Raw genomic sequence first — 144,179 nt, 5'->3', positions numbered from 1 at the left:
ATTTGCTATCTCAGGGATAGCACTGTAAGCTTTGCACCCTAAGCTTGTTTAACTGTATCAGAAGGAATAGTGAAAGATATGAGAATCAGAACGTAAGCAGATTAAAGTACAGTTAATCTACAGGAAGTCAAATCCATACCAAGATAAGATTACTGAGTTTTACACACACCCTGCAGCTAAAGAAGAGCCTGTATATCAGAAATGTTGTTGCTTTTATATTTTAAAAATTTATTATGAGAATTTTTAAATATTCCACTTAGAAAATCAGTTATTAAGGATCATCAATTGCTAAAAAAGGTAATCATAAGCACTAGTAGTGTCTTGAGAGACAATGAAGTAAATTACTAAAAATCAAAGTACACATGTAATTTAGAGAACACTTAGGCAAAATAAGAAGGTTCAAGTTTAGTTCATTCTAGAAGAGACCTAATTACAAACCTACCATTTGTAAGCAAAATATGTATATTGGTGCCCTTGTTCAGAAGAACAAATAAATACCCTTCTCAAGTTCCTTTTGTAATAATGAAGACTCCCCCTGCAGGGCTGTAATTGACTTAAACCTTCCAGGTAAGAAAATTTTACAGTAAGTCAAACCTTATAATAACGTTGTGACATCTGAATCCCTCCAGTTTATAATGGTCCTCTTTATCATTAGTAAAAAACAAAAACACTAGTAGAAATAGGTTAGAAAATACTAATTTAAATATAAAAGTTCCAGTTAAATGCCTCATGATTGTTTTAATTTCTAACCAAAAATAACTTGAAATCCTAATGTAACTGTAAAGTAACGGTTGAATTTTATTTTCTTTTTACTACCATACTAGTGGTTAATAATTAAAGAATGTTAACCCCCTCCATAGTAGAAATGATGGCTCTGTGTTATAAATCTGTATATTCTCATTATTTAGTATTACCTTGACATTTAGTAGGCATCTCACAACTGTGTTTGTTGAGTGAACCAATTAACCAATGGCTGAGTAAAAATAAATAAAGCTTAAGACTGAGAGTGATTAGAGTACTTGTTAGCCCAAAAAGGAAAGATTTATAAACAGAGAAATCCTAGTGTAGTCATAACTGTTAGAAATGAGAAGGAAATATTTCATGGTTGTTGTTGCTGCTGATGCTATTGTTTATTCTCAAAGACTTTAATCAGCATTTCATATAGTTGAATGCAAAAATGTGGTTTATTGGCCGATATCGTGCCACTGCACTCCAGCCTGGGCAACAGAGCAAGACTCCTGTCTCAAAAAAAAAAATGTGGTTTATTGGAATATTTGGGCCTAGGTACCTTGAACCTCTAAATGGATAAAGTATCTTAAGCCTTCTCATTTCCCTCAATACTAATTAAGCCAGCAATATCTACAACCACCTCCAAAAGCAAACAACTTACCTATCATAAACTCAGTATCTGACATATTCTTCCATTGGCTTTGCTTACAGCTTTGTTGAATTCGTTGACAAAGTAACCTCCTGTTTTATGAAAAGAAATAGTATTATCTTAAAACAACTTGAAAATGTGGACTTAGTGAAAATACTGCATTATTTTATTTTCTTTTATAATTGTCAACTTTCTCCTGTGTGATGTGGAGATTTGATTTACATTTCTTAAGTCAGGGCTAAATGCTCTTATCTGGTAAATAGCCAACAAAGTTTAAGTCTTTATATTCCCTTTGTACACAAATTAATTTTAAAAAATTCAAACCCCTCTTTCCCCAAATCTTGTGTCCTTAATCATCAGCTAAATGTTCTAAATAAATAAATGGAAACCTGATGTGAAAGAAAGAGGGAGATTTTGATCTCAGCTATTCAGATAATTCAGCTCCTGGATGTTTATGCTGATCAAAATCACCAGATTCTTGTTCAAACCTCTGCTTCTGTTTACCTGTGCAAACACAGAATGTATTATGTTGATGTAGTTTTATGGGAAGAAATTGCTAGAGCTTTGGAGAATAACTCAAGCGTTTTATCTGTGTTTGCACTAAACCTAAATTTGGATTGAATATCTTTCTATTTATGTATTTTGCTTAAAAAAACTAGCAGGTCTGAGCCATCTCAAGAGAAACTGAGTTTTTCTTAAATGAACAACATATACTTAGATTGGATGTTTTGTCTTACAATATTCAATATTTCCTTATTTTAGGAGCGGAAACTAAGACTTAACAATGATTTAAAGCAAGAAATACTTTAGGTGTAAAAAATTCAAGCACGCAAGCAGTTCATTTTGCAAAATCCCTTCCAATTTTTCAGACAATCAATGCCTTTTTTGCCTGTTCATATAGATTTTTAAGGAGATTCTTATGAGAGCAAAATTAATTATGCATTTTCCCCTCTTTATCATCTTCCATTTCTTGCGGGGGTGTGGATTGGAATTTTTTTTTTTTTTTTTTTTTTTTTAGACAGAGTCTTACTCTATCGCCCAGGCTGGAGTGTAGTGGTGCAATCTCGGCTCACTGCAACTTCTGCCTCTGGGTTCAAGTGATTCTCATGCTTCAGCCCCCCCATTCCCAAGCAGCTGGGACTACAGGCATGCACCCCCATGCCCAGCTAATTTTTGTATTTTTAGTAGAGACAGGGTTTCACCATGTTGGTCAGGCTGATCTCAAACTCTGGACCTCAAAAGTGCTGGGATTACAGGTGTGAGCCACTACGCCCAGCCTGGAAATTTTCTTAAGACTACCTGCAACCTGCCCATTAGTATCTGTGGTATTCCTGATAGGTCATTCTGCCTTTTCAGAAGTCAGGAGATCACAAGAGAAGAATCAGGAAATTTACTAGAAAATATTCAAGTTTGTGCTATTTGAAGGCTACAAATACAATCTCCTGGTCTGTCCACTGTTGGTCACTGGTAAAGAGATCGAGAGAGGATGGCAAATGTAGCACTGTTTCCCATAGTGTCATTGAGAATGCCTTAAGTCTTCTAATTGTGAGTAATGACATGAGGCATTTTGCATGTAATATGCATGTTATAATTAAACCAAATCCTTACTATTATGTTTTCATCAGATAGAGTCCCGGCAGGAAATAGAGAGCCCATTGAAACTTGGCAAATTAAAGATAACTAAATAATGGGATTATTGTTGTAGATGTAGTCAGAGTTTAGGTGAGCCAGCAGGGAGTAGTACAGGGCTTCAGGCCTGCAACAGGAGGGAGACTTCACCAAGCCTATGATTGGAGGGTTGTGATTTGTTACAGTGTCCAGAAAGAGTAGCTGTCTGGACAGGTCTACCTCATAGGAGTTGGGGCTTTCTATAGAGGGATCCTGTTGCTCCAGGGTGAATCAATATGTGTCTCAGTTCATTCAGGCTTCTATAACAAAACAGCATAAATTGGGTGGCTTATACATCACAAAATGTATTTCTCAGAGTTCTAGAGCCTGAGAAGTACGAGATCAAGGAGGTGGCAGATGCAGTGTCTCATGAGGGTCAACTTTCTGGTCCATAGACAGTGCCTTCTTGCTGGACTCTCACAAGGTGGAAGGGCTAAGAGGTGTTGTCTCTTAGGCTTCTAAGGCACTAATCCCTTTCATGAGGACTCTACCATCATAACCTTATTACATTCCAAAAGTCCTACCTTCTGCCATGATTACACTGGGTGTTAGGATTTCAACATACAAATTTGTAGGTATACAAATATTCAGACCACAGTTATAGTGAAGTAGTACTAACACCTCTTTTACTTCTTAATTTCTGGATATCCTCCTGGGGTCACCTATTTGCCAAACCCAACAGCAAAACCAAAAATAAATCAACCCACTGCAGCAATTTATACAGTTTACATTTCTGAATACATAAAGCACATGACAGAGTAGATAATGAATATAAAAGGGTAAGCCAATGGCGTCCATTACAGTCCCCAAGGCCTTCTGTGATCTGAACCATTCTTTGTTTCCACTATTTCTATTGCACGCCATTTTCTTAATGACTTACTTAATGACTTACTTTCCTCGGACCACCACAGCCTTCTTTCTCTTCCTACCAATGAAACAAATGTATACCCTAGGGCCTTTCTATTATGTTTCATCTACCGGGAAAGGTCTTCTTTAGATCCTAGATTCCTAACCATTTAGGAACATTACAATTGTCACCTACTCATTGAGGCACTCCAGAACCACCCAATTAAAAACATCTTCCTCACAGAGTCACTTTTAACAAACTGTCTTTTTTATTTACCTCATAACAGATGCCACACCATACAATCTATCTTGGTCATTTATTTGTTGTTTTATCCACTTATGAGAATTTAGGTTTCTAGTCTAAGCACATTGTCTTTCTTGTTCATCACTGTATATTCAGTTTTTCAGAACAGTTCCTGATCCATATGTTATTTAGCTTATATACCCAGCTTACTTTCTCTTGTAGATAGGAAACCTGTGGCACATGTGTGTCCAAGCTAGTAAGTGGTATGACACTAAAGTATAAGCTCAATTGTCCTTAACTCCTTTAAGAATAACCACTAAATTACACTACTTCCTAAAATCATAATTTGAAAGAGAGAACAGTTTTGCTTTGAAACTAGACTCATTAAAAACAAGTGTGTGGTTTACAGATACAAACATTTCCAAGTTAATGTTAGCTGTAGAGTGCAGAATTCAAAATATTAACTACATATGAGTAAGTCTATATAATGGTAGTTTTAGAATATACCTTTAGATTTTTAGTATTTTCCAATCTACTACATTATACTTAAAGAGCACTTTTGCTTTACATTGCTATTTATAGAGTTCGGTCAAAAATAGAAATGGCTTGTTTGATAAAATGCCTCACATTTTGTTTAAAAGAATCTACTTTCAGCCCTTGTTGAACAGAAACTACAGTTGACATCTCTTTATTTCATACTTTGGTTAAGTCTCATTCTTCTTCTTTTTACTGTCTGCCTTTGGAATCATATCCAGTTGGAATATGGAGAATGATGTCACCCTTGGTCAAAATATAGATGTCTTTTTTTCATTCATATAGTCTTTTCCACTATTCTTCCCTAGCTTATGTCGCACGTAATAAAAGCAAAAGCTAGTAAAGACGTTGTTATGAGAGGTGAAATGGGTGGCAGTAGAAATAGGAAAAGGAGAATGGAAAAGCAAAATTGCAAAGTATTTTTAAGCAATTATAATGACATTCTTTCCGCAATTTATTTTCTTGTATAAATCTGCTGGAAGCAACCCTTATGCTGGGTGTCCTTTTATTCCTTGCTGTACACAATTCTCTCTCACACCCCCTGCTCCCCTTGTTTTACAAAAAAAAACTATGTGCAGAGTGGAAGATACACCACATTTTAATTATTTATTATTCTGTCAAAACTTCTCACATTTTATTCATTCCATTTTTTTAAATAATTTTTTTCTCGGTTGGCATTGGAAATGAGATACTGTTTTCTTTATAATTATTTCATCCTATTTGTTTGTTTTTGCTTCTCAAGCTTCCAAGTCTAGTTTATTTACCAGCCTTGTATGCCTTTACCTTGCTAAGCTAAATGCCAGGGTAGCCAGATATTTCCACGTATACGAGTAGAGATGAGGACTCCAACAGTCTATCCCAACTCATTTAGTTAAAGATCCAAATACTTTCATAGAGAACTCTCTTCTGTCATCCAGTAACTGCTCATATTTTTGTGCTTACACCACAATCTCAAACTAGATTCAGGATTCCCCTAAATGTTTTGGTTTTTTTGGTTATTAAAAAATGTATAGCTGAAATAATATTATCTCAATGGTCATAAATCAATAGAGCAATTTTGAAAACAATGCAGAACCAAAAACTGTTTAAGTTTTAAAACACAAATATTTAAAATATTTTCTGTTAGGAAGGAATGACCCTGGAAGAGCCTCTTGCCCCATCATATTGTCCATTAACTTGTTTCACTGTGATATCCACATTTATATCTTCCAAAGATTGAATCATCTTATATGTTTTGGTTATATGCAACACAGGTCAGCTTGAAGTATGTTATAAAACTTAATATTCTTGTTTTAATGAAGATATATCTAGCACACAGCATGCGAACATCTGGCTAATGTTAAATAACTTGAATTGTACTCATAATACGTGGTTTATTCTTTTGCTTGGTTGTGAGATATATCTCCTTTGGTTGTCTTATTTTCAAGGCAAAGGAAGGATTAATTTAAAATATATAACTTTGTAAAGATTTTAAAAAGTTTAAAGGTTTACACATGATTCCAAATTTGATATAAAAAATACAAAATGCTACATAAGTATAAGAAATTGCTATTATAGTTGAGTCATCATTTACCAGGTCACGGGATACATAACTTCTTTAGAGTTTTCTGAAGAAGTATTTTTTTAAAGTGTGAGATATATTGATATTGGTATACTAATTACAAGCATTTTTTTGTTGAGACTGTGTTTATTAGATATATTTTACTGCTTTCACGCTTGGAATATTCTATCTGTCTGATATAATGATACCTTTTACACTTCCTTTCCATGATTTCCTCAGGCCCAGTAATAGAGTTCTTTCCACAGCTCCCTCATGCCTCTCTAGAAAAGTATAATTCACAAGCCCAAAATTCCCATTACTTGGTTATTCAATCAAGCAATAATGTAGATACAGCTTTGAAGGTATCTCAGCTCACTGCAACCTCCATCTCCCAGGTACAAGCGATTCTCCTGCCTCAGCCTCATGAGTAGCTGGGATTACAGGTGCCCCCCACTACACCTGGCTAATTTTTGTATTTTTAGTAGAGACGGGGTTTTGCCATGTTGGTCAGGCTGGTCTCAAACTCCTGACCTCATGATCCAACTGCCTCAGCCTCCCAAAGTGCTGGAATTACAGGCGTGAGCCACTGTGCCCAGCCTCAGCATTACTTTCTTAAATTAACCACATAATTACATCTAGTGTCATGTGGCTACGGAGATGTTTTTGTTTATTTTTTTTAAATAATTTTAGTTTTTTAATGGATATAGTCTTACTCTAATTTTCTATTTTTTTGTGTGATAGTCTTGATATGTTCTGTTTTTCAGTAATTAATCAATGTTATCTAAGTTGTGGAATTAGTATACATTTTTTCATATTTTTAATAATATTATTTTAATTTTGGAATGAATTCTACCCTTCCTACCTCTTTCATTCTTGGTATTTATTATTTCATTGTATATCCTTATTCTCCTTATCAGCTTTTAAGTTTTTTGAAGAATAAATTTTGCTTATAGTTCACCTTTGTTTCATTGATTTCTGCTCTTTATTATTTTCTTCTTTATTCTTACTTCATGTTTAATTTTCTCATTTTCAAGTTTTTGAAGGTGAAAACTTAGTTCAGTGATTTTAAACCTTTCTTATTCTATATTATAAAACTTTAAAGCCACATGTTTAAGGCAGTGGAAATATTCCATAAATTTTAATATGTTGTTAATTCATTTCATCCACATTTTCTAATATCCTTTGTAATTTCTTCTTTGAATCATAGGTCATTTAAAATATCCAAATATTTGGATCTTTTCTAATTGATTTTTGCTGTTGTTATTAATTTCACATGGTCAGTGAAAATGTATGGAGTATTTCTTTCTTTCTAATTCATTAAGTCATAATATGCCTCAAAAATTGGTCTACTTTGGTGAAATTCCCATGTGAATTCTGAAAAGCTGGGTATAGTGTTCATAAATTTTAATTTAAGTAATTTGAGAAACAGTGTCATGTAAATAGTTTATATGTTTATTAATATTTGTATCTAGTAGTTTCATCAATTACTGAAAATTGGGTGTAAAATATTCAACTATGAGTGTGAACTAATTTTCCCTTTAGTTGTCTCTACTTTGCCTCAACGGTGGTTAAGCTCTAATTTGAGGTACACACACATCTTATAGTAGCATACCTCCCTGGTAAAATTATCAGGTGATTTACATTCAACATTAGTATTGAGATGTGAGGTATTGTTATTCATCATGTTAGTTGTTGCCTGAATGCCTTTTTTTTTCCTTTGTGTCATTGTTTTATAAGTCCTGTGAGATTTATGGTTTAAGGCAGTTCTATTTTGTTGAATTTCTAGGTTTTCCTTCAAGATTTAGAACACGTTTTAGCATTTCTTGTAGTGCTGGCTTGGTAGTGGTGAATTGTCTCAGCGTGTTGTTTTTTTTTTATTGTTGTTGTCTGAAAAAGCTTTTTCTCCCTTTTGTTGATGAAGCTTAGTTCTGCTGGATACACAATTCTAAGCTGGCAAATATTTTGTTCGAGGAGGCTAAAGATAGAACCCCAATCCTTTCCCATTTCTAGTGTTTCTGCTGAGAAATCTACTGTCAATATGATAGGTTTTCCTTTGTAGGTTACCTGATGCTTTTGCTGCACAGTTCTTAAGATTATTTCCTTTGTCTGACTTTAGGTAACTTGATGACTGTGTACCTGGGTGATTACCTTTTTGCAATGAATTTCTCAGGTGTTCTTTGAGCTTCTTGTATTTGGATGTCCAGATCTCTAGGAAGGCCAGGGAAGTTTTCCTCATATCCTCTCAAATACATTTTCCAAACTTTTAGATTTATCTTCTTCCTCAGGAATACAAATTATTCTGAGGTTTGGCCATTTAACATAATCTCAAACTTCTTGGAGGCTTTGTACATTTTTTTTATTCTTTTTTCTTTGTCTTTGTCTGATTGAGTTACTTCAAAAAAGCCTATCTTCAAGCTCTGAAGTTCTTTCTTCTGCTTGTTCAATTCTATCGTTGAAACTTTTCAGTGCATTATGCATTTCTATAAATGTGCCTTTCATTTCCAGAAGTTATTGTTGCTTTTTCTAAATCTAATTCTCTGGAGCATTTTTGATCCACATCTGTATTTTTTTTTTATTTATTTAAGTTGGATCTCACTTTTCTCTGATATCTCCTTGAGTAGCTCAATAATCAGCCTTCTGAATTCTTTATCTGGTAATTAAGAGATTTCTTCTTGGTTTGGATCCATTGCTGGGGAGCTAGTGTGGTCTTTTGGGGGTGCTATAGAATCTCATTTTGTCTTGTTGCCAGAATTACTTTTCTTATTCCTTCTCATTTGAATAGGCTCTTTCAGTGGAAAAATCTGGAACTCAAGGGCTGCTGTCCAGATTCTTTTGTCCCACAAGGTGATCCCTGGATGTGATGCACTCCCCCTTCCCCTAGGGATGGGGCTTCCTTTGAGCCAGACTGCAATGATTATTATTCCTCTTCTCGGTTTAGCCACCCAGTGGGTCTACAAAGCTCTGGGCTGGTACTGAGGAATGTCTGCAAATAGTACTATGATGCAATCCATCTTCAGGTCTCCCAGCCATGGATACTAGCACCTGCTCTGTTGGAGATAACAGGGGAGTGAAGTAGACTCTGTGAGAGTCCTTGATTTTAGATATGCTCGTGTTTTGGCTTTCTCGAATGCCAGTTATTCTTGCAGTGAACTTGTCACATGGGCAGACTCAGGACAACTGTTTAGCCAGGATGTTGCAGGCAGTGGAATTAACTGTTGTTTTCTCCTTCCTTGGAACACGGTTGTTCTGTCCTGAGTTGCTGTAATGTCCTGAGTTGGCTGGTCTCCAGCCAAGAGGTGACACATTCAAGAGAGCACCAGAGTTTTTTGTCTGTCTTGAGGAATTTGCAGCAGGCTGCCATTTCTTTGAAAGAAATTGTAATTTGTTTTGGTTTTCTTGGTACACTTCTGTGGTGGTTCCTGGAGCAAAAGTCCATAGTGTGAGTCTCCCCTTGCTATTCTGTCCATCCAGATGGGAGCTGCATGTCATTCTTGTCTCCTATCTGCCATCTTCTCTCAAATCCGTTTGCTATTTATTTTCTATTTGTCTTCTACTTATTAATTTTTTAAAATCTTCTTCCTTAACTTCTTTCTTTTGGGTGTATTAACTATTTTACTGCTCTATTTTGATTCCTCTATTAGCTTTTCAGCTATACTACTTGATATTATTTATTTATTTATTAACAGTTATTGCATTAGTATAATTCAATATGTCCCTTTTCTCTTTTCTGCTATTTTTATTTTGTTTTCCATGTTCAATACTTCATGCCCATTCTAATTCCCATCTTATGCCATTTGTTCTCAATGTAAGATTTCCTTTGACATTTTCTATAGTTTGTGTCTCCTAGTGATCAGTTCTCTCCTCTTGGCTTTATTTGAAAAAAAAATCTCTATTTTTTATTTATGTTTCAAGAATATTTTCTGTCTATATATATTTGTAAGTTGAGAGACTTATTTTTCTATTGTTTTCTTACACCATTTTTTCTGAGGAGACACTGGCTATAATTCATATTGTTGCTCCCCTGTAAGTAATCTGCTATTTTTATTTTGGTGACATTCAGGTTTTATCTTTTCTTTTTGTTTTTAGAAATTTGAATATGATATAACTAACTACTTTTTATTTTGTTTACTTTCTGATACATTTCTTGAGAATTATCAAACTTCTGATATTTTTGGTTTAATATTGTTATAAAGTTTAGACAGTTTGCAATTTTTTTATTCAACTATACTATTTTTTCCTGGACAATCTCTTTTTCCACTCCTTAAAGGACCATTTACACTTACATTAGAAAATTGGACATTGTCTTACAAGTAGTGAAAGACCTACTCATTATGCTTTCCATTTTTTGTTGTTGTTGTTGTTCTTCAATTAAAATGACATCTTTTAACTATCTACAGGGTGAATGGCTAAGCCATCCTGTTTTTGTTTTTCAGATATAATATTTTTAATTTTATAATATCTATTTGTTTCTATTTTAAATTTCTTCTTTGAGGTTGAAATACCTACCCATGTATTCGGTCATTATGATATTTTTTGTCCTTAAGTTCTCGAAGATGTCAAAAGTGAATGTGTTAAGACCTTATTTTAAATTTGACCTTTGAACAAGCTCAGAGTCTGTTTTTATTGACTGCTTTTTGGTCTTGACAGTTAGTCATATTTTCTTCCTTCCTGGTATGTCTACTAATTTTTATAATATACTAGATATTGTGCATAGTCTGTTTCCATAGGTTTTGGTTTAGTTTGCATCTTTAGAAGAGGATTTATTCATTTGATTGTGCAAATACATTACCAGCTGATCATACTGAGGTTTTGTAGGCTTGGTTTTATACTATGTTCTAACAACACTATTCTGTTTTACTCTTAGGATTAATTCCTCTGCTACTGGACGTATTATTTAACCTTTAAGATATAGCAATTCTTATGTGTGGATGGGAAGGCTTAGCTATTTGTGGAGTCTACTTCAGTTGGCATGACTCAAACTGCAATCTCTCTTCTTTGTATTGACCAGCAGTTTAAATATTTGTTCACCACTTTACGTTTTTCTTCTTTGACTTTCCACTAAGCTCTTTAATGCCCTTTACATGAGTCTTTACTTCTGAGTATAATCAATATTTCCATAAAGTTTATATACAGATTTCATCTCCCCCTCTCTGCATGACCTCCTTTAATGGGTTTCCCTTCCCAATTTCCAGGGGCTTTTGAAAATCTGAAATCTGTCCTGGAAAGTCTGAAGCCAATAAAAACATATCTTAAGGCTTTAGTACTGGATGAATCTTGCATTGTAAATTATCGAGTTTCTTCAGAAAAACCCGTATAAATGAATGTCACCTAGGCATAGTTCTCATCCTCATCTTTTAAAGTGTCCTCAACTCACTCTTTCTTTCTTTCTTTGTCTGTCTTTCTTTCTTTCTTTCTTTCTTTCTTTCTTTCTTTCTTTCTTTGTCTTTCTTTCTTTGTCTTTCTTTGTCTTTCTTTCATTTTTCTTACTTTCTCTCTCTCTCTCTCTCACTTTATATAGGTATGTGTGTGTGTATATGTACCCACACGCCATATGAAAGAATAATGTGATACACACACAATGTGAGGGGGAAAACCCCTACTTACTCAATTTTCCATTTGATGTATTAAATTAATGAGTGTAAACAAAGAGTCAGAGGTGAAAACTAATGAATGAGTAATATAGATACAGTACCATGAGTGTAGGAAAACCAAGCCAATTCAACTACATAGGTAAAACCATGTTTTTAGTATTCGATATACTCTGCACTCTGCTATCCAGCACTAATTCTCACAATTGAAAAGACAAAGCATATCTCCCTCTCCTGATGGTTCTCCAATCGATTTTATCATTATATTTCCCATTTATCACTTTTGTTCCTGAGCTTCTAAGAGTTTTTGAAGCCTATATCCCCAAGGATAAATTGCTGAAAAAAGGTCAAAGATAGATACAGCTTTGCTATTTTAATAAAATATACAATTATATTTGGATTTGTATGTATTTTCTGTCAATTTATTTAACCCATTATACTGAGTAGTTATTATGTATCATGTGCTATTCTTAGCTTTCAAGAGTGTTGGTGAATAAAAAATGATACAAGTACAAATTAGCATTTACACAATCTACAATTCTTAAAGGTAGAGTGCTTTGTGTCAGTTTGATATCCCTCTGGACACAGGAGTCACTGTAGAATCCAGAGTATGTGCAAGATTGAGGTATTACTGCCTTGTTGACTGTATTAAAACTTCTGTTGTCAAAGGCAGGTAGGCAAATTTGATTTTCTAGACTTTCAGAATGTGTTGTGTCCTCTTCCATTAACCTTCTTTTTTTAACATGAAGATAATTTAACAAGTAACAGAGTATCAGTAACATAACATGTTCTTCTAACTTAGTATGTCTTCTGTCCTCATCAAGTGCCTTTTTCCCCTAGACTCTCTAGGTTGTAATTTGCCCAGAAGGCCTATAATCTGAGGCTGAAATGATTATTTTCTGGAGATTTTATATATATATGGCTATTTATATTTTAGTTATATATATGGCTTTTTATATATTTCATATATATATGGCTTTTTCTACGGTTTGCCCTTTTCCTCTGTAATTTGTCTCAAATATTATATATAATATTGTCTCTCAGTCAACTTCTTGCCACATTAATTATTTTTTCAAGATATTTAACACCAGCTTTCTACTATGTCATGAAAACTGACCCCTGTGCTCTTCCAGATATGATAACAATGGCAGCAAGGCAGGTGGAAGCATGCGTTTAAATGTGTATTGATTACATATCATACATAGGATTTAGAATTTCCCATACATTCCCACATTCTAACGATCTTATGAAATAGGTGTCATGATTATCCTCATTTTTTACAAGAAGAATCTGGGAATATAATAGTCTCACTCTTGTCTTCAATCTCAAAGAGATTTGTCTGACTCAGAGGCTTCATTCCTACTTGAGATGTTTGGTTTTCTGTGTTGTATTTACAACTAATACCCTGGACTTATCCCCAAAGTTGTTAGAAATGAGAGGTTACTGAGAACTGCTCTTTTTATTCAGTATCATCCAAGAATATTTCTCGAAAAAGTAAGCTTGAACAAAGGGAGATAAGAATTCTCACAGAATGACTCCAGACTCCTAAGGGGTGATAGTGTAAAGAGACTGATAACGTGCCGCAAGAAGTAAAAGTGTCTAAGCAGGAATGCCTGCTAAAGTAGTTTGGGTATTCACTTGGAACCAATGATCTTGCTTAGTCCCTTATACACTTTTTTGAGAAGAAAATGGAACTGAATTGATTCTTGTTTGAACTCTCATATTTCCAACCTGCTGAGTAAAATTATGATTGAGGTGTGCATTTTATCTAGTAATATTTGGTCAGAAAATTCTGTTACTGAGGATATCGATTTAATGACAGGATCTTAAAATTCTCTCAGGTCTTACCCAAACTATCAACATTCTATTATAGTTATGAAATATAAATTTTTCAACGACCAGGAATCATGATATTATATTTATGAGAAAAATGAATTATTCAATGAATTGGGCATTTTAGCCATATTTATACCAGTTGTCTTTCAACTGTGCATTATGTTCATTATAGTTAATGTTGTAATTATAGTAAATAATTTAGAGGGAGTGCTGTAATTTTTTTCAGTTCCTTCCTCTGTTGACAAACAATAGCTTTCATGCGTGTTTACAACAACCTTACTGAAACACTGCTTTATTTTCAGTTTAATAAGATAAAACCAGTGGAAAGTGTTATTTTTAGAAATGTTTGATATAGTATCTCTCTAGCTGAACCAAGAGAAAAAAATCAATATACAGTTTTCATTTTATGAGCTCTATGATGCAAAGTCTCAAGGTGTAATTCACTATTCTTCATGAGATTTTCTGACTACATTTTGTTTTTTTCTCTTCTAGTCCTTTTGTCTCAATCTCCCAGTTTTTGGCAGGTTTGCAAGTCATTTTCGCCTATGTCAGCCAAGATGGAATACTCTATTGGCGCAGTGACATAAATATCTTACTTTTCAGTAATACCAACATGGGTCTCTATATGATGTTCTTTAAACTTAATTTGGTAGATTCTTTTTAAATGTTACCTGCTCTTTACTTAATAAAACTCATATTTAGATGCTACAAACGTTGCGTTTTCTTGCTTGAGATTTGTAATGGGTTTATTTTAAGATTGTATTGGGATATGTGAGCACCCAGTTGGAAATACTCCGTCTTTACTACTGATGGACAGGTCCTGATTGCAATACTTGTGAATTTCCTTAAGGAATGCTATAATAGCCTTCCCTCCACCTCCCACATAAGTGGCAGCCGGTAATAGGTCAGCTTTACAAATCCCCTTCCAATTTTCCAAACCCCTTTAAAATTTGGTTTTGCCAGGAGACATGTGCCTTATTTTCGAGTAGTCTTTTTAGACTTTCTTACTGGCTAGTATGTAGAAATGTCTTAGCTTCTAACTCTAGAAAAGGTGAAAGCCAGAAACACATTTTTATGCAGATAATATCTACTTAAAAGCTAAAAATTCTGGAAAGAAAACTCTAAATGTCAAAATTAATAAACTCTATCAACCTACAAAAACAAATCATTTAGAAATTTTGAGAAATAAACTGTATTTTTAAAAAAATCAGATTAAAGACATTCCAAAACAAGCACATTCCAAGTCCCAGAACTTCTGACTTGGGTATAATCAAGTGAGTAGACTTTACAGGTTGAACAGGAGAATAAATCTTTAAAGACTTTAACGCTAAAATCTACTTGAAAGTATCATTTTTATTTACTTCCAAAAAAAATTTATGCCAACTAAGCCACTGTTTAAAATAACCATTAAAATAATACCTATAATTAATTGATGTTGACCTTATCTTCATAGAAAGAGAAGGATCAGCTGCGCATGGTGGCACACACCTGTAGTCCCAGCTACTGAGGAAGATGAGGCAGGAGGACCGCCTGAGCCCAGAAGTTTAAGGCTGCAGTGAGCTAAGATTAAGTAACATTCCTAAAGACACATACCAGGGAGGATCAGAGCTGAGTTAAAATTCGACCAAAATCCTTATGACCTATGTCTGGGTCTACGTTCTAAACCACTTTCTGTTAATTGAACAGTAGATGTTTTTCTTTGTGATGGATGCTATACTTCAATATGCCTCAAATGTTTTTGACATATTAAATAAAAAATATATAGTTTATCAATACAATTAGATTTTCAAATCTAATAAAGTTAGATACAAATCCTTGAAGAAATGGTTATGGCAACAAGAAAAACTAAATGTCCATTCCATAGTGCTTTTATGGAAGAGGGCTCACTATTCTGATACACTGTGTTTGCCTTGAAAATTAAACTTTAACAAAAATTATCAATAATGATGAAATATTCTTTATTATATGGATTATATTTAATGTTATACAAAAGAACCAGCTAATTCTGTTTAGAAATTAAAAACTAGAAGAAAATCAAAATATTATTTTGTAATTCCACTTTGCTTAACCTGATAAACTACCTACGACCTTAGGCAGTTTCTTGTGGATTATGTTAATAATATGTAGGTGACATTTTCTCTACTTTTGTTTATTAGTTTCAACATGTATGAAATAAAATAATCTGCCATCAAATGCTCTTTGAGACTTATCTTACTTAAACCTGGAGATTGAAATCCTTAAAGGATTTTAGGGAAAGTATACAATGCCACAGCAAGTAGAATCAGAGCTGGTTGTATTAATATGTGTTGGCTACAAACCTCATTCTTTCCTGTATCTTTCCAGAAAACAATATGAAACTCCCATCTGCCACTTCGATAGTTTCCTGAACCCAGTAAACTTTCGGATCACAAATAGTCTAGACTTTTAGCTTTGGGTAAGCATTGATCGTTCCATGGTTAAACATACAAGTTTAGATCTGGAACATAGTTTGGAGCTGTTCTCATAATTTTATTCCATTTACTCAGTAAACAGAGAGAAAGGAAGAATGACAGCCAACTAGGCATTTTATGGAAAAGGTATTTTCAGCAATAAATTATACACCTACAGAAATGTACAGCAACATTTTGATTTCAGACTACCAACAAATTTAGTTAAGCTATTTTATAAACCATATTTTTGTTTTAATTTCCTCCAACCATTTTTTAATACCTAAGTGAGTACACAAACAATATCTGGAGAAAACACCAGCTGGTAACATGTAAACCTTCTACTTGGAGAAACTCCTTTGCAGACATTTAAAAACACAGAAACCTGGACCTAAACTTCGATGAGCTGCAGGGGTCAAAGGTTATTTTATAGGGCTCCACAGTTCATTCCACCTCTCACAAGAATTGAGACTCAGTACATTAGAAATACTTTTTGTTAGGTAATTTGGTGTCAGGAAGCAAAGTTAAAGGCCAAGCATCTGGGGCTTCTGATTTTAGTCTGAGCTTGGCCACTAATGAATTGTGTGTCCAGAAGTTCAGGATGGGGCAGGGATGGTATCTCTCTCCCTCATTCCTCTGTCTTCAAGGCTGGCCCAGTGTCTTACTAGACACTCAATAAAAAATGAATCTCATTCTCCTTCTTCATGAGAAGATTAAAAAAAAATAACAACCATTTGCTAGCACATTTTACGTGGAAGGAAACATTTAATTGATTTAATCAGGACCACTTTCTTCTGAAGGTCGGAGTGTCCATTAAATTCTGTATGAGAAGAGGCATTTTGTGGCGGGGGGGTGTCAAATGTGAGTTTATTCAGGTTTCTGGTCAGCATTAAAAAGGAGGTGGTGGGAGGGATTGTAAGAAGATGATTACTTCTTCTGACGCCTTAGAAGGAGAGTTCAAAAGGAAATTGACTTTGATTCTCGTGATTTCTTGAGGAAAGAGTGGAGGCCTATTTCCTCCTCTGGTGTGGTGAGATGAGGTTGCAGAGGTCAAATACAATGATTTATGGACATGGTCTTAGAAAGCAGGTTGGTTGAATCGAAAAACTAATTAAAAGTACTCTATTTCATGGTCTTTCCTGATAAACTACAGAAAGAAGTGTTACTGATGCAACACAGTGCTTTCTGATGGAGTGCTGCTGGGACAAATTGTTCACAGCAGACTATTCTGGCAGTATGAAAGGTGTTTGAGAAATTGCCAGAATTCTTTTTCTGTTTGTTTGTTTTTGTTTGGAGGCCATTTCTTTGAGATGAGATAATTTATATAAGAATGTTTTCCTTACTATGCACAGCAAATTATGTAATGTTATTTTGTTAACAAGTATTAATGTTAAATATATTTCTTCAATTTATGTAGTTTTATGGTAGAATTTAAAGATAAATTGTTATTATTTTTATTTGTATACATTTAAGGAGTACAAGTGCCATTTTGTTACATGCATATACTGCATAGTGGTGAAATCTGGGCTGACGAGGAATTCAAACATTACTTAAAAAAATAAAAGGAATGAATAGTCTAATTAGAAATGCTTTGCAAATAATCTAGACACATATTGCTAACTTATAAATTCACGGCTCTGTGAGCATCATATCGTCTTCTTTGATGGCTTGGAGTCCTATGAAGGGCTGATAAATAGATTGGTCTCCATTGATTTGAAAGATAATATTATACATAGCTAAATATATACTACAGGAATGGCATTGGCAATTTCTACCATAAAGACTACATAAATTGAAGAAATATACTTCACATTAATACTTGGTAACAAAATCTCATTACATAATTTGCTGTACCTAGTAAGATACCTAATTCTTCAACACAACCCTTGCTGTGTTGAGGAATTTGGTGGCCTACACACTGGAGGAAGTTCTGCAGGTTTGTTCTCTATGTGGGTCCAGCTGAAATTAAACTGTACGCCCTTGCTGCTCTAAGTGAGATCTGCAAAACCTATTAGAAAAGCAGTATCTCAGGCCTGTTCTCAGATCCACTGAATTAGAATCATCATTTTAATAATGAACCCAGGTAGAATAAATGGATGAAAGTTAAAGTTTGAAAGCCATCTTCTAGGCTTTTAGAATGTAAAATAAAGTATGCACTGCATATAAACAATCCAACTCACAGGAAATACTAGTATTCACTAGTAGAACTGGACACAAATAAGCCTTATCAGTCTCTTTTGAGTTTCCCTATTCAAATTTTTAAATCTATATTATGTGTATATAATATCATCAAACATATTATATTTAACATAATGCCATATAATATTTTATGTTAGAATTGTGTCAGAGAACTTTAGAAAGTATAGGCCAATGTTTTTATTTTACGGATGAAAAATTGGAGGCATGGAGAGGTAAAATGACATACCCAAGCTTCCACAGGTAGTCAGTGGCAGAATTCTAGCAACTAGGTTGGTCTCTGGAATCTTGTCTGGGGCTCAGAAAATGGAGATACTGTCTTCCCTCTGTAAATTCACTAAACGCATTAACCCAATCATTTTATTTTGACTTCAAAGAACGTATGACTGTTATTAATATGTAAAAAAGTCTGTGCATAAATATGTATACATGAAATATACTAGTGTTTAATGATGGCTATATAAAAGAAAAGGATTAAGGGCTATTTCAGTTTTCAGGACAAGCAAATGTACATAGGAAATTATATGCAATAATTATATAATAAGGGATCAGCTGTGACTGATATTTTAAGGTTGTGTGTGATATGTGGGGAGGGATGTGACTCCCTGTAAGTGTGTGTGTTTTTGGTAAAAAGCTTAATTCTTATCTTTCATTGTAGGGAGTCAAAAGAAGTGGCTAATTTGAAAACAACAAGAGAGAAATGGAAGCATAAACTTGATTTTTTTAGAAATAAAAAGGCAGATTTTTAAGAATATAGCTAGAGGACTTGAACTCTGTGGCCTCTGGAAAGCAGGAATGACAGGTGGAAAAAAAACCAATCAATGGACTGTTTTGTTTTTAAAAACTCTATAGTCCTAGAGGCTACCAAAAGGCTATAATTACATTTGAATTCATTTTTATACTACTTTGACAAAAATTAAACTTACAAAAGGAGAGAATGAAAGAAAATACATCATTCGTTTACCTTATGGTTCAGAAACAACTCAATTCAAACCCTGCAGATCAGTTAACTTTAAAAAATATTGCTTTGCGTTTAACTGGCAGCTTCAGTTAGGTTTCAAAAATCTGCCTAAAGGTAGAACCTAAACTCACATTCATTCTCAACTTTACAAAGGTCAGGTTAATAAAACAATGCTTTTGGAAGATTTCCATGTTGCTATAATAGAAAATACTTCTCTAAAAAGAAAACCAGAAAATATTATTAATATTTTACATTTTTTGAATACCAGTAGGGGACACTAAGATTCCACTGAAATGAAAATATAGGCCTGTAGCAGTCATAAATTATTTGTTCTCTAGTTTTAAAGGGAAAACATCATAAATTCTATGTTTTTTTAACTTTAGTATTGTTGGTAGAAATGCTTTTCTTTTTAACCCTCAAAGGGTAGATGGATTTGACTTTTTTTCGCCGAGATTTTTTTTTCCCGAGTCTGTGTTGCAGTCTGATTTGCTTGTTACTCAGCATTTCACTGCAAAGCTATCTTTATCGCTTTGTCAAAAATAGAATAAGTAGGATTTTTTCACAGATAAGTGGTTACCTAATAAATGACATTCTGCATACAGTTCCTTTAAACAGAAGCAAAAATATGATTACTAAAAGTTGGAGCCAAGTTGGAAATTGCAGGGAAAATAGAAAAGCTTTGTATAACCAATCCTCCTTGCCAGCTGCCAAAATAATGGAAACACTGCCAGACAAACAGAATCACATTAAATATAATCCTAAATCTAAGAGGAAACTAAAACTACACACTTGAGTTTGGATTAGCTATTGAACATTATTATAATCTTACAATTAAAGAAAAATTTGGTATTCATATAGAACATTAGCAAGAAAGGTAAAAATTCAAAACCAATATTACTTATTGCTTCACGGTTTATATTATTCAGATAACCCACGGAGTGAGAAATAATATTGATGAATTTTCATGTTTTATTTAATACTCATTTCCTTAGGTGTTAGGAAAATATATAAACTCCTAGTATAGTATTTTTGAAAAATATTACTAAAGGGTTTTCAGTGTAATATTTTGAACCTGGCTATATATTTTTGGTCTATACAATTATTTTTTATAATAATAACCTAAAAAACACTATAATTTAAAATACAGGCTTTTTTTGTTATACTAACCATTGCTTTAGATAATTTGTGGATGCTTAATGAATCGCATTTAGGAATGTCATTTCTAATGGCTTTAAACTGATTTGACTTATTTATAAATCAAATAAACCAGGTTAAATTCATAGAATTGTAGCACTGTGAGAACTCTGTCAATTTTCCCAAGGACCCTTTTATTTTGCAGATGAGAAATTTGTAAGTATGGAAAGGTCACTCAGAAAGCTTTGCAAACAGAAGTGAATTATTCACCATGGTAGCAGGACTGGCAGGAAGTTCCAGGTCTCCTGATTCCAATCCAGACTTACTTCTCAGTGCCATGCTGCCTTTCTGTGTGAAACATACATGATTCACTCTCAGTGTAATAGATTTCTTTAGCGACAATCCAGAGAACAACCTGGACCCTAAGGAAAACCAGTGAGTGTTGATCTCTATTTGCATCTGGTGAAGTAACATTGGACTCAGAGGTGGAGGATGCTACAGATTGATATAGAAAAATGGATTTCTAAGACCATTAAGGGGTGAGCCAATACAATGATCAAGTCACTTATTGAATTCTTTTATTGGTTTTCCTTGTAAGGAAAATTGAAGTATCCTTCCAAAGAAAGCCATATCATAAATGAGGCATGATGTCCAGCAAGGGACACATACTTTTAAATAAGACTGGTTGGGATTGCTACTAGCTAGGACACCTGAGAATGGCATAAAGATGAAAAGCATAGCACAGTGTTGACAGAATGTTACCTCTCCATCAGTAACACAATTTGAGTTTTGTGCTTTGTTTGCATTTGACTGACTGTGCTAGTTCAGTCCATTTTCACCCCCCTTCTCCTCAATATAATTAAATCAATTTTATATGCTGAGTGTGTGATGACTCAGTGTAGTTGTTTTTGCTGCCAGTGGAAACGGTTTGCTCTCTATATTTCATGCTGATTCTCTTTCTATTAACAAAAATGGAATTTTCAGGCTTATTACAAGATTAAATTCCTGATAGAATTAAAGGTGGTTGATCCTTTCTTACCATTTCCAAAACAATTTTTCTCTTGGGAGCTACCATTCTGAAAGCTAGAACTCCAAACCACAATTTCTTTCTGAATGAAGTTTATTTACCCATTGGGAAAAAGTTTAGAAGTACATCACCAAAATTAACGGAGGGCTTAAATGATGTAAAACTGAATTATTCGAAATGGATGAAAAAATCTTACATAATGGTGTACATAATCCCTTCAAAGTATTTAAGAGATGTGAGGCACTAAATGACCTGTGACCCCAGGAACACTATTGTCTAAGATTTTAATACAATGACCCAGGATGCTAACCTTGTAAAGCAATGATTTCTTTTCTATTGTCTTTCAATGTTAAAGATGCAAAGTAAAATTTTAAGGGGCTGAGAGATTGGTTCCCTTCTATCTCATAGCAAATATATTAAAATAGTGTTAATTTATTGTTCACATATGAATTGAGTCTCTAGTCAATTTTTGTTATGGGATATAATAGCAGTCCATCAACAGCCACTGAAACTAATTAAAATAAATAAATACTATTTACTCTTACTTTATTTCTTTTTAAAAATCTGTTCTCCCTTTGAGACAGGGTTGATTTTTCATTTTTCTGTTTATGTGCATGACAAATATAGATCTCTTTTTATGAGAGAATATCTTAAAAATTCATGGTTAAAACCATGTCTGGAGGGATCCGGGCATGATGGCTCATGCCTGCAATCTCAGCACTTTGGGATGCTAAGATGGGTGGATCCCTTGAGTGTAGGAGTTAAAGACCAGCCTTGGTAATATGGCAAAACCTGGTCTCTACTAAAACTACAAACAATTAGCAGGGCGTGGTTGTGCATACCTGTTGCCCCAGCTACTTGGGGGACTGAGGCAGAAGGCTCACTTGAGCCTGGGAGGTCAAGGCTGCAATGAGCCCTGATCAAGCCACTGCACGCCAGCCTGGGTGACAGAGTGAGACTCTGTCTCAAAAATAAATGAATAAATAAATAAAACTATGTTTGGAGAAGTTGTTCTCTATTTTACACACTTTGAACAAGAAGAGTTTGCTAATCTAAATAGAGAATGTTTATTATTCTATTATTTTAATTGAGTCATTGTTTTTTCTCAAAGAGCTTAAAGTAGAGCCTAAATTCTGTTAGATCAAAGAACTGTATTCAGATAACTGAAAGGGTTTATTCCCAAATATCTTAGTCAGCTTGGGCTGCTATAACAAATACTAGGTAGTTTTAACAGCATACATTTATTTCTCATAGTTCTGGGGGCTGGGAAGTCCAAGACTGAGATGCTGGTCTATTAGGTGTGTGGTAAGTGTCCTCTTCCTGGTTTTCAGAGGGCTCTCTTCTTGCTATATCCTCATAAGATAAAGAGCATTCTGTTCTCTTCATCCCCTTATAAGGGCACCAGTTCCATCAGAGACTCATGACCTCATTTGAATCCAACTACCTCGAAAGCCACATTTCCAAACACCTTGATAGGGTTTCAACATACAGATACTGGGGGGCCACAAGCATTCAGTTCATAGCACCAGCCACCTTCATTTAGAGTCTTTCTTATCAAAGTTTAAAGTAGTCTAAAAGTAAAGGGAAAAGAAAAAACTTGGATTATTATCTGTTACATGTATTCACTTTGTTAAAATCCACGATCTGCCTGTAAGATAAGTGAAAGCTAAGGCTGGAGTGAACATGAAGTCCAGTTAAGGCCCCAGAGTAGTAAATTGCAGAACTAAGCTTTGAATTCAAATCTTCCTGACTTTAAAGCACATTCTACTTCTGCGCTTCCTCCAACTGTTTCACAACTTCTCATGTTTAATTCAATGAACTAATGAATATTTTGAAATAAACATAAAGATTGTAAAATCAACATTTTTTATAGATTTAACTTATTAAATCTAATATTTAACTTATTAAATCTATACATTTTATTTGTAAAAATTTAACTGACTTAAAATATTTATTTGCTATTGTTGTAGAAAATATGTATTTCTCATTATCTATGGTCCAGTAAAAAAATATTGAAACTCATTGTATTAGTCCATTTTCATACTGCTATGAAGAAATTCCCAAGACTGGGTAATTTATAAAGGAAAGAGAGGGTTAATGACCTCAAGGTTCCGTGTGGATGGGGAGGCCTCACAATCTGCCCCACACATGGCAAATGTGAAGGAGAAGCAAAGGGAGTCTTACATGGTAGCAGGCAAGAGAGCATGTGCAGGGGAACTGCCTTTTTTAAAATCATTGGATCTCATAAGAATTATTCACTACCATGAGAACAGGACAGAAAAAGCCCACCCCCATTATTCAATTACCTTCCACCAGGTCCCTCCCATGTCATGTAGGGATTATGAGAGCTATAATTCAAGATGATATTTGGGTGGGGACACAGCCAAACCATATCATACTGCCCCCGTCCCCTCCCAAATCTCATGTCTTCACATTTCAAAACATAATCATGCCTCCCCAACAGCCCCCAAAATTCTGAACCCATTTCAGCATTAACTCAAATGTTCAAGCCCAAAGTCTCATCTGAGACAAGGCAAGTCTCTTCCATCTATAAGACTGTAAAATCAAAAGTAAGTTATTTCCTTCCTAGACACAAATGGAGTAGAGGCATTGAGTAAATATACCCATTCCAAATGGGAGAAATTGGCCAAAACAAAGGGGCTACAGGCCCCCATGCAAGTCCAAAATCCAATAGGACAGTCATTAAATTTTAAAGATCCAAAATAACCTATTTTTACTTCATGTCTCACATCCAGGTCATGCTGATGCAAGAGGTAGGCTCCCACAGCCTTGGGAAGCTCCACCCCGTGGCTTTGCAGGGTACAGTCACCCTCCTGCCACTTTCACAGGCTGGCATTGAATGTCTGCAGCTTCTCCAGGTTCATGGTGCAAGCTGTTGGTGGAGCTACCGTTCTGGGGTCTAGAGGATGGTGGCCCTCTTCTCACAGCTCCAGTAGGCAGTGCCACAGGGGAGACTGTGTGTGGGGCCTCCAACCCCCCCCACATTCCTCTTCCACACTGCCCTAGCAGAGGTCCTCCATGAGGGCCCCACCCCTGTAGCAAACTTCTGCCTGGACATCCAGATATCTCCATACATCCTCTGAAATCTAAGTGGAGGTTTCCAAATCTCAATTCTTGACTTTTGTGTGCCTGCAGACTCAACATGATGTAGGAGCTGACAAAGCTTGGAGCTTGCATTCCCTGAAGCCACAGCCAAGCTGTACTTTGGTCCCTTTTAGCTACAGCTGGAGTGGCTGGGACACAAGATACCAAGTCCTTAGGGGGGCCCTGGACCTGGCCCAGGAATCTATTATTCTCTCCTAGCCCTCAGACATATGTTGGGAGGAGCTGCCATGAAGGTCTCTGACATGCCCTGGAGACATTTTTCTCATTGTCATGGTGATTAACATTTGGTTCCTTGTTACTTATGCAAATTTCTGCTGCAGGCTTGAATCTCTCCCCAGAAAATGGGGTTTTCTTTTCTATTGGATTGTTATGCGAAAAATTTTCCAAACTTTTATGCTCTGCTTCCCCTTGAATGCTTTGTCACTTAGAAATTTATTCTGCCAAATACCTTAATTCATCTCTCTCAAATTCACAGATCCACAGATCTCTAGGGCAGGAGCAAAATGCCTCCAGTCTGTTTGTTAAACCATAAGAGGAGTCACTTTTGCTCCAGTTCCCAAAAAGTTCCTCATCTCCATCTGAGATCACATCAGTTTGGACTTTATTGTTCACATCACTATCAGCATTTTGGACAAAGCCATTCAACAAGTCTCTAGGAAGTTCCAAACTCTCCCACATCTGCCTGTCTTCTGAGCACTCCAAGTCTCTAGGAAGTTCCAAACTTTCCCACATTATACTATCTTCTTAGCCCTCCAAACTGTTCCAACATCTGCCTGTTACCCAGTTCTAAAGTCACTCCCACGTTTTTGGAGATTCTTATAGTAGCATCCCACTCTACCCATACCAATTTATAGTATTAGTCTGTTCTCAAACTGCTAATAAAGACATACCCGAGACTGGGTAATTTATAATGAAAAAGAGGTTTAATGGACTCATAGTTCCACATAGCTGGGGAGGTCACACAATCAATGTGGAAAGTGAAGGAAGAACAAAGGCATGTCCCACATGGTGGCAGGAAAGAGAACATGTGCAGGAGAACTGCCCTTTATAAAATGATCAGATCTCATGAGATGTATTCACTATCATAAGAACAGTATTGAAAAAACCTGCCCCTATGATTCAATTACTTCCCACTGGGTCCCTCCCATGACATGTGGGGATGATGGAAGTTACAATTCAAGATGAAATTTGGGTGGGGACACAGCCAAACTCTATCACTCACTTCGGGGATAATAGCATGACAAGAGCTATTTTTTATTCTTTATTGACACTGAGATGTACAGCAAACTGTACTCAATACTTCAATCCTTTGGAACTCTATAGATGTTGGTGGAATTCATCTGTAAGATTTGGCAGTATCCCTGGTACCTTCCCTCTAGTGCAGGGTGTTTTTGCTTTTTCTTGCCTTTGGTTCCTGGCCTTGCTTTTTTTTTTTTTTTTCTGTGAATCAGAAAGAGGACATTCATTGGATTAGAGGTGGAGAAACTGAACTAGGGTGGAAGAAATTTGGATAGAAAGTATTCTTGGAATCATGAGGGATTAAGTGAAATCAGTTTCTGGGAAACACAAGGGAAGAGCAGGGAAGAAGGGTAGGGAATCCAGCACTGCTGCAAGCATCAGGCAAACACTGTATCCATATATCTGGTTCTGAAGTTTAAGAAGATAAAAATATATTTTTAAATGCTATCATTAAATAATACTATAAAGCCAAATGGTAACCTTTGTTTCTTAAAAAAAAAATTATATTTCACTTATTGCATGTCATTGGAATTTAGAAGTTCTGGTCTTTACCTCTCCCAGCCATCAGTTGTTAAAAGTGACTTTAAAAAGAAAATAAGTTTGTTTTAGTTTGTTAGCTTTATGTGTTTACTCTCCTTTTAGCTGAAATGAGCAGGGGAAGCTATATTCTAAAAACATGCACTTCAGTTCCACACAGCAAGTTAATTTTCAAGTTCATCAGATGTGTATTTATATGGTGATTGTAACTGTCACATAAACATTTTGTCAATCACTGCCTTCCTTCTGTTCGGATATGCTATGAGTACCATCTACAATGTGATGAATGTTTTGCTTGTTCTAAGTAAAAATTAATTATGGCAATGATACCAAATGACACACACTCTATTATAACACTGCACTAACCAAAACTATTATTAAAGCTTGAAAGGAAAAGATAAAATCCTAGGTCAGAATTAAATTGTCAAATGCTTTTACTTGTTCTTTTTAGATCCACTTATTTTTTGAATGAAAAATTTTCTAAACCTACTTGAAAGACGTAAACTGGTCCATGAACGTAAATCATAAAACCCATTAAAATGTGTGAAATAGCAATAGAGTATAATGAATAAATCAGCTTAACCTACCTTTTGTTTGTATGGTATTTTGTTTGGTTATACTGTGAATAAAACATATGTGACTATTTTATCCTTTAAACAATAATGGCATACAATTTGGGAGTCACCACGGTAATGTTGTTCTTATTAAAAATGACCAATAAATAATAAAAGAGTGAGCAAAAATTTAAGGATAATTAGAATACTTCTCTCATTTTTAAATATCTCTACATTATTAACTACAAAGGTAAAATCATTAACTTTAGAAGAAGAAACCTGGCAGACACCACTTCAACCAAGTAATGAAAGTTTACATCACTAGAAATGGGCCAAATTCACAGTTTGTGCCTCTTGCTAGGAGGTACTGAGAAACATACACATCATTTCTCTGATATTATTGCCAAAAATATATAACCTGAATTTAACTGTGAAGAAACATCAAACAGACCCAAATTAACAAATATTCTACAAAGTAACTAGCTTGTATTCTTCATAAGTGTTTAGGTCATGAAGGAAAAAGCAGGACTAAAGACCTGCACAGTATTTCAGAGACATGACCGTTAAATGCAATGTTTGATGCTATATTGAATTATAAACAGAAAAATGGATTGGTGTGACATTTTCTGATTTCGATAATCATATTTATCTATATAAGAGATTATCCTTGTTTTAAGAAACATACAATGAGGTATTTAGAGCTAACAGGGCCCCATGTTTGAGACTTCTCTTCATTTATATTAGAAAAGAAAAATATACATTGAGAGAAAAAGAGAGAGAGAATAAAACAACTGTGCGAAATGTCAATTTGTGTGAAATGTGTGAAAGCTGTATGAGAACCATTTGTATTATTTTAGCAACTTTTATTGTAAGTCGGATATTATTATTTTAAAATATTTAAAAATAGAATGATGGCACAAATATTAGGTAGGAAGTTTGAAATGATCCCAAAGGGAAGATAATTGAGTCTCAGATTTCATCCATATGGATTTATACAGTATAAATGCTATACCAGGGTATAAGATATTTTTGAAAGATGATATTTTATAAAAGCAACTCTATCTAGATTTGTATGGTTCCTTTGATATACGGTACAGACCACTTATATATACCCCCCAAGCAGATATTATCATAAGAGAGTAGCACCTGTTTTTGTTAATGTGGCTGCTTACAAATATATTAGAATAAATGATTTGAAAATGTTAAATATCCAAGTATGACATCTTAAAAACAAGCTTTCAGTGAATAACAAGAAAAATTCGATTCCCCTTTTGTTGCTGTTGTTGTTAAATTCAGAAAATAAAATCATCAAACACACAATAAAGAATGCCAAATTTTACATCACCATTGAATTGAATCTGGAATTTCCACTCTGCTAGGTACTAGCGAAACTACAAGAGAAGAAACTTAGACGCAGGACATCAGACCCTACTCAGAGACAGCAATGTAGTATTTCAGCCATCTCCACTAATGATCATGAGAGCTAACATACACATTAAACTTTTAATTTCTAGTATTAATATCATATGTGTGTATATATATATATCTGATATGTATATATCAGATATATATATATGTGACAGAAAACACGCACAGGAATTTACATAACATTCTGTGATCTCATATGAATTATGCATTTTTTATTTTCACAATCGGATATATAATTATTCATTCTTACCATTTGTCTTTCTGTTGTTTAAGATTAGACTCAGCACCTATTGTTAGAAACCCAAGATTAAAGTGGTTTAAAATTAAACGGAGGGTGACATCAGCGAAACGGTGAAGTGGAATGTGTGAAAATTATCTCCTCCTTAAAAGCAACTAGAACACTAGCCAAAACTCCCAGAATCCACATTTTGGAGTCCTAGAAATTAAGCAAAGACTTGCATCAATTCAGGAGTGTTTATTCAAGAGAGTAGCTACATCTCAGTAAGAAAAGAGAGATTTGTATTGTTTTGTCCTAACTTCTCCAATTCCTGTTCTCTTCTCCCAGCTTCCTGGTAGCCTTGAACACCAATAACCCACAATCACAGTGAAAATCAATAGACTGGCAGCCAATGGAAAGAGTAGAATGAGTTGGAACTCCCTTGAATTACCATTCCCAGTTTCTTACCATTATTTTGTTTTTCCAGCAGCTTCTTTGTAGGAAAACAGCTTGTGTCATGGCAAGAATGATGCCATCTGGAAGCAAAATCACTGTGAAAAAGGATGTGTTTCTGTAGCATCAATAGCCCCTCATAAAGAAACAATGTCTATAGCATAGACAACCTCTTATAAAGTTGCTTGTCTAACCTGCCCTGTGGTTACGGCTTCATAAGAAAGTATGAGACATAACCGGTTGCATGCATTTTACCAAAAACACTTGCTTCATAAAGGATAATCTCTGGAGGGTGTTGTACAGAGATCCACTATCTCTTGGCCACCAGAGATATTGTTTCTGTTGGTAAGTCCCTAATAAGAGTTTTTTCAGAAATATAGGATTTGTCAGTCTCTTTCTTCAACCTCTCAGTTCCCTCAGCTTTTGGGCATAGGCTTTCATTTACCTGCTCACTCACCATGGAACATCCTCATTAGACCACATCCACAAAGCTACCTTTATTTGACATGACTCAAAGCTTGACTGGTGTAAACAGTTGTTTCCAGAATGAATCTTTTGAAAATACACAGACCCAAACATTTGACATCATAGCTGTTGATGACAGTGTATAACAGTAAGGACAAAATATATGCTAACCAAAAAGCTTAAAAATAAAAGGTAGAAATAAGATGTTCATAAGAAGTTTGAAAATCTCCAGTACATTTTGAGAATTTTGAATGGCATCTGGATACACAGGACTGTGCATGTGTCCAAGGATGAAAGACCTTAGACGGTCCTCTTGCCTTCGGCTAATCTTGAAGTTCTGTAAAAGCAAGAAGCAAAGGAAAAGGCAAAGATGTAAACTACATGACTGAGTGTTGAGGCATGTCTCAACATGCACAAAGAACCTGACAGCAAAAACTGGGAGGTTCATTGGTTCCTTAGACATCTTAGGAAATCTCTAGCTAATCATTAGATGACCACTAAGCTAACTAAGCAGAAGCTAAGTTAACTGAGCAGAGCTTTCAGTGGCCACAAACAACAAACAGACTTATACATAATTAGTTCAGAAAAGTTACTACACAAAACAACAACAACAACCTAACAACAAATAGCAATAGCAACAAATGCTGCGGTGTAGGGAGAAGCATCTGATTCCAATCATTACCACAGTAAGTTATTTAAAATGTTTAGGTTTAAGCAACAGTGACAAAAAAATATGTTAAGATGGTAATTGCAATTCCCAGAGTGACCACTAAGGCAAGTCTTCAAAAATATATAGTGAATAAAATGACAAAGGGATTAATAGAAATGACATTCAATCTGTAGACCAACTTGGAAAGTATTGCCATTTTAACAATCTTAAGTCTTCCAACTCATGAAAACAACTGTCTTATCATTTATATTGGAGAGCTATATAGCTATTATAATCAAGACTGTATGCTACTAGCATAAGGATACACATGTTAGATCATATGAATTGAGTTTCCAGAAATAAATCAATACATTCTTGCTCAATTTATTTTGACCCATGTCAAGACATTACAGTATAAGAATAATATTTTTCTTAACTAATAGTACTGGAGTATCAAATACCTCCATGCAAAAGAATGAAGTTAGACCCCTGCATTAGTCAGGGTTCTTCAGAGTGACAGAATCAGTAGGATACATGTAGATACAGAAGAGGGGATTTATTATGGGAATTGGTTCATGTGATTATGGAGGCTGAGAAGTCCCACCACACGCCATCAGTAAGCAGAAGAAATGCTATTGATGTAACTCAGCCTGAGTCTGGAGGTCCGAGAGCCAGGATCTCTGATGTCTGAGAACAAGAGGAGACGATGTCTCCGTTCAAGAAGAGAGAGACTGAATTTGCCCTTCCTCTGCCTTTTTGTTTTACCTGGGTTGGATGATGCATGCATGTCCACACAGATGATGGCAGATCTTTTCTTTACACAGTTTTAGTAGTCAGGGTTCTCAAGAGAAAGATAACTAGTAGGATAGATATATATATATGAAAGGGAGCTTATTGAGGAGTATTGACTCACAATCACAAGCTGAACTCCCACAATAGGCCATCTGCAAGCTGAGGAGCAAGGAAGCCAGTCCGTGTTCCAAAACCTCAAAAGGAGGGAGGCTGAGAGTGCAGCCTTTAATGTGTGGCCAAAGGCCCAGGAACCTCTGGCAAACCACTGGTCTAAGTCTGAGACTCTTTTGAGCTTCAAAAGCTGAAGAACTTGGAGTATGATGTTTGAGGGCAGGAAGAATCCAGCAGGAGAGAAAGATAAACTCCAGAAGCAAGTCAAGTCTTTTCACATTTTTCTGTCTGCTTTATTCTATGCATTCTGGCAGCTGATCAGATGGTGCCCACCCAGACTGAGGGTGAGTCGGCTTCTCCCAGTCCACTAACTCAAATGGTAACCTCCTTTGGCAACACCCTCACAGACACACCCAAGAACAATACTTTGCATCCTTCAATCCAATCAAGTTGATACTCAAGATTAACCATCACAACAGTCTACTGATTCAAATCCTAACCTCTTTCAGAAACATTCTCACAGATACACCCAGAAGGAATATATTACCAGCTATCTGGGTATTCCTTTATCCAGTAAAGTTAACATATAAAATGTATTATCACAATATTTACCTCACACCATATAACAAGGTGAACCAAAATAAATCAATGAAGTAAATATAATACATAAAATTATAAAACTCTTAAAAAATAGGTGTAAACCTTTGTGTCACTGGATTAAGCAATTGTTTCTTAGATATGACACCAAAAGCACAAATGACAAAAGAAAAAATACATAAATTTTACTTCAAAATTAAAACATTTTGTGCTTCAAAGAACACTATCAAAAAACTGGAAAGACAACCTATAACTTATATAATACAATCGCAAATCATATATCTAATCAGAGTCTCCTATTCAGAATATATATGAGCTCTTACAACATAACAACAAAAAGACAAATAACCTAATTACTTATTTTATTGCTGAGTTGTAAGAGTTCTTTATGTGTTTCTAGATATTTAATGTGTAGTGATCTTGAGCATCATTCTTGTGCTTATTCATCATCTGTATACTTTTTTTGGAAAGGTGTTTATTCAAATCCTATCACTGAGAAATAAGGAATGAACTTGAAAAGAAATTTCTGTAAAGAAAATATCCATGTGATCTATAAGCAAATGAAAAGATTCTCAGGATTATTTGTCATTAAGGAAATGCAAATCAAAACTACTAGCAGACACTCTTTCACACCCATTAGGATAGAAGTAATTAAGAAAAAATGGGCCGGGCATGGTGGCTCACGCCTGTAATCCCAGCACTTTGGGAGGCTGAGGTGGGCGGATCATGAGGTCAGGAGATCAAGACCATCCTGGCTAACACAATGAAACCCCGTCTCTACTAAAAATACAAAAAAATTAGCCGGGCATGGTGGCGGGCACCTCAGGAGGCTGAGGCAGGAGAATGGCGTGAACCTGGGAGGCAGAACGTGCAGTGAGCCAAGATCACGCCACTGCACTCCTGCCTGGGGGACAGAGACAGACTCCACATCAAAAAAAAAAAAAAAAAAAAAAAAGGACAACAAAAAGTGTCTGTATGACTGTGAACAAATAAAAATACTCATAAAATGAAAAGTAAAATGGTGCAACTACTATGGAAAATAGTTGCAGAGTTCCTCAGAAAGTTAAACATGGAGTTACCCTATGACTCAGTAATTCCATACCTAGATTATGTATCAGGAAAAACATATTCCCACACAAAACTTGTACACAAATGTTCACAGGAGCATGATTCATAATGGAAAAAAATGGACCTAACATAAATATTCATCAATTGAGGAATGAATGAATAAAATATAGTATAGGCATACAATGGAATATTACTCACCCACAAAATAGAATGAAGTACTGGTACATGCCACAACATAGATGAACACTGGAAACCTTATGCTAAGTGAAATAAGCCAGACCCAAAACACTACTTCTTGTATGAGCCATTTATTCTAAATGTTCAGAGTAAAATCCATTAAGAAGGTAGGTGTTTGCAAGAGACTGGAAACAGTGGGAAATAAGGAGTGAAAATTAATCAGTATAGAATTCTTTTTGAACGTGATAAAAATATTGTGGAATTAGTAGTGATGATTGCATAATGTTGTGACTATACCAAAAACCACTGGATGATACACTTTAAAAGGGTGAATTATATCATATGCAAAGAGTATATCAATACAAAAATCAATAATAGAAGAAGATGTAACCAGCCCTCTAGGTAGCAGACAGAACTGACAATTTAATAAAGATAGAGAGTGCAGTGAGAGCAGGAGGACATGAGAGAGAGAGATGAGCTGGACCTTCTGCAAGGGCCCAGTAAGCCGGAGAGATGGGATATGGGGCAGGACATGACTCCCTCCTGAGTAGGCCTGGAACACTTGCCACCTGGCCCAAGGACAGAGGCAGGGATAACAACCACACACCTGCTACCCCCAACCCCACACCCATACACCCACCCTACTGATGGTGACTGCCATGACTGTGGCCTCATGGAGTCCAGCACCACTAGGCAAGTTGGGCCTCTGCTAGTCTTCTGGCCATGCCGCCATTGGACAAGAGGAATGACAGCTGCCCTTACACAGCTGAGGTCCCAGGGTTCTCCAGGACCCCAGAAGGCATGTGCACAGTTGGCAATTCACGTCTTAGGCAACTCAGCTTCTAGCTAAGGAGTCGTATAGACCTGGGATTTGGGGCCACCCCTCTGACCAAACTGGATAAGACTTTCTCTCTTCAGGTAAGAGCCCACAGGGGCATGAAGAACAGGTGGAGAATGCATGGTTTTCCTTCTACCTAACCTTGATATTGGAAGAGTAAAAAAGATTGAAGAACCTTCCACATTTGTCAAATAAGAATTGCTTTTACCTGTTGGGATGACTTTCTGATTGGTTATAGAAGGCCTTTGAATATATAAGAAAACTGCTCTTAGCCTTTCTAACAACCTTTGAAAAGAAAACTTATTTTGCTATATCTAGGCCTTCTAGACGTGAGCAGATTGCCAGTGTCAAATAAAAACAAAGCCAAAAACTGGTTAAAGTGGTAAGGACGGATTTTTATTCAGCTATATACTACCTCAATTAAAAAAAAGACTGTTGCATGAACTGAAATCAATTTCAACTTTGCAGAAGTAACTGGGCATTTTAAAGAGAGATTGAGGAGGATAGGGAGGGGAAACAAGGGGCTCAATAGTTAGGGAAGCGAAAGCATTAGTCAGTGCAAATGTGTTAGGCTAGCTGTGTCTGTCACGTGGCAATTATCAAAGTTAGGATTCTAGTATTCCATGCAGACTGGGAGATAGAAGCCATGTTCATAGGTGTTGGCTGGAACAAACAGTAAACTTGGGGGAGAGCCTTAGATTTTCTCAAGCAGGCACTATAAGAGGGTTAGAGTTACATTAGGGACTTGGGCTTGAGTGGTTAGAAACTGTGTTAGTGTTTGTTCAACTCTTTATACGCCAAGGACAAGACTATTTTTTGTCCTTTTCTTACTATACTCAAAGCAGAAATTATTGGTCATATACTTCCCTTGCTTCTTTGGTGTCTCTAATGAAACCGTCTGTTGTTCGTTCTCATCCTCACCATAAGCAAAGCCATCTTTGTAGTTTAAGGATGTTATCTGCCCTAAAATGAGATCTAGGTGTGGCTTGACACTGAATTTGGTGTGGAATAATGTATTTAAAATGCCTAGTCCCACCGCTCTGCTTAGTATCTTGAAATCTCTAAAAGATTCTGAATTTAATAGGAACAACAACAAAATCAAATTATGTTCTGGTCCTGAAAGTAAGCAAGCCTTAAGAACTTACTCTTAACTAGTAGTACATTAATTAACTTCAAGATATCTGTCAACCTATTAATGAGTATGCAAAATTTGTGTGCTTGTCCCATATTTATTATTCTCGTGAAAAGCCTAATAAGAGGAAAATTTCAAGCTGAAATGAAGTATGCACTTAAATGTTAAAATAATTAACAGTAAGTAAAAATAAACAAAAATGTTTTTTATGGTATTGTATTGAATGAGACATACTACTCACTTTCTCAAGAAAAACTGTAACACTAATCTTAAAAATAGGATCAAACAATGCAGTACTGGTACATAGATATCCACCATGTCTAGGAGAAAAAGATTCTAATTCAAGTACTAAAATATCTATTTATACATAACTGCATATGGCATATTAGCATGCAGACCACCCACCTAATTCTTGCTCTTCTATTTCCATGCTCATCAAGCAATGTTCTCATTGCAATTTACCTTTGATAGCCCCACAAGTAGATAATCTATTAGTCAAGAGACACGAGCATGTCATTTGATTGGCAGAGATTTCCTTATTTTATTTTTATTTATTTTTTTGTTTACTTTAAAGACAGGGTCTCACTGATGCTCAGACTTGACTGGAGTGGTACAATCATAGCTCACTGAAGCCTTTAACTCCTAGGCTCAAGAAATCCCCTGGCCTCAGCCTCCCAAGTAGCTGGTGACAGGTTCATGTCACTATGCCTGGATACTTTTTAAAAATTTTTATTTTTGTAGAGATGGGGTCTTTTTATATTGCCCGGTCTTGAACTCCTGGGCTCAGGCAATCTTCGCGAATTAGCCATCCAAAGTGCTGAGATTACAGGCAAGAGCCATTGTACCTGGCCCCTTGATAGAGATTTGCTCAATGCAAATAATCAAATGGGCATTTTCAGCTCAGGTACAATTTTCCTGAAGATTTCATTCTTGTCAATCAAATCCCATGAGCCATGAGATCAGCCTGTAAAGCAAAAAGCAGACACTCTTGATCAAATCAGGTTAATGTTACTTATATAAAGCAAGGTCAATGCACAATACAAAAAGGAAATATCATCTTCTATGTCTAATAATCACCATTTTTAAACTTGCCTAAAATTCTTCTGTATGTTCCATTTGAACAAGGTGAAATTACTCAAAAGAAGGCTTGAAAATAGTGATAAAAAGAAATAGTTTGCCATGCCCAATTACTATAAGCAAACTTTGAAAGACAGCAAGACCTTTATTAAGGATTCAGTTGACAGGTCATGGTGGTTCACGCCTGTAATCCCAGAACTTTGGGAGGCCGAGGCAGGTGGATTGCCTGAGGTCAGGAGTTTGAGACCAGCCTGACCAACATGGGGAAACCCCCTCTCTACAAAAATATACAAAAATTAGTTGGGCATGGTGGCGGGCACCTGTAATCCCACCTACTTGGGAGGCTGAGACGGGAGAATCTCTTGAACCCCGGAGGCAGAAGTTGCAGTGAGCCGAGACCAGGCCATTGTACTCCAGCCTGGAGTGAAACTCCATCTAAAAAAAAATTCAATTAAGAGCCAATGGCTCTGCATCAAGATGATCACTTAGTCAATTTCATTGTGATTTTGAAAATTAAACTTTCAGATTTATTTTCAGCAAAAATTATCCTAATATGAAATGTTCTTTTTCAAAACTTTGAATATGGTATGATTTTAAAGGTATATGTGATCTATCCTATTTTTCATACCTAAGCTTCTATCTCCTTATGTCCTTGTTTACCGAGAGGATGTTTAAGGAATTCACACTTGAAATTGGCAAAAACTCTAGTGAGTAAAATGGAAAAAAAAATCACCCCAATTCTTTTCATATTATACAGCACATTGTTAAAGATAATTATTGCAGCTGGTTAAGAAATAGCAGAGTTTGGGTGCAGCATCCTAATGAGAGAAAAGGAAGGTATCACTCACAATGTAAACTCCTGTCAACAAAGGCCTGAAAAATGTTTTTCTATATTTGTAAAATCACAGAGGCAGACCCGAAGAAACCATAGCTATATGAGAAAGAAACCAAATATTTAGTTTTCATCTAGGTTTTGAAGAGCCAGAACTCTAAAATATTTTCAGTTACATTGCACATAATGACATCCCATCGCAGAGAAAGGAGACAGCACTGACATAGGATCTTTATATCACATCACACACAAGAGTGAAGAATTTGAAGGCCATTGAACACTAAATTTTTCCATTGTACTGCAATTACAGGAACACCTGTGCTACCTAGCTGTGCATGAGTCCCGTGAAAAGCAATGTTCCATAGCTGTCAAAACGTCTCATGTTTGCCTTTAATTCAGAAGTCTAATTGTGCTGGCTATGGCTTTTGTGGTAGGCTATATTTTAACTATAAGCAATAAAATAGAATATTGAATAATTTTTAACTAACTCAAGAAACATTTATAAATATTCAGCTTTGTCCCCTTCTTTAAATTTTATTTTTTGGCATATTTACAGAAAAAGATATGGGAGTTGCTGTGCTATAAAAATAATCCTTAAATCATGGGAATATTTTAGCAGAGCTATTGATCTGTACCTAAATACATGGAATGTAATGCATCTCAGCTCTCACATTTGAGCTAGTTATGTAGTCTGAGCTCTGTTTACAAAAATCCCGGAGGCTTAGGAATTGGACTCCTTTTACTCCCTGTTGCTCATGTTAATGCATCAATGACTGATTTTTCTGAGTCCCAAATCAAGACCATGTATCTGACAAATTGATGAAACAAGATAAAAGGCTACAGAAAGATTAGGTAGCTGACATATGGTTACTGTATTGTATATTTAATTAATTCATTTAACCAAGAAGAAAATATATATATTATTTATTAGGATAGACATTTCCTTAGAAATTCCTTAAAATTAAGATGTGCAGTTTCCGTGTTTAATATGTATCTTGAAGATGATTAAACAATAATAATAGTAAAAGATGTGAGTTGGTACATGAGGCAATAAGTTTGGAAATGAGAAATATTTCATTCTAGAGAAGTGAATTGTATGAGACTGATAGAGCTCCACTCTTCAGATGTATGTAACACAAACTCTGCGTCTCTACAATCTTCTGCTTGATACTGAATTCTATTAGGCTTTGAGCTCCTTGGAGATAGAAACTGTGTCTTAGTTCTATCTATACTCAATGCTTTTCTGAATATCTTCCACACAGTGGGTTCTCAAATGTATGTTAATTTTTTGCCTTCAAATAAAATCACATTTGATTTTTGAATATTTCCAATGACATATTTACTTCTGATTTTAGCCACATTAAAAATATCCAAAACAAATTTTGAAAATATGGGTTGTCTAGATGGGTATTTAGTCAATTTAAACAATGTGAACTTAATTATCCATGAATTCCACGAGAGATGGTAAGCAGTAGGTATAAAGAAAATACAAAGTAACTAATAAGCTCATCACAACAATTGAAACTATATGATCTCATTTGTGAATATAGATGCCAGCATCCTAAACTAATATTTAATAAGTTAAATTTTTCAGCATTATGAAAGAGCAATATAGAGCAGACAAGTACAATTTATAATTAAAAGGGGATCCAATGTGAAACACACACACACACACACACACAATTAACTATGTTGACAAACTAAGGATAAAATTGTTCCATTATATTAAATGATTCCATTATATTAAAATGGCATATTTATATTAATGCCAAAGGAATCACTGAATATAATTCAGAAACCATTTTTTTTTAAGACAGGGTTTTGCTCTTGTTGCCCAGGCTGGAGTGCAATGGCGTGATCTCAACTCACTGCAACCTCCGTCTCCCAGGTTCAAGCTATTCTCCTGCCTCAGCCTCCTAAGTAGCTGGGACTAGAGGGGCATACCATCATGCCCAGCTAATTTTTTATTTTTAGTAGAGATGTTGGCCAGGCTGATCTCGAACTCCTAACCTCAGATGATCTGCCTGCCTCAGCCTTATAAAGTGCTGGGATTACAGTTTTAAATTAACTTTTTAAAGTTTTGAACACTCATTTAGCATGTATTTACTAGATGTCTACTATATTCTGTTAAATGTTCCAGGTCAAAGTTGACAAACTATGGTTTGAGAGGGAAAATCTGCCCACCAGTTGTTTTTGTAAGTACAGTTGGATCACAGCCATGCTCATTTGCTTACACATTGTCTGTATTTGCTTTCATGATAGATACAATGGCAAAGCTGAGAAGATGCTACAGAGACAATATGTCCTGCAAGGCCTAAAGCATTTACTTTTAGGCCCTTTACAGAAAAAAAATTACAAATCATTAATCTAGGTGATGGATGTTGAATTAGCGAAAGAGAACACGAGACAATAAAAATGTATATTTTCACCTCACATAGTGATAAATGCTATGGAATATATATATGATTTATATATATATATATATACACACACAAACACACATACACACAAATTAATAAATACAAATAAGACATAAATTTATGATTTATACTTTTAAATGCATGGTTGCAAACAAAAAGCCTTAGTATGAATTCTAGTTTTCTCTAAGACAGAGTAAGTTCACTGAAGGTGTCTTATATGGTTTGGCTTTGTCTCTACCCAAATCTCATCCTGAATTGTAGCTCCCATAATCCCCGCCTGTCATGGGAAGCCAATGGGAGGTAACTGAATCATGGGGATGGGTTTTTCCCATGCTGTTCTTGTGATATTGAATAAGTCTCATGAGACCTAATGATTTTATAAAGGGCATTTCCCCTACACACACTCTCTTGCCTACCACCATGTAAGATGTGTCTTTGCTCCTCCTTCTCATTCTGCCATGATTGTGAGGCCTCCCCAGCCGTGTGGAACTCTGAGCCCATTAAACCTCTTTTCTTTATAAACTACCCAATCTCGGGTATTTATTTATTAGTAGCATGAGGACAAATACAGTAAATTGGTACCAGGTGGTGGAGTGCTGCTGTAAAGATACCAAAATGTGGAAGTGATTTTGGAACTGGGTAATAGTCAAAGTTGGAACAGTGTGGAGAGCTCAGAAGAAGATAGGAAGATATGGGAACATTTAGAACTTCCTGGAGACTTCTTGAATGGCTTTGACCAAAATACTAATATTGATATGGACAATAAAGTCCAGGCTGAGGTGGTCTCAGATGCAGATGAGGAACTTGTTGAGAATGGGAGTAAAGGTCACTATTGCTATGCAAAGAGATTGGCAGGATTTTGTCCCTGCCCTAGAGATATGTGGAACTTTGAACTTGAGAGAGATGATTTAGGGTGTCTAGTAAAAGAAATTTCTAACCGGTGAAGAGTTCAAGAGGAAGCAGTACATAAATGTTTGGAAAATTTGCAGGCTGACAATGAAATAGGAAAAAAAAAAATTCTGGGGACAAATTCAAGCCTGCTGTAGAAATTTGCATAAGTAATGAGGACCCAAATGTTAATTGCCAAGACAATAGGGAAAATGTCTCCAGGGCACGTCAGAGGTCTTCATAGCAGCTTCTACCATCACAGGCCTGGAGACCTAGGAGCAAAAAATGGTTTCATGGGCTGGACTCGGGGCCTGCCTTGCTGTGTACATGCTTGGGACTTGGTGCCCTACATCCCAGCCGTGGCTAAAAGAGGCCAATGACGTACAGCTCAGGCCATTGCTTCAGGGGATGCAAGCCCCAAGTCTTGACATTTTACACATGGTGTTGGGCCTGCAGGTACAAAGAAATCAAGAACTGAGGTTTGGGAATCTCCACCTAGATCTCAGAGGATGTATGGAAACACCTGGCTGCCTAGGCAGAAGTGCACCACAGGGGTGGAGCCCTCATGGAGATCCTCTGCTAGGGCAGCGTGGAAGGGAAATGTGGAACGGGAGTCCCCACACAGAGTCCCTAATGGGGGCACTACCTAGTAGAACTGTGAGAAAAAGCCCACCATCCTCCAGACCCCAGAATAGTAGATTGACTGACAGCTTTCATTGTGCACCTGGAAAAGCCTTAAACACTCAACACCAGCTCAAGAAAGCAGCTGGGAGGGAGGCTGTACCCTGTAAAGCAACAGGGATGGAGTTGCCAAAGACCATGGGAACCCATCTCTTGCATCAGCGTGATCTGGTTATGAGCCATGGAGTCAAAGGAGATCATTTTGGAGCTTTAAGATTTGATGGCCCACTGGATTTCAGACTTTCATGGGGCCTGTAGCCCCTTTGTTTTGGCCAATTTCTCCCATTTGGAATGGCTGCAATTACCCAATGCCTGTACCCACATTGTAGCTAGGAAGTAACTAACTTGCTTTTGATTTTACGGGCTCATAGGTGGAAGGGACTTGCCTTGTCTTAGATGAGACTTTAGACTGTGGACTTTTGAAATGCTGAAATAAGATTTGGGAGGACTGTTGGGAGGGCATGGTTGGTTTTGAAATGTGAGGACATAAGATTTTGGAGGTGCCAAGGGCAAAATAATATGGTTTGGCTGTGTCCTCACCAAAATCTCGTCTTGAATTGTAGCAACCATAATCCCCACCTGTCATGGGAGGGGCCCAGTGGGAGGTAAATGAATCATGAGGGCAGAACTTTCTCTTGCTGTTCTCATGATAGTAAATAAGTCTCATGGGATCCAATGGTTTTATAAAGGGCAGTTCTCCTGCACACACTCTTTTGCCTGCTACCATGTAAGATGTACCTTTACTCCTCCTTCTTCCACCATGATTGTGAGGCCTCTCCAGCCTCCCCAGCCTCCCCAGCCTCACATGCGGAACTGTGAGTCCATTAAACCTCTCTTTCCTTTATAAATTATGCAGTCTCAGGTATGTCTTTCTTAGTAGCATGAGAACAGACTAATACAAAATCTCCTCTATAGATTACAACTAGAAAGACTGGACAAAATACAAAAGCAACTACTTGAGTATTTGAAGTGTAAATGATATCTGCAATTGAAGAAGTTTAAACTTGAAGAACCGCTATATAGTGATTGTCAGCTTTCTTTGGCCTTTATCCTATTTTATGTCCTGGATTTGCAGAGGAGACTGGGACTGGCTAAATGGATCAACTAGATAGCAGGCACACTTAACAAAAACTCCAAAGACAGCCTGAATTTCTGGTGAGAGCACTGGAGGAAAAGGCAACCTGCAAACTAGTGAGTGCGGAGAGAATCTTCATAAGATTTCTTGTTTTTTGTTTTTGTTCTTATTTTTCAATAGGGGACCTATTCCACCCCAGGTATTGTGGGAGTGGCATCCCTGCTTCCAGAATGCCAAGAGTGAACCAGTGTATCTGGATTGAGAAACCTAGAAAAGCAAGAGAAAATCCCTGTTGCTATTTTTCCCTCACTCTTTTTTTCTTCACACTGCTAATAAAGACATATCTGATAATGGGTAATTTATAAAGAGAGAGGTTTAATGGACTCACAGTTTCACGTGGCTGGGGAGGACTTACAACGATGGTAGAAGACAAGGAGGAGCAGGTCATATCTTACATGGCAGCAGAGAAGACAGAATTTGTGCTTGCATGTTGAGGATAAATCTGAAAGAGAAACTTTCTATTTTTCTTTCTTTCAACACCTTTCATATGGGTTTGAGTCAGGTTGTCTTGCTTCAGAATTCCCAAAGCTCTAGACAATCTTTGCAACCGAGTATTTGGACTTGCAATTTTCTATGCTCAATATCACTTCCCTTTCCCTACCACACCCAAAAACACACACAGATAAGGAAACACTTCTAGTCAGTGGAGCAATTAGAACACACACAACATTTCTTGATTACATTTGTGGTCTTATATGGGCACAGTTTGTGGTGCCCCAAAACAATTGTAACATAACATCAAAGATCACTGATCACAGATCGCCATAACAGATTTAATAATAATGAAAAAGTTTAACATATTGTAAGAATTTCCAAACAGTGACACAGAGGCAGGAAGTGAGCATATACTGTTGGAAAAATGATGCCAATAGACTTGCTTGAGAAACAGTTGTCAGAAACCTTCAATTTGTAAATAACACAATATATGCAAAGTACAATTAAACGAGCTAAGCCTTTACAAGTACAACTGGGTTAGTCAGTATTTAATGACGCCTATAGCTAGGCTTATTTAAGAAGGGTTTACAAAGGCCTTACAAATCTCCTTCTCGGCTTTACTTTATTCTCAAGTTGAAACTGAATAATAATTATTGATGTAAACAAAAGGAATTCACTGAAGTTCCTATGCTTGTCTACCCCATGCACTCAGTATTGAGTGTATAAAATGCAGGGAAGCCTTTCCAATATCTAGTAGAAGTTAGATTGTAACATTAGGAATCTGGTAACTGAAGTACCCAAAGAACCTCCTATTGAATCACCCCCTCACATAAGGTGACCTGACAGGTAGGTTCTCCAAGGACTATGAAAAAATAGTCATTAAAGTTAATTGTGGACCTTAAAATAGAGAAAATGAATTGTTCTCTGCATATGCTTGGATTACATTGCCTCCAAAACTTACTGAATCTCATTAGAATATGTATCCTCTAGAGTCCTAGAGAAAAAGTCTGTATAAGGTTAATATATAGCAAAAGCAATTGATTCCATATGGGAAGGTCAGAAGGAATATGCATAATTATTGGGAATAAGTGACGCAAATTAAAGGAGCTTTTTATAGTTATTCTATCTATAGCATACAGCAGAACTATCCCATAAAATCAGTGTATTAGATTCTAATGTAATCTCTCTTATTATATCATAGATTTGTTATTTTTTAAAGGATCTATTCGAGTCAAGAAAAAAATAGCCAATGCCAGAAAATCAACAAATAAACTTTCGTTAAGAATGAAATCAATGATACTGTAGAAGAACTGAAATAACTGTCACTTAAACAATGATTCTCACTGATAATCGTTAGTTAAAACATACAAAATTGGCCACATTGAAGAATAGTTAGTGGGTTAATAGCATAATTACGTGATAATTGACATTTTTGTAAAATATATACATTGCAGTAGTGTGGCCTAGAATATCAGCAAATTAAATGAATTCATTGAATAGACAAGCATTTCCTGAGCTATGCCTCAGGGAACATCGGAATTCTGACAATTGTTAATGATTTTGAGGGGAAAAAATTGTTCTTGGACAAATTAGATTGTTAAATGCTACAAGCTAAATGACCAACATAATAATTCATGTAAGCATTAGCAATGTTAAGACTCTGAAAATTCCTAAGGTTAAAAAAAGCCTGTTTTATAATGTTTAACCTAATATTTCCCTAATTTTTAAAAATATTTTAAGTATTTTTTGTTTAAATAAGAACTTTAAAAGTTGAGAGCTTTATAAGTTATTACAACGGAAGTAAACTATTAACAACCACTAAATCAGGAAATAGGAATTCCCTATATACCCCAACTAGTTCTTTTCAAATCGTATTCTGCCTTTTATAGTAACTTTTTAAATCTTTCTTTAAAGCTTTATTATTCTACGTTTTGCCTCTGTTTTGCATGTTTTTGAAGTTTCTTTCAATCCATGCATTCCCCTTCTATTTATTTTATTTTTTAACTTGCAATCTATTTGTTTGAGAAACTGGATGTTTTTCTGTAGTTCCCCACAGTATGAGTTTTGCTGAATGTATTGCTATATTGTTGCTTAATATGTTTCTCTGCCATTTGTAATTTTTGTTAATTGGTGGTTGAATCTCTATGTTTAATGAGGGATTTAGGGTCAATGTTCTTGGAAAGACTATTTCATAGATAATGTGATTGTTTCAATTAGGAATAATATGATATTTGATTGTCTCTCATTTTGTAATATTAGCAGCCACAGATTCTCACTTCATTCATTAGTGGTTGCAAAAATAGCATTATCCTAATTCCAAAGTTTCTTCTCCACTAAACTTCTTCACAGGACTAAAATATATGTTTTAAAAGTGTTTTATTTTGCCTATGTCTCATTCAGTGACACAGTTAATATAGGAAAGGCAGAATAAATGGTAGATTCTTTCCCTTATTTACCAACTTTGAAGACAAAAAGTTGATTTACTGGAATCCTCAATAACTAGTCAATTATTTTTTAAGTATCATTTTGCATTCTTGAATTTAAACACATTTGATGGGTTTTCTGTTTGTTTGTTCGTTTGTTTTTTGTTTTGTGATGAAGTCTCACTCTGTCATCAGGCTGGAGTGCAGTGGCGCAATCTTGGCTCACTGCAAACTCCACCTCACGGGTTCAAGTGATTCTCCTGCCTCAGCCTTCCAAGTAGCGGGGACTACAGGTGCGCACCTCCACACCCAGCTAATTTTTGTATTTTTAGTAGAGATGGGGTTTCACCATGTTGGCCAGGATGGTCTCAATTTCTTGACCTTATGATCTGCCTGCCTCAGCCTCCCAAAATGCTGGGATTACAGACGTGAGCCACCTTGCCTGGCTGATGTGGCTTTATTTATTACACTTATTACCCAATTCAGTGTCAACATTTTTCATCTGTGACCAATCTATATCCACAATGAAGCAGATAATTTTTCAATTCATTTGGCTTAGTGGAAACAAGATTCTGATACCTTAATCTAGATACTAGGATGGGCCATTGCTTTAGGTATATCCAGCGGACTAAGCTAAGAAATATAAATATAAATATAAATCCTCATGAATTTCTACTGACTGACATTTTCCTTTACTGATTGATCTTTTACTTTTCAAGGTAATTTTTGTTAGTTAACATTTTTAGCATTTACATTCTTCTCTTGGTGCTCTTCAGCAGTACCTATTTTACATGGACTGAATCTTCATTGACTAGGTTCTATGTTGATCTCAACTTATTTTCACACTTATCTCCATTTTTTTGGACATTTTTTCACATTAGCCATTTCTCATGGGCATTATCTGATTTGTTTATTCCTTGTTGTCTTTTTTCTTATCTCTTCTTTTATTTTTGTCTTCAATGCTGATTTTAAATTTTTTTGTTTTTGAGACAGGGTCTTGCTCTGTTGCCTAGGGTGGAGTACAGTAGTGTCATCATAACTCACTGCAGCCTTGAACTCCTGGGCTCAAGCTTTCTTCCTACCCCAGCCTCCAGAATATGTTGGACCACAAGGGCATGCCACTATGCTTAGCTAATTTTTAATTTTTTTTTTTTTGTACAAATGGGGTTCTTAATTTTTTTTTTTTTTTTGTACAAATGGGGTTCTTCCTATGTAGCCCAAGCTGGTCTCAAACTCCTGAGCTCAAGCTGTCCTCCTGCCTTCACCTCCCACCCAAAGTGCTGGGATTACAAGTGTGAGCCAACATGCTTGAACTTGACATTTTTGTAATTTTTAGTTTTTCTGAGTTCTGTTCTCTCATTTCTGGGTTGTAAAGGTATGCCTTTTATATATATTTGTGTAATTATTTTAGGCAGTTTTGAAACACAGTTCTCATCTGTTTTTGGCATGTCTTTCTAGCATGCATTTGTTGTCTGTAGGAAAGTTATTGTGTTTTTTTCTGTTATAATTGCTTCATATGAAATTTATCTTGACTCCTGTTACTCGTTCTTATGTAAAATGGTTTTCCTGTACATATAAAGAGGAGCAGTGGTTCAAAATTTCTTTAGTGACTTCACATCTTAAGAAAACCCCTTAGTTTGTCTTAATGAAATGATAAAACATACAGAATCTTGCTTCCTGTATATTCCTGTAGCTCTTCATCATGTTCATTTTATTATGTTCTGCTCGATTTTAATTTCATCCTTAGAAGTTTATCTTGTGTATCAAACTTTGTCCTGGAAGAGAGTTTGGTGTTCCATTCTTTCTTGATCTAAAAAATGAAACTTTATTTTTTTTGTTTTTTGAGACAGGATCTTCCTCTGTCATCCAGTCTGGAGTGCAGTGGCATGAACTCAGCTCACTGAAACCTCTGCCTCCTGGGTTCAAGCAATTCTCCTGCCTCCGACCCCTGAGTGGCTGGGATTACAGGTGCCTACCGCCACACTAGCTAATTTTTGTATTTTTAGTAGAGACAAGTTTTCACCGTGTTGGCCAGACTGGTCTTGAACTCCTGACCTCAAGTAATCCTCCCACCTCGGCCTCTCAAAGTGCCGGGATTACAGGGGCAAGCTACCGCACCTAGCTAAAATGAGACTTTTTCTTTTCCTTCACCTGATCCTGTAGCATATAGAAGTACTCTTCCCCTCTAGTTTCAAGTGCTCTTCTCAAATTTTTCTGCTGAGCTTTCAAGACAGTATCTGTTGGCCATTCTGAGCTTCTCAGGTATGGATAGACACGTTGTTGTTTACCTCTGTATCTTCTGCATAATTTTAATAGTCATCCAACCATTTAGTTGCCATTAGTTTGTCAGTCCCCACTCATATGTAAAGGTTTGAGGGAGAAATGTGTCACCTGTTTTTATTGTACATGTTCTATGGTTTTGGTTTTGCTATTCTAGTTGTACTATCCGTTTTGATTTGGAGAAGGGGCCAGGTTTGGGGAATGTTTCAATTGATTTCACCATATATTTTCCCAGAATGCCTCTCCAAACTTTTTTACAATAGAAATCTCATCCTCCAGCAACACAGATTGTATATTTATTTACAGTGAGAAGCTGATGAACACTCTATAAGCACCCTGAAGTAGATGATATATTTCAAAAAAATAGTTTATGTTTCAGTAGCTTTAGGGTAATATCAATTTACTTATTTAATGAAGAATTATCCAATCCATGTGGACTGTTTTGTAAGTCAAAGTAACTAAATGATTGCTAGGTAAATTTTTCCCTTTGTGTCCACGGACACAAGCAATGGAGTAAAAAATATTCTTATAACCTAGGTTAACTTGCATTAGGTGACACAATCACAGAGTTAGATGAAATCATTACAGGATACATAAGAGTATGTTCATTCATTCATAAATGTACTCAGAGAAAATACATTGGGTCTGTACTTTGTGTCAGGCACTATCAAATGCCTTATGTTGGTGTGCTTACTTATATCAGTATCTGTAATCTTTATTGTCAGGATAAAACACAATATGCATTGAAGATCAGGAATATATCTTTTCTATGCTAGGAAATTTTGCATGTCTTTCACATTTAATATTTACATCAGCTCAATAGAGATACAGTATTTTTCAAAATCTAGTTTATGAAAACAGGGGTTCAGGAAGCCAATAAAACTTACTCGTGGCCGGGCGCGGTGGCTCACGCCTGTAATCCCAGCACTTTGGGAGGCTGAGGCGGGCGGATCACGAGGTCAGGAGATCGAGACCATCCTGGCTAACATGGGGAAACCCCATCTCTACTAAAAATACAAAAAATTAGCTGTGCGTGGTGGCGGGTGCCTGTAGTCCCAGCTACTCGGGAGGCTGAGGCAGGAGAATGGCTGAACCTGGTAGGTGGAGGTTCCAGTGAGCTGAGATTGCGCCACTGCCCTCCAGCCTGGGCGACAGAGCGAGACTCCATCTCAAAAAAAACAAAAGCAAAAACAACAACAACAACAACAACAACAAACCCATGAAGGCACAAACCCCTGCATATTCCAGGGGATTAGAACTCAGTATTTTAGCTTTTCATTCCCTTTCATTTCTAAATTGCTTTTCCTTTTTGATGTTTCTTTTTTCATATTTTTGAAGTAACCTCGATAGTCTGATTGCTCGATAGATGTTTATCATTGTGAACAATAACTTGTATTGTTAAATGGCTTTTTGTAGTTTTGCTTTTAATGGAGGTGCAGATATTACGCCTATGAAAGTAATAATACTCCCATTGTATATCATGAATGTGTTCTCAATGAGTAAACAAAAACTTACTATAGAATTTGCTTATAGCAAATAAGTTTATTTCTAAGAAATGAATGTGTGTTTGTGTCTATGTACACATGTATTTACATACAAACATATATACATATGTACATACACATACATTTAAAGAACTGTTTTGTCATTTTATAATGCAATGACTCTGTTAAAATTTATGACAATTCACTGCATCCAGAGGCCAAATTAGGAGTTTATTTATATCTTTTTATTCTTGCAAATTCTATGAAGATTCGTCATTACTGAGATTCATTATATATTTTTTGTAAGACTTATTTGCTTCATTAACTCATCTTGATCATTCATCATTAGTATCACATTTTAATATATGAAAAAATATTTCTAAATTTGAGTAAAGATGAAGGTATTCAATATACTATCCTTAATAACATTTTTTAAAGTTATGATTATTATTAACAATATTTTCATTATGTTTTATTAGTGTTTTTACTTACATGGTGTGTTAATTATAAGATTTACTTAAATAAATGTAACCTTCATGAGAAAATTAAGTTGACTCTCAAAGCGTATTCTCCTACAGCTTTCTCCAAATAATATTTATTTTACTACAGATTATTGAAATTAGATTTTCCAAAAGTGGTGACCTTCATCCTACAGGGTGCTAGGTTTGCACAGGGAACATGTCCTTCAATGTACCAATTCCCTGTGTTGTAACTTTTATCTGATCATGTTTAGCTTATGATTCAGCAACCAATTCTGAGTAGGCTTTAACTATTTTTACACTGGTGCACCTTATCAGTTTTCACTTAGACCTAGACCTTCTACCTCTATTTTTCACCCAAGGACTTACCTGACATAACAAATAGACACTGCTTTTAGGAAGCACGCTGACATCCAAATATGTGAACCCGGCTGTTCAAAAGAGTTACCCCAATAGAGTCATCATTGATCTAATAGGGATATATATTGGTGGACAAATCTTTCTTGTTTCATGCTACTAGCAGTCAGTTCTAAGATACATTTAATATTATTTCTTAAAAGGTCACAGGTGAGATCAACATTAGCCAATCATATTAGTAACCAACTTGATAACTAAGCTTTGTATTTTATTTTTTTCATTCTCTGTTCCCAATTCCTGTTCTCTGGGGTGACCTACGAAATATACTCCCTATATTATAAACCTTTGTTTTTGGTTTTGCTTTTTCTGGATGAAGACTAACCATACATTCAAATACTTTGGCAAATATTGTATACAAATTTTTTTCATAAAATGCATAAAACACATTTAGTTTAATGGAAGTCTTGGGAAATCCAACAGTAAATAAACTTGCTTACTTCATTTTACCTAGAATTTCCCACTTATTTGACCACAAAGCCTTCTTTTCCTCTACATAATTCCTATTAACATCTTAATGCTAAAACTCTGTTCATGGCAAAGTCACTAATAATGTATCTCTCCTATCATTCCAGTATAATTTTAATTCATGGAACCGTAAAAATGATTCAACCTTTATCTTAATTTTTATGATACTATTATTGAGAACCATAATCTTTGCTGTGAGTTAGCAATAGATTCATATATTCTAGACATGTTTTCAAAACCATTATCTAAAGCTATTCACAATTCTTGTTTTAGTTGCAAGCAACTGCCCCAAAACCTTGGCAAAGACAGTAAAAACTAAAATGAAGTTTTTAAAAGGTAAATAATCAAATAATTATTATGTTAAAGGTCATTTTGAAAACTCATTAAAAAATGTTCTTTAAAAAGTAAGAACATTGTTGCCTCAAAGAACTTACAAATATTAAAAAGTAGCCAAAAAAACAAACAAAAATATAATTCATATTTCTCAGTACTATATATTTATAATTGTGTTTCTTTTATCTCAGAAACATGAATAGCTACCTTAATCCTCCATCATACTTGCTTAGCCTTCCATCATATCACATTCCTTGAAGGAATGTAACTGGCTTTGGTCAGTGAAACATGTATATAATTAACATACATTACTTCTTTCGCTGTTCAGTATTTGGAGTAGCACAAGTTGATATGAAGAAATCACCAATTCAAGTATCAGAAAGTAAAGAAGTGCTCAACACATTTTTTGGAAAGGATGCAGGCTTGTCAAGGGAACCCCAGGGCCAATGTGGACACACCCCTGACATCTGAAGCTGGAAAAAATGTGATCAACAAGATAAATAATGTAGCATTGAACTATAACCCAAAGTGTAAAATAATCGAGTCCATGCTAATGTAAATATATGATGAATAAGTAGAGGAGAAGGAGAAACTCTTTCTTACAGAAGAATTACAGCTAATTGAAAGATCATATTATGGACTGTATTGCAATTTCCAAAAATTCATGTGCTCAAGCCATAATCCCATTACCCCAGATGTGACTGTATTTTGAGATAGGGCTTCTTTCTACAAAGGTGATTAAGTTAAAGTGAGGCCATTAGGGTGGGCTCTAATTCAATCTGACTAGTATCCTTTTAAAAAGAAGAGATTAGAACAGAGAGAGAGAGAGAGAGAAAGAGAGAGAGAGAAATAACGGCCTGCTTGCACACAGAGGGACAACCCTCAGAAGAGAAAGCCAGAGGGCAGCCATCTGCAGGCCAGGAAGGGAGGCCTCAGGGAAGACTGAACCTGCGTGCACATTGATCTTGGACTCCCAGCATCCAGAACTGTGATAAAACTAATTTCTGTGGTTTAAGACACATAATCTGTGGTATTTCATTATGACAGCCTGATAAAACTAAGATAGAAAGGTAGATAGATAGATGATAGATAAATAAATAGATGATAGGTAGATGATCGATAGATAGATACTCCCACTCCAGGAGGTGGGGCTAAATTTTCACCCTTGAATTTTAGCAGGACATAATGATTTTTGTATCAAAAAATATGATGTGGAAAGGATAAAAATTTAACTTTATTTGGAGAAATCTGGCAGACACTATCTAAACCAAATGTTCAAGGCTGACATCACTAATAACATCATGTTGATGCCACATACGTACTGATAGACATGAGAAGAAGGACACTGATCTCCATGGTATTCTTCCCTCCAAATCCATAACTCTTGTCTAAAAATGAGAAAGCCACCAGTTAAGTCCAAGGTAAGGAACGACGCATCTGTCCATTACTCTTCAAAACTTGTCAAGGTAGTCAAAAAGAAGAAAGAAAACACAGAGAAACGATCACAGACCACAGGAGACAAAGGGGACATGAAAAAATAAATGCAATGTGATATCCTGGAATGAATAATGGAACAGGAAAAAATATTGGTGGAAAAGCTAGGAAAATTTGAATATAGCATCATGTTTAGTTTAATGTATCAATTCTGATTTCTTAGCTGCGACAAATATAGCATAATTATATATAAAACTATATATAAACAATCAAGGCAAATTCTGAATTCCTCCAAATGGAATTGTGACAAATTATGGCTAAGCTTTTAGCTGGTGATAATTTATGCAGAAATGTATTTCACAGACAACCAAGTTGATTTATATCTTTCTAGCCCAACTCTATTCTCTGGAGCAAGTATTGTGCCTGGAGAAAATCACACATTTTACTTCTATATTCACTGAAATATTCTAATTCAAAGAAGTCTATACCTGGGGACCGTTTGGTGGAGTAGGACAACTTGGTTCAAGATTTCTCAGCCTTCATCATTTTTTCTTACTTTTGAAAAATGAAAAGACTGTCCCTTTTTCTTCCTCTCAATAATCTTCCTAATGCAAAATTCAGCCTGCAACCTCCAACATTTGATGAACAAAAATCTGGTCATTTTATTAACACTGAACATAGACAAAGGATTGTATCTATTGTTGCTTTTGATCACTGGAATATCTTGTGAGAGCTGAAAGAGATAAAATGTCTTAATTGTACTCAGTCTGCAGATATTTTTCCATTACCTTGGTCTAATAATCATAATAGAGATATCACTGTTTCCCAGTCACTCAAACTGCAAAACAGGAGCCTCAGCCAGACCCCTCCTTATACAATAACCCACATACCTGATCATTCACTTTTAATGTTTCTCACATTTATTGATAATATATAGTTTATTACTTTTTCTAATCCATCTTTCCATTTCTAATTTTCTAGTATGTGTTTACCGAATTGTGTGTGTGTGCATGTGTGTTAAAAGAGTTAAATTTAAATAAATAAATGTTAGAGATTATACTCACTCTATACCTTAACGTATTGACATAAAATCTAAAGCACTTTCTGCCTTTACACTCAGAATTGTATGAAAGTTTAGTCACTATTACAAGCTGCTAACTACATTTGACTTTCCCAGATTTTGAACATTGTCTTACTCCTGCAAGAAATATCAACATGTAGCAGTTCCTAAATATATAGTTCAGAAATCCTACTTCTATAGTTGAGGGAAGGTAATTTATTTTCTTTTCTGTTTAAGAAACCCCTTTTTTCATCAAATCTGTGCAGGTTTTTTCTTTCTCCCTTCAGCTCTTTGGAGAGACAAAGTCTCACTATGCAGCCCAGGCTAGTCTCCAACTCCTGGACTCAAGAGATCCTCCTGCCTTGGCCTCCCAAATTGCTGGGATTATAAGCATGAGTCACTGTGTTTCGCCACGTTTCTTTTGTATCTGTATCTCCATTTAAGTCAGTATGGCAAATTTAAATAAAAGAAAGTTGATAGTATGTTTTTATTGTTGAATATTTAAAATGTGAAAATGAGGCTGTACGTGGTGGCTAACGCCTGCAATACCAGCACTTTGGGAGGCCGAGGTAGAAAGATCACTTGAGTTCAGGAGTTTGAGACCAGCATGGGCAACATGGTGAAACCCTGTCTCCACCAGAAAACACAAAAAATTAGCTGGGCATGATGGCAAGCACCTGTAGTCCCAGCTACCCACAAGGCTGAGGTGGAAGAATTGCTTGAGTACCAGGAGGCAGAGGTTGCAGTGAGCCAAGATCATGCCACTGCACTCCAGCCTGGGCAAGAGTGAGACCCCGTCTCAAAAAACAAACAAATGTGAAAATGGTCTTTTGCTCACTCCAGACACTACATTCAGACAGGATAACAATTAAAAATAACAAAAAATACACGATGAATTTTCTATAAACAACATAGAAATGTGTAGCAAAAGAGCTAAGTTTAGGTCACTGGGGAGAAACAGGACAAATTTAAATTACAGTAAGCAAGATCTAATTTAGTGTAAGACAGTATTTCGTATTCAAAATCGTGTTTCTGGGCCCTTTGTGCCGTAACTCAAATTTGTTGGCATCTCCAACATTTTGTAAGTATATTCTTTATATGTTGACATTTGTGAAACGACAAATAATTGGTAACAGGTGCAATTAATTTTAAGGAACCATATAGCAATAGATCAACAATTTTATTTCCCATAAGCAGAACTTAAATGTGAAATAGAACACTTTTTCCTTCAGGTATATTAATTTTTTTTCAAACAACTTCATCTTATGTAAGTCTTTAGTATATTTGTTTATGCTTATTCTGGATCCAATCTACAGCATTTTCTGTATGGTAAGAGTTTTGATTACAAAGCCATGCTCAGGAACATTAAAAGCCTTTTATGTGAATGAAATGAAATACATACAAATGAAACTACTGATGTTGGCTTCCAAAATAATTTTTAGGTATGCTATTTCTTGTAGAAATCTTTCATCAGATAGAAATCATCTAGCAAAAATGAAATTTCAGTGTACTTTTATAAACATTTATTCATCCCCGCCCCCAACCCTACTATCATGTACACTCCACTTTTGCAGAAAAATTAGGATGTGCTATTCCTGTAGAGAGTAAATGTATAAAGATTAACTCAGGTATGTGCTGAATCCATTTGCAAGGTGATGCTTTTAACCACTCAGTTGAGCCAGAGATCAAGGAAGATGAAAGCAATATAATTTTATAGAGTTCTGATTTAAGTCTTCAAAAATTGACCATTTGAACTTTTCTAAATTCAAGAAAATTTTAAGCCCCCATATTTCATATAAACATGAAAATACAAAACTAAAATACAACTAATTTTGGGGTTCTCTTCTCTTTTGAATACTTCATATATTGCAATAGAGTCCGAATTGATGAACTGAACTTCATTATGATATTGAATATTATCTGATTAAGCCCTACAAAGTTTTAATATTTATACTATTTGTCAAAATAACTTAAATGTTTCCATTGATTTACAGATTTATAATCACTTTATAATATTCTTAGACTATTATATGTCAACTAAAATGTTTAATTTCCTAAAGCATATTCATGAAACCATTTTTCATACAGATTTCAACAAACAATACACACTCGTACATATGAAATAGCTATAGCTATGGCGCATTTGTTATTATTGCCTTTTTAAAAATAATTAAATCTCCTTATTTAACTTTGAAATATATTCTCTCTCGAAGCCTCAGATATCCATTTAACTAAAACATATGTTTTAATTACAGTACTGGTACTGATATTTCTGGCCAAGAAAGACTGGATTCACAATGAAGGATTGCAATTGAAAAGTCTTTTGAGAATTCAAATTTGAATACACTTTATCGTATATTGATGAAATAATTCTATAATATCTATATACTAATTTAGTATTTATCATGAGAATACCTCTCCTATAAGCAAGAGATAATACTTTTTATAAAACAATGTTGTTTGAATTCTTGAAAGGTTAAAATGATTTACATATTATATATTCTAATATAGAATATTTTAGTTGAATTTATTGTATCCACATGGTCAGGTTCAGGACATTTTCATTTGTGAGTGCTCTAAATATAAGAGCAAACACCTTTAGTTAGGTGCTAGTAAAATTATTATAAAGCAGCTCTTCCAGAGATGTGAAAGAAACTACGTACTGAAACATAATTTATCTACTACTGTCATCTGTCTGCTCATTATGATCCATTTACAGCATAGAAGAGACTGGACTATAGATGATGTTGAATAGACATTGCACCTGTTGCAGACCATCATTTTCCTTGGACAAAATATTTTAACGGAGTACATGACTTGGAAACGTACAAATATACACAAGTAATTCCACTGAGATAAACATATATAGCTATTGTTTTTGGAACATAATTGAATTCACAAATGTAAATTTTCCTTTTCTGATTTTTAAAGTTATTTTTAACATTTGAATTGTTAAACTGAAAAAGAAATTTTCTGTATATTTACTTCTAGTCTGAAGTAGAATATTTGCACAACTAATTGTAGATTCTGTAGTTTTATATGATGCAAAACTACTAATTTTATGGTAGACATAATTAGAGTAACAATAAAGACAACATTTATTAGATTATATAATTACCATCTGGCAGACAATGGGCAGCACCCTTTGCATTTTTCTTTTTTTTTATTATCCTAACAAAGTCCTATGAGTAAATTTTGATTACTCCCATTTCACAGATGAGGCAGTTGAAGTTCGGAGAGTTTAAGTAACTTCAACAGGTTGCAAACCAGTAAAGAGTGGAAATGGAGCTAAAATTTGAACCACGTTTATATTGCTAAAGCTCATGTCCTAAAGCTATACGGACTTTCTGATAGAAATGTTTAAGGAAGTAATAGCGAACAAATATGATGGAATACAATTTTATGAAACTTAGCAGAACAAAGTAGAAAACAGAAGGGAGAACTTCAGGCATATTGGTAAAATAAGGTTGGGTCCCCTGTCGGGGAAGAAAATCAATACTTAGCCAGTCTCTTGTGCACCAATGATGGAGCACCCCTGCTAGTAATGCTGATTTAGTATTTTCATAGAGAATCACACTGAAATAATTTTCCACAGTCTTTACAGGGCCAATACACACTTGCCTCTTCCAAAAATGTAGTAAAAACATATATTTTAAAATACTAGAAAAAATACATAACCATACTCTATTCTAAAATTGCTTAGAAAAATGTAATCCAGTGAGAAACTTTTATTTTCTGTCTAAGCACCATATATTAGATTATCACTGGACATTTCTTTTGCTGTGATATTTAGAAATACTTCAGGCCAGGTGCGGTGGCTCACGCCTGTAATCCCAGCAATTTAGGAGGCCGAGGCAGGCGGATCACGAGGTCAGGAGATAGAGACCATCCTGGCTAACACTGTGAAACCTCGTCTCTACTAAAAAATACAAAAAAAATTATCCAGGTGTGGTGGCGGGCGCCTGTAGTCCCAGCTACTCAGGAGGCTGAGGCAGGAGAATGGTGTGAACTCGGGAGGCAGAGCTTGCAGTGAGCCGAGATCGCGCCACTGCACTCCAGCGTGGGAGACTGAGTGAGACTCCATCTCAAAAAAAAAGAGAAAGAAATACTTCAAAGCCAAATAACATATATTATGTTTTCTGACATAATCATAAAGTCAAAAATTAAAGGTTATATTTTTAATTTGTTAATAATACAATTTCAGTTCCTCTAAAGACATAAGAAAACTAAAATTTTAAAAAGGCATGATTTGGAGAAAAAATGCCGTGCTTCCGTGTTACTGTCAATAATAATACAGTGACAGGATGGATGATGTCTAGGGCTCTGTTGGCTGGTGCACTTATCTCAAGTTGCCAACCTACCAAATTGAATTACTACCTGGACTGCAAACATGTTACTTAAGCTCTAGAGACCCCCATAGTAGTTCTGTGTTCTATTGAGTATTAGAAGAGCCACATAATTTTTGATAATGCTGAGGAATCAGTCAAGCACACATACACATACAATTTTATATATACATGTGGGTCAAATCTATACAGATTGAGAAAATCAAAGGAGAGACCTTCAATTCAGTGTGAAATCTCAAAACTTTGAACAATGGCAAGATAATGTTTCTTGATTTCTCCATGTTTTAGGTCAATATCATATAAGAACATTGGCAAAAAAAAAAATAGAATTAAGCATTCAAGTATGACCAGTTTTTCTCTAGGTAAGTTTTAAAACATACGCTGATGGCTGCTGCTATGGACTGAATGCTTCTGTCTTCCCCAAATTTTTCTGTTGAACTGTGGCATCAGGTGTGGTAGACTGAACATTGACCCCTCATGCCCTCACCAAAACTAAGATAAAAACAAAACAAAAATCTCCATGACTGGCTGGGTGCAGTGGCTCATGCCTGTAATCCCAGGACTTTGGGAGGCCGAGGCGGGTGGATCACCTGAAGTCAGGAGTTCAAGACCAATATGGTGAAACTCCGTCTCTACTAAAAATACAAAAAAATTATCTGGGCGTGGTGGCTAGAACCTGTAATCCCAGCTTCTCGGGAGGCTGAGACAGGAGAATCACTTGAACCTGGGAGGCAGAGGTTGCAGTGAGCCAAGATCATGCCACTGTACTCCAGCCTGGGAAACAGCTAGACTCCATCTCAAAAAAAAAAAAAAAATCTCCGTCACCTAAGCCTTAAGGTGATGGTATTCGGAGGTAGGGCCTTTGGGAGGGTATTAAGTTCATATGAGGTCATGAGGGTGAAGTCCCCAAAATGAAATTAGTGATCTTATAATAAGAGAGTCTCTCTTTGCCATGTGAGGACACAGAAAGAAAATGGCCATCTTTCAAGCCAGGAGGAGAGCCCTCAAGAGGCAAGGTGAGATCCTGTAACCTTAGACTCAGCAGCTTTCAGAACAGTGAGAAATAAGTTTGTTTTTTAAGCCGCCCAGTTTAGGGTATTTTGTTACAGCATCCCAAGCTGACTAAGACAGCTTCCTTCTCTGTTCTCCAAGGCATTATTCTTAGTTCTACACATTAATCTCTTTACAACTAGACCTGTAGGTGCTTTGAAGTTATAAAGCACTAGAATATGTATAAATAGAATCCACTGAAAATATCTCTACATGTAGTCTACTACATGACAAAACAATTTTCTCACACTTATATAGTATGTAAACTTTTTCAAAGTGCTTTTACAGTTTTTACTTCATTTTGCACTTTTATATTACCTTTGCAAGAACATTAATTGTATTCATTTTCTAGATAAAAACCACTGAGTCGAGAGAATACACGAAACTTCCTAAAATCATTTAGCTACATACATTTGCATTTTATGGACACTACTATTCACATATACTTCTGAAACCTTTAACCTGACAGTGATCTCTCTAGACAATGGAGTTATTCATTAGTAACATGACCTTTTCAAGTTGTGTCCTCAAGTTACTATCCAGGTTATTATTTGTACACTTAGCACTTATCATAACTGAGTGATGATGATTGATAAATTTAAAAATGTTCAGGCCTGGCGTGGTGGCTCAGGCCTGTAATCCCAGCACCTTGGGAGGATGAGGCAGGTGGATCACAAGGTCAGGAGATCGAGACCATCCTGGCCAACATGGTGAAATCCTGTCTCTACTAAAAATGCAAAAAAAAAAAAAAAAAAATTAGCTGGGCATGGTGGCACACACCTGTAGTCCCAGCTACTTGGGAGGCTGAGGCAGGAGAATCGCTTGAACCCGGGAGGCAGAGGTTGCAGAGAGCCAAGATCATGCCACTGCACTCTAGCCTGGTGAGACTTTGTCTCAAAAAAAAAAAGTTCAGTGCTGCCTGCTTCTCCTTTTGTTCAGTTTATTCTTCTGAATAACTAATGGTGAATGGAACTCTCATTATGTCTGTTTTGACTGAGGAGCCAATAGAAGAGTTATGAATTGCCAGAGTGAGGGAAAGACAGACTTCATCATATGAAGAAATTACAAAAGCAATTTAGAAAAACGTGGAAGGCATTTTTTTTTCACCTTGGATTCCTATTTATTCCCATCTCTGGGAAGGCCTGTAAATAGCAAAAACCCAGGTCTCAGACCCCACCACTGATACTTAAACTACAGAAACTGTAGACAAGTGTATTAATCCGTTTTCACACTGCTGATAAAGACATACCCAAGACTTGGTAATGTGTAAAGAAAAGAAGTTTAATTGACTCACAGTTCCACATGGCTGGGGAGGCCTCACAATCATAGGAGGAGGAAAGGAGGAGCAAAGTCACATCTTCCATGGATGGCAGCAGTCAAGAGAGAATGAGAGCCATGCAGAAAGGGGATACCCTTGTAAAATCATCAGATCTCATGAGACTTACCACAAGAACAGTATGGGGGAAACGGCACCTATGATTCAATTATCTCCCGCTAGGTTCCTCCCATAACACATGAGAATTATGGGAGCTAAAATTTAAGGTGAGATTTGGGTGGGGACAGAGTCAAACCATACTATTCGGCCCCTGGCCCCTCCCAAATCTCATGTCCTCACATTTCAAAACCAATCATGCCTTCCCAACAGTACCCCAAATTTTTAACTCATTTCAGCATTAACTCAAAAGTCCACAGTCCAAAGTCTCATCTGAGACAAGGCAAGTCTCTTCTGCCTATGAACCTGTAAAATCAATTGCAAGTTAGTTACTTCCTAGATACTTCCTAAATACAATCCACCATGACCAGGATGTGAGACTTGGAGTCAAAGAAGATCATTTTGGAGCTTTAAGATTTGACTGCCTCACTGGATTTCAGACTTGCATGGGACCTGTATCCCATTTGTTATGGCCAATTTCTCCCATTTGGAATGGTTGTATTTACCCAATGCCTATACCCACATTGTATCTAGGAATTAACTAACTTGCAATTGAGTTTACAGAACATATGTTACACATGAGAACTGTTGGATCTAATATGTGCTTTTCACACCGTGGAATGAGGAATGAGAAGAGATACGGAAGTACCTATTCTGATTATCTGGAGCTTACACCTGTCAAAGTTGTTGTCAGAGAATAAGCTGGATTCTTGCTGGCTCTTTCCTCCTGACCATCTGGTGGCACTTGGCAAACAACAGAAAATTTTTCACAATTATTTAAAGTATGTGATGATAGAAAGTTTAGTGAAAGGTTACTTAACATTTTCTAAGCTCCTTCTGTTTAAAGGGTAGGGTATTTTTTTTACCCTGTCATATGTTCGAGTTTTTGTGTAAACTCATGGGATAATGATAAAGTAAATAAAGAAATATGGAACAAAGCAAATATGTTTTAAATATTTTTTTTTTACTGGATGCAGAAAGGCAGAACACATAGTACCCTTAAGAATAAACTTAAATTATTAGAAAAAAAATACTCTCATCTCACTTATACCTTGCTCTAATCTCTCTTTCAAATGGCTTTCTTGGAATTTTCTGGGTATAAGTAGGAAACAATGAATATGTTGTTTAAAACTATAGTGTTTACAAATTTCAGTCCATAAATTTGCTGTAAAAGTAATGTAATGGATATTTTCTGTAACTAGACATAATACTTCCAGATCCTATTTTGCCTGGAGGTGAAAACATATTTCCAGTTAATTAACATCTACTTCTTTCCTCAGGGTTGTGTCTAATATCCAACGATGATAGGCAATGGGGACCGGCAAGGGGTGCCCCACCTAGTACTTTGTTATCTGTTCTTGCTGGAATTCTCTGAGGCATATACTAACTCTTCCAGGTTTTGGTCATTGATCCATTAAGGTCCCTGCTCTATTTCTCTTTTCTACCTCTGGGGACTTCCCATGCCACTCATGGTACACGGGCATCATTCTTCTGCCTCCTTCTCACCACACTGAGATAAAGAAAATTCGTAGGCATTATTTAAGGCATCTGCAACATCAGCACTCTCCTCAGGGGTTGGGAAACATTTCATTTTTCAATGCCATGATGGAGAATGCACAATTTTTAAGGATGTCTCTGGCTCATCATCCTTTCTACTAAGAAGTCATCTTGCTTTGAGTTGATAACTCAAAAAAGAGGGAGGAGGCTGGGCGCGGTGGCTCACGCCTGTAATCCCAGTACTTTGGGAGGCCGAGGCAGACAGATCATGAGGCCAGGAGATAGAGACCTTCCTGGCTAACACGGTGAAACCCAGTCTCTATTAAAAATACAAAAAATTAGCCATGCATGGTGGTGGGCGCCTGTAGTCCCAGCTACTCGGGAGGCTGAGACAGGAAAATGGTGTGAACCCGGGAGGCGGAGCTGGCAGTGAGCCAAGATCGCGCCACTGCACTCCAGCTTGGGTGACAGAGTGAGACTCCGTTAAAAAGAAAAAAGGCGAATATAGAAATTCACCATCTATTTTCTAGTAACTCCAAATGCATGTGGCATTCTAGTTTCTCTACTGAGTCCCCTTCCATCAAATGAGCCCCTTTCTTGGAGGCCCACAGTATCTACTTACATTTTTTTATCCTTTGACTTTCTTTTTTGATGGCACAGGAAATACTTAAAGTATGTGGCTTTTCATGTTCACATACTGTTTCTCTTCTAGCCATTGTCCGTGCACAGGAGTCCTGTGTGTTCCTTCTTGTGGTTGAACTTCAGAAATTTAAAAGTAAAGAGACTTTGTTGTACCCTTCCTGTAATGTTAACTATTTTCTGAGACGAAAGTCATCTAGCCGTCTCTTGACCACAAGAAACAGAGTAGGGATAAAAGGACTTTAGAAAACACTCACTACAGAAAAAGACATTGCTTAATATTTTTGAAATATACTACCTCATAAAACAGGCAGGTTGTTTGAATTCACACACATCTGATGATAGATTGGTGTGTATGTGTGGGACGGAAAAGGAGTGATGTTAGAAAATTTGGACTTACTGTGAAGAAAAACACTGAGTTGTGTGTTCCTGCTTAAGAATGCAATTGTGAAATACTTGAAGCATTAATTCCTCCTTTTCTTCTTGGTATCCCGACACTTCTTCCTAGTTCTGGACAAGACATAGGCATATTATGCTGTCCCATTTACCGAGTAGAGCCCCATAGAAATGGCTGCCAAGCTTGTGGAGCCATTACAATATGAAATATCATTACTAGTGAGGATCCGAAAAGAGTAAAGATAAGAAGAAACTGTAGGTGGTGACTGTGCTACCTCTGGTTTTTATGCAGGTGTGGCGCGTTAGACACCCCGTTGAGCAGTCATACTCAATGTGACGCTGAATATAACACAAACTTTGAGACTTCTAGTAAATGTTGAATTCAGAGATTCTATAAAGGATAGCAGAATTTATGAGAATTTTTTCTCTACTTTTAATTGTTAAAGTAGATGTATAAAGCAAGCTTGTCTAACCCAAGGCCCATGGGCCACATGCAGCCCAGGACGACTTTGAATGCAGCCCACCACAAATTTGCAAACTTTCTCAAAACATTATGATTTTTTTGTGATTTTTTTAACCTCATCAGCTATCATCAATGTTATATATATTTTATGTGTAGCCCAAGGCAATTTTTCTTCTTCCATTGTGGCCCAGAGAAGCCAAAAGATTGGACACCACTGGTATAGAGCATCACCAACCTAGTTATGATTGTAATATTCTAGGATTAAACATAATTAAAAAAGAACTTGCTAACTTTTGGACTTACAGTGAATCTACAACTTTATGAAAACTATAAACAATTGAATATTTATTAGTAGATATCCTTCAAAATTATAGTCTCAGCTACTATGTTAATTAATACAAGACTGTTCAATCATGTATGTATTTCCTCATTCATTTATACAATAATATAATGTAAAACTATAATTATTTATTTATTCTAGGCACTTATCAAGTCATTAAGAATATAGCAGGTGGGGCACGGTGGCTCACGCCTGTAATCCCAGCACTTTGGGAGGCCGAGGCGGGCGGATCACGAGGTCAGGAGATCGAGACCATCCTGGCTAACATGGCGAAATCCCGTTTCTACTAAAAATACAAAAAATTAGCCAGGCGAGGTGGCGGGCACCTGTAGTCCCAGCTACTCGGGAGGCTGAGGCAGGAGAATGGCTGAACCCGGTAGGTGGAGGTTGCAGTGAGCTGAGGTTGCGCCACTGCACTCCAGCCTGGGAGACAGGAGGGAAACTCCATCTCAAAAAAATAAATTAATTAATGTAAAAGAATATAGCAAGATACAGAGACTCCCTGCTCCTATAAATCTCACATCTAATGGGGAAGGAAGGGGGTGATTTATAATTGTAAGAAAATAAAGATGCAAGGAAATTTCAGCTATTAATACATTTTATGTAAAACAGAATATTATATTATGTGGGGTACTAGTTTGTTTTATGTTTTTAGAATAACACAGATCGGATAATTTATAGAGAATACAGGTTTATGGCTGGGCTCAGTGGCTCACGTCTGTAATCCCAGCACTTTGGGAGACTGAGGCAGGCGGATCACGAGGTCAGGAGATCGACACCATCCTGGCTAACACGGTGAAACCCCGTCTCTACTAAAAATACAAAAACAAAATTACCCGGGCATGGTGGCGGGCACCTGTAGTCCCATCTACTCCGGAGGCTGAGGCAGAAGGGCGTGAACCCGGGAGGAGGAGCTTGCAGTGAGCAGAGATCGCGCGGCTGCATTCCAGCCTGGGCGACAGAGAAAGACTCAGTCTGAAAAAAAAAAAAAAAAAAAAAAAGAATACAAGTTTATTTCGGCTCATGGCTCTGGAGCCTAGAAGGTTAAAGAACACGTTTCTGGTATCTAGTGAGGGTCATCCCATGGTGCAGCGCACAACAGTAAGAGAGTTTGTATGAGAGAAAAAACGTGAGGGTCCTGGCCTACTTTTAAAATATTTATTATTTATTTATTTATTTATTTTTAGGGGGAGTCTCGCTCTGTCGCCCAGGCTGGAGTGCAGTGGCGCGATCTCGACTCACTGAAACCTCCGCCTCCTGGGTTCGCTCCATTCTCCTGCCTCAGCCTCTCGAGTAGCTGGGACTACAGGCGCCCGCCGCCACATCCGGCCCTTTTTTTGTATTTTATTTTTTTGTAGAGATGGGGTTTCCCTGCGTTAGCCAGGATGGCCTCGACCTCCTGATCTCGTGATCCGCCCGCCTCGGCCTCCCAAAGTGCCGGGATTACAGGCGTGAGCCACCGCCCCCTGCCCTGGCCTACTTTTATAACTACCCGCTCTTGGGATAACTGAGCCGCAGTGACTGCATTAACACCTTCATAAGGGCTGTGCCTTTGTGACCCAATCACCTTCTATTAAGCCCCACCTCTCAACACTGCCGCAATGAGTAGTAAGTTCCCAGCATGTGAATTTTGGGGGACACATTCAAACCATAGAAGCTGAGATAAGAATATTTGAGTTTGGTTGATCAAAGTGGTGTATGTTGCCGTTTGCTTACAACAGATCTGTTTCCCTATTTCCCATATTAACAGATACCAATTTTTTTTCAGGACTGCATGCAAATATACCGGCTTCTCGCACTCTCTTACATCTTGGTGTGTTCATACAATATAGTTCCAGCCAAGAAGAGGCAGGGGAATGTCTCTGAAGATGGCATTCGTTCCCAAGTAAAATTTGAAAGTCTTACTATGAGAAAACCCTTTTACTATTGTAAACATGGATTTTGAAGATGGAGCGGCTACCTTAAGATCATGAAGCAATAAGAATAGGGACAAAAGTGTACTCATTTAAGCATACTAGAATACAAAATTCTTGAGTACTTGATGGAAAATTGAGCTGCCATTCAAGCCTGACTAACCCTTTCTAAACTATGTGGTGCATGGAACAAGTAAATTCCTTACTTTTTCAGCTATACTAGTTGGGTTTTATGTTATTTTCAGTTGAATGTATGCCTAAATAATACAGTCAGTAAAAAGCTTTGAAAAATTATATTTAAGCAAAAATCTGTCAACCATGAGGCAGTTTTGAGACAATTTGGTAAGTATTCTAGACTAAGATAATGTCTAGCACAGAGTTCCCAAAACAAGAACAAGGTTGGTGTTTTTGAGGGCTTGCGGTTAAGAGGAAAGTATTTCCTCATTCCTTGTGGTATCTACGCTGAAACAGAGTATATAATTTCTATTCTTCAATTCATAGCACTCCTTTCAGAGTCAAAGGCACTGTTATCTTCTACTGTGTTGAAACATCAGTAAATTAGAGCTGCCTTGGGCAAACTGGAAAAGTCTATTATAGAATTACAACATAATGTTTGACTAAGAATTTTTTTTGGTGAAATAATGCTTTATAAAATCTATCCTTAACTACTTTTAATTTTCAATATAATAGATTTTTAATTTTTTCTAGGTCTTGGAATTTTTTAATCATTGTGATGTGATGTCTTCATCAAAATTATCATTTTAAATGTCATGACAGACTCATAACCTATTGAACGAAAGAATTTCCAAGATGGCCAAGGTATATTTTGTCAGTAACAGTAATGTGTTCAGGTGTCCTTAAATACAGATACAAAGAAAAGATTCATATAGGATGCACTATTTCAGAGCCATTCTTCCCTATCTGGTTCAAAAGAAGTGCTATAGTTTACTTTAGACTGCCAACCTAAAATCAGAGCCAAGTAAACTTAGGGAGCCCAGTGACCGACTCAAAGAAGGTAAATTTGCTCACAAGCTGTTATCACTGAGTTCTGGGTAGAAAGTGGTGGTGAATTTATAAGTTCTGTTCTTCACGTCATGCCAATGATCTTGTTTGCTATATTGGAGTGTGACTGCAAATTTAAACAACTTTCTATGATATTAGCTGAGATGTATTTGATCTAATATGTGTCCAAAAATGGGATTATATACATGTACTGGTTGATGTTGTTAAACATTCATTGCTTCTGTCAATATTTGCTTCTGTAAATACATGTAAACATAAGACAAACTTTTTTTTACAGTAAACAATGGAATGAAACTGTTATTGTGTCAAAAGACTTTGTTTTCTATTTTAATATATATTCTATGCAGCCCTGAAATCAATGCCTATAAATCCATCACAATATTTTCAATAATTAATTTTATACAAATTTTACTTAACCATGGCCCTCTCTCACTGAACTCCTAGAAATTTCTACCTTTATTCTATCAAAAATAATTATGTGATAAATATCTCTATGTGTATTGATATCTAGATCTCTAAACATCTACATATATATGTACATATGAGACAGAAATATAAATGTGTTCATAAAATGCATGTATATGTAATATAGATGCACTTACATTCAATTTCTCTAATTCTCATTAATGATAGGTGAGGCTAGAATTTCTGCTGACTTCACATTTTAATAAATGCTGATGTTAATTTCTGATATATATTCAGAAGAAAAATATCAATTTAAAGTCCACATTGTGCTTCAAACCTTACTCCAGACTCTGAGATGAAAGTGTCTGTGTGCTTTTTTCCTATATGGAAATGATTTAAATGCTTATAAGAGGATCTCTAAGTACACTATTAATACCTGCACCCAAATAATCTGCTGCTGTAAAAATGAATGAGGAAGGTTTCCATACACTAATACAGAGTTATCATCAGGATATAATTTTAAATTAAAAGAGCAAAGGGTAAATAAGTAAATATGTTAGGCTAACATATATAAGAGTGTACATTCTTACATAAAATTTACATTCCCACCCAACAGTGTATGAAGGTTACCCCTTCTCCACATCCTAAGCAGCCTTCAATATACATATTTCCTTTAATAAGTGAGAATATATATGAAGATAATTGCACATATGAAAGCGATGGAGAAAATCATTAAATCAAAAACTGGATTTATAAAAGTTTTATTATTTTTTCCTCAATTTACATTCATACATATAAGGCACCTTACATATAAGGTAAGAACACATTCTTTCATAGAAGGTAATGATATATATTTCCTTAAACTGGCAAAAGTAACACTAAAAGCAGAAACCAAAAGCTAATATAGTGTGTACAAGAAGAGGAAAAGTACAGATAAAATAAAAAGAAAACTAGAATTTCCGAAAAAACATTATCAGATAATTTCATCACCAACACAAATTTTTCATATATGAAAAAATAAATTTAAAGCAAAAGATTAAAAAGTAAACGTAAAAATTTAAATGAAACTGAAAAATATGTATACTACAGGTAATTGAATAATCAGATCAAAGATATAAGGGTACAGAAAAAAGTAAATATTGCAAGACTTTTTATAAGTGCAAGATGATATCGTGTCTCAACGTTTATACTGAATTATATACTAAAAAAAAAAAAAAACTGCAAGCTGGGCATGGTGGCTCACACCTGTAATCCCAGCACTTTGGCAGGCTGAGCCAGATGGATCACTTCAAGCCAGGGATTCGAGATCAGCCTGGCCAACATGGTGAAATCCTGTCCTTACTAAAAGTACAAAATTAGCCAGTCATGGTGGTGCACACTTGTAATCCCAGCTACTTGGAAGGCTGAGGCAGGAGGATTGCTTGAACCCAGGGGGCGGAGTCTGCAGTAAGCCGAGATCACACCATTGCACTCCAGCCTGGGCAACAGAGTGGGACTCCATCTCAAAACAAAACAAAACAAGCAAACAAACAGAAAAACTACAGCAAAAACATAAATTCACTAAGTACTTTGTTTTAGTTGTAACTTAAAAAAAAGTTCTATAAATTATTTTAAAATGCAAATGAATAATAATGAAGTGTCCTGTATGACTAATTTCAATGTAAAAATAAGAATAGAAATATAAAATTATCAAATATATTAACTAAAAAATAGTAATATTAAGTATGAAGTAGAAATATCAATGTGAATTTATTTTTTCTTTCCAATAATATATTTCCTTTTATTAAGAATAGAAATGACTACAATTGAAAATACAAAAACCATAGAGAAAATCATTAAACCCAAAATTGAATTTATATTATTATTATTTCTTTCCTAAGCAAATTTTCTAAATATTTCTTCAGTTTTTACATCAAAGGGATACATAGTAGGTGTATATATTTATGGGGTACATGAGATACTTTGATAAAGGTAAACAATTTATAGTGATCACATCAAGGTAAATGGGATAACTGTCACCAGAAATATTTACCATTTCCATGTTTTATAAACTTTCCAGTTGTAATCTTTTTTTTTTTGAGATGCAGTTTTGCTCTTGTTGCCCAGGCTGGAGTGCAATGGCGTGATCTTGACTCACAGCACCCTCTGCCTCCCTGATTCAAGTGATTCTCCTGCCTCAGCCTCCTGAGTAGCTGGGATTACACGCATGCACCACCATGCCCAGCTAATTTTGTATTTTTAGTAGAGATGGGGTTTCTCCACGTTGATCAGGCTGATCTTGTACTCCCAACCTCAGGTGATCCACCTGCTGTGGCCTCCCAAAGTGCTGGATCCAGTTATAATCTTATAGTTAATTTTAATGTATATAAAAATTAAATGTACAAAAAATTATTGTTGCCTCTGGTCACCCTGTTGAGTTATTTAATATTATTAATAAATCTCATTTGTTCTAGCTAACTATACTTTGTATCCATTAACTAACTGCACTTCCCCCAACAAATTACTCTTCCCAGTGTCTGATAACCACCATTCTATTTTCTATCTAAATTCAACTGTTTTAATGTTTAGCTCTCACAAATGAGTGAGACTATGCAAAAATTGTCTTCTGGAGGTTGGTTTCTTTCACTTAATATAATGTCCTATGCTTCCCTTCATGTTGTTGCAAATGACAGGATCTCATTTTTTTTACGGCTGAATGTACTCCATTGAGTATATGTACCACATTTCCTTTAACCATTCATCTGCTGATGGACACTTAGGTTGTTTCCAAATCTTGGCTATTGTGAATAGCGCTGCAATAAACATGGAAATGTATACATCTTTTTGATACGTTAATTTTATTTCTTTAGCACATATACCTAGCAATGGGATTTCTGGACCATATGGTAGCTCTAGTTATAATTTTTTGAGAAACATCCATGCTGTTCTTCAAGTTGCTGCACAAATTTATATACCCAACATCTGTATGAGGGTTACCCCTTCTCCACACAGAAAAACATAGAATACTATAACACTATACTTGTGATGTGTAAAGTACTCACACCTTGAATAGAAAGACTAAAATACGAACTGATCAAAAATAAGAACTTCAACAACTTTTCAAGACATAGAGGATATAATAAGATTTAAATAGAAACAACAAAATGTTAAAAAGCAGGGGAACAAAGTTAAGGTGTAGAGTATTTATTAGTTTACTTTTTGCTTGTTTGTTTGCTTAGGCAAAAAGTGTTGTTATGACCTCAAAATAATGGGTTGTAAATCAATAGTTGGAAGCATTATGGTAACCTCACACCAAAATCACACAACTCATACACAAAAGATAAAAAGCAAAAATCTAAATCATATCACCAGAGAAAATTACCATCACTAAAAGGAATATAAGAATGAAGGAAAGGGCCAAGCGCAATGGCTCACAACTGTAATCCCAACACTTTGGGAGGCCGAGGCAGGTGGATCACTAGGTCAGGGGTTCAAGACCAGCCTGGCCAAGATGGTGAAACCCCGTCTCTACTAAAAATACAAAAATTAGCCAGGTGTGGTGGCATGCACCTGTAGTCCCAGCTACTTGGGAGTCTGAGGCACAGAATTGCTTGAACCCGGGAGGCGAAGGTTGCAGTGAGCCGAGATTGCATCACTGCACTTGAGCATGGGTGACAGAGAGAGACTCTGTCTCAAAAAAAAAAAAAAAAAGAAAGAAAGAAAGAAAAAGAATAAAGGAAAGAAAGAAGAAACAACCACAAAACAAATAACAACATGGCAGGAATAACTCCTTACTTATCAATAAATGACACTGAATAATGGACTAAACTCTCCAACCAAAAGACATAGAGTATCTGAATAGATATTTAAAAAAAAAACAACAACAAAATACCAAGACCCAGTGATCTGTTGCCTGGAAAAAGCACACTTCATCCATAAAGACACACAGGGGCGAAAAGTAACAGGATAGAAAAAGATATAGCAAGGGTAGCTGTACTTGTATCTAATAAGATAGATCTCAAGACACAAACTATAAACAGAGGCAAAGAAGTTTATTATATAATGAGCAAGGGGTCACTTCAGCAGGAGGTTATGACAAGTGTAACTATATATGCACCCAGCATTGGAGCAGCCAGATATATAAGGCAAATACTATTAAAGCTAAAAGGAGAGACGTAGACCTCAACACAACAATATCTGGAGATTTCAACACACCACTTCCAGCATTGGATATATTATTCAGACAGAAAATCACAAAGAAACATCACACTTAATCTGCACTGTAGACCAAATGGACCCAATAGATGCTCACAGAACATTTGATCCAATGCCTTTGGAATACTCATTATTCTGCTCAGCATATGGACAAATCTCAAGGATAGACCATATATCAGGTTACAAAATGATATTTTTAAACTTAAAAATTTGAAATTTTATCAGATATCTTTTCTAATAAAATTGAACACAATGAAATAAAAGTACAAAATAGTAATAAAAGAGTCTCTGGAAACTACACAAACACATGGAAATTTAACAATATGCTCCTGAAGGGCGAGTGGGTTAATGAAGAAATTAAGGAGAATATTTAAACATTTATTGAAACAAATGATAATGAAAACACAACATACCAAAACCTATGGGATAAAGCAAAAGCACTACTAAGAAAAAAGTTTATAGCTGTAAATCCTACAACATAAAAAGTTTAAAAAAAGTCTCAAATAAACAACCTAACTTGTCATCTTAAAGATCTAGAAAGTTAAGAACAAATTAAATCCAAGATTAGTAAAAGGAAATGAATAACAGAGATAAGAGCAGAAATAAATGAAATTGAAACAAAAACATACAAAAGATTAATGAAGCAAAAGCTTGGTTTTTTGAAGAAAACAAAATCAGCACATTTTTACCCAGACTATCTAAGAAAAAAAGAGAGAAGACCTAAGTAAATAATTTCAGAGATAAAAGAAGGAGACACTAGAACCATCCAAATAATTATTAAAGGCTACTATGAAGCAACTATATTCCAGTAAATTAAAAAACGTAGAAGAAATAGGTAAATTCATAGACACATACAATTTACCGCAATTGAAACATGAAGGATTTAAGACCTAAACAGACTAATAACAAGTAATGAGATTGAAGCCATAATAAAAAGTATCTCATCAAAGAAAATCCTGGGGCCTGATGGCCTCACTGCTGAATTTTAACAAACATTTGAAGAAGAACAAATAACAATCCTATTCAAACTATTTCAAAAAGTAGATGAGGAAGGAATACTTCTGAACACATTCAAAGAGGCTAGTATTACCCTGATGCCAAAATCTGACGAGACATCAAAAAAAGAAAACCACAAGCAATCTCCCTCATGAACATTGATGCAAAAATTTTCAAGAAAATACTAGCAAACAAAATTCAACAGCACATTAAAAATATCATTATTCATAGCCAAGTGCAATTTATCCAAGGGATGCAAGAATGGTTTAACATATGCAAATCAATCAATGTGATACATCATATCAACAGAATAAGGACAAAAACCTCATGACAATTTTGATTGATGCTGAAAAAGTGTTTGATAAATTCAACATCGTTTCATAATAAAAACCCTCAAAAACTGAGTATAGAAGGAATATACCTCAACACAAGAAAAGCCATATATGACAGACCCACAGATAGTATCATATTGAGTGAGGAAAAACTTAAAGCCTTGTCTCTAAGAACTGGAACAATAAAAGGGTGCCCACTTTTACCACTGGTATTCAACATAGTACTGGAAGTCCTAGCTAGAGCAATCAGACAAGAGAAAGAAATAAAGGTCATCCAAATTGGAATGAAAGCAGTCAAATTATCTTTGTTTGCTCATGATATAATCTTACACTTGGGAAAACTAAAAGATTCCACTAAAAAACTATTAGAACTGATAAACAAATTCAGTATAGTTGCAGGATACAAAATCAATGTACAAAAATTAGAAGCATTTCTATATGCCAACAGCAAATAATCTGAGAAAGAAATCAAGAAAACAATTGCATTTACAATTACTACAAATAAAAAATAAAATACCTAGAAATTAAATTAACCAAATAAGTGAAAAATCTCTATAATGAAAACTATACAACATTGATGAAATAAGTTGAAAAGGGAACAGAATAATGGAAAGATATTCCATGTTCATGGATTGGAAGAATTTATATTTTTAAAATTTCTATACTTCCCAAAGCAATCTACAGATTCAATTAAATCCCTATCAAAATATCAACATCATGCTTCATAGAAATTGACAAAAACAATCCTACAGTTTTTATGGAACCATAAATGATCTGAGTTTGTTCTCAGCAAAAACAACAAAACTGGAGGAATCACATTACGTGACTTCAAATTATACTATAGAGCTATAGTAACCAAAAAATAAAAATAAATAAAAAAGCATAGTGCTGGCATAAAAACAGACACATAGACCAATGAAACAGAATAGAGAACTCAGAAATAAATCCATACATCTACAGCGAATTCATTTTTCATAATGGCATCTAGAACATATGCTGGGAAAAGGACAGTCTCTTCAGTAAATGGTGTCGGGAAAACTGTATATCTATATGCAGAAGAATGAAAGCATGCCCACATCTCTCACTGTATACAAAGTCAAATCAAAATGGATTAAAGACTTAAACCTAAGCCCTGACACTGTGAAACTACTACAGTGAAACACTGAGGAAACTCTCCAGGCCTTTGGACAGGTCAAATATTTCTTAAGCTATATCAAGCAAGCACGAGCAATCAAAGCAAAAATGGACAAATGGGGTCACATCAAATTAAACAGCTTCTTCACAGCAAAGAAAACAATCAGCAAAGTGAAGAGACAACCCAAAGAAAGGGAGAAAATATTTGTATACTATCCATCTGACAAGGAATTAATAACCAGAATACACAAGGGTCACAAACAACTCAATAGGAAATAATCTAATAATCTGATTGAAAAATGGGCAGAAGATCTGAATAGACATTTGTCAAAAGAAAACATAAAAGTGGCAAAAAGGTATATGAAAATGTACTCAACGTCATTGATCATCAGAGAAATACAAACCAAAATTACAGTGAGATATCATCTCACCCCAGTTAAAATGCCTTTTATCCAAAAGTCAAGCAATAACAAATGCTGGTGAGGATGTGGAGAAAAGGGAACCTTTGTACATTATTGGTGGGAAGGTAAGTTAGTTCAACTACTGTAGAGTACAGTATGGGTGTTTCTCAAAAAATTTAAACTAGAGCTAACATATGGCCTAGAAATCCCACTGCTTGGTATATACACAAAAGAAATGAGATTCATATATCAAAGAGATGTACATACTCTCATGTTTACTGCAGCACTATTCACAATAGCCAAGATTTGGGAACAACCTAAGTGTCAATCAACAGATAAATGGTTAAAGAAAATGTGGTACTTATACAGAATGGAGTACTACTTAGCCATAAAATCAAATGAGATTCTGTCATTTGCAACAACATGGATTAAACCTGTCAGGTGTGCACATAAGGTACCCGTTGGCAGCGGTGCTCCACTGCGCTCCAGGGTAAGTGTGGGAGGCTGTGGGTGGGTCCCTTGTGGATGTGGAGAAAGCACTGAAGCAGCTGGAAGCACACAGCACGAGAAGGAATTCGCCTTCACCAGCAGAGTCAGATGAGCGTTTCTGACGGCACTGCAGAAAGTACATGCTCAGTCCCTAAGGGACACTGCGCCGGTAAGAGACCTCCAGGTGCAAGCTGTGCGCCTGGGGGCTCAAATGCACAGCTTGGAGCAAAAACTGTGGGTAAGGACCTCCAGGTGCAAACAGGGCATTTAGAGGCCCAGAAAAGCAGCCTGGAACAGGAAACAAAGAATAAAGGAAAGAAAGAAGAAACAACCACAAAACAAATAACAACATGGCAGGAAACAGTGAGACAGCCGTCACTGTGACCTTGAGCCTGTTCTCCCGGCAGGGAACTGCCCCGTTCAGTCTAATGCTGAGGAGCAGGAAGCTCCCCGCTGCAGGCTCGCCCTGTGATCTGTCAGAAGGTAGAACATGAACAGCCAATGGGACCTCAGGAGCGGGCTCAGGGCCCCCTACTGTGGTGGAACACACTTCCTGTAGTGCCTATACCCTCACTGAGCTGGGGGAGTTAGGCAAGCAATGTGGGCAGCTTTTGGGGGAGCCCCTTCCTGCCTGGTTACTCGTCTTTCGGATGAAGGAGCTGACCGCATTTCCTGCTCCACCTCCGAGATGGAGAAGCTGGCTTCTGTTACAACTTACCTCTCCCTTCCTCAGCAGCTACAGCTGGTGAACACAGGGGCAAGGTGACCACACTGATTGAGTGGCTGATGACAGTGAAATACCAGAAACTGTCAGTAGATGTCAGTGGCATACCGATTTCGTGCAGGTACTCCAGGGGCTGGGTATATGGCAGGCCATGTTTGATCTGAATACCTGGGGGCCACATGATGAATATTTTGTCTCTTATATGAGGAATCTTGTTCTGGGCTCAGTGCACCTAAGTGCTTTTGCCTCTCTGGCTGCTGTCCTCACCCCGTATGTGGGGTGTCGCATATATGAAGTGACTACTACTATGGTAGCCCTCGAGGAGGCAGAAGGTCATCAACAGGACCAGGGAATTGTGCCATAAAGAAGAGGAAGATGCTCCATCTACAGGTACCCACCCCCCGAGATAAGAGAGGGCTCCAGTGGGTGAACCGCATGAAGATGTGGATTGATTTAATTTCAGCTGGGTTGCTCCAGTGAAAATTGACAGACATCCCAACAGAATGCTGTTGGCTCTGTGGAGGCAATTGTCCCCAGAGCAACAATTCTGGAAAATACCCAAGAGGGGGCAAAACAATGTTGCTCAACCCAGTCCCACCCAGACGCTTCAGCTCAAGGACTATTTGCAGACTGGCGTAGATACGAAGCCTTTCCTGTTTGATTAGGAAACTGGCCAAGGTACCTGGGTTGCGGGGGAACCAGACAACTGAAGGCCATACGTGGGGTTAGCAATCCACTGGTCCGCCACTAATGTATGACGGGTCCTAGCGCTGGTAAATACTGGTGCAGACTGCAATCTTTTTTATGGGAACCCAGATAAGTTTCTGGGCAGAGCTGCATTTATTGATGTTTATGGGGGCCAGTCAGTGATGGTGAAACCTGTGTCTCTGCATCTTGGCATTGGCCACTTGGCTCCTCCACCACACACTGTGTATGTCTCTTCCATACCTGAATGTATATTGGGGATGGACATTTTGCATGGTCTGGAGTAGTACACCATGGCCAGAGAATTCAGACTCAAGTCCCTGTAGTAAAGCCGGTACTGCATGGACATACATATCACCAGCCCCAAGTTCTGCCACAACCCTGACAGGTTACCTCCACTCATCAATACCATTTGCCAGGGGGATATATGGAGGTAACTGAACCTATTAAGAAGTTAGGGGAGGTGCAAATAGTGCATAGCACCAATATCCCCTACAATTCCCTGGTATGGCCAGTCAGAAAGCCTGATGGGACTTGACAGATGACAGTGGATTGTTGGGAACTGAATAAAGTAACACCCCTTCTGTGTGCAGCTGTACCTTCCATTGTGGATTTGATGGACCACTTGACAATGGAACTGGAACAGTACCACTATGTTGTAGATTTGGCTAATGCATTATTTTCCGTTGACATTGCTCCAGAGAGCCAGCAACAATTTGCCTTCACATGGGAAGGACAACAATGGACTTTCACTGTGCTGCCACAGGGCTATGTGCATAGCCCCACTGTTTATCATGGTCTTGTGGCCATGGATTTAGCCACCTGGAAATGTCCAAAAGAGGTCCACCTGTTCCATTATATTGATGATATTATGTTAACCTCTTATTCTCTTGCACATTTAGAAGTGGCAGCGCCCCTCTTGTGGCAACATTTGGCAGTATGCAGTTGTGCCATCAACAAATCCAGAGTCCAAGGACCTGGATTGTCTGTCAAATTCTTAGGAGTTATTTGATCAGGTAAGATGAAGGCCTTAACAGAGGCCATCATTAATAAAATCCAGGCATACCCCCAACCCACCTTGGTGAGGCAGCTGCAGTCCTTTGTAGGCCCCTTGAGGTGCCTACACCTAAAGACTTTTTGTAGGCCTTTTGGCCATTCATGCCCCATTTGGCTCAAATGATAAAACCACTGTACTGGTTGACCAAAAAACGGGGCTACCTGGGAGTGGGATGATGAGGCTGAGACAGACTTTCTGTCAGCCAAGTGGGCTATTCAGCAAGCACAGGCCTTACAAGTGATTGATCAGGGACGCCCATTTGAACTTGATGTACATGTGACTACAGATGGTTTTGGCTGGGGCTTATGGCAGCACACAGAGCACTTTAGAATGCCAGTAGGTTTTTGGTCCTAGCTGTGGAAAGGAGCGGAGCTCCGATATTCATTGATAGAGAAGCAATTAGCTGCTGCATATGCCACACTTCAGGCATGTAAGCCAAGAGCATGAAGGGATGGGCTATGGTCATCCTACGGATGGCTTACCCAATAGCGGGGTGGGTGTGCTCATGGGTAATGACCCCCAACCCTGGGATGGCATAGACATCCACTTTAGCAAAGTGGGGCACCTAAATTGGAGCAGCAAAGTTCACAGAGTATAAGTCCCTCAGCAGCAGAGTTACAAGAGGTCACTGGGCCTGTAGTCCTAATGCAAGACAAGGCCACAGGGCCTGAGGCACTCCTAGACCCTGAGCCATCACCGTTTAAGGAAGGGCACCCCCCATTCCTGATGGGGCATGTTATACAGATGGGTCCAGCCGGGACGCTACTGCTGCCTTGAATGCAACAGCAGTCCAGCCTAGTACTGACATGTATGGTTTGATACTGGGTGTGGACCAAGCTGCCAATGGGCTGAACTCAGGGCAGTGTGGATGGTGATCACCAAAAAGGAGATGCCTACAGTAAACTGCATTGATAGTTGAGCCGTCTATTGAGGTTTAACCTTGTGGTTGACTACCTGGAAGTTACAGAATTGGCTTGTAGGCCATTGGCCCATTTGGGGCCAAACCATGTGGCAAGACCTCTGGGAAAGAGGTCATCAGAAAGATGTAACTGTCTACCATGTGTAGGGTCATTTGCCTTTGACCACCTCCAGTAATGATGAGGCAGATGTCTTGGTCAAGGTCCATTGGTTAGAGTCGGCACCTACACGAGATGCGGCCTTGTGGCTACACAGGAAACTGAGACATGTGGGAGATAAGCTGATGTGGCAGGTCAATAGGTGCTGGGGTCTGTCTTTGCCCTCGCGGGGCTTTTGGGAGGCCTGCCAGAAGTGCCCGTCATGTACTCAAGTGTAATGGAGACACTGCTCAGTGTAACACAATGAGTGACTGTAGGGCAGATGCCCTTGACAAGATGGCAAATAGATTACATTAGACCACTGCCAAAATCACAGGGCTGCACTCATGCACTGACAGCTGTAGACACAGCCACCAGCCTGTTGTTTGCCTACCTTAGCAGGGTGGCTGACCAGCAACACACCATTCGAGACTTGTAACACTTAGGTGCCTTATACAGCCGTTCCCTGGCCATTGAAAGTGACAGGGGAACACATTTCACTGGACAGCAGGTACGACAGTGGGCACAGCGGGTGGACATACAATGGGGGTTCCATGTTCCTTATAACCCACAAGCCGCTGGCATGATTGAGCGATATAGTGAACTCCTGAAGAATGGTTTACTTTTGCATGTTACTCTTACTCCCCAGTCTTTGCGGTGCTGGAGTTCCAGGTTGGACCTGGCGCTCCAAAACTTGAATGAGCAGCCATGGAAAGATGGCACAGCTACAGTGGAGGCACTGTTACACTGGGCTGCTACCCCCATCCAGCTACAGATACAAACCAAGGATGACTTCCACCGACCAGTTATGGGGACAAACGGTAATCTGTTGTTGCCTGCCCCAATGCCTCAAAGGCAGAACAGAAAACCTGGTGTTGGCCCTCCAAGCCCCCCATTGCTGATGGTTGGCTGACATAGCCCCCAGAGGGGAGGGCCCGCAGTATGACTTACATGTTATTCCTTGGGTATTTAATGTGTGGTCGTCACGATTAACCATTCACAGGGGAGCAGCCAGGAAAGGGACCCTCCTCCAGGGGACATATGTACTGCCTGTGTGGTCTAACATGAGCTCCCTTGTGACTTTGGCACAGTTACAAGACCCTAAACCACAGGGATCTGATAAGGTGTGGTACTATCGCCCAGGGCAGAAGCCCTCGGAGGCTGCATTGTTTTCCAGAGATGAAAATTTGGCCCGTATTTTGCCTGAGGGACATGACTTACCCCTGTTAATACTTGTGCCTCCTTTGCGGTTCCGGCCGTAGGTTGACATGCTCCAGCACCATTGTGGACTGGGCCCACACCTATGCCCAGGTGAACAATGTCTCCAGCTGTTGGATCTGCACTGCCCTTCCAGCAGCAGCTGTGGATGGCTTGCCCTGGAATGTACATCCAGCTTCTGAAAAGAACTACTAGACATGGCTAGAGACTTGGGGTCCCACAGACAGTGATTGGAATGCAACATGGTGAGCTTTGGATAGGGGGCATTGCAAAACCCATGGCAGGCCTGCCCCCTGGCTGACTTATAGTGTCCATGATGGGTGGTGCTGGCTAATGAGAGAGCACGTGGTACTCTTATTGCAGGTACCATGATGTATAGAGCAACACTGCGGTGAAGTCACTGTGGGATTGTTGCCTGCTGCAGCCTGTGCAATTATATGTGTCTCCTTACCAAGCCCAAGCCCCAACGGACTTTGTGCCCCCTGGGAGTTTATGGGTATTTGGGAACATAGGATGGCCATGTCTGCCAGCCAACTGGACTGGATATTGTTGCTGGGGGTGGCCCATGTGCCTGCCACTGTGCTTTCCACATCGCCTTGTCATCCACATAAATGGAAGGCGCTACGTTCCTGGTTTTTGTAAGAGCAGCGGGCCCTCTGGTGGCTCTACCCCTTAGCAATAACTATCCCAGGAGCAGGTGTTATTCATGTAGAAATGCAGGTTACAGCCCTTGCAGCGCACACAGCTTGGGCCCTGAATTACACCCAAGTTACCCTCCTTTTGTTAACTGATGAGGCTGATGAGATCAGGAAGGTGGTGCTGCAAAACTGGATGGCCTTAGACATAGTAACAGCTGCCCAAGATGTTACTATGTTCCCTTGTAGGTATACAATGTTGTACATTCATCCCTGACAACCACCAGAACACAACAGCAGATTTACAACGGATGTCACAGGAGATTAAGGTGGTTGAGTGCCTCACTGACAACCCCCTGCAGAGATGGTGGGCATCTCTGGGCTCTAGCCTATGTTGGGTTCTCATAATCATAGGTAGCACAGTAGGAATATTAGTAGTAGGTTGTTGCTCTCTGTATTGTTGCTGTGGCCTGTGGGTCCAGGGTACTGCCCTATGTGCACAGGTCTCCACAAAGAGGACTACCTTGGCCTAGGGGGTGAAGTGTAAGGAACATGGCTGCACTGCAGCCAGGCAGGCATAGACCAAGATAAACATCCTGTGTGACTCAACGAGATTGGACTCCAGGCACACAATTCTGTGCATTATATAATCACAGCTATGTAGCCATAGTACGGGAGGGCTTGTAGCCACTGTTGTTTGCAAGGTGCATAAATGCAAACACCCACAGTGTGAGTGAGCTGCTGAATAAAGCCATGTCCCATCTACCTGCTGTCTCGTCAGTGTTCTTCCCACTCCCTGCCCCTCGTCTACCCACTACCCTCAGATCTCAGCTGGGGCTTGAACTTGATACCTTGCCTTGGTGACAATTGCCTTAATGACAATTGTTAATTATAATAATAACAAAAATTTGACTACTCCCTTAAAAAGAAATGACTTATGGACTCCACAGCACATAAATTCAATATAAGTTTTCTCCTTATATGTTTGGCTCAAGAGCACACACATTTTTAATATTAATATATTTAATATTACAACCATCTACAAATAGCAATTCCCAATAGGTGTTCACAATCTTGATCAAACACAGACTTGCACAATCCCCGAACATTAAAGGTTGAACACCCGTTGCTATCATTTTGAAAAGATCCTCAAGGTATTTGGCACTGGTTGTGATAAATGGTCATGATTAGGTCAGTTCAGATGGATGACAGGACAGCTGTATGCAGTTCTATCAATTACTTTTTGGTAATGGAACAATTCAAAAGAGCCAGTGAAAAGCATTAATACAACTTGACAGTGGATAATGAATTATTTGATGGTTAATGGTTGAAAATGCTGTATCAAAGGCTAAATCTGCTAGAACAAATCAATTACCATTCTTAATACCAACAGATAAGTTTTCTGCAAAACCCGGCATATATGGCTGTGTTTAAAATTCTAAATGGCCATGTAAAAGTGAACTAAGATGATCATAAGTAACACACTCTTAACTTTAGGAAAATCAAACATTATATTGATTCTTTCATTATGTAAAGTCAATTAGCCCCATCGTCAGTGGTCAGTGTTTACTTAAACAGTGTGTGGGCTTGTGTACTTGTGAAGGTACGAGTATATGTCTGGAAGGCATACAAACCTTCTTAAATTTTGAGTGTTGCCTTTGTTGCTTAAACAAAATAACAGCAGAGGGGAAAAAAATCTATACATATGTAAGTTTAGCTAAATCATCATCTTGATTTTCAAAAAATCCTGAGAAAAAAGTTATATCTGTAATAGCATTCTTTTTCTCTCTCTCCCTTAACGTGATACTGAAATGGCTATGCCTCAACAGAAATTAGAAATTTATCACAGAAAATGGAAGCTCACGTTCATTTACTGCCTATTCTAGTTGATGTTATAATACATAATTAGTTTAGTCAATATTTTAGTTGTTTAGAAATACTTATTAAGCACCTGATCTGAGCCAGGAATTTTAGTAGATGTTAAAGATATCTCACATGTTGCTGTATCCTCACATGGTAGAGAAAGGGTAAGGTTTGGCCTCTTTTTTTTAAAAAAAACAATTATTTTATTTTATTTTAAGTTCCGAGTTACACGTGCAGGATGTGCAGGTTTGTTACATAGGTGAACGTGTGCCATGGTGGTTTGCTGCACCTATCTACCCATCACCTAGGTGTTAAGCCCTGCGTGAGTTAGCTATTTATCCTGATGTTCTCCTTCTTGCCACCACCACCCCCGACAGGACAGGCCCCCGTGTGATGTTCCCCTCCCTGTGTCCATGTGTCTCATTGTTCGGCTCCCACTTGTAAGTGAAAACATACAGTGTTTGGTTTTCTGTTCCTGTGTTAGTTTGCTGAGGGTGTCTTTTAATACGGGCACAAACTCTATTAAGGGGGGATCCATTCTTATGACATCATCCAAACCTAATTACTTCTCAAAGGCCCCACCTGCAACTACTATCACATTGTGAGTTAGGGACTCAACTTGTGAATTTTAGAGGGCCACGAACATGCAGTTCATAACCAAGGGTGTGTTAAGGCTTGTCTGAAAGAGCAAATGAGAGAGAGAGTGAGAGGGGGTGTGGGGGAAGAGAGAGACAGAGAGAGCGAGAGAGAAATGCACTTTCACCAATGAAGTAAGAGTCTGTGTTTTCTGTGCAGCACGTTGATTAATCCAGCCTGGAGCTTTCCTGAAAGGTACTGCAAGTGACATAACCTAAGGGACAAAATGACCAAGCATAAAATGGACACATTCACAAAATGAAGCCTGTGGACTGAAGAGTAACACAAAGCAGTCAGTGGAGGGGGACCATCAACCTCATGAAAATTGCAACTGGAAAATGTCACTGAGAAAACCCAGGGAAAACTCACAAAGGCATTCTAGAGCACCGCTTCCTAAATGTTACTGTGCTTACAAACTACCTAAGTATCTTGCTGCAATACAGGATATTCAGTAAGCTATGGCAAACTCCAAGGTGATGGCTGATGTGTCTGGTTCAAGAACTACACTTTGTATCAAAGGTTTAAAGAAAAAGACTTGGCTTCAAGTGCCTGCCATACCAAGAGGAGACTGACACCAGATTCTACCAGCATTACCTTTATAAAGGCTGTGCTCCCCTTTCTGCTGTTGTCTCTCCCAGTGCTAGATCTCTAGAGAGTGAGAAATCCAAGTTGATAAAGGTTAGAAAAAAGTAGGGAAAATAGCCACCGAAAGACTGAATATACAAAGGGACAATGGCCAGACCACTTATGGTAATATAACGCTGATGACTCACATTAGATGCCCAGGAAACCAAAAAACAACTTCTGTAGCAATCAATCCAGAAAGTCAAATGACAGCCTTTGTAATAACCAGCTCAGATGGTCAGGACTAAGTCAATGCTGCCAACTTCCCTGTATTTGTTCTCACTTTCAATCAGGATGAACAAAAAGAAAGCCAAATATAAAATCAATTGCATAAGATGACATGCGTCCAGGTAACCTATCCCAGTCCTTCCCATGACAACAACCTGCCATCAAGGTCTCTACATAGCCTCTTTTTCTTTTTGCATTACTAAAAAGCTTTCCCACCATCTGTCAGTCTTTGAGTCTCCACCAAACATGGATAATATTAATAGATAATGGTAGCCAACTCCCTTGTTACAGCAACCTCTAAATAAATAGCTTCACTTGTTTGTTCTTCGGTGGGTAGTCTTTGTTTATTCTCATAACACAAACGTTTACCATACTGCAGTCTTTCAAATCATAATCAATTAATCTTGAGCTGGGTGAAAGGAAAAATTCTGGTTTTTAATTAGATATGCAGTTATTTGTATAAATTCAGGTTCAAGGTGACTATTACATGGAGAAGGAAAGGAAAGAATGCTTTCTTTAGGTACTGTATAAGTGTGGTATTTATCGAATGAGGGAATGGATTAACTGTATCATAAAAACACCAAGAAGAAACAAGAAAAAACGTTTGTATAAAGTACTGCAGTAAACTAACGAGGATAAAGGGCAAGGGGGTGTGGTTAGTACACATTATAGAGTATAGTGATTCAATCTCTTAATTCAGGGTCAGACCGATTTGAAATTGAGCTTCACATCTTTCAAGCACATCTTGTCCTCTCTTGGGCACGTTGCTGCACTTCTCTGAGATGGTGTTTATAAGAAAATGGGGTAAATGATAGATGCATCTCAGGGGGCTATTAAATTAGAATTAAATGAGAGAATGGTTGCAAAGTCCCTAGCACATAGCAAATGCACAAAAAAGTTTGCTTTTCTTATTAAAACACTAAATGACTTTGGGTGTAAATTGATAATAAGTCTATTCAAATTTTATGAAAAAACAAATAACATACAGTTTTAGGCTGGAGTCCATCTCAAATATTAGTAAATTAATATTATTGAACGCAGTAGTTTATTAATTACATATAAATTATTTGCTTTTTCTAAAGAAATGTTACTAAACAGGAGAAATTGTAGCAAGAACAAGTTTTTATTACAAGTTTCACAAAAAAGGCACATAACTAATGGAATCGTATAATAACCAAAGAGTTCTTATTTGGACAAATAGCTCTGGTACAAAAAAAAACTACAAATACAAGAGGATTCTAATGACTAAAGTAAAAAAAAAAAGATGTAACTATGCCACCAAATTTTTATTCAGGATACAAAATCTTAAGGTATGGAAGTTACATATTCATCAATGGTAATTTTTTGTTTGGTAGGTGACTTCTAGCAAGAATAAAATTAATTTATTTTTGGCTTTATAATCTTTATGTTATTTACAATATTTTCATCTATTTTAAATATTTTTAGAAGCTTAACATTATACCATAGTTTTTAGTCAATATCGTATCGCAGACTTTTTCTATATTTTGACATATGTTAAAAATTGTCATTTTTATTATTTAAAAAGCCATACAGAAGATAGAAAACAAGGCAAAAAATTCATATTTCTACAATTCACCAACTATTGTGACCATTTAGTGTTTCTACTCCCAATAAAACTTCTGGTTTTTGCTCATATATTTGTTTGTGCCTACTTATTTTATATTAGCAAAATTATATTCTTAGAGAAACTACAATATCTCTTACTTTTATGCACTTGACATAATAGCAAATTTATTTATTTTAAAAAGCCTATCTGTTTTCTTGCAGTGCATTATTTTTATTATATCTTTGCTAGAATAATATGTAAAATTTTTCTAAATTTTGTGGGAAAAGGGAGGATCACATAAGTAGATAGATAAATGATTATCCATTGTTACTCTCTATATTTTTAATTACTGGTGCTATGATATTCCTGTTAACCAATACATTTTCTTTGCTTAAATCTATATTTATTACTTTGCATACATATCATTGACCCACTTCTGTATTATCAACTTATATATCTCTAAGGTTTTCAAAATCTCAGTTCTTAAAAACATTCTATATAGAACGATAATCTAATGGTAACATTTACATGTTAAATATTTCTATTTTAAATGGCTTAGCCACAATTCTCAAAAAACAACAAAACAACTCTTAAAATATTTACAATAAAAGCTTTTCTAAAATTAATATACAAAATAGATAGATATACTATGATTCCTCTCAAATAATGACTCAACTTGTTACAGGATTTCTATCTATAATAGATAGTAATGTTAAGGAAACTGCATTTAGATTTTTTGTGTATCTTCTTAAATAGTGAGGTCTTAAATATCAGATGGGTAAAAGTTACTTGTGAGATTATTTCACAAGATTAATCCTTCATGGTGCATAAAGCTGCTGCAGGTGCTGGCGTGACAGTTTTCATCTGAGTTTGAAATTCTTATGAAACTTCAAGCCCATTTCTGACTTGAAAAGAAAAATGAGAAATTGCAAAGACTTTAAACTCACAATGTGCCTGGGGCAAAGATAAAATTTAATTCAGCAGGTCCTATTACTCATGGCAGACAAAGCCAAAAATTGTTTTATTTTTATAATAGCACATTAACCTTTTTTGGAAAAATAAAAGGTAAAACTGGGGAAACAAACCTCATCCATTTTAAACTACTATAACATGATAAATATATACGATGAAACACATTTTAAGGAAAAAACTTTACAAAGTTTTCAGTTTTGCATGAAATATTTAAATATATGTTTCATTTTAATAATGCCTTGAATATAAGTAATGATATTTGAATTTTAAACTTGCATGATCCAGGAAAAAGGTTTTACGTTTAAAAGCTACAGAGAAAACAAGAATGTGAAAGATATTAAATAACAACAGATTTTTTCAATTAAGTAACAGTATAATAGCAAGTGAAACTATTACAAGTATACCTTTGACGTCTTAGAATCTCAGATTTCAAACAGAATAGCTTCTGAAAATAAGGACCTTTAAAATGTCAAAAAGAATTGCTTTCAGGAGATCAGTACGTCAAAAAAGTTACTTTTATTCCCAAGTTTCTCATTTTCACACATAAAAACAGAAACACAGTGTACTTTGGACATGATTAATTTATTGCTTTCTTGGGTGATGGGCTCAGCATCGGTTGTGGGGCCTGGTATTCCAGGGCCTTCTGCGTTCCACATCGTTCAGGCTTGGCCCTATCATGCCTCCATGTTCACAATATGTTCTACCACACATTCCTCTGAACTGCTGAACTCTGCAATGCCCAGTCTACAAAAATACATAATTAGGTTGTCAGAGCCACTCTCATTTGTCCTTATCTTGTCAGTGCATGTGTACTATTTATTAGTGAATTCCTGGGGCACTGTAGCCACTACACCTCCCAATGGGTTTCTTACTAATATTCCTTTCTCTTGCCAGGAACATCAGTTTAATTAAACACAGTTGGCCTAAAGGTGTGATACTCCCAATCCCATCAGCAATCTTTCTTTACCATGTAAACTGCATGCAGTTTGATTTTAGCTGCTTCCTAAATTGTGTCTGTGTCCGTACATTATTCCCTGGAAAGTTCATTTTTCTCTAAGAGGAAAGTTGCACGTTTATAGTTCCCTTTTACAGGAGAGGTATACTTTCAAAAGACCCCCTGTGTATGCTTAAAACTGAGAATAGTACCAAATCCTACATATACTGTTTTTTCCTATACATACATCAGCTATGACAAAGTTTAATTAATTAGGCACAGTAAGAGATTAAAAATAATAACTAAGATTAAAATAGAAAAATCATGACAATACACAGTAATTAAAGTAATCACACACTATGGTTGGATTTTTTGCAGTTTGAAGATACAAGAGAAAATGTAGCACACGTATTTTCCCTTCTTTACAATTTCACAAATAGAAGATCCATTCTTACTATTGATCTCAGCAACCTCAATAGACATTTTTGTCTTTCCTTATTAAGTCAAGAAACTTCACATAAAGGAAGCACTTTATGGCTTCTATTTGGCATCTCTGAATTGCCAGCATCACTACTTCTGTGCTTTGGGTCATTATTACATAAAATAAGGAACGTGAACACACTCACTACAGAACGTGTGACAGTCAATCTAATAATGGAGATGGCTCCTAAGTGACTAATGAGCCAGTAGCATAGACAGCTTGGATCTGCTGGACAAAGAGATGATTAATATCCCAAATGGGTTGGAGCAGGGCAACACTAGATTTTATCTCACTACTCAGAACAGCACCCAATTTAAAACTTACGAATTTTCTATTTCTGGAATTTTCCATTAATATTTTTGGGGTGCCGTCGACTGCAGCTAGCTGAAACCTTGGAAAGCAAAACCAGGAATAAGGGGACTACCGTATAGAAAAAATGCACTTTAGTTTCCTAGGCATGTATTGCATCTCTTTTAGAGAGTAGATTTCTACACCGATTCACTGTACACCTGGAGCTGAAATATAACGGTGTTGCACAGGAAAACAAGTGTGTTACAGGAGTAAAAACTTTCAAAGTTATTACATGTACTTGTATCTTTATTTTCATTGCAGTATTGAAATTGTATTTATTCATTTTGTCACTTCGCAAACATTATTGAGCTTTAACAAGCACCGTGAAAGGCACGTGAAATATAAAAATTATGATTGAATATCTACCCCACGGAAACACTGTTTATTGAAATACAAAATTTATGAATGGACACCTACCCCACAGAAACACTGTTTATTGATCTCATTAATAATCTTTCCTTCAATATTGACTTCCGTAGAACATAACCAGAGGTTAAATGAGTTGTGACATATTAAATCATTTTGTGGCTTGACATAGGTTTGCCAGTACATTTTTAAAACGACAATCCACTGGGCTACTTTAGGTCACACATTTGCTCATGTATTATTCATTCATTTAATTGCACATGTATTCATTCATGCATATATTCAGTAAATATTTTTTGAGCACGTACTATGTATCAGGCCATGTTCTAGGCACCGTGAACAAGACATCTCACCCCTGATGAAGGGGTAAGTTGATGTTGAGTTAACAGGGAGTCAGCTGTTTGGAAAACAATTTGAGCTTAGATAGTTTATGTTGAATATCATGATTTAGTAGGTGTTATGTATTTTGATAGCAATGCAATGTGATTGCAAATAGTGGTTTGATTTTTGAGGAAGTCATTGGTGGCTTTTTGAGAATATTTTTGGTCATAATGGTGAAAGGAAACACCTGTTTGGGGGGTATAGAAGGGAGGTTTGAAATAGAGGAATAAAAGCTATGATAGACAACTTTGTCCTGGCATATCGTTGCAAAGGGAAGAAAGAGGGTTGAGGAAATAGCTGGATAGGTGGTGGGGTGAAGATAGCTGTTTGTTTTGTTTTGTTTTGCTTTTAAATGGTGAGACAGAATAATAGTATATTTTATGATTGTGAGAATGTTCTAATAGAGAAGAAAAATGAGGATGCAAAAGAGAAAATGAAAAATTACTAGTACGGTAACCTTGAGAAATAGAATACGACCTGGTGTCTAACAGAGGAAGTGGTTTTATACTGAAGCATGGTTAGTTTTATCAATAGAATGTGTGAGTATAGATGCTGGTACATAAGTAGGCGTGTAGTGGAAATCCACAGAATTCCTCTTAAATTTTCTTAGTAAAGCATAAAGTTTTCTTTTTGAAACATTTATGTTACCACTCTATTGTATATGCTATCTTTGATCCAAAAATACATTTTTTAGCTTAATTATCTTGTATTAATATTGCTGTTATTTTTCTTCCCTCCAGGAGCTCACATGTTAAATCAAAATGTAGAAGAACATAATGGGTAAATATAGTAGATTCAGGCTCCTTGGTTTTGAAAAGTTGCTTTAATTAACTATGTGATTTTGAGCAAGTTATTTAAACTCTCTAAGCCTGATCACCTCATCTGTAAAGTGGCAAAATAAAAATAAAAATGAGTAAAAATAAAAATAAATGCTTCATAAGGTTGTTGTGAGGATTTACTAAGACACTGTCCAGTAAATGTCTTTTACACAATGTCTAAAAATAATATAACACTTTAATTATCATTAATCAAAATGCAGTGATGTTGACATATATATATAATTTTCTAAATAAAAAATAAATAAATGACACTTTCTTCAGCTATATTTTCTTACTTAGCCATGACTCTATTTCAGTGACATAAGTGCCATCACTTCATGACAAGTTCTATATATTCAATTCCTGACATTCTCCTCCTTCTCTCCCTCCATTGTCTTGTTTGACATGACCACACAGTATGAAAAACAATTTTTCTTCACTGGCTTCCCGAGGTTTCTTCTTGGCTTGAGTTAATAAATTGTAACTACTTAATTATATGTATACGTATATGTGTATGTATATGTATATACATATATATATATATTTTTTAAAAAACCCTAATTTTAAATAGGTAAATTTTATCTTTAGCCAAACAAGTCTTTAAAATTAAAGTTTCACAGGGCATGGTGACTCACGCCTGTAATCCCAGCACTTTGGGAGGCCGAGGCAGGTGGATCACGAGGTCAGGAGATCGAGATCAACCTGGCCAACATGGTGAAACCCCGTCTCTACTAAAAATACAAAAATTAGCTGGGCATGGTGGCGCACACCTGTAATCCCAGCTACTTGGGAGGCTGAGGCAGGAGAATCGTTTGAACCTGGGAGGCAGAGGTTGCAGTGAGCCAAGATCACGCCACTGTACTCCAGCCAGGTGACAGAGCGAGACTCCGTCTAAAAAAAATAAAAAATAAAAATAAATAAGTTTCAAAAAGAAATGTTGAGATATTTCTTCTTAAAAAATTTTTCTCTCTTATCATTTAGTTTTAAAGTCCTCCTTTTTAGGTTAAAATACTAGACTCAATTACCTTCCTAACTTTTTGATTTTGCTTGATGTGCTCAGTGTCAGAGTCTGCTCTCTGTCTGTTGTTCTACTTCATTAACATTGTCTTTTTTCTGCCTTACCAAATGTTTACGAGTCCAGGTAGCAAGAAAAACTAATTAAGGAGATAGGAAAGAGACTTGGCATTTCTCTTTTAATTCTCTTGTTCTAATATTTCTCTGCTTTTTCTTTTCATGAGGGAAGATAAAAATAATACCCCACTACTTTGGAACATAGGGTCTTACTAACTCAATTTCTTTCGTTTTAAAAGGTTTTCCTACTTCATGCTGTCTTTGAAACTTTGCTCATTGTTTTTCTTCCCAAGAAGCAGCTTTTTTATACTTAGAGTATTTGATTTAAAATTGCTTTTCATTTTGAAAGGGTCTCTTAGCTAACTTCTTATTTCCTTAGTAACACCCTTGGCAACTCCAGATAAAAACTGCATTGCCAGTTTTCTTGGAGAATCTTCAAAACCTCATTTAAAAGCATAAAACTCAGATGTGAAACAATTTGCACAATAAGTAAATATTTGATTAAGCAGTTATCATTACAGTGAAATAAGTATTGGTGTATTTACCTTGAGTATAGGTCCAGTGTAAGAGCTGACTAAGCTTATACTGCATGGCTAAATCAATTTTTGCAGACAGAAATCAGGAAAATATTGTATGCAAGTTTTATACTCAAACTCAGAATTATGTAGGGAGGCAGTAAGCTCTTTACAAATCAGTTCAAAAAGACTTACTTGAGGAAGGACATTTTCATGAGTGCTTGCAACAACAGAAGTAATCCAGTTTGCAGGCAGTCGAGTTGGGGGCACGGTTTCCTTCAACATTCAGTGTTTTAACTAAGTCATGAATGTCAGAGTAGAATGAGCTGTGATGGGGGCTTTGTTTACAATGAACACTTTCTAATGAAGGGGCAAAACAGATATAGAAATACACAAATATACAAGATATATGTGCGTGCGCACACAAACTTGCACACATATGTGTGTGCATAAATATACAAAAATTGATATGGATACACAGCAATGAACAAACACTAGATTATTTTATAAATCAGAATTAATGTATTTTATATTGTGAATCATTTTCAAATTTCTCACAAATTAGTTTAAATGCATCTTTTTAAAAGGAGCTAAAAATTAAAAGAATCGTGTTTTGCTCTGATGAGAAACGGGAAACCAAATAATGTTGGAAGAAAGACACAAGACAAAAGGAAAAGTATGATACAATAAATTATATTAAAGAAATCACAAAGCCAGTGATCACCATCTCTTTATGTAATGGTAGGAAAATGCTGGACTGGAAGTGACAAATTTCCAAATGAGAAAATGTTAACAGCACAAATGAGAATTTCAACATTTTTACAAGAGGCAGGAAGAAAGATGTCTGAAATGAGGCAAGTGTGCAATGAAGTGAAAATCAAAACATGATAAGCCCTGCATATGTAAAAATGGAAACCAAGACTGAGCCTGAACAAGAAAGCTCAAGCAAGGTCAAGTCTCACCATACTTAGAGATGAACTGGAGTGCACATGTCAGCAGCAAATTTGCCCATTCTAAGACTTTCATTTGCAGAGAAGAGCCTGTCAAAGCAGGTCCAGATGTCAATCACTGCACCATTTTCCCCAATACAAAGCAGGACTTTTTGTTTGAACCCAGCTCCAGTCAGTGTATTGCTCTGTGGCTCACTATTTTGCAGAGATCCTAGCTACAAAATATGGCAACGGTGATGGATACATGGCAGATGGACACATTGCCAAAACATCCAAAGCTCTTCTTGCTTCTGTGTTAACAGAGAAAGGAAGAGGAACAAATGCCAGCAATAAACAGTTCTCAGGTAGGAAAAATAAACACTGAAGAAAAACTGTATCTTGCCAGAACAGATGATCAAGAAATTAAAACATCTAATGATAAAATGCTATGTCCAGATGTCATTTATCTCTGACTTCTCAAGGAAAATAATACTGATGGGTAGAAAAAATTACCATTTCCATAGATAATTTAATTCCAGCTGAAATCTTGAGAGGTAGACATTGCAGAAAAATCAAAACAAAAAAACCTCAAAAAATTATCTTAGGAGATAATGTGAAAAATGTAAGGATTCTAGGCCTTTTATGTCTAAATTGTGAAAACATAACTGTGCATATTTACTTACTATGTAAGATCAAATTTAATTATGTCTATTTAATTTTGTTTTACTCCACAGTAAAATAATAACCAATATCATAGTGTTTTTCACCAACTATTTCTGGTTCAGAACTTAGACATAAGAAAGAGTTGTTTTCCACCCTGCTAGGAGTTTTTTTAGTAGAAAATAATTCATTCCTATCACAAACTTATTGATTAAGAAATTAAGCACATCCTGTGTGACTGTCCTGGGAGAGGACTTGTGGAAGTTTGTGCATAGTTTTCCTCTGGGTTTTGACCCATGCACTTTTTCCTTTGTTGATTTTGCTTTGTATCTTTTTGTTGTAATAAATCACGCCCATGTGTACAACTATATGTTGAGTCTGTGAGTTCTCCTAGCAATGACTGAACTTTGGCGTTGGCCTTGTAAACTCACACATGATGTCACTTCAAGATTGATAGCATTAAAAGTAAGTTCATGACTAGGTATGTCCCCTTTTCTGTCCTGTAAATTACTAATGCATGGGTTGATGCCTCCTTCAGCATGGGAATTTGAGCGTTTTGTAAAGCACAATGGCATCTTTGCAAGGAGCAAGGATACCTTTGTTGTTCTAAATCACTGAGATTTTGGTGTTATTAATTCAGTATAAATGTTCTATCTGATTCAAATATGAATTAATGAAGTCAGGATAGTCACAGTATGCCTACTGGTGTCTTCAAGTCAATTGGTTTGAGACCATAGTAAACAAATTGTGTAGAATATTGTACAAAACAATTGGACAGTTGCAAAGCACCTAGAAGTGATATGTCTTGTTTGGAAGGACTACCTATACTAATAAAGACTAGAGGGTATCATTTTCTTTTCTAGTATCATTATATCTGATCTTCACTAAAAGGTCTAACAATTTTCTGAGGCCAATGCATCATATTTCATAACATCGAGCTTGGGATGCATTTAGTTTAAGGTTAGTGGGCTAACCAAGGGAACTCACAGATGTGAATAAGGCCTGAATCTAGATAAATAAGTTAGGTCTTGGGTCTGCATGTGGGGATCTGAGCCCGGAGATTTGATGCTAATCCAGGACAGCAGGCCATGAAGATTAGAGAGAGAAAGAGAGAACTTCAGAATGTAGCTTCATAACATTGCCAACCAAGTCAAATATGTTCACCCATTGGGAGTCAAAGTGACAGAGAAGTACATGCCAACATTACAGTAGACCTGCAGGAAGCTTCCAGGAAGCCTAGTGTAGCTGTCAGTAGCATAACAAGAGAGGAGTTTGAGGACAGGAAAACCACACAGCACAGAACTAGGGAAGGGTTTCTCAACTGTAATGCTTTGTTGTATAGGGTTGTGCTCTGCATTGTAAGATGTTTAGAAGCATTTCTGGACTCTACCCAGTAGAAGCCATTAGTATCCTTGAGTTCTGACAACAATAATAACACCCAACTTTGCCAAATATCCTCCGGGGGAAAAATTAGTCCCAGTTGCAAACCACTGGACTAGAGCATAAGGCAGAAAACTCATATCCTAAGAAAGAAGCAAGGCAAATACGATCAGCTTAGAAGTTAGGGTACCTGGGCACAAGGGCAAAACACTGGTACAAAGGAAATGGGTAGTGGAAAAAATCCCATTCATTGGAGTACAAATTTGAGGCTGGAATACAAGATTTATTTTCACCAACAAAGAGCCAAATCCAGGAACAACAGACTTACTATAGTGTCCTGAGACAGATATTATCTTTAATTTAAATTTAAAACATTTCATTAAAAAATTAAAGATAGTAATTTTTTAAATATAGAGCAACTAGGTAGCCTGTTGTGCTTTCTCTCCTTTATTGTGTGTGTGTGTGTGTGTGTGTGCACGTGCATGTGCTCACACGCATAGAGGGAAGAACAGGTCTAGAGGCCTCCAGTAAGAAAATTCTCTTTGCTGATCTTGTGACCAGTGCTTCCAAGGTTTCTGGGGTTTGAGGTCTTGGTCACTTTCAGAGACATCTTATGCCACTCCCTTGTTAGGACATGGATTAGTGGCTTCAACAATCAATACTCTACTTCTTTCTTCTTTTCCTTTTCTTTGCTACTGTTCTATGCAGATGAGGAGAAACAGATGTTCCAGAGCAGTGCGATATTACTCAGAGCTCTGCTTCCTGCTATCTGCCTACTCCTTCCTCTCCCTCCGCACTGAGACAGCACTCAGAGACAGGACCTCCTCTGGACTCAGAATGAGTTAATGCTCCCAATGGTGGATCCCATCATTCTGTCCCAATATTGCCAAACCTAGATAACTTGGGAATTGAAATTCTACCTTTCTAAACCCAGTCACCAATCAGCCATTTGGTGGATAGTTTGTGCTCAGTAAGTGCTTATTAGATAAATAACTACAGTGCATTCAACCGTGCAATTTACTGACATTATCTTGACCCCTCACAATAGCTCTTCGTGTTTTGCATTGCCATGCCCATTCTGCAGATGAGACAATGAGGCTTGCTGAGGTTACATCAGCTCCTTAGTGTTACAGAACTACTATCTACCCTTTAGATATGAGCTCCAACTCATGCCCATCTGATGCGGAAGCTTATGATTTTCATTGCTACCATTGTTTCTACCATAAAGAACTGTCACAGTAATTCTCACACTTAAGGATGCATCAAAATTATTTGCAGTCTTGATAAAAAAGGATTTATGGGATCCGCCTCAGAGTTTTTGAATCAGTAGGACTGGGATAAGATTAGGAATCTGCATTTCAACAAATCCCCAGGTGTTGTTGATTATAGTGATAAGGAGGCCCAGCTTTGGAAACTCTTGATCTAATGAGGGAATAAATTAATATTTTTAAATGAAAATTTACTGTTATGATAAGACATAATCATGTATTTAAAAGGATCCGTAAGAAGGAGATATTCCACATTTTTTAAAGCAGAACATAATATCCATAGTGATATATGCAGAAAAGTTGGGATAAACAAAAAGGGTAATGAGAACAGAAATGAGAGTTGTCTGTGGTGTCTACATAAACAAGAAAAAAAAAGAAGAGAACATTAAACATGAGGAACTGAAAAAATTAGCAACTTTAACATGGCTTATTTCTTGCTTATATTTTCCTTTCTTTCTAGCATTGTAATTCAATGTGGCATGTGAAAAAATAATAAAATTTAAATCTATGAAGGCCAGGCACAGTGGCTCACGCCTGTAATCCTAGCACTTTGGGAGGCCGAGACGGGCGGATCACAAGGTCAGGAGATCAAGACCATCCTGACAAACACAGTGAAACCTTGTCTCTACTAAAAATACAAAAATTATCCGGGCATGGTGGCGCATGCCTATAGTCCCACCTACTGGAGAGGCTGAGGCAGGAGAATCACTTGAACCCGGGAGGCAGAGGTTGCAGTGAGCCGAGATTGCACCGCTGTACTCCAGCCTGGGCAACAGAGCAAGACTCCAACTAAAAAAAAAAAAATCTATTAATAAGTGTAGAAGCAAACAGTGTTTCTATTAAGTGTACCTCTTTAAAAACATTCTTGCTTAATTCACTCATTTAATCATTGATTAAATTATTTATGCAATAAATATTTGTTGAGTGCGTACTATGCAGTAAGTGGTATTTTAGATAACAGAAGATGGGAGAATACAAAGAACACTAATTTCCAGGCCCCAGGTGGAAAGCTCTAGAAGTTTGCTTTTCAATTTCATTTTGATCACTTTTTAAATTCTTCTTACTACTAATTTAACCCGCTGTCTTTTTCTCATGAGTTCATCAGTTTACCTACCTTAATAGTTTTGCCCGAAAAACCCACCTTTAAATTATTATTAATCTCTATTGTTATTTTATTTTATAATCCTTAATTTCTATTCCACATTGCATTATTTCTGTCTTTGGCATTATTTGGATTTACTGTGTTGTTTTTCCTCTATTATTTAAATACAGAAACACTATTGACTATTATTAGGAAAAATATTCTAATAATACTTAAATAGAAGACTATTATTTGAATACTTCATTAATATACAAAGGATCATGACTTCTAATATTGGCATTAAGTAGCACACACATATTAATATGTAGAAATTTTACTTTCATTCAAATATATATTTTATTCAAATATATTTATGTATTATTTTATAACAAGTTCATTTAAGAACAAACATGATTGTTAGATCTTCCTAGAGAATTGTCCTTTTTATCGTTAATATATAATCCTATTCATTCATAACAATAATTTTTTAATTTATAATTTTGAACATAGATTATGTCAATAAAATGATGACACTGGCTGCCTTTTGATTATCTTATAGAGATATATGTATATATGAATATATATATTTCACACACACATACATATACATAAATAGATATTGGAGAAAAAGACACTATATCTTTTCAAGACTGTTCTCTATACACATTCTTAAAAGGGTAGTAAGCATATATGCAGAAATTTGAGTCTTAAAGAAAATTATTTCTCAACATTGGATAGATATAGAATAGTAGTTTTCTGTTATGGCACTTTAAGGATAATGTTCTGGTTTGTTGTTGTTAATAAGAGCTCTTCAGACTGTGATATAGTTCGGATGTGTGCCCCTCCAAATCCCATGTTGAAATGTAATCCTCTCGGTTGGGGGCAGGGTCTAATGGGAGGTGTTTGGGTCATGGAGGCAGATATCTCATGCATGACTTGGTGCCATCTTTGAAGTCATGGGAGAGTTCTCACTATTAGTTCCTGTAAGAACTGGTTGTTAAAAAGAGCATGGCAGCTCCCGTACCACCTCTCTCTTGTTCCCTCTCTCACAATGTGACATGCCTGTTCCACACTTGCTTTCTGCTATGATAGAAAGCTTCTTGAAGTCTTTACCAGAAGTAAATGCTGGCACTATGCTTCTTCTATAGTTTGTAGATTCATCAGCTAAAATAAATCTTTTTTCTTTATGAATTACCCAGCCTCAGGTATTCATTCATAGCAACACAAAGTGGACTAAGACGAACAGTCTACACTATCTGAACTTTGCTACACTACTGACCTCATATGCTAATATTCTTCCCCTTGTTCATTTTGTTCTGGCTTCACTGGCTTCCTTGCTGTGCCTGGAAAGCACACTTTTCTTTCTCAGGGTCTTTACACTGGCTGTTCCCGTTTCCTGGAATGTCTTTAAACCTCAATTGCTTGTCCCAAATGTCACTTCTCAAGAAGGTGTCCCATGCTAATTACATTTAAATGTCAACACTGTTGGTGATAAACTTCATATGCTTTTATTGACATCAAATTTTCCCCATCACACCTCTGACATGCCTTCTAATTTACTGTTAAAAATATGTCTTTACAGCCGGGCGTGGTGGCTCATGCCTGTAATCCCAGCACTTTGGGGGGCTGAGGCGGGCGGATCACAAAGTCAGGAGATCGAGACCATCCTGGCTAACACGGTGAAACCCCGTCTCCACTAAAAAAAATACAAAAAAATTAGCCGAGTGTGGTGGCGGGCGCCTGTAGTCCCAGCTACTCGGGAGGCTGAGCCAGGAGAACAGTGTGAACCCCTGAGGCGGAGCTTTCAGTGAGCTGAGACCGTGTCACTGCACTCCAGCCTGGGCGACAGAGGGAGACTCCGTCTCAAAAATCAAAACAACAACAACAACAATAACAACAAAGTATTTACCAGAGTGCAAGTTCCTTGATTTCAGACATTTATTGTTGGTTTTGCAGACTACAGTTCTCTTATTCGAATACCTTCTTCTTGTGGAACTGGAAAGAATTCAACTTCTGTTTTTAAAAGAAACTGGGGTTACTAGACCATGAATAGTGGAAAAAAAAGAAAAGAACAGACTGAAGGAATACTGATTAGGGTATAGTGACATAATAAAGACCGTGCTCCAACTGTTATTTTTTTCTTCTTTGCTCATGGAATTTGTCAAAGAATTTCCTTTGAAAAGGAAAATTCCTTTTCTCAAAATAATTTTCTTCCCCGTTCTTGGAAATCCCTGTGGGCATTAGAGTCGGAATCAAGTACCAGAAGTGTTCTCTTTTGCACTGTAGTAATTTACTTCAACTACTATTAAGGATTATTTTTTGGTCATGTTTTTCTCCCTTTGGTGACACATAAGTCTTCTGAAATAACTTGAAGTATTATGTGAATTTCATCTCCAGGGCCTTTTCTTATTATACAAAGCTTCACAGCTTAAATTGTGTGTCAGTGGTGAAGATTCCATGACTACAGTTGAGAATTTTCGTTTTCATAAAGAGGTTAAACTTTATATAGAGAGCAACTGGTACAATAAATCAAACATAACTAGGGCAAATTATTTTCTGTTTTTCTAGAAACCATATTGATGTTTGGTTTTATTCTTGAAGATAGTATATAAAATTATAGATTTATGAATTAATTTACTAGAAAGTTTTTCTAGGTGCTTTGAAATGAATGGGATTTGTCTTGGACTGTTTGAACAGCTACAACAGAATACCACAGATTGGATAATTTATGATGAAGAGATATTTACTGGCACCTGTTTCTGGAGGCTGGGAAGTCCAAGATCAAGGCGACAGCATGTGGTGAAGCCCTTTTACTGCATTATCTTGTGGCAGAAGGAAGAAATGAAAGAGAGGGAAAGAGGGAGGTGGGGAAAGAGGGACCAAACTCTCCCTTTTACCACGAATCCACTCCCCCATAAAGGCATTAATCTATTAGTGAGATGGAGCCCTCATGGACTAATCACCTCATGGCCCCACCTCCTAACGCTGTTATATTGGCGATTAAGCTTTCAAACTATTCTTACTGGGGGACACATTCAAACTATAGAAAGGTTATAAATAGGAAACTATTATTTTACAAATTTATTAAAAAGAAACTGAGAATAATAGTTAAATTTTCAGATTAAATATTTATATTATATTTATCTTTATAATTTATCTTTTATGTTATTTTGGTAGAATTACATAGAATCTTTATACTTTTTAAATAGCTCAGAAAAAGCATGTGTGTGTATTTTTGTATATGTATGTTACTTCAAAAGTTGTATTTCATTACATGATGTTTGTTTAATAGGATTTATAGCTTTTATATTTATGAACACATTGCCATGGGACACATTTTTCAAATTACAATCTAAGGTCATATTTGTATAACCTTAGATTTATTTTTTAATAAATTGGAAATATTTATTTTAAGTAAAGGCCACTAAAAGGGCAGAAACCTTTGAATTCAATATATTCCAAGCATTTTTGTTCATCTGACTGAAGTGTACTCTTTTCCCAAGAAATAATTTTGAGTGTAGATTTTACCCATTGAAAATGCATTTTTGTGTAGTTTTTAATAATGTGAAACATCAAATTTGTGATATTTGGGCATCCACAGATGCTTTTTCTGTGTATTTTTTTTTGTTAGGAAGTGGTTATTTGTGAAGTGGTGGTACTTTCGCAACCAAAAAAAGCTATACCTGTGACAGTTCAAAGAGAGGAGAACTGAGAGTCCTATTTTATCACTGACTAATTGGTTAATTGACTCACTCAATTTATTGAGAACTTTCTATGCACATAGTACTATGTTAAGTTCTAGGAATTTTGAAATGAACAAAGCAAAAATTATAGAAACCAATGAGAATATATTTGGATAATAAAATATAATAAATAATGTCAAATTGTACACAATTTGCTCACTTAATTATGCTGTTGTAAACAATAAATTTTTGTATTAACTTTACTTTTCTGTTGTAGAACAGGTATGACAAACTACCCTCAGCAAGTCTCCAGATATTGTACTACCTGTGACCTGAGAATGTCTTTTATATTTGACAATAGTTTTATATTAAATGATTATATAAATACTTACATAATATGTTAGATTTTGCCATTTGCCCAATAAAGCCTAAACTATTTATCATGACCCTTAGGAAAAAATTTGCCCACCCTGATATAGTTTACAAATATCTACCCAATTCCTCTCAGGCAACCATTGAAGAGATTCTGCTTTATCTTTATCTCTCTCTCTCATATTATATAAAAATATCAATACATATAGAGAAATCATACCGACATACAAATAAAAGGCAACAAAGCAATGCAGGAAACTTTTGCAGTCAAAACTTATGTTACTCCCCCATACACATATATGTCACATATACTTGGTTTGCTGCATGTTTTTCACTTAATAGAATATCGTGAATATTTTCTCACTTATCTAAGCATTTTAAAAATAATTTGGCCATTAGTTGACCTATAGTTATATAGAAATGGCCAATATCTTATTTTTGAACATTTATATTGTTTTGTGAAAGAAAAATAAGTCTCGGGACTCCAAAATCACTGATGCAAGATAAAAGTTAACCTGGGAACTATGTTAGTCAAACCTGCTTACCCTTTTACTTGTAAATAAGATAGCTACAAAGATAAGAAGGTACATACCTTTGTCACAATTTGCCCACAGGGAATCTCCTTGTGGACAAAGGACAGACAGAACTCAGTCAGCCCTCTGAGGCCCACCTGAAACAAATGCATATCTGCTTGCTTCCTCTGCCCTATTGTTTATGTACAAGTTTAGATTCAGTGAGCCAGACTAAACTGTGTCTTCAGTGGAAGGCTAATCAAGGACTCAAAAGAATGCAACCTTTTGTCTCTTATCTACTTCTAATCTGGAAGCGCCAACTTTGAGTTGTCCCAACTTACTGAACCAACCAATGTACATCTTACACATATTGATTGATTTTTCATGTTTCCCTAAAATGTGTACCCCAACCACCTTGGACACATTTCATCAGGACTTCCTGAGGCTATGTCACAGATGCACTTTTAACCTTGGCAAAATAAACTTTCTAAATTGACTGAGACCTGTCTCAGATATTTTGGGTTCACAGTTTCAAATTTCTTGCTTTTATAAATACCATTTGAATACCTTCTTTGAACCAACTGTTTCCAGGTGAAACTCTGATGATAGTTTTAAATAAATTTTCACAGTGGTATTTCTTTGTAAAATCATATTAAGACTATTGATGAAGAGTCAAACTTTGGAAAATATTTCCAGGGATTTTTATTCTCAGCAAAATATGAGTGACCAATGGCCTGTGACACAGTCCCAGGAGATCATGACAACATGATGCCCAAGGTGGTTAGGCGACAGATTGGTTTTATATATTTCAGGGAGATATAAGACATCAATCAATACATGTAAGAGACACATTAGTTCACTCCAGAAATGCAGAAACACTTGAATCCGAGTTGCTCATGGTGGGAGGGTGGGGGTTTTCCAGCTCATAGATAGGCTCAGAGACTTTTGGATTAGCAATTGGTTGAAAGAGCTATGCTATTATGCTCTTACCTAAAGACCTGGAATCAACAGGAAGTGTCTGGGTTAAGATAAGGGATTGTGGAGACAGAGGTTTTATCATGCGATGAAGCTCCAAGTAGCAGGCTTCAGAATTCTTATCAGACCTAAAATAATGCCAGACTCAGTTAATATTCTTCTGGATCAGGGAAAAGACCTGGAAAGGGAAGGAAATTCTCTACAGTATATAGATTTTCCCCACAAGAGTCAGCTTTGCAGGGCCATCTCAAATGTCAAAGAAATATGTTTTCGGGTTAAATACTTCATTTTCTTTCGGGACCTGTTGTCATGTGATGTTACACTCAAGGCAGGCTGGAAATTGGTGTCTTACTGCTGCAAAGAGTCTGTCTTTTCAGTCTTTTTTTTTTTTTTTTTTTTTTTGAGACAGAGTCTCGCTCTGTCACCCAGTCTGGAGTGCAGTGGTACGATCTCCGCTCGCTGCAAGCTCCACCTTCCAGGTTCATGCCATTCTCCTGCCTCAGCCTCCCGAGTAGCTGGGACTACAGGTGCCTGCCACCACATCTGGCTAATTTTTTTGTATTTTTAATAGAGACAGCATTTCACCATGTTAGCCAGGATGGTCTTGATCTCCTGACCTCGTGCTCCACCCGTCTCAGCTTCCCAAAGTGCTGGCATTACAGGCATGAGCCACCACACTCGGCCAGTCTTATCAGTCTTAAGACCTATGTTTTATTTTTAATGATGGTCAACTGTATCTGAATTCCAAAGGGGGGGGGCAGTTATAATGAGGCATTCCTGATCCCCCCACTTCCACTCCCCCATTCACATCATGGCTTGAACTAGACCTTTTCAGGTTTACTTTGGAATGCCCTCGGCAGAAAGGAATTGTTTGTTCTGTTGGATGGGGCCTTACAATTTTATTTTCGGTTTACAAGACTTTTGATAGTATTTCCTATTATCCCCCAAAAGTTGTACTAAATTGTGGGAGTGGTTAAATATTATAAAGGGATTACTTTTGGTTCTTAAATTATTGAAAATTTTTATTTTTTTCTTTTTGCCTTGGTATTTGGCAATTTATTAGTTATAACTTATTGTTAGTTTATGACCATTGCTCTATGAAAGGAAAGCAACATTTTTCTCAGATATTCTCAACTAGAATTTGTTTCTTTGAATGAGTTATTTATGGCAGTGGATTATAAAGCTGGACTGAGTGGTCATTTTGTCTTGTGATAACAAACACTTTTAATATATCTGTATCAAACCAGTGAATTAAATGGAAATGTTATCGGCATCACTATCTTTGCATCTTTTAAGTCTTTGATGGTGAACGAATCTCTGCTTTTCTCTCCAAACACGTCATCACTTTTGACACACTATCTTGGTAGGGAAAGGAAGTTCCAAGAATTTCCATTGGCTCATTCTATCACTACAGGGAAGAAAATTATTTAGAAATTCTGCATATTGCTGAGTAAATCTATTCTAATTGTACACTCAGGAATTAGAGAACTAAACATAAAATGTGTTCTCAGACTTAAGAGACCTATGGTTGTTCAATCTTGGTCCTAAATTTGATTTATCATCTGGCTGCCATAAATGCCTACTTTGACTAATGTGCCACCACAGTCTTAGCATCCCCAGAAATATTCATTCATCCAGACAAAATTTCTAGAAATCCTTGAAAAATGTAGGTTTTTTCCTTGCCTCAGTGAATAATCACAACAGTAAATGATGCTAGGATATTTCAGTAGAGGATTGAAAGAAAATTTATGACATATGCTTATTAATCTGTTTCAGGTTGTTTATTTAATATAACCTGGCCTCCTCTGTAGCCAAAGGGCTGCAGGGCTGTGAAGTGGCTTAGATCTGAAAACTTGGTGAAAGTTAGTGAGTAACCATTGAGCTTGTCTGAAGTCAAGATTTTGAACACTCACTCAAATTCGAGGTTTCCCATTACTATGTTAGTAGATTGCCCATGAACTGATTTCTGAGGAATATTGTAACCAGTTAACTACCACCAATCTCTGTCATCGTTGCTTTATTTGTGATGCCTATTATGATAAATCATCCCACATGGTCTCTGCTAGGGAAGCACTGCTATTACCCTCTGCCAATCTGGGATCATTTTTCCCCCTATATGCATCAATTTAAGTCTTTAGGAAGTAGAAGCCAACATATAATTAGAGTGCAAGAGATTTGTTGAGGAAAACACCTGTGAAACATGAAGAATCAGGTAGCCAGAGTAGGCAGACATAGCTTTCAGACTCTGCGGTAGGATAGGTAGAAGGAACAAGAATTAGTAAGCAGAGCCCTAGGCTATATTTTTAGCAGCTCTGAGAAAATTTGGCCAGGATAATGGGTAGAGCCAGTGATAAGATTACTCATTAGAGGTGTTCCACATAATGCAGAAATAGCTACTTTCTAATATCAGAGCACTTTGCTTTGTCATTGGCTGGGAAGAAAGTGCAAAGATTGTGTCCTTGGTGTGAAATCTGCAGTGGATTCCCAAAGTGTGGAAGTGGAGGCTAACCACACTCCTCAAATAGACTCTCTTTTGAAGTGAGATTTGAGTGGTAGGCTCCTCTGGAACCACCTCTGAAACCAGAGAGCCTATTTCAATGGCAGCACCTCCCACTTTCATACCTAGGCTAAAGAAGAAATCCACCGCAAAGCTGTTCAAAGATGCTAGTGCTGCCCTCATTAATGTGTTACTTAACACAGTACTGAGAAAAAGTGTCTTATCAGTGGATAGAGTTGGCGGGGTGGGAGGAAGGAGGGTTGGTGGTATATAAACTACATGTGATAAATTCACTCTAATATTTCTATTTTAGTAAGTCGTATTCCTGTTTCTACCTTGTCCCAGGAAAGATCTAGTGTCTGAGACCTACTGAATGTAGGTGAAACTGCATCCAAGTTTCAGTCAAACAACCAAGTAGATTGACAGGTGCACATCAAACTTCCTGAGCCAATATACCACATTTAGAATTTTTGCTGTATACCCATATCAATATATCCATCTCAATCCAGTAAATGATAAATTCTATCTTTCTGAATCAAACACTTCCAGAATCCATTCACACACATATGTAAACCAAAAAATGATTGAGGCAGATCTCAATCTACAGAGGTTTATTTAACTAAGGTTGAGGGTGCACGTGGGAAAAACACAAATCACAGGAGCATCTGTGACCTATGCTTTTTTTCAAATGGAGTTTTGGGAACTTCAGTCATTAAAGGGGAAAGAGGAAGAAGGAAGAAAACAAAGGAGGAAGGGGAGGGAGTATGGCAGATGCTCACATTCCTGTGAGGCTCTGATTAGCTTCAGTGACTCTACATTTTAAGTGTAAAATGAGACAGTTGAGGAAAGTCAATTATACATTGTCCTGTGCTCAGTAAATCTACATTTTATATAAGATAAAGTAATATGTAAAAAGGGAGAGTAGAGAAAATGAGGCTATGACACGGAATTGTGAAATTACAACTAACTATTTGGGAAAAAAAAAGGAAAGCAGTTTTTGCATAGTTCATTTCCCAAGCTGAACTTTCCCTTTGGCATGGTAAATTTGGGGACCAGAAGTTCTATTTTCTTTCACACATAATTCCCAAATTTCTGACAAGATAAATTAGAAAAAGTCTTATGATTCTTGTGGAGTATAAACTATTTCCTTTAGGGTTAGACTTCTCCTGGGACATGATCACAGCTGACCATAGTTGATGATCTACAAGTAATAAGGGGTGCTTAGGATATATCTTGAGAAAAATAGGTATGCCCTTACAAGGCAACTGCCTCAGGTGGGTTTATTACAGTTTGTTTGTTTGTTTGTTTTCTTGTAAGTAGGAGGGGAGTGTCTTCAGACAGGTGAAGGTGGGTGCTTAACTGGCAAAGGAGACTCAGGGTAACTCCAGGGTTCAAGTCCTCATTTTTTTTGTGGAAATCTAGAAATCTGCATATCCAATCTCAGAGTCTATGATGGTGAGTTTTAAGTGCTTAGTTGGCTAAGATATTGTTCCTAGTTATAACATCAAATACAAATCTAGGTATTATGTGAAGGTATTTTGTAGATATTATGTAAGTTCATAATCAGTTGACATTCTGTAAAGACTTTCCTAGACAACCTGGGTGGTCATGATTTAATCAATGAAAAGGCCTGAAGAGCAGAACTGAGATTCCCAGGAGAACGAGAAATTTCACTGTGAATTGCATCTTCTAACCAAGGGTTCTGGCCTCTTCTTCCTGACAGCCTGCCCTGTGAATTTTGGACTTGCAATCAAATCCCCATAATCACATCAGCCAATTCTTTTTTGTCACTTGTTCTTTTACTTTGATTGAGCCTTGGCTGGCACATGGTTACATTCCTATCCTGACCATACCCTAACTTTCACAAGAGACATTTTACAAGAAAATTCAATATACATTGTAAAGCTGCAATCAACACAATTAAATTACTTGTCTGTTTTTCTGTGAAATTGACTGTGTTGCTTCAAGAAATAAAAGATTGTTTTAGAGATGCCATAGAAGGTCTCTGGTTCTCCAATAGTGACTCCAGCTCAAAATTTGTAGACCTGAAATTGTCATATTCTAAGTATTGTACTCTAAAACATTCAATTGAATCGATGTCATCCTACAATTCTTGTTGTTAGTGTTACTGTCATAATGGTCAAATGAAGTAGCCAGCTGTTCATCCAGATACATCGCTATCAACCATAGGTAATAATTTGACTAATTTGATGCCACCATATGCCAAAGACTACTCGCACCACATTGTTCTTAGGCAAGAATCTCATCACTATGTTCATGCCCAAAGACATAAATCAATCCCCAAATCACTATTTGGAGGTCTGTTTCCTAGGACCACTGTTGATACTGTATGAATTTCTGTATTCATCAGGAAAAAGAACCTTCACTAGTTATCTAAAATTTGTTAACCAGGTTTTGGAGAAGTGAAAAGGCAAACAGGAAACACAGAGGTATCAGGAGAAATAGTAAAAGGAGGCAGAAAGCACCCGGTATTAGTCTGTTTTCATGATGCTATAAAGAACTAGCCGAGACTGGGTAATTTATAAAGAGGGGGAATTTTAATTGACTTACAGTTCCACATGGCTGGGGAGGCCTCAGGAAATTTACAATCATGGCCGAAGGTGAAGGGGAAGCAAGGTACATTTTACCATGGTGGAGCAGGAGAGAGAGAGAGCAAAGGGGAACTGCCAAACACTTTTAAATCACCAGATTTCATGAGAACTCACTCACTATCTCAAGAAAAGTGTGGGGAAAACTGCCCCCTTAATTCAATCACCTCCCACCAGGTTCCTCCCTGAATATGTCGGGATTACAATTGGAGATGAGATTTGGGTGGGGACACAGAGCCAAACCTATCTGCCCCATGGACTGAAAAACAAAAACAAAAAAGACATAGGCCAAGATTATTATAATTTATTAGCTTGGAGGAACCCACCACCACCCCTGAAAATCATACTGCCCACCTTGGCTGTGCCTCAGGTGCTTGGAGGAGGGATTTTCTGGATTCTGGGACTGAGATCTCTGAGGATGGTGTGCTGCCTGATTAGCACAGATGCCTTGGGAATCTCGAGGGGCCCCAGTGGGATTGTGACCAAGTTCTCTAAGAAGGAGGATCAGGGAAACTGGTGCATCATTTCTCAGGGGGCAAAATGAGACTCGTTTTGAAATGTGGAAAATACCAGCAAAACTGCTGCTATTAGAGCCAACTGCTCCTGCTCCAGTGAAGAACTTTTGGGGAAATGCTCTTAAGAACAAGAGGCAAGGGGGATCTTTGTCTCCCCCTAGTGCTGCCTATTGCTAGAGCTCAACAGAGATCCTGTTGGCAGAAGAGAAATATTTGGTTTTACAGAATTCCAGCCCCAGCATTGCAGAACTGAGTAATGAAGGGTCGGTTCAAAGCTGGGAGTCAATCACTAATAACAAACACATTGGCTATTGTTTTACAGTGTTACCCAAAAGGATTTAAACTGGTTTCCTGGGAAAAAAAAAATCCCACAGAAGACAGTAGGATTTATTCCCAGGCTTGGCAGTTATAAATACTATTTTTTTTTTTATTATTGGAAATCACTGCATAGCTTACTTGTAGCTTTATTTTAACTAAACATGTATTTATCATTTATCGTAAATCTGAATCCTATTCAATGCTAGTACCATACCTTATGAGAACAGGCGCAGGCAGTTTGGGGCACAGGCCATTGGCTATATTTCTTACCAGCACAAGGAAAATCCCAGTACTTGAAACTGTCACATGTGATCATGTGATCTCCAACTACTAGTTCTGATGGATGAATATATAAACTCGTCTTTTCATAAAAGCTGTCATGAGTAAATGGTGCTGAAAAATTGAAGAAAAGTTTCATGATTTTCAGATGAAAATAAATTAGAAATCACATTAATTCTCTGTCTTTAATAATGGGTAAAAATAATCGATATGTGGAAGGCTTTTACTAGAATCTCTTTGAATCACCATAAAAGACTATGGCTGTACTCTAAAAAAAAAATAATGAATATTCAATGCACGGTAAACTTAAGAAAGAAACTCAATACTTGATTTAAGACATAGCAATGAAATGTAATTTCAAAACTATAAATCAAAGGCATGTATTTTGAGACGTATGTTGGAGGTGAATTGGGATGTTCTACAGCTTATTTAATAGAACTGAAAGCATGAAGTTATAAATTCTGAGGTATACTTGTAGTCTTATCAGATATTGAAGTACTCCAGTCCCATTCACCTTAGTGATAGCTGGTTATAATGAAATATACTATTTATTCAAAAATAATAGTATAGAAGCCTCACTGCATCAGACTTCTGTTCAGAAAACTCCTGGCAGGGAAAACAAGGCAAACACAAAGCGGACTGTACTGAATTCTCGTTGTCATTATTGCTGTGAAAAATAATGAGCCAGCAACTAAAAAAGGACCACGAGCAAATTGCCTTTTCTTTCTCTTGCAGCAATTTTTTTTCTACAAGGAAATATTATTTACCTTCAAATTTTGCTGAATTTCATATACTCTCCTTTTCCAAAATACTACTTTGGAAATATTCCATTTGGTCTACCAGACAGGAAATATTTCCTAATTCAAGATTTTTAGATGAAAATTACATACACATGACGTATTTTAAAGAGCATATTTCTCAATACTATATCATAGAAATAAATACATTAAATTTAAACTATCCTTTATGATAAGGAGAAACTTGTTGTTTTTGTTTTGTTTTGTTTTGTTTGAAACGGAGTCTCGCTCTGTCACCCAGGCTGGAGCGCAGTGGCACGATCTCGGCTCACTGCAAGCTCCGCCTCCTGGGTTCAAGCAATTCCCCTGCCTCAGCCTCCCGAGTAGCTGGGACTACAGGCGCCCGCCACCACGCCCGGCTAATTTTTGTATTTTAGTAGAGACGGGGTTCCACCGTGTTGCCCAGGCTGGTCGCAAACTCCTGAGCTCAGGCAAACTGCCAGCCTCCGCCTCCCAAACTGCTGGGATTACAGGCGTAAGCCATCGCTCCCTGCCCGATAAGAAGGAACGTTTATGTTTACCCTGGATAATTTTTATCATTGTCTTCTTTGTAGAAGCATTATATCTAAATGTAACAGTAATTTGTTAATAACACTAATATGCCATAAGTTAATATATTAATTTTTAAAAATAATTCCTAGAAACACTGGAAGAGGGGAAAAATAATCATCCTATATCTTTATGTTGTCCCTTATGTATTTTCTATATTAATGCATAATTGCCAAAATTACGGGTAATTTTATGTTCTAACCAGGAAAAAGTTAAACTGTTAAAGAGTATGCCAAGGAAGGCATTCTTTCTTCTGGCATTTTGTGTGTGTGTTTGTATACGTTTTTAGAAATGATTTCTCCCTTTAATTCCACGGCTGGAGAATATTTCAAGGAAGTAGTAGGAAAGGTTGAAACAACAATTTAAAAAAAAAAGTGCAGCTGTACGATAAACTAATTTATTTGAGAATAAGTGAAATTTATATCACAGAGTAGTTGGAGTTGAGTAGAAATCTTACAGTGACTCCCGTCAGAAGGACATGAAAATAAAGGTGATAAATTCAAATTATCCTGTTAAATAGAAACTATTGTTTCTTTTTCTTCCGTAGGTATTTTTAGCATCACATCATACTATCCGATGGTTTTTTTGTTTGTTTGTTTGTTTTTTGAGAAGCAGTCTTGCTCTGTCGCCCAGGCTGGAGTACAGTGGCGCGATCTCGGCTCACTACAAGCTCTGCCTCCTGGGTTCATGCCATTCTCCTGCCTCAACCTCCTGAGTAGCTGGGACTACAGGCGCCCGCCACCACGCCTGGCTAATTTTTTTTTGTATTTTCAGTGGAGACGGGGTTTAACCGTGTTAGCCAGGATGGTCTCGATCTCCTGACCTCATGATCCACCTGCCTTGGCCTTCCAAAGTGCTGGGATTACAGGCGTGAGCCACTGCGTCTGGACCCCATACAGTCCTATGTTTTATATGGAGTTAGGATGACCTTCGTTTGCACAAAACTGTGTCACTTTGGCAAGTTACAAAATATCTCTGAGCTTGGCTTTCTTTCCTCAGCTTTAAGAAATAAGGATAAGGATGAATCAGATACAGTTAGCTTGATAATTAAGTGAGGTACACATGTGAATTTGTGTCTTATTAGGCTTAATAAATAAAGGTTGTTTTTCTTCCAGCATTTAAGTTTTTATTTTACCTTCATTTAAGAAAGAACAAAGGAAAGAAGGAATGAGGAAAGGAAAGGAGGATGGAAGGAAGGGAATTTATTTCATAATGACATTCAGTTTCTTGTATTTTTCAAAGAGCTCATTTTCTTTTCCACTTCAAAGCTCATAACAAAGCATCAAAATAAAGCAGTGGAGTGAATGCAGGGGCTTGCAGGCTTATTCAGTCATGAGTGGTTCCACAATGATACAATTTCATCTTGTGCTTCAATGTTTCATGTCCTGGGGGCAAGTTAGGTTGGTGCTACTGGAAAGAGGTTAAATTATTGTCTGCATTCTATAAACAATATAACACTTAAGATGAAACACAAGTCCTTTGTTTTCAGAGATGTATGCCTCTTCTACCCGTTTTTCAATTCATTCAGGCAGATAAATGGGAGGAAAAAAAGTAGGTCAATGAAGAAAGGCAATAAAGTTGTTAGTTTTCTGTGTGAAGAGCATCACGTAAACAAGTATGAATACCTGACTTGAAAATTGGCTTAAACGTGCATCATTATACACAGTGTCCAAAAAGCCAGGCAGTAAAAGGGCTTGCTGCCCTTAATTGTAGACATGCCTAAGCATTCAGCTCTGCCAGCTTCCAACCCACACAGCAACTCTTGTGCTATAATACAAAAATGCAGGTGTATCTTTCTACGTGCTAAACTCAATCCCAGCTTGAGCTATAGATTTCCAAATAAGCAACTTTGAAAAACTACTTTATTTTCCTTCTAGTTTTGTTCACCATATTAAGAACTGAAAACTGACATCAATTTATTTTTTCACACAGATTTTGAAAAAAGAAACATCAGAATTAACTGTAATTAGACAGCTAGCATGTAATAAATAATTCATGGTACTTTGGAATACTTCCATAAAAAGTATTAGAACACAATTGTTGCCATCACTCTTGGACAGTATTCGTTCTCCTTTTAGATGGATCTCCACAATCCCTAGAGATTTCCACTAATGGTTGCCTTATTATAGCAAGTGTGATCATTCTCAGTCTACCTCTCTCTCTTACTTTCTATTTGGTCTTCATCTACTTCTGGTCTCCATGTCAGAAGAAACAGCAAGATACTATCATGTTAGAATAATGTTATATACTTTACATTTTGTAGCAGAGTCGACAATATTTCTTTTAATTTGGGGAATTAAAGGTAAGTCTCTGACCGCTCTACCTGGGACACTTCCAAGGTTGTGTTTGCAGTGAGCAATCTTGAGGGTGAAGTAACATCTTCTCCTTCTCTGACAAAGAGGCTTACTTACCCAATGCTGCAAAGTGGCAGATTCCCTAAGATAAATGTTTCTTCCTGTAACACAGCCCACTGTGTGTGTAGATGTCTAGGTTGAATTTCATTCTCTTTGTGGGAACTGGGTCTCAGAATGGACGTGAATATGCTTTCACTTTAGTTACTTCTTTTGCTGTGAATAATAAAACCAGAGCCAGGAATCTCATGTCTTCTGTCAGCTTCCATGAAACTGTAGCAGTGTCGCAGGCTAACTGAGTTCGAAAGTAGGTTAGTTAGAGCCTTCAGAATTTCTTTTTTTTTTTTTTTTGAGACAGAATCTCACTCTGTCTCCCATGCTGGAGTGCAGTGATGCAATCTCGGCCCACTGCAATCTCCGCCTCCTGGGTTCAAGTGATTTTCATGCCTCATCCTCCCGAGTAGCTGGAATTACAGGAGTGCACCACCACAACCAGGTAATTTTTGTGCTTTTAGTAGAAGGGGGCTGCACCATGTTGGCCAGACTGGTCTCAAACTCCTGGCCTAAAGTGCTCCCTCCGCCTCAGTCTCCAAAAGTGTTGGGATTACAGGCGTGAGCTACCATGCCCCATGAAGCCTTCAGAATTCTTAACAATTAGAATCAAAGGACACTTAAGATTAGAGGATATATATATTCTGTTTTATAAACACGTTTAAAGCCTAAAAACTCCATATAGAATGGCTAATAATTCCATGGAAATATGTTCTAGCATGAGCTTTTTAATGTCAGGAAAAAAAAATCGGTTCCAAAACTAATCATTCTCAGAGAATGACTTAGATAACCCATATAACCCAACTGATAATTTTGGCCCAAAATTGATAATTAATTATGGCCATTAGCTTTTAAACTGTACTTTTTGGCTTAAAATTTGGAGAACCACAATTTTTTGGTGTGTTTTAGACAAAGTAAAGTTAATTTTCAAACAAATGTTGGCTGTACATTCAAATAGTTAGGCCCATCTTCTACTATGTCCACCTTATCAAGTGGAACGTGATATAGTTTTGGTAGGTAATCAAAATCAAAAATGATATATAGAACTACAACTAGTATTCATTTGGGTAGCTCTAAAGATCTGCAAACATCAGAAAAGGTAGTATAAGTATGTATATTTTGTCAAAATGGAGTTGTATTGACTAAGGATACGAGGGTAATCTGATTGAGAGATAATGGTAAAAATCAGTTTTTACTCCATGGGAGCAAAAGTATGCAATAGAAAAAGCAGGGTTTTTTGTGTGTTATTTTGTTGTTGTTTTGTTTTTTTCTGAACCTAGAGTAACCGATCCTTTAGCTAAAATTACATCTATGTCTATATCTGTAACTATAACTATCTTCATTTACATTTATCTGTATTACTTTTTAAAAACTAAAAGTAACTTTGAAAGAGCCTGCCTTCCTCCCTCTCTTCTATCCTTTCTTCTGCTCTTTCTTCCTTCACTCCTTCATTTCCCTTTTTCCCTCTTTCGTTTTCCTTCCTCCCTTCCTGTTCCCCCCCTTTCTTTCTCTTTCATTCATTTTTCCCCGTTTAATTTTTCTTTTACAATATCCATGAAAAAAAATGTTCGTTCTGCTCTACTTTTACTTCTGAATATACTAACCTTTATTATACTTTCAAGTTGTTTGAATGTCCTTCGAAGACTTTGAGATTAAACTTTAAGAAATTAATTGAAGTTATACAGAAAATGTTAAGGTTATCTTCTTTAAGGCAATTTAGAACCAACATTTTTCAAGTTGATAGCAGAAGTATAAGATGATTCTGCATCTAAACCTATAAGCCAATTTGAGAAAAAGTAGATTTAGAATAAGATTTAGATTGTTAGTTTGAAAAAACAATTGTTGCTTGGAAAATTTCAGTGTTAATAAATAGAAACTAATTTATTATGTTTTGATACTACCAGAATTAAAGTATATAAGTGGAAACTATTGCAAGATAAGAAAGTAATATCTATTAATTATGACAAGAAAATGTGTGTGTTTGCTCAATGATCTTATAATCTCTAATGAGAAATAAGTGAGTGCATTCAAAAATTTAAATTATAAATTAACACTAGCATTTCTTTTCTCATCACAATAATCTTTTTTCAGAAGGAACACTCTGACTCACATGATTAGAAGTTAATGCTCTGTATGAAGTAGTGAGCTGGCTTTTACCCTACCTATAGTTTGTAAAGCAATTGGAAAAACTTCAGTATGTATTTCTTGAATTAATGCATGGGTAAGGCAAAAGTTCATTAGAGCTGCTGACTTATCTGCATGTAAAATGTTGAGTGCCATCCAGGAGAGAGTGCTAAATGTTCTGCAGCATTGCAAATTTGCATAATGAAGAAGAGCATGCATTTAATTTACCATTAACTTGTTAAACCTCTCTGTAATATTTTCTCTCTGTAATTTATTTTTATATGCATTACAAGGTAATTGAAATCAAAACTGCAATAGGTTAATAGACTAAAAGGGAAAAAAAAGAAACTATGAACTATATTTGCCCTTAGAATATTATCATAAAGAGCCAGGATATTAGAGTCTGTAAGTGTTAAAAGCTATTCATTGAAGCCTGATAGTGGACTTCCAGATGGCAGGTAAAACCCTTCCTAATCAATTTTTATTTATACCTTCTGTAGATATTGTGTGTTAGCAAGCACAGAGTACAATACACTGTGGGGCACTATTCACATTTTGTGTGATGTCTATAATAATCGAAAATTCTGAAAAGAAAGATGGGATGAGCCGGACAAATTGGAAATAAGCATGTGGGCAAATGCTTACCATCCTCAGCGTTTCAACTACGTTGATTTGAAAATATTAAGAAAACATGTTAGTAATAAGTATAAAAATGACTTAGAAATATTAGAACAGTAGTAGGATGCATGTGATGTGCTTAACATAATCCTTATTATAAACACAATTCTCATCAAATCCATCCTTGTAAATTGGATGACTCTAATACTTTTCTCTACCCTCTGTACATGACATTAAAAATCACCTTCAAAAACATACCTCCCAGAAAATGAATTTAAATAGCAGCTCAACAGAGATCAGAAATATATCCTTTCTTTTTAGTTGGAAGATGTAGTCCTTCTGATGCAGGTGAGTGTGAGAGGTGAAGGCAGATTCAACTTTACTTGTACCCAACACTTCCACATCTTAAATTCACATTTAAAGGATTACATTTTTAGCATTGGCAGGTATTAACTGGAAAATGTGTACACTTTGTCAAGTGTCATCCTACAAATGTATCTTTTTTAATTCTTCAATATTTTATTTTTTTACTTTAATTTTTCTTTCATTATACTTTAAGTTCTGGGATACATGTGCAGAATGTGCAGGTTTGTTACATAGGTATACACGTGCCATGGTGGTTTCCTGCACCCATCAAGCCCTCATCTATATTAGGTATTTCTCCTAATGCTCACCCTCTTCTTGCCCCCCACCCTCTGACAGGCCCCGGTGTGTGATGTTCCCTTCCCTGTGACCATGTGTTCTCGTTGTTCAACTTCCACTTATGAGTGAGAACATGTGCTATTTGGTTTTCTGTTCCTGTGTTAGTTTGCTGTGAATGATGGTTTCCAGCTTCATCCACGTCCCTGCAAAGGACATGAATGCATCCTTTTTTATGGATGCATAGTATTCCATGGTGTATATGTGTCACATTTTCTTTATCTAGCCTATCATTGATGGGCATGTGGGTTGGTTCCAAGTCTTTGGTATTGTGAATAATGCTGCAGTAAACATATGTGTGCATGTGTCTTTGTAGTAGAATGATTTATAATTCTTTGGGTATATACCCAGTAATGGGATTGCTGGGTCAAATGGTATTTCTGGTTCTAGATCCTCGAGGATTTGCCACACTGTCTTCTACAATGGTTGAACTAATTTACACTCCCACCAACGGTGTAAAAGCATTCCTATTTCTCCACATCCTCTCTAGCATCTGTTGTTTCCTGACTTTTTAATGATTGCCATTCTAAACTCATCATCACTGGTCATGAAAGAAATGCAAATCAGCCAGGCGCGGTGGCTCATGCCTGTAATTCCAGTACTTTGGGAGCCCAAAGTGGGCAGATCATGATGTCAAGAGATCGAGACCATCCTGGCCAACATGGTGAAACCCCGTCTATACTAGAAATACAAAAATTAGCTGGGTGTGGTGGCACGCACCTGTAGTCTCAGCTACTCAGGAGGCTGAGGCAGGAGAATCATTTGAATCCAGGAGGCAGAGGTTGCAGTGAGCTGAGATTGCACCACTGCACTCCATCCTGGAGACAGAGCAAGACTCTGTCTCAAAAAAAAAAAAAAAAAAGAAATGCAAATCAAAATTACAATGAGATACCAAATGTATCATTTACTGATAATTAAAGTAACCAAAACAATCATGGTTGAGTAAGCCCTGTTGTCTGGGCTTTTTAAATGCACAACCATTCCTTCTTCCATCTGTTTCCAAGTGTAATGTTTTCTGTGTCTTAATACAACATTTGATAATTAAAAATACTTTGTAAAGCTTTGTAAATATCTAATTTTAGGTGACATATTTTCCTTCCCATATCTGTCCATTATCCCTCACCGTCCTCCCTATCCTCTTGTTCCCATTGAATTTCTGTCTACAAGATTTCAATCCCCCAAAGCGATTTGGAAATTCTTGTATAAAAATGGGATTCTACATTCTAGAAACAGTGGTATTTAAGTTGATTTAAGAAGTGTATATTAGGCCAGGCATGGTGGCTCATGCCTGTAATCCCAGCACTTTGGGAGGCCAAGGTGGGCAGATTATCTGAGGTCAAGAGTTCAAGACCAGCCTGGCCAACATGGTGAAACCCCATCTCTACTAAAAATACAAAAATTAGCCGGGTGTGGTGGCACACGCCTGTTATCCCAGCTACTCGGGAGGCTGAGGCAGGAGAATTGCATGAGCCTGGGAGGCACAGGTTGCAGTGAGCCGAGATCGTGCCACTGCACTCCAGCCTAGCTGACAGAGGGAGACTCTGTCTCAAAAAAAAAAAAAAAAAAAAGAAGTGTATACTAATATAGAGAAAATATTTGTTTACAAGGCTCCCACCAGTTTATACTGTGCCTTTGTACAAATTATCAAAAATCATTCCTCCCCTTCATCTCCCTGGGTAGATACAAACCTGTGGTTTCACAGGTGGATGAAGGGCAGGGTGCTCTTGTAAGGTTAACAATATATTGAATTATACATAGCTGCTTTGCCTGTCAAACCTCATATAAATCACAATCTCTAATTTTCAGAAGATGTGGGAACAATTTCTAAAATGAAATACGTGAACATATGTGAGACCCAGTTGGAATGAGACTATATTCATAAACATAGGATGCTTTTTAAAAAGTACATTGATAGGTTTTTACTTTTACTATAACAAACACAAGATCATCATTTTAAACCTACTAAGCCATTAAGTTCATTATGGTAGAATTAGAAGAGATAGAAAAAAGAAAGGAGAAAAGAACAATTCTATCTATTCCCACGGTTGGCTGTGGTTAAAATGTCATTCTGTACTCTCTTTTCTTCACTTAACATTAAGTAATGAGCATGTTTCATATCATTCAAAATAAAATAGATTAAAATTTTATTTTAATGATCATTTAATTTGCTAATCATTAATTATTACACATATATTTAATTTAAATAAAATAACTTTCAATGAACTGAACATTGAATTATAAGTTTTGTGCTGATATGGTTTCCTTCCAAAATGAAGAAGATAACAACACTGGGAAACGATCTCTCTAGGTTAAAAATGCTTTCTTATTACACATTGCTACTAGGAAGGATATTCTATTATGAAATTTAGTGTCTGATCCCAAGGATTTTAATTTTTATACTCCAATATTACAATTTTAATGGTATAATATAGCCAGGATATATTTACTACTCTATGTAAAACTCAGAAGTTTAAAAAAAAATTAACAGAATCTCAAGCAAAGATTGCAGAATTGAGAATAACTTTAAAATATACTGCATTTTCTAATCTAGTTAGGATTTAGTTTAAATTGATGAATACTTGAAAGGAGCTCATAAAAATATTACTTGATTGAAAATATTCCTACACAGAAATCTGTGAAAGCAGAGCACTATTGCCAATACTACTTTCATTGTAGTATCTTTGCTTTTGAAAAGCCTTCTTTCTGAAAGATTATTTACACTACTTTCTGAATTTTTTATTCGGAGCATATGTAAAAATACTGAGTCACTTCATCAAAGAAAAAGAAATCTAATTCATTTATTGCTGACTAGTAAACTTTATAGTCGGAAGAACAATTTACAATCTTTTGGGCTGGGCGTGGTGGCTTACGCCTGTAATCCCAGCACTTTGGGAGGCCGAGGCAGGCGGATCATGAGGTCAGGAGATCGAGACCATCCTGGCTAACACAGTGAAACCCTGTCTCTACTAAAAATACAAAAAAATTAGCCAGGTGTGGTGGCGGGCACCTGTAGTCCCAGCTACTCTGGAGGCTGAGGCAGGAGAATGGCGTGAACCCAGGAGATGGAGCTTGCAATGAGCCAAGATCTCCACTGCACTCCTGCCTGGGCGACAGAGCGAGGTTCCAGCTCAAAAAAAATAAAAAATAAAATAAAATAAAATAAAATACAATCTTATTAGTTGAAGATAATCTTTTTTAATAAGAAATTTCTTCTTTTAACTTTTCAAGATCCTCTACCCAAATCCAGGTTCAGTGACTGTTCTCAGTGAATATTCTCTCTAGCTGTAACCAACTGAAATCATTTTTCAACAGAAACTCTCTAACAATTAACCAGGTTTTCTCAAAGTTGGCTGACATATTTCCACAGAATTAGCAAGTGCAGAGTGACTGATGAAGCTCCATTTATTCTCAGTCCTCAGGACCTAATAAAAACTAGTGTCAATCAGGTTCCAACAAGGGCCACCACTAATGGCACAAATGCCGATGAAGTCAAGAATATCAGATTTGGCCATAAAGTGTCCAGCCTTTTATTAAAACAAATGAACAATCATCACTTGAACTGTTATGGTCTTCCATCCCAGTGACTAATTGAGATTCATTATTCTGCAAAATGACGAAAGAAGCTCTTCCGTACTCTAAGCTGTAGCCTTTTATTTCTGTTACCCAGAGTTTAAGCAAGGATGTGAGCTGGGAGCTCATCAACAACTGCTTTCTGAGGAAAGTCTTCTTTCCCTTCAGGCATTCCCTCTGATGTCTCTGTAAGTCCAGCCCACCCACCTGGAAAGTTTAGTTCTAATAACCATGTCACTTACTTTTCTCAGAACACCAACTGAAGCAATATTCAATTTGAAAGTAGTGATCAGAGAAAGATACTTGATCCTTGTCATTTGATCACTGTAGTGAACAACTAACCATTCCCTTCATGATCCTACCTCATGACTCCATCATGTCAGTATTTCATTAAAGGACAATTTATGAAAAAGCTACATGCTGATTGTTTTCTGTAAAATTCAAAAAAATTCATAAGCTTCTCAGACCAAGTGTTGTTAATGACAATATAGTTACTTCAATCAATATTTTTGGTGACTAACTCCAATGCTGTTAAAAAAAAAAAAAGTGCTGCTTTCACCAAGCTGTTGTACCTTGCACAAAATATATACCATTCAACTGACTTGATTTTTTCTAGTACTGTGATTGCAGGGACATTCAGACTAGTTCTCTACTCATCCGTTACTGCTTTGCTCAGCTAAGTGATCCTAGTATCACTGCCCATTTCTCTACAACTGCCTTTTATTGTGTGGTTTTGACTTAACCTCTCCTGCGAGTATAGGTCTTATCTATGCTTTCCTTGTAAGCCAACTCAAATTTCATTTGTAATATACATTTTTTCCCACAATTCTCTTCTGTTTTCTATATCTTTGTAGATTAAATGAAAAGATATCTGAAGAGTAAACATTCACATTAACTCCATCTGTTGAACATAATGAAATATCAATAATGCCTTTAAATAAAGTGCTTTAATAAAAGCACTTTATTAGGCTAGAAACATAAGAAAATAATACTTAAGATTTCTTATAACATTTACTTTTAGGGAACTCACTCTTGTTTAATCATAGCAACACTGAACTGAGTCAGCTAGAATATCTACTAACAGTAGGACTTTGGAAATTTTCTGTCTTCTTTGTGGTAAAATGATGGAATCAGACTTAATGTTCTTTCATTAGGATTGTGAAAAGGTTTTGTGTTTTTATGAGAATTCTCCTTTGACAATGCACAGCATAAATTCATTTACTTTTCCTGTATATTCAAAAATGATAAATGAAAACTCATTCACATCCTTACAATCTTTAAAACACACACACACGTGCCTGTAATCCCAGCACTTTGGGAAGCCTAGGCGGGAGGATCATGAGGTCAAGATATCGAGACCATCCTGACCAACATGGTGAAACCCCGTCTCTACTGAAAATACAAAAAGTAGCTGGGCTTCGTGGCACGCTCCTATAGTCCCAGCTACTCAGGAGGCTGAGGCAGGAGAATTGCTTTTACCCAGGAGGCAGAGGTTGCAGTGAGTTGAGATCATGCCACTGCACTCCAGCCTGGCGACAGAGCGAGACTTCATCTCAAATAAATAAATAAATAAATAAAAGCCACACACGTTAATATAAAGTGTTCGCTGATTCCCTCGGATGTGAATGTCTTAGCAGCCACACCAGATCTTCTAGTTTTCTGGTCACTTTCTAAAATGCCTGCAAGAGATGTTCAGTGGTGTCTGGAACTAGGATTCCAGAGTCAGCATCCAAGGTGGGAGCTGTCAGGATCCTGGGCTATGTCTCCCAGATGGCTCTTGGACTATATCCTGAATAACAAGGTGGTCTATTAACAATTCATGGTACAGGTAACTCAGAGCTCTAGTTTCAGGGGGAGACTGAATAAAGTAAAAAAAATGTGTCAAGCAAAATGTATTTAACAGCGAATAGCCATATCAAAACTTTTCAGTGATTAAGATAAAAATATAAAGATGATTCAAACCAATAGTAAGCATTAACCTAAAAAAGATAAGGAAGCTGTCAAAATAAGAATGAATCCTGTAAGCAAGGTAAGGAGCAGATTTACAATAAACTCATCACTCTGAAGTCTAAGTAAAGAAGTCAGAGAGAGAGAAAAATGTTTGGTGTCACAGATGTCAAAGGGAAAGCGAGTTTCAAAAAGGACAGTTGAGTCCACAATGATACATGTCACAGATATAAAAGGATAAGAGACAAGGAAACACTTATATGCAGGTACTCATGTCACATACACTCATGCATACACATACACACACACACCCCTATACACACAAATGGTCTTTTCTAATGGGTTTTAACAACTGTCTAAATGTTACTGATATAGAAATCAGATTTCAACATGCCAAATAATTTGATGGCAAAGAAAGGTGAATGGACTATCCTATTGAAAACTATAATAGTAAAATGTTATCTGGAGAGAAATTAGCATTGAGGAGGTATTCTTAGGTTGGGTGATCTTGATAAGTTTTGTGATCTGATTGTTACTGAAAGAAAACAGCAGACATGAAGGTCATAAATGAGAATTTATGTGTAAAGAAAGTGACAATTGGGGAAAGTAATCTTGAGAAATATGTAAGAAAAATGAAGGATAGATGTTGTTATTATTATTATTTTTTACTCTTGTAGAGGTGATCCTAGAGAACAAGGCAGTGTGACAATCCTCCCAGCTGGCCTGGGAAACTGTATTATGTTGTCTGACCATAATGGAGACACACAGCAATTTGCAAATCCAAAGACTGAACAGAGGAAGAAAATATATGTAATATATTTGGGATTGATAAGGAGGCAGGAATCTGGAAGCTGAATAACATGGTAACCATGTGACACAGCTGCATAGGCTAAAGTGTGTAATCAGAGGATAAGATACCATTAAATTGGAATATTGACCTAATACGGTGAGGCCTGAACTCCTGTATGCCAAATTGCTAGTTGTAGGGAAACAGGCTATAAAATGGTGTTGGAAAACTTACTATTAATGATAATAGCTAACAAGTTTAGTATATTCTGCACCAGACCCTCTTTTTTTTTTTTTTTTTTTTGTTTGAGACAGAATCTCTTGCTCTGTTGCCCAGGCTGAAGTGCAGTGGCAGAATCTCGGCTCACTGCAAGCTCTGCCTCCCGGGTTCACGCCATTCTCCTGCCTCAGCCTCCAGAGTAGCTGGGACTACAGGCTCCCGCCACCACGCCCAGCTAATTTTTTGTATTTTTTAGTAGAGACAGGGTTTCACTGTGCTATCCAGGATGGTCTCGATCTTCTGACCTCGTGATCCGCCTGCCTCAGCCTCCCAGTGGGCCAGACACTCTTATAAATGCAGTATGTGGTTGTTAACAGTCTTCTTACTCCTTCTTACTCCTTTAGTGAATTCCAAGTTTTTGACCCACAACTAAGAAGACTAAGGCACAGGGACACCAAAGAGTGAGTACAGTAGGATTTATTAAGTGACAGAAAAGTTCTCAGCAATGAGAGGAACTGAAAGATGGTTTCCAGAAATGGGGCTGAGTTCTGGGTATTTTATGTGGCAGAAGCGAGGAAGTCTTCTGTGGGTTCCGCCTGAATAGGAAAGATAAAGTTCCCCACCGGGAGAGTTGCATCTGCGCATGCCTGGTGTTGGCCATAGCTACTCCACCTTGGTTATTACCCATGAGTGCCTAAGGGAAACCTATGGAGGGGCTAAAGCTGCAATGCTAGTGATATGTTAATTAGCTCTAGGTCAAGATAAGGACATTTAGTTGATTTATTGCACCTGCGCCTAAGTTGGGACAGTCCCTTCTGAGCAAACATTTTGGCTTAAGAGGAAATTCTTAACCACATTTCCTCCTACTAGCTACAGCGGTGGTGGAGGTGCGATCCCATAGGTGCTTTTTCTCTCCCGAGACCCTTCCTCTCTACCTGCCTAGCCAGCCGCTAACTGCCTTCTCTCTCATTGGTTTGTTGAACACTTAAAAGAACCTTAAAATGAAGAGACTGTTATTATTTCCATTTTACAGAGGTACATAGAGCTTAAGAACATTAACCAAGGTTTTACAGATCAGTAGTGGCAGAGTCAAGATTAAAATGCAGAGGGTCTCTCTCTAGAGCTCATAGTCTTAATTTCTGATGCAATAAATGAATTTTCAACTTGGAGAAAACTCTTGAAGGGGGGCTTCTTGTTTCTCTGAGAATTACCATGTGTTTCTTTGAGAACTGACCATATCTCAATGCTGTGGCTTTGTAGCAGTTACAGTTAAATTCTCTAGGTTAGTTGTACGTGTTTCTTTCTGACTTTATGTGTCCATATTCCACTGTTCTACCGCATAATAATTTCAGTGAGGGATTGATATCTTTTATTTCCAGAAATCATTACCCTCAAGAATTTTATGAGTTTACAGATTGACTGGGGAAGATGGTAACATAGGGAAATGGTCCAATACTGTAGCCTGAAGTCTTCTGCCATCCAACTGGCTTTATGCCTCTGAGTTTTGTTTATCCTCTCTCTTCTCTTCTCTCTGGAAGAACAAACTATTTGTTCCTTCTTCTTTTGCAGAACAGTTTTTTCATATTCCTAATGTAGGCAAGGTCTTACATTCTACATCAAACATTGACCATTTTAAAGTAAATATAATAAATAAACTGTTCTTTCATGGCATTAGTTTCATTGCCCTCCCTGTAGTGATCTCTACAGTTTATGTATAGTCATGTTTTTCTACCTATACTTGCATATGAAGGTGTTTTGAATTTATATTTGCTTTCTTCTTTCATTGTTTAACCTATGAAATATAATAGAATGAATTCTATTTTCTAAATTCAAGCAACGTATCTCCTGAAACTGAGTTTTTAGAATTTTTTTTGTATTTATATATATTTAGGGGGTGTAAGTAAAGTTTTGATACATGGATATATTACACAGTGGTGAAGTCCATGCTTTTAGTGAAACCATCACACAAATATTGCACATTGTACATATTAAGTAATTTCTTATCCCACACCCCCACAAACACACACTCTTCCACTCTTCCATGTCTCCAATGTCTGTTTTTCTACATTCTGTGTCTAGGTGTACACATTATTTTGCTCCCTTTTATAAGTAAGAACATGCGATATTTGATGCTCTGTTTCTGTGGGTTTTTAAGTTAAGATAATGACCTCCAGTTGCATCCATGTTGCTGCAAAACACATGATTTTATTCTTCTTTTATGGTTGATTAGTGTTTCATGGTATATAAATATATACCACGTTTTCTTTATCCAATCATCTGTTGATGGACAGTTAAGTTGATTCCATAATTTTTCTCTTGTGAATAATGCTGCGATAAGCATACGAGTGCTAGTATTTTTTTTTTTCCCTTTGGGTATATGCACAGTGGTGAGATTGCTGGATGAAATGGTAGTTCTATTTTTAGTTCTTTAAGAAATCTCCATGCTGTTTTCCATAGAATGTGTACTAATTTACAGTCCCATCAACAGTGTATATGACTTCCCTTTTCTCTCAATCTTTGCCAACATGTTATTTTTTTCTACTTTTTATTAATAGCCATTCTGATTGGTGAGCGATGATATTTCATTGTGGTTTTAATTTGCTTTTCCCTGATGAATAGCAATGTTGAGCATTTTTTTTTCAAATATTTGTTGGCCATTTGTATTTCTTCTTTTGAAAATGTCTATGTCATTTGTCTCATTTTTAATAGGGTTTTTTGGTTTTCTTAGTTGAGTTGTTTGAGTTCATTGTAGATTCTGGATATTAGTCCTCTGTCAGATGTATAATTTGCAAATATTTTCTTTCATTGTGCAGCTTGTCTGTTCACTCCGCTGATTATTTCTTTTGCTGTGCAGAAGCTTTTTAGTTTAAAGTCCCATTTGACTGTTTTTGTTTATGCTGCGCTTGTTTTCAACATTTCAGTCATGCGTGTTGGACGGTATTCAGAAGAGGTTTTCCTAGGTTTTCTTTTAGTATTTTTAGAGTTTAAAGTCTTACATTTAAGTCATTAATTCATCCTGAGGTAACTTTGTATATGGTGAGAGATAGGGGTCCAGTTTCATTGTGACAGTTACTTTAAAATTTAGTTTGCACACCTATATTGTGGATCTTTGAGAAACCATGGGTTGTTTCTAGATCTGGATTGGGGCTACATGTTTGAGGCTTGACATATAGAGATGTGTCTGGTAAACAATCTTGAAGAGGATTTCACACTGTATATGGATGTTAGTGAGGGGAGGAACGCTTTGGGAAAAAAAAAAAAAAGGAAACCCATAGACTAAGTCCAGAAATCAAAAATTGACTTTGGTTTTGGAGTGACTTTAATTCTACCTTGAGTCATGTTCTGTGAAAATCCACAAAAGCAAAAACTTGCTTTCCATAGAAATAGAAAAAGTTGATTCTGGGAGTAGGGAAGGAAGAAATATAATAAAGAGGGAATACTTACATAAGAAAAGAGAATATGTATTGTAATTTTGCTTCTATTACTAATTAGGTGGGTGACCCTGTACAGATGGCTCAATCTTTCCTACCTTTATGTTCTACTTAACCAAATTAAAAGTTGAGAATCATATGATTCACTCATTTTTTTCAAATCTAAATCCTATGATTTTAATAGGAATTTTACAGTCTCATAGTCAGATAAATCCCTTACCTTAGACATCCTTTTCTATTTTCAGGGATTTTCCATATCTGTGAAAAATAGCTCCGAGAAATAAGAAATCTTGAAACCCCATCAAGGCTTAGAGGCTTCCATTGTACAGATTTGACTGTGGGGAAGCTACTTAGCCTTCCTAAACTCCAGTCTCCTATTTGATAAGTAGTAATAGCATACACCTCACAAGGTTATTCTGAGCATCAGTTGTGAGATTATCATAAAGGACATGATGCCTAAGACCAGTAAGATAGCTACTTTTGCCACTACTATCACTAGTGCTACTAACACTCATCCACAAGAAGGTATTAGAGAACCTGCACCTTCCCTCTTATTGGCAGTCTGACACCAAAGAATCAAAGTGTGAACCTATAGTGAATCTCACAGATTGGTTCTCTTGGCAACTGTAGAAAATATCTAATATATTGGTTTAACAGAGTACTCTAGAAAGAGATTTGGACTAAACATAAAGATACTTGGTCTCATTTTCTCCATTTGGGAGCTCTGGTCACTTGGGCAAATCACAGTGATTTGAATTCTCTGAGAATGAAGTGCTTATTTTGGTCAATAGGTCAATATCCATGATACTCAAGTTTTAACAATTGTATAGTAATCTGATCACTCATATTTGCTGGATGCTTCAACAAGTGTAAAAGACAAAACTGGCACTATCTAATGTTGATTGAAATCATTCTTACTATGTTATTGTTTGAAACAGGTTACATTTATTAAATCACCTAGGAGGCTGGTAACATCATAACTCTTATTTTACTATTGGTGACCCTGAAGCACAGAGAAGGTAGAGAACTTTCCCGAAGCCAGATCCAGAATTCGGCAGTGGATGAGGTTTTCAGAATAAAAATATGTCAAAAATATAAAATAAATAGGGGCAGGGCCAAAAGGATGCTGGGCATTTGGGTAAGATCCAAGGCAAAAGGCTGCGATATGACTTTTGTCTCTGGCTGAGTATAATTTAGCTCTTTGTAGCTCTAAACATGGGTCGCTCCTTTGCCTCAAAGTTCCCTGCTTAGTGCTATACCCTTCACTAGTATGTTTTCAAAGCAATAATAGAGAAACACTTGTCTGATAGGTTTAGTAGTGAAATGGGAGAGTTCCCTGACCCCAGTCGTAGGACGTTCAACAGGGGTGAGGCTTATTAGGCCACCACCAGTGCTCAAACTCCTTATAGAAGGGATAGCATGCAGATGGGCAGGAACGGGAGCTAGGGTGAGCACTTCTGGGCTCTGGCCCCATGGTAGCATCTAGGAGTAGGTGCTGCAACCCCCGAAGCCCAAGTGGGCAGTGTTACAGTGCACTCTTTTAGTTTTGCTGTCCGCAGATGGCTTAAGTGTTAAACAGCTCAGTGGACCCTCTGCTTTTTTGCAAGGGCAGAGGGGCTGTGTGACAGCTTTCTGTATCTCTGAGGGCCAGTGTGACAGCTTTCTGTATTCTAGAGCTCTTGTTCGGCATCCTGGAAGGATCAGGTCACACACGGACTTGAAGGATGGTGAATGCAAGGGTTGTTTTGTGTCGTGGAGGTGGCTCTCAGCAGGATGGATGGGGAGCTGGAAGGGGGCTGGAGTGGGAAGATAATCTTCCCCTAGAGTTTGGCCCTCCAGCAGACAATCTCCTCTCCGACAGCCCGCAGCTGAACTCCTCTTGGTGTTCAGACACTTCCTCTTTCTTCTGTGTTGTTCTGCCGTTCTGCTTTTCTGTTCATCTTCTTACCCCCTTCTGGAGCTGGGCTTTGCAGTTTATATGGGTACAGGATATGGAGTCATGGGGGGCCAACCAGTAACTTTTTAGGTACAAAAACAGGAATGCCTGTTCCCATTTGGGGTCACAGGAGTCCAGGCTTAAGGGTGGGGCCTTTGCCAGGGAATGGCCCACTTCTACCCAGTATTTACCGTTTTCCTGTCTGTATCAGTAGGAAGCGGCATATCAAGTTTTCAAGCTATTTCTTTGGTCTGGGATGAACAAGAATAGTGTTCTCTACTGGAAAATATGTGAAGGAAAATGTTTACCAAAAGAAGTGGAGGAAGGAGAAGTCTTTGCCTAAATTTTCTGGGTGCTCTGTTGGAGCCATTGTTCCTGGTTGACTACATTTTTTTTTTCAATTTTTTCCAGCTTTATTGAGGATAATCAACAAAAAAAAATTATATATATTCAAGATGTACCACATGATGATTTGACATCTGTATACATTGTGTAATAATTGCCACAATCAAATTAATCAACATATCTATCACAACACATGGATATATTTTGTATATGTGTATTGAGAATGCTAGAGCTCTAGTCTCTTAGCAAATTTCAAGTAAACAATAAAGCCTTATTAACTATAATTATCATGGCTGTGTATTAGATCTCAGAACTTATTTATCTTATAACAGAAAGTGTGCGATTGACTGACCAACAGTGAGAGAAGGTGCTCATACGTCTATGCTAACTATATTGGGAATGAGATTTTGGGGACAACCAACATACTGAAGTATGCCCAATTCTCAAAATACTAGAAGCAGCCCAAAACCCAATAGAAATAGCATTAGGCTGAAAAAAAAAAAAAACATTTCTATTTGAAGGTACTGCTTATTCGTATGAGCAAAGGAACTTGTCAACACTCTTTACTCACTTGGATCCAGTTTGGATGACAGAGCTTTCCATAAACCTCCACTGCAAGGAAAGGGTGCTAGTACCTTCTTGATGGGATGTTGTGGTCGGAATTCCACAAAATATGGATGAAACTTGAACTAGTGATTCAGATTCACAAATGTAGCTGACTCTCATATGGTTGACTTTCATATAGGACTCTCCTTAGAGGTTTGGCTGACGTTCATTTGCACTTCATTCTTTAATTCTTGTAGCTGGATTTGCAAGACAATTATTTTCAAAGTAATATGGCACCCCATCACAGAATAATAAAATTAAGTTAGAAAACAATGTTACTCATATATTTTTGAAGAGGTGTGATGAATTTGTTCAGCAACAGAATTCAGTTCATTTCCCTACTATATTTTAAAACTTAAGTCCAAACTCACCTCCAATTTTTAGCTACTTCCCCAGTGGAAGGTAATTATTTACTTGCTTTTAAGTAATGCAAATCGTTCCTAATTCAGTGATTAACCATAAAGATTAGCTATCGAGTGATATTCAGTCCAGTGCTTAAAAATGTTGTGGGACTTACTGGCTTATCGAAAACAAAGCTGTTCTTAACTAAACAAACAAACAAAAAATTTATTACTATTTAGTGAACTTGAAAGAGGTGACAAAATTGTTGATGTTCCTGCAGCTGTACAGCTTGTAATAAAGCTTGTAAGACTCTTAGGATCTCAGATAAGAAACCACACACTTTGCTGCCTGAATGTGGGCCAAATGAGCATGCCAGAAATCAATATTTTCAGTACAATTTTATTTCATCTTGTTTCTGATTTGATATTTTCTGACATTTGGTAATTTGTACTTTAAAAAAAGTATGAGTTTCTGCAGACACTTTTTTAAAACAAAATATGTATTATACCGTTTTCTCTCATGCACTTTGTTATTTGTAAACATTTGGGGAGAAATAATTGCTTTTTAGAAAATTGATTGGTTGATACAAACTCCATTCTGAATAACGCAGGGCAATCCAGTTCATAGAAAAAGAAAGTAGCTCTATCTTTTGTTTGACAAAGCGGCAACTCAGCTCTCAAACCTCATGCATCTTTGGTATTCAAGTAATCAAAGTTCAATTCCTTTCAGATCCTTGTTTTGATAGATTTTTTATTGTGTGTTTTGATTAAATGTATGGCTGATTGATTGATGAGTCTTTTCTCATTGGGCTGAATTGATTGTGAAGGTGACTGCAATAGAACCACCATGCTGACTATTTTGTGAATGGATTCAGTTGTTAGTGCTTTTAATGTAATTTATAGAAGATTACAAATCACTTTGGCATTGGAATTTCAAGGCTGTGTTTCAGTTCCATCATTTTCAATAATAATTTATACTTAACATTTAAACCATATATTGTATGTTAAGGTGGAAATTAAAATTTATGATTATGAAGAAGTGCATTAATATTTTTAAAACATAATTATTGACTATAACAATATTTTATTAATGAAAATAAACAATTACTTCCTAAACTATGTTAATAATTTTTTAAATTGAATAACGGAAAAAGTAATAACCCAACAAATTTCCAGCTCTGACTGAAGGCAACAGAATAATTCCAGACTGGCAGAATTGTAAAGTTGACTGTCCAACTAGAATCTTCACGAATTCTAGAACAAGTCTGCCAAAATTAAATTTTGACCCCATTGCTTAGTGAACAAATGACCTTGGGCAGTATACAAAGCCATTCTGAGTCTCCATTCCTCATTGGTAGAATGGAGATGGTAACAGTACCTACATTATATGGATATAAAGATAAAATAAGTGTATAAATGATCAGAACATAATAGCACTGGGTATTTGTGTTTTATATCCATCAAATCTCAAGGTAAAAGAGGAATATTGCCAATGTAATAGCAGAAGTTTTCAATTTTCTTTTTTTTACAATAATTATATAATAGGAATTAAACTATTTTATGTAATGTTCACTCAGCAGAAAGGTGTTGCACCTCATATGGGTTAGGCTAAGGATAAAAAGAGGAGAGACAAATTCATTTTCCTAAAACTCAGTTAAGGGGAGAGAGTGTGAGAAATTGTGGAATTAATAAACAAGGACATTGCTAGAGATGGTATGAAGATGGGACCAACTGATTTGGATCCACCGTGAAAAATCCTAATTCAAATCGTATGAGCCCTTTGGAATATCATTAAAGAAAAAGTCTCCTAATTGAATTCTAATGATACAAAGAGAAGAACAGTGAGGTTCAGAGTTCCCTACCCTCACAGGCATTGAGCCCAGAGTGGTCAATAATTTTTCTGTTTAGGAGACTGATCTGCCTTTTTATGAACAATATTGGTTGAACACATATTTATGTGTGTGTTGATGCATTGTTTTTGCAAGGGAGGAAAATCTCAGGGAATTTTTTAGTTTCCTAAAAAGTGATTGTTACTGTGCTAAAGGATCTGGGTTGAAATAGTGACAAGCAAGCAGTTACAATTTAGTGGAATTTGGACGCTAGATCTTTTATGTGGAGATTTTGAGGATCTATGACAATCATAAGAAAATGAAGTGTGTTGAAAAAAACAACCTAACAATACATCTACTATAAATAACATCATCACCTAGAACCATCCTCAGACAAGTGTCTCATCTATTCTGAACAGGCCTTTTAAATTGTCTTTGTAGGTTGCCATAAGCTTGTCTTGAAGTTGAGGCCCTGAAATCTGGCAGAAGGAATGTAGGTTTGCAAGAGGTGGGTGGGCCAGGGGTGATGGGTTTTAAACACTGACTTTTATTTCTAGATGTGTGATTTTGGCAATTGATGTAGTTTTTAATTCTTTGAGCCTTCACATCTGTAAACTGAAAACTACTTTGTAAATCAGCAACAAAGATAAATAAATAAGTAGTTATTATCATAGTATCCCCTGAAATTAATGAGTCAATGAATTCTACCTAGAGTAGAATAGGAGGTTTTGTTTTCTTCCACACTATTTTCTTTCAGAAGTAATGCCTGTACTTCCATTCTTGGTTAGGTATCCATTTGTTTATATCGTCCCACGAGGAATGTAAGCTCCTTCATGAAGAGTGGATCATTACTTAGTCCAGTGTTTATCAAACTTTATTGTTTGTCTGAATAACTTGTAGGGATGTTGGGAATACACATTGCTGCTTCTACTATCAGAGTTTCTAACTCAGCAGGTCTGGGGTAGGGTTCGAGATTCAGCAGCTCTCATAAGCTCCAGGTGATGTTAATGATGCAAGGTGTTAGATAATAATAAAGGCAAGAAAGCAGACCTCCAACCAATATCTCTCTTTAGTGTCACGGACTGAAATAATACATGTACTTTATCTTGATTTAAGTGTCTTTGGCACATGTACATAATAAGTATGTACAGTTCTTATTTGTCAATTAAAATAAATGAATTAATTATAAAAATATTAATGTCCTCAAAGCCACTAAAATGTCTCCTTAAAAATGGTTAAAGTGTAAATTGTTTTGTATATTTTACCATAATAAAAAAAGCCATTTTCAAAATGGCATATTTTTCATAGTCTGAAAAAAGTACTTATTTGGAGGTCATTATATGAAGGATAATTTTTAATGAGTTTAATGTTTTTGGTAATATTTTTTAATTTTCAGGTCAGAGGAAAACTTACCGGAGGAAGAGTTTCTTTAATGCATAGTAAATTCATTATATTTTGCAAATTGGGTCCTTTGATAGTACGTAGTTCATTCTACTGGCTACAGAATGGCAGCTTAAGAGATGGCTATCTACCCCTATAAATATTTGCAATTTATAAGGAACTAATAATTAAATGAGTTTACAGTAACAACAAACACAGCAAGCCTCTAACAGTTGCAATTAGTGTTTTAGATGATTTTGGAAATTAAAATAACTTTCAGTACTGAATGGGGCAAAGTCCAATAAATTAGCTTGCTTTCTCCACAAAATTCAAATGACACTTAGAAATAAAATCTAATTTTTTAAAACTATTGAGCTACAAAACATGGAGTTGCTACATTACAAATACTTGATTCAGTTACCTCACCATCCCTGGATTATTTACACAACAGGAACACATTTACCACCTCTTAGGAGAGACAATGATTTTGACTGCACGGATTGGCTAATAACAGTACAAAAAGCAGAAAGGGCTTTGCACATGAGCTTGTGTTTTTCTGCTTTTCCTCAAATTGCTATTTTATTATTTTGTTGTTTTATCAAGGGAAGAATAAGAACTAGAAAGATATGATATATTAACATATGGACATGTATACACTTACGAAGCAGACAAATTTAAATTCTTGCAGTATTTCATATTTAATAGCATTTAATTGAAACAAGGTAATATCTGGGGAAACATTTCATAAATGATGTAGAGAAGAATAAGTGGGCTGTAGGTACTCTCTGCCCTTAAGTGACATCTGGTAAACATGACCTTTCCCTCATACAATTTTTTTTTTTTTTGTAAATTATGACTTTGGGACAAAATATCTTAGTAATTAGAGATTTAACAAAATTAGACTTGATAATCAAATTTTCTCAAATATATTTATCAGTTGCAGTACAATTTTGCTTCCCTTTGGAATTCTTATTTGCCTTTTTTAGGTTATTTTGTTAAATTTTCACAATTTTCATGTAATATCTACAAAAACAATAAACTGACACAATAGTAGGTCTTATAAATTAGTTTAGCCAATAAGTCAGATGCAATATCAATGTCCAAAATTAAAACATCCCAACAATGTGCATGTACCCTAAAACTTAAAGTGTAATAATAATAATAAAAAAGACTGCAAAGAAAAATGATAAAAATTAAAAAAAATCACAACAAAAAGTCACGACGACCTATATATTTTTATAGAAAGATCCTATTTGTTGAAAAAAAAGATGACTTTTTAGAAATATGTTTAATATGAAATCTTTAAGTTGTATATGAAGAGGTATAAATATCTAATAAGTGACAAAAATAAATTGACTCTTGGGAGGGAGAGATAGGTCATGTCTGTGACTAGAAATACTTTAATTTCAAGCAATCAATCTTCTCCCTGTCAAACTGTATATTCAATTAAATGTTACTAAAAATCCCAACAGAAATTTCGTAGACCCTGTTATGATGTTGATGTTCATAGGAGGGGAAAATGGGCAAGAAAAATAAAAGTTACTTTTGTTTTTTAAGCTTCCAAATATAAAGTTTCTATACTTTTTATTGCTATACAATAGTTGTACATATTTTGGGGCTACATGTGATATTTTGATAACTGCACACAATGTATAATGATTAAATCAGAAAATTGGGATATCCATCATCTAAAACATTTATCTTTTCGTTGTAGTGGATGTATTACCAGAAAACAATGAAGAACATTCTTGATCAGATATAAAAACATACTAAAAAACTATGATAAAGTGTTGTATAGGTACACAATAATAACGAAACAAGAGTAGTATTGGAACAAATTAATCAATGGAACAAAATAGTAGTTTAGAATCAGTTGTCCATGTATAGAATAAAATTTAATGATAAAAATTTAATTTCCAATCAGAACAACATGTGATCCATTCAATATTTCTAAATTTGGCTATTTGTTCCAATAAAAGAAATGTATATTTGTTTCATACAGTACAGAAAAACAAATTCCACAATGGTTAAAGTATACTCATATATAAATATACAAAGTAAGTTAAAATCAGCATAAGAAAAGCCATATTAAAATGTGTACCTTATGCAGTCTGTCTTACCAATAAGAGGCAAAAGAGAAGAAATGCAAGATAACGGTAAAGTTTGAAAGCCTCCGAAGATGAGGATGGACACTCTAAAGAAACAAAATAACGACACTTTTTAAGTAGAAAGGGTAAGAGGGAGTCGAATATAACCCATTATCCTACTGCAAGAATATCCTGGTTTATTTTTTTAATTCTCACTTTTTGGGGGAATTACCAGGTAAATATTTACAGAACTTTGAACACAATGTGCTTGTCTTATGTAAACCTTATAGAGTGTTTCTAACTGGCCCTAAAGATGCAGCTCAATAATAAGCTAGTCCTGAGAGACAATGAAATAGAAAATCTTCATGGCTACCACGGCTGGCCCCTTCTCTGCCATACAAGAAGGAAAGTGACCCAAACACTGCAGAACATAAACATGTGAAGTATCTGGAACTTGGTTTCATTGAAAATTCTGGCAGGTTTATGGCCAGGAAAATCGAGGCAAATCTCACCAAGAACAAGAAATCTAAATAATCCATGACACATTAGACAGTAACAATAGAGTCCTTTTTTGATTTCAAGGATCACGTAGCCAGGTTTAGAATGTTTGTCTAAGTCAAAAAAAAGACAAAGGCATCGCCTGTCATATTACTGAGTTATCACCTGACCTGAATTGGGAGACAGATAATAGATCCAGCTTCATATGACACCAACCGAAGATCAACCCTTTTTCTATGCTGTTTTGACACTGAAAGCTAGAATAACAGAGAGTTTTAAGCAACATGGTATTCTTCTTTTTTTCTTTTAAAAACAAAATTATTTATCAGAAAATAAAAATTGGTGTATTATGAAGGCATATGGTGAATAAGAAGAAAGAAAGTACATGATAAGCAAGAAAAAACAGGCTATAACTGAGTCTGCTCCACAACCACTTTGTGAATAGTTGGTGAATTTTTCTGGCTCTCTAATCCCACCACTAGCTTTCTGCACTTTTTGTTTTTCTTTTGAGACTGAGTCTCACTCTGTTGCCCAGGGTGGAGTGCGATGGCGCTATCTCACTGCAACCTCCACCTTCTGGCTTCAACCTATTCTCCTGCCTCAGTAGCTGGGATTATGGGCATCCACCGCCACGCCTGGAAAATTTTTGTATTTTTAGTAGAGACAAGGTTTCGCCATGTTGGCCAGACTGGTCTCAAACTCCTGCCTCAAGTGATCCACCTGCCTCGGCCTCCTAAGTGCTGGGATTACAGGCATGAGCCACCACACCCGGCCATGCACTTTGGGAGATCTTTCTCTTTACTTCGCTGCCCTGGACTGCAGTTTTAAAGAGCAGTTGCCTTCAACTACTTGCCATCTCAGATTTCCTGCCCCATTCTAGAGCACGAAAACTGAAAGTCCAGAGTGTGTGGGACTCTAAGGTTTTCTTTATATCTTTTGCCCCATCCTCAGGCTTCAGTTGCTGTTTCAAGATTTTATTTTGTTTTATGTTTTTTTAAATTATTATCTTGTACTTCTCTGCATTGCAAACTTTTTTTAATGTCATGAAATAATTTTTTCACATATATGCATGATGTGATCAAAAGAAGATAATATGGCATTTTTAACATAAATTGACTTTATGTTTCCATCAAACTGTTATTATTATTATTATTAATACCTTCATTAGTTCTTATTATTAATCATCTGAAATGTTTATCACAAATCCAGGAAATATAATTTTGATCATGACTCTTTCTTCCTCCTATTTTTTTACCTCCATTTCTATAATCAATAGCTGTTTCATTCTGCCCTGATATAACTAAGCCTTTTGCTGAATGTCATAACAATTCCATTGATCAATGGTGGTTCTTATTGACTCTAAGTCTAATCTAAACCCATTTGTCATTGTCAACAAGACCCAATATGATCTAACCTGTGTTGAAGAGGGTCGCTCGTCTCCAGTCACTCTCCACTCATTCACCTTTGTTGGCCCTGGCCTTCCTGGTGCTCCTTAAACACAGGGAACTTGTTCCCAGTTCCAGGTCTGTCTCCTTGATCTTCCACCAAGGCTTTCGCAGAAATTTTATCTTCACATCATCTGGGACTCCTCTCAAATGTTACTCTCTTACAGAGGAGTCCTCGGACAACCCTGTGTAAAATAACCTTCTTGAAATTATCTCTCTAACACTCACCTCACTTTATTCCATGCATACAATGTATCTGTACCTGAAATTATTTTTATTTGTTTACTCTGCTATCTTTCTTTTTAGAATATAAGTTCTAAAAAAATCAGTAACTTGTCTTATTAATTTATTCTATTCCCAGTTTCTGTTATGGTCTCTGGTACATTGAAGATGCTTAATAAATATTCTCATATTATTAGAGCTCATTATTGAGCCCAGGGTGCTCAATATTCTGAGTCTCTGGTCTGAATAACCGTAGACCTTGTTTATGGAATGAGCACCTAGACTGTGTTAATATGAACCTAGTTTCATGCTGTTTGTTAACTGAAAGACTCTAGATAGGTTTCCTTTCTAAGATTTAATTATATTATTGACCAATAATCTTTTAAAGGTTATATCAGATAATACAAGGAAATATTTAACCCGGTGACGAGTATATGCTGGTAATAGTCTTTCTAATAATATTAACTCTTATCATCTTCACTAAATTGTAAATTTTGTGAAGGCAGATACCATGGCTTTCTTGGTAACTTGATACCTCACAGTGCCTGTCCCATGTTAGTATTTTAATAAATATTTTTTAATGAATAAAAAATGAATGATTGAAACAGGTGTACATATGTATGTATGTATAAATATATGCATATATATCTGTATATATTATACTACTGTGTATATACTCTAATAGAGACACATAGCATAATATAATATAGTGTATAATCTGTAAAATAATGCTGGCGGTTATCAGTGTTTTGACATGTTATGTCAGTATTAAAGTCGATTTACAGGCCGGGTGCGGTGGCTCATGCCTGTAATCTCAGCACTTTGGGAGGCTGAGGTGAGTGGGTCAATTGAGGTCAGGAGTTCGAGACCAGCCTCACCAACATGGTGAAACCCCGTCTCTACTAAAAATACAAAAATTAGCTGGGCGTGGTGATGCATTCCTGTAATGCCAGCTACTCAGGAGGCTAAGGCACAGGAATCACTTCAACCCAGGAGGTGGAGTTTGCAGTGAGCTGAGATTGCGCCACTGCACTCCAGCCTGGGCAACAGAGTGAGACTCTGTCTCAAAAAAAAAAATAAAGTCAATTTACCATATTTTACAAGATAGCTATAGGTATTTTATTGCTTTAGACCTCATTAAATATTGGGTCTCTAATGTGCTATAATTTCTTTGCCTCACAAGGATATATGAGAATTCAGAAATGGACATTTCAGTAGATAATTGAGTCATACTTTACATGGTAAAAAATAATGTAATTGCGAAATTAGGAACTTCATGGTGTTAGGCTTATAATCATCCTACCAAAAGAGAGATTATGTGTGGCAACGAGGAAATTCTAGGTTTTTGAAGGAGACTGTAGCGGATTTAGTCTGTATAGAAACTGCAAAACTCATCACCCAAAGCAGGTGAGTGACGGGGACACATCTCTGGCACTGACACTCTTGTGTGCTGTTTGGGCAAGGCCACATTTATAAACACAATGTCATCTGAAATTACCATTACAAAGGAGGTATCACCTACAAGTCTTCTTACAAAACCTGACTCACGGAAACAATAGGTGCTGGAGAGGATGTGGAGAAATAGGAACACTTTTACACTGTTGGTGGGACTGTAAACTAGTTCAACCATTGTGGAAGTCGGTGTGGCAATTCCTCAGGGATGTAGAACTAGCAATACCACTTGACCCAGCAATCCCATTACTAGGTATATACCCAAAGGATTATAAAACATGCTGCTATAAAGACACATGCACACATATATTTATTGTGGCACTATTCACAATAGCAAAGACTTGGAACCAAGCCAAATGTCCAACAACGATAGACTGGATTAAGAAAATGCAGCACATATACACCATGGAATACTATGCAGCCATAAAATATGATGAGTTCATGTCCTTTGTAGGGACATGAATGAAGCTGGAAACCATTATTCTCAGTAAACTATTACAAGGACAAAAAACCAAGCACTGCATGTTCTCACTCATAGGTGGGAATTGAACAATGAGAACACATGGACACAGGAAGGGGAACATCACACACTGGGGCCTGTTGTGGGGTGGGGGAGCGGGGAGGGATAGCATTAGGAGATATTCCTAATGTTAAATGACGAGTAACTAGGTTCAGCACACCAACATGGCACATGTATACGTATGTAACTAAACTGCACGTTGTGCACATGTACCCTAAAACTTAAAGTATAATAAAATAAAATAAAATAAACCTGACTCGCCTTTTTTTTTTATTTTGCTGACGTAGAAAAATTCACATCTTCTACAATTACTCTAAACTTGCTCTTGATTACCAATAGTTTGTCTGGACCAGAATCAATATAGTCTTGATGTGATGTGAAACGGTCAATAACTCCTTTGAAGTTTTCATTTCAGTATGAAAGGACCTCATTTTCTGTCTTTTCTTATTTTTGCCAAGGGGGAGAAAATAGATGGTGAAAACATATTAGGACATGTAATACACTGAGTGATAATTCTGATTAAAATGATTTTTAAATAATCAATGTATTAGATTAAGATAGTTTTGGAATTTGACTTTTCTTCCCTACACATTAATTTCAGAAGACAAAGAAATAGTATTGCACATATTTTAGTAAGTAAAGACCATTTTGTTAATATTTCTTTAAAAATTATTACTAAAAATCACAAAAGAATTGAAAATTGTATACAAACGGTTTAATCTCTCAGGGTTTTCAAATACTCTATTAAAATGATAATTTATGGAGATAGTAGATAATCTACCATTTATTTATAAATACATGGTACCAACTAACTTATAATGGATTTTTATCAACAAGCATTTTGTGGAGTGCATTTCAAATTATAAATTAAATTTATCTGTGTAGCTGAATATAAAATATTTGCTTTAAAATTTGGTAAATTAGACTCATGACACTGAAAAATGGAGCAATATACTTCTTAAAAAATTTATTTGAAGCCATCAGAAATAAGTACAGGTATATCTAGTTTTATCATGCCTGTCTTCATTGGGCTTCACAGATAGTGTGCTTTTTTTTTTTTTTTTTTTTTTAGTAAATTAAAGGTTTGTGGCAACACAACAGAGCGAATATATCAGTGGCAGTTTTTCCAACAGCACGTGCTCAATCCACGTCTCTGGGTCACATTTTGGTAATTTTCACAATATTTTCAAACTTTTTCACTGTATCTATGATGATGACCTTTGATTAGTGATCTTTGATGTTACTATTCTAATTATTTGGGGGCACCATGAACTGCACCAATATAATCAAGAATTGTGTGTGTTCTGACAGCTCTGAAGCTGTGATGGTTCTTCAGATTTGAGTCTTTTTCAAATTGAAGCAAAGCAGCTGGGTCTTGATAGCACAACATCAGCCAAACAATGACTGAAAGCCACCTTGGGAAGGAATGAAACATTGTTTGAGTCAGTTTCCTGTGGCTAAGGCTAATTTCTGTTGAGGGATGCAACTGAGAGCTTTTGTCAGCTGATATTAATAACAGAAGGCGGCCGGGCGTGGTGACTACGCCTGTAATCTCACCACTTTGGAAGGCCGAGGCGGGCTGATCATGAGGTCAGGAGATGGAGACCATCCTGGCCAACATGGTGAAACCCCGTCTCTACTAAAAATACAAAAAAAAAAATAGCTGGGCGTGGTGGCGGGCCCCTGTAGTCTCAGCTACTCCGGAGGCTGAGGCAGGAGAACGGCGTGAACCCGGGAGGTGGAGCTTGCAGTGAGCTGAGATCGCGCCATTGCACTGCAGCCTGGGCGACAGACCAAGACTCTGTCTCAAAATAAAAATAAAAATAAAAATAAAAAGTAACAGAAGGGGTGTGGATGTGTCAGCCCTGAAGAGGATCATCTGGCCAGAAAACCAGAGTATCCACTATAGTCCACCCCTGGCATCATTCATAGTCACATGTATCTTTTAATATTTTTCCTAAACTGAGCTACTCTAGGTTTCTTTTTTATGTTTCATGGAAGGGACTAAAGGCGATGCTGCTGCAGTTGATCTTGAAGCCATTTTTGATACTCATCACCTGCCTGGTCACCTAACTTCAAGTTTTCACTTGCCCTGAGTTAGCAGCTCTGCTCATGTAGGTGGTATGACTATTGAGGTAACTCAAGCCTTCATCACTAAGGGGTTTAAGGCCCTTTCTAGAAAAGTTTAAGACAAGTCTTATTGTATCCAATGGTGGAAACATTTTCCCTCTGGAGACCAGAAATCTGGACTTGTAAAAAGAACAAATTCCCCATGTGTGCCACTTGATCAATGTTAAGTGGTCACTCATTTCCTCCCCCTCCCCTTTTATTTCTAGATGCATGTATTCTGCATAGTAGATGTAGAACAGATAATCATCTACAGGCTCATAATTAAGGGTATACAGTTTAACCTGGAAGATGCCTGATCATCACAAGTTGTCCTTAAGATGGCATTTCAGCTTCATTTTTAAGAGGGCATTTCAGGGGCCGGGCACGGTGGCTCATGCCTGTAATCCCAGCACTTTGGGAGGCCGAGGCGGGCAGATCACCTGAGGTCAGGAGTTCAAGACCAGCCTGACCAACATGAAGAAACCCCGCCCTTACTAAAAATACAAAATTAACCAGGCATGGTGGTGCATGCCTATAATCCAAGCTACTCAGGAGGCTGAGGCAGGGGAATCGCTTGAGCCCAGGAGGCAGAGGTTGCAATGAGCCAAGATTGCACCATCACATTCCAGCCTGGGCAACAAGAGTGAAACTCCATCTCAAAAAAAAAAAAAAAAAAAAAAAAAGGGAGGGGCATTTCAGTGTTCGAACAGACAAGTGGATATATTGTGATATGAAATATGACTGGATCAAGTACTCCATGATTATCTACCTACCTAAAACTCCCTCTCCCTTCTCCTTGCTATTGAATAGATCCCTTAATCTTAGACAATGTTATGTGGAATCCTGGGTTGTTGAGCAAAACTCTCTGTAATTCCTCAGTTAGTAGAACTAAGCAAGTTGCTACAGGTAGGAAAGAAAAATCTATATCTGGAATACAAGTTGTTTCCAGTAAAAATAGTAAACGATCATTTCCATTGTTGAAAGGGTTTAGTGTAATCAACTGGCTAGTGAGTAGACAGTTCGTCTCAAAGATGAACATTCATTTTAGGGACTAAGGGTTGGTCTCTGTGGATAGCTGGTTGAATATTCAGTGGTATCAATAACCAGATTAGTCTTGGTGAGTAAACACAGGTTATTATGTCTTCATCTATGACATAATAATTATGTCATTCACTCACCCATTATGGCACATGTGGTGGCAGATAACAGAAGTTGGCTGATATCAAATAAATAAGTCATCCTGACATCCTGACTAATTTTTTAGTGTTTTCTTCTGGTTAATCATTTCAGGTGTCTATAAAAAAATGAGTTAAAAAGATACACTTCATGAATATTTTCATAATTCTATCTAATATGACTCCTCCTCTTACTTTATTTTCCTGGATCTTTCTAATCTTTAATTCTCCTTTAAGGTCTATGGCCAACTGGTCAGGCCACTATTTATTACCAGTCAGTGTATTTATATATTTACCATGTGCCTGTTGTCTTTTCCTATTTGATGACCAAATGCACTGCTCATCACAGCACCTTGGGAAGCCATAATCCCACAGCAGTCTCCCAAGTTCTTCCAAGTGAGGGCTGTAGTACAACCACATCCATTTATGGATTATGCACACTTACTGAGCTTATGGATTATACACACTTATTTATGGATTACACACACTTATTGACTCATCTTTGTGTCAAGCTAGATTTTTTACATCCTCCATCATCTGGTCATAAAGCATCACCCATAAACCCATGGAAATGAGCAGTGGTAGAGGCACTAGTGAAGCAGCGATGGTGACATGTGGGGTTCCTGCTACAAATGATACCTAGGTCCCATGGTTCTGCTCATGTCTGACACCAGATATAACACTTCTACCAAATCCTGAATTACATTTCACCCATTCGATCTATGCCTTTGTGGATCTAACAGAACTAGCTCCTATGATATTCTCCACTGCAGGGTAGTTTAATGATCCATTTTTAGCTACTCCATCTGAACTTGGGCCCACATTCTAGGAGCTAGTTTTCAAATGGTGTATACTTTTCTGATGCAGATGACATGGCCTTGAACCCTAAGGGACTACATTTTGATTTAAGGCTACCTCATAAATTCCACTTATCACCTTTCAAACCATAGAACACTCCAGTAATATAAAGTTTAGAAGGTCAAGAGGCAGGGCTACTTGTACTGCAACCTGGACTGGACTTTCCTACTCTAGGCCTCACACAAAGTTGGGGGCCAGGATTTCTCATGCTATGTGGTAAATGGTTTTTTAACATTATTCACAACTGTAGAACATGATGCCTTCAGAACTTGAAAAGTTATACAAAGTAATATAGATCCAAGACTATACTATGTAGACCATATTATACAGCTGACTTTTTGTCATTGGGAAATGAGAAACCTACACATTTATTCCCTATTTTAGGTAGGACATCATGCCCAGCACACTCATTTGCTTGTGTATTTTCTATTTGCTTTGGCATTGCAATAGCTGAATTGAGTAGTTTTAATAGGGAACTTACATATTGCAAAGGCTAAAATATTTGCTATCTGGCTCATATAAAAATGTTTGTCAATCTCTTCCTTTTCCCAAGATCACTAGATCTTTTAAAACCTCACCAATATGTTGGGTCACTAGATCTTTTGAGTGTTCATCTTCTGCTGTATTAACAATCTGTCGCTTAGTGACAGTATTTGCACAAATTTAACAGCTTAAAACATGCATTTATTATTTTACTGGGAGTTAGGTGTCTGGCCATGACATAGATGTCTGCTCTATTGAGACTATAATTGGTCTGTTGGCTGGAAATGTAGTCTCATCTAAGGCCTTGGGGTCCTCTTCTGAGCTCATGTGGTTGTTGAGAAAGTTCAAGGTTTTGAAGGTTGTGATACCAAGAGCTCTGGTTTCTCTCTGGCTGTTAACCAGATGCTTCCTTCAGTTCCTGCATGGGGTCTCTCCACAAAAAGCTAACAACCTGACAAATTTCTTCTTCAAAGTCAGCAAGAGAAAGAAAAAAGTCTTTAGCAAGTGAGTTCCAAAAATTGTATGTAACATAGTCTTGTACGTGTAATCACTGACAATCTGTCACCTTTGCCATGTCCTATTTATTAGTAGCAAATCTCAGACCTGCTCAGGCTCAAGGGGAAGTGATTATAAAGAAGCAAAAATACCATCAGGTAGGGATCCCAAGGGCCACCTTAAGTGCTAGTCCACCATCCATACACTCTAGAGCCAATGTTTCTTACTAAGTTCTCCAACATTTTGTTACCTCTGGCTTATCTGGTTTAATTAACATCGTGTCATCAATATAGTGACCTATTGTAATGCTCTCTGGACTATTCAGTCTAAATTATAACAGGACTAAATTATAACAAAGAGTGAGAATGTAGACATGGAACAATATAATAAATTTATCCTCTTGTCAATTTCACCTTGCTGAGAACAATTTCTGATGCTCTTTTCTGATAGTGATAAAAATGTATCCATTCATAAGATCATGAAACTTATTGCAGGTGCTAGAAACCATGCTCTCTTCTGCCCTGCCATGTCTGACATAGCAGTTTCATGGAGGCTACTACTTGATTATTTATAGTAGTCCACTGTTAACCACTGTGTTCCACCTACTTTTAGTAGTGTCAGACTGGTGAATTAAATCAAAATCTGACAGAGACCACAACCCTAATTGTCGAAGACTTCAGGGGTGCCATTAATCTCCACCATTTTCCTGGGAGAAATGTTTTTTATTTACTCTCTGGGGTTGTGTGAAGTTTCAGAAACTTCCACTTGGCCTTCCCACTATTATAGCTTGATATGCTTTGCATTTGTATCCCTGCCAAAATCTCATGTCAAATTGTAATCCTGTGTTGGAGGAGGGGCTTGGTGGGAGGAGATTTGATCATGGGGGCAGTTTTCTTCCTTGCTGTTCTTGTGATCATGAGTGAGTTCGCGTGAGGTCTGGTTATTTGAAAGTGTGTAGCACCTCCACCTTCTCTGTCCTCCTCCTGCTCCAGCCGTGTAAAATGTGACTCCTGCTGCTTTGCCTTCTGCCATGAGTTTCCTGAGGCCTCCTCAGCCATGCTTCCTATATGGCCTGTGAACGGTGAACAAATTAAACCTCTTTTCCTTATAAAATATCCAGTCTCAGGTAGTTATTTATAGTAATGTGAAATTGGACTAATGAAGAAAATTGGTACTGGGAGTGGGACATTTTATTAAAGGTACCTGAAAATGCGGAAGCAGCTTTGGACCTGGTTAATGGGCAGAGGTTGGAACAGTTTGGAGGGATCAGTAGAAGACAGGGAGATGAGGGAAAACTTGGAACTTCCTAGAGGCTTGTTAAATTGTTGTGATGAAAATGCTGCTAGTGATACGGACAATGAAGTCCTGGCTGAGGAGGGCTCGGAGATGAGGAACGTGTTGGAAACTGGAGCAAAGGTCACTTTTCTTATGCATGAGCAAAATGACCTGAAACTGGAACTTGTATTTAAAAGGGAAGCACAGCATAAAAGTTTGGAAAATTTGCAGCCTGACCATGCAGTAGAAAAAAACAAACCCATTTTGTGGGGAGGAATTCAAGCCAGCTGCAGAAATTTGCCTAAATAAAAAAGAGCAGAATGTTAATAGCCAATACGATAGGGAAAATTGCTAGAAGGCATTTCAGAGACAAATGTCTCTGAACTGCAGCAGCCTCTCTTATCACAGGCCTGGAGGCCTAGGAGGGAAGAATGGTTTTGTGACCCAGGCCCAGGGCCCTACTCCTCTGTGCAGCCTTGGGACATGCTCTGCATCCATCACGGCCTTCATAGCTCCAGCCATGGCTAAAAGTGCCTAAGGTACAGCTCAGGCTTTTGCTTCAGAGGGTGCAAGCCATAAGCTTTTGGGGGCTTCCACATGGTATGAAGCCTGTGGGTGTGCAGAGTGTGAGAGTTGAGCCTTGGAAGCCTCTCCCTTGATTTCAGAAGATGTATGGAAATACCTAGATGTCTAGGCAGCAGTCTGCTGTAAGGATAGAGCCCTCATGGAGAACCTATGCTTGGGCAGTGTGGAGAGGAAATGTGGGGTTGGAGCCCCCACACAGAGTTCCCACTGGGGCTTCACCTAGTGAAGCTGTGAGAAGAGAGCCACCATCCTCCAGATCCCAGAATGGCAGATCCGCCAACAGCTTGCATTGTGCAACTGGAAAAGCTGCAGGCACTCAATGCCAGCCCATAAGGGCAGCTTCAGAGGCTGTATCCTACAGAGCCACAGGGGTGGAGCTGCTCTTAGGAGCCGTCTCCTTGCATCAGTGTGGCCTAGATGTGAGACATAGAGTCAAATGAGATTATTTTGGAGTTTTAAGAC

Source organism: Gorilla gorilla, chromosome 22 (genome assembly GCF_029281585.2).
Source record: "Gorilla gorilla gorilla isolate KB3781 chromosome 22, NHGRI_mGorGor1-v2.1_pri, whole genome shotgun sequence".
Lineage (NCBI taxonomy): Eukaryota > Metazoa > Chordata > Mammalia > Primates > Hominidae > Gorilla > Gorilla gorilla.
The sequence above is the reverse complement of the archived record's forward strand: the minus strand, read 5'-3'. Positions refer to the sequence as shown.